Genomic DNA, 144179 nt, shown 5'->3' with positions numbered 1-144179 from the left:
TAATATATTTTTAGTGTTTTTATACTGATATAAGATAATACTTATGTTGTACCTTGTATTCAATTTTTAAGGATTTTTACCCGCCCAATAATTTTTATTGGCATATTTAGAAAAATTATTAAAAATGTATCATACCTATAAATAGCTCAACAAGAATTTAAGAAGCTTTAAAAATATCATCATGTAATGAAAATGATAAATAAACATTTGATGAAAATTTCAAGTATCCGTGATTATTCGTTTTTGAATTACACCAAAAAAACCACATCTAATTTTTTTATCTAAAACCACTCTCAAAGTTCAAAATCAAAACATTTTACCGGCTACTTATTATCTATATAGTTACAAAATAGTAATAATAAAAAAAACATATCATTGTAAAATAAATACATAATTCATTCCGCTCAGAATTTAAACAACACAAGAACATAAAATATAATATTTGATAATAATGACTACTCTCTGCAAACTCTACTGGCTCATAGAAAATGTGTGTAGAATTTGATGAAAATTATTATTTTTAATTCTTCCTTTATGCAATAAACTTGTTTTTCAGGTACTCCGCCCAGCATTGAAAAACCATATGGACCATATCCACTGTACGTGACAAATGTTAAAAATAAGGCCGTGCCAATATTACAGGCTTACGCGAATACCAAATACGCAGGCAAAGTAGTATTAAAATTTGATCCTAATGGCGATTTAGTTAGTATCGATGGTTCGCCAACATTATTGAATCACGAAATAAAACAAGGTAATAATTATTTTTATGTTTATATATAACTACATAGTGCAAAAAAAAAATGTCCGTGATTTTAAACCTAAAATAAAATATTCTAATACGACGTAGATCCAGAAATGTTGACTGTGGTTGATAAATGGAAACCAGAGGTAATTAATGTTACAAACGTTATAATCGGACGTACGGCAGTGGAGTTGATAAACACTTGTCATAGAATGGAATGCAACATAGGTAACTTGATAGCTGATTCTTTCGTATACTACGTAAGTAATTTTGAATTGAAAGTTTTGTTTAACTTATTAACAATTAATTGGTATTTAAGAATGTTATGAAAAAAGAAATTTATAATGAATATTGGTCTGATGCTCCTATTGGAATCGTTCAAGCTGGTGGAATTCGGACAACAATCAACGAAACCGATCATGATGGTAAACATATTATTTATATTAAATAGATACTATAATCTAAAGTGTAAGGCTGTTTTTAATTGCAATTATGTTATTTTAAAATTACTAAAATTAAACATTTGTTATGTAACATGTTACAAGGCCCTGCATATACAGTATAGGTAAAGAGTAGACATAAATGTCAATGTTATTACTAATTTAATTACTTATCTTAGTATCTAAATGAAAACCAATGAAATACTTATTTATTTATTTATTTATTTGATTCTTCCATTTATAATTTATTTTTACATAGCTTATAGATTTTAAAAGTTAAGTGATTTTCGCTTAAATTAATACGAACAGTGATAAATAACTAAAAATAACTAATTATGCATTAAGCTAGTTATTAAGAATTAAAATATAAGTAAATCTTTTGTAAACATTTATACAAATACATATATATATATTTTCTTTGCTTGTTTATAAAGCATATTAAATATAAATATTATATGAATCATTATGTATGGTCTAAAAAATGTATTTATTTTTTTTGTTTTCTAGGTTACATCTCTTTAGGGCAGTTAATCAATGTCATGCCATTTCAAAATAATCTGGTTAAAATTACTATTTCTGGTAGTAGTTTATTAGAAGCTTTTGAACAAAGCGTTTACGACTTTGTAGAGAATCGAGGCGGAAGTAAACTTTTACAAGTATCCGGTAAATTAATTGAAAAATAAATAAATATTAAAATATTATATACATCAAATGTCAAAAAATAAGACAATTAAACTTAAATGTAGATACTTTTGATACTCAAAATGTATTCAAGAGTTCATCTTAAGTAAAATGTAGTGGCATACACAAATTTTGTAAATCGTCAATTCGTGGATAATAATCATTTGTACATATTCAGTATCTATATAATATATTAAACTTTAGTGAGTTATATACTATTAAAATATTAACAAAAGTATATAAAAAATATTTAATATCAATTATCAATGTTTGTACTTACATAAGAACAAAATCATAGTTTTGTAACGAATTAATTCTACTAATAAATGCAATTCTTGGTTATTATAAATACACTAAAGATAAAATTATATAATATAAATTTTGATTTAAATAATTGTTTTTCAGGCGTTCTGGTTGAGTATGATTTAACAAAAAGTCCTGGTAACCGAGTGTCTTCACTATTACTCCGTTGTGGTGAATGTAACGTTCCTAAATACGAACCTTTACAATTAACTGCTAACTATACAATAGTGACGAACAGCTATTTGGCCGAAGGTGGTGATAATTTTAAGTCATTTAAAAAAGGATTGAAGAAAAACAAAGCATTAGGTTTGTAATATATTAGAGTATATAATATCTATTTAATTATGCAGTAGTAAATAAAATAAACGAATTTTTTTTAGCATTATTATTATTTTTATTATTTTTTTTTATTTATTTTATTGTCTGTGCATACTCATTGTTTTTACAAGCTTAAAATAAATAATCGTATACCATTATATCTACGCTAAGAAGAAACAAAAAAAAAAATCACATAGTATTTAATATTATTTATTTAAGCATTGCAAATTCAAACTTTGAGATAATATTATAAAGTTATAAAATAAAGTAAAAGTTAAAATATTAAGTTAGATTTATTCAACATTTTATTTTTATTTTTAACGTTAAATTTTTGACAAAATGAATCATTAAATATTTGATTAAATACAATTTAAATTAAACTTTATACATTTTTTTTTAGATTCTGAGCTGAGCGATAACTATATTTATTTTACAATTATGTTTTTTTTTTTTTTAATGTGTACACTGTACGCGATAAGTATTCGATAAAATGCTTCAATTTTCAACTTTGAGGATAGTTTTGGATAGGGAATTAGATCTAGTTTGTACTTTAAACAGGTTCAAAATTCCCAGTCCTTTTTTATAATGGAGAAAACAATAAATTAAGAAAAAACGGGATTTTTACACAAATCCATATTTTTTAAAAATTACTTTTAACATATATCATATTATTATTATGATTTTAAAATACGCCATGACACTTTTGATTTATTTTAATATGTTATCTTTTTATGCTATGAATCTATTGTTTCTATTTTACAGTATTTACAGAAAATCGTTTTTAAATTTTGAGTTTTACATATAAGTTGATATAATATGATATAAATTATAAATACATATTATTGTAATAATTAAATACTAATGATATAATAAATGCAATATCAACCTACTGTAATACTAAAATAAAATAAATTATTTTGATAGCTATATCAAAAAAAATATATCATAAAATATTAAAATATACTTGGTGATGTAGGCTAACAGGCCGTTTCCGCTCAGAATCGTTTTTTGTGTGCAATGATATAACCTTTAATTCAAATTTAACACACCTATAATAATTATCAGCTCGACAATTAATCTACAGTAGAGGTATCCACTTGCCTATCTTTTTATTTTTTACCTTAGTTTTATTTTCACTACTATCGCCATAATATCTGAAGTGCATATTTTGTTATTTAGATGTTGAAGATTTCAATGCAACAGCGATGTATATGAAATCAATAAGTCCTATAATGACTGGAGTAGAGGGAAGAATCATCTTTACATCCAATAACAATGAAAAGTCGGCAGGATCTAATATTAATACACGAAATTATCAATTTATAATGATTACATTTATTACTACAGTATTATTTTTTAACATTCAAGATTTCATTTAATATAAATTATACCAAAATAATTATAAACATAGTAAATATTATACTACATAATTATTTTTTGTTAACTTTTTATAGTTTTTGTAAGCTGCAATGGTCATTAAAAGCCAATATTTATACTTTTACTTAAAATATGTCTTAAATGTTAATAGTTTATGTTTGTTATTTACATTGTAAAATTAATTTTTTATTTAATAAAATGTAGATTATTATTATATAATAAATCGTATAATTTTATATTGTATAATTAATGTATTTTTGATTTTGTTTTTCCTGATTCTCCTTTTTCTTCTACACGGCAATGGATAGCCTAATTGTAATTTTAAACTTTTCACTCGCGTAACGTTTCAAAAACATGTATGTGGTCAAAATAAAATAAAAAACCACTCTAGATGGTACAGCTAGCAATAGCTAGCATAGTATAATATTCGTCATGTGTCCCACCCACTGTGTCTCTTTAATTGTGTCATTATGAAACGTAGGGAATGCACACTATTTGTTGGCGCATATAAGTTTCACCGATTTTCAATTAGTCGCTTTTAGGGTTGGGTATTATAACCATAATGTAAATTCCATCTGTACATTTGTTTTACCTATAAAAAAATTTAACTCCATTAACATTAAAATTAATACAAATTCAACTGGAATCATCGAAAAAATCAAACTTATATTTGTATGCACAATTATACATACAAATATATTATATACTATAAATACTAAATTAATAAAAACTAAATTTACCAACTACGATAAGCTATAGTTGAGAACATTTAATAGTACATTAAATACGGTTTATCAGAACAAAATTTCAATTTTAAAAATATATTACTATTATAATTTACACAATAATAAACAAACAAATCAAACATTTAAGCAATAAAAATGATGCTGTGTAATTCATACATAAAACTTAAAAATAAAATAATAATGATGGGTTTTACGTTTATTTTATAGGGCAAAATGTAGTAAGAAAATCATATCTATGGAATTGACATAAAAAAAAGGTATAATCGGTCAAATTTACTATATCGTCTCTATAACTTCTATAGCAGCACCAAAAGAGCACCCTGCGTCCTGGAACCTTCGTAGTAACCAGCCCTATGGTTAACCACAAGTCTAGCACCTATTGACTTCGACTCCAGCCCAACGGTAGCAACTAGATTTTGATCACGTGATATATATTGAAGATTGACATCTATAACACTGACGTGTCGCGTGTAACGACTCAATCACAAACGCACAATTAGGTACTTATTATTACCTTTTGCTATAGGTATATTACTCATGCCTATACTTCAGACAATGTCAATAATGAAGAAAATTAGAATTGAGTATTCATTTTTATATTATGTGAACAATTAACGTGTGAATGGTGTGTCGCATGAATGCATAAGACAAAATAATTATTTGTTATTCGAATTTCAAGATAATTCATACGAAATAATGGGTAAACACCTATATAATTAGTGCACTTAGTACTGTATTATATGTAAGTACTTGATACGTAATTCACGTGTACATTAGGTACAGTTAACATACGAGAAACGAGCGTAGGTGATGGAGATTAGATGCAGCAGTGGGGAGACGGTGTAACCCTCACCCCACCCTCACAAAACTCTGCGATTTGACTTTTTGTATATATTATATTATACATATATATTTACGTTTATATATTTTACATATATTATTATATGTATTATAGGTTCGTTCTATAACATTGATCTAGATTGAAGTATACATGCTTATATATATAAATCCACGAAAATCCATTTATGGCGTTAAATTGCCACGGTGTACATAATATATAGAAGTACGACGCAGTAGTTTTGGATCATTGGAATAGCTCGAATCGTTATTATGCTTTTGAAGGCATTCAAATTCGTATGACAGCTCGCCGTCTGCCTGTTTGTGGTCATTCGTGCATCTCATTTAATTTGTATACCAACGATCGTAACCTGCAGTAGTGCCCGATGCATGTACAGTTTTTGTTGCAAACTCTCGAAAATTTAACATCTATTTGAACTTGATCCCTTTTTTTATCATCGTTTCGCCTATAAGACTCGGGCGGTCGGTAGACCAGTGCTTGTTTTTTTTTTTCGAAAATCTTCTCCGCGGTACACACACAGTACACACATGAGGCCGACAGTCGCCGCCGCGTGTTTGGCCGTCGTGGCTGCGGTGGCTGCGGTCACGGCGGACGCGTCCGGCCTGGACCTGGTGCTGCTCCACACCAACGACATGCACAGCCGGTTCGACGAGACGGACCTGTACTGCAACGAGTGCCGCGAAGACGACGCGTCGCTGGGCCGGTGCTACGGCGGGTTCGCGCGGGTCGCCCAGTTCGTGAAAGACCAGCGGCGATTGGCCAACGAGAGCGGCTTGCCGTCCCTGTTCCTGGTTGCCGGCGACACGTTCCAGGGCACGCCGTACTTCTCGTTCTTCGAGTGGAGACCCGTCGTCGATTTCATCAACCAACTGCAACCCGACGTCATGGTAACCGTTTTTATTTGACACGATATGCGACCGCAATAACGGTTCTATAGATAGCACATTGCACGTCATCGTCTTCTTCTTCTTCTTTTGTGCGGGTTTTTCGTCTTACACGTGTACGACATACACGAAACGCGTTTACGCAGTCTGAGTAGAACTCGTTCGATTTTGGTTCTATAGAGTAATTAAACCCATTATAAAATTAAAAGATGATAATATTTTGGAGGGCAAGACACTGAATTTTTTCCATTATTCTCAATATAACGTTCATTATAATCGTTTAGAATTAGCAAAAATTTCCAATTTTTTAAATGATCTTTAACTTTTCAAAATTTTAATTTTTTTTTTTAAACTCAGTGTCTTGCCCTCCGAAACATTGTGATCTTTTGATTTTATAATCGTTATATATTTACTCTAAATTCAAAATCTAGCGAGTTCTACTCAGACTGCGTAAACGCGTTTTGTCTATGTCGTACGTGTGTAAGACGGAAACAACACAGCGAGTGCGACATTTTCTTAAGGCCAACTCTTCAAACAAATTTACCATCATTCTTCTCTATCCTCCATATTGCATATGTATACATAATATTTTTGGTCAATGTTCTTTTCATCAATAATAAATGTTCATCGAATAATGTTTTTATTTAATGCGTTATAATTAAATAATATTAAATTAAGTCATCGGAAAAATAAAATATATATTTTTATGAAATAAAATTATTTTTTAGATTGTAGACGTCAATAATTTTCATATAATAAAATATAAAAATATAGTAGAATTGTATTTTATAGTCGTATAATACTGCAAGTTGAGCTATTTATCTAAATAAAATACAAATGATTTTAAATATTAAATGTATACCATAATAGTACGGTATACAAAACACCAGTATACATGTATACTAATCAGGAATGTCTTTAAGGCTTAAAGGAGAAGGATTGGCTACTACTTAAACTATACCCAACCAAATATGTATCGATAAGTATACAGATATACGGATATGAAATTTATGATTTATATGCATTAGTTACATCAATAATCATTAAATGTAAGCCAGTCGGCTGCGATAACCACTTTCTAGTCAAATACGTAATACGTTATAGTTAAAATATTTATATTATAATTTATATTGCTATTATTACAGACTTTGGGGAATCACGAGTTCGACCACGGTGTCAGCACTCTTTTGTCATACTTAAACGGAATTCAAGGCATACCTACAGTAGTATCCAACTTGAATATGACGGCAGAACCGGAATTAAATAATTTCGTATTGCCGTCATTAGTACTCACCATAAACAACACAAAAGTGGGCATCGTTGGATGCTTGACAACAGATACTCCGGTAATTATTCTGTGTTTATTTACGATGACGATTATTTTTAATATAAATTAATTCTATAATTCCTAAGAAGTATAATTAGTGAGTAATATAAATTGTGCTTCAATAAATTGTACTTGAGTGTGTATATTTCTGTGTCAAATAAAATCACTCTTTAAGTATCATGGTCGTAAATAGGAGTAGGGGAGGGTGGTTTAAAAGGGTTACGCTCTCATTGAGCAATCCTAAGCCTTACTCGAGACATTTTAGTATTAGTGTTTTATAATCTATACGCAAATTTACAATATATAAATCAGTAGGTCATTATAAAATTATAATTGTATTTAATTTAATTACTAGTTGTTCTTCACAGTTTTGCTATGTTATTAAAATCATGTTTAATTGCAATATATTTTATTCATACTAGTATTGTAAAACAACTTTTGATTGTTTTGAATTTGCATCATAAATAAAATCGTACAAGTTTAGAGTAATGAGGCATGGAGCTACCACTATCTTTTTGCTGTTGAAACCTTTAAGGCCCAAAACTTATAAATTTAAGAATCTTATTTACATCTATGCAATCTATACATAATACATATATTACATTCATTCGGAAATATCATAGCATTTTGACGTTTTGTTTTCTGTGTATTAACCAAAATGTGACTCACAAATCACGAAAGCTTGGCCTACACAACTTCATATTATATATTCATTATACACTATAGCGTCTGTATAGTAAATTATTTAATTTTTTTATTATTATTATTATTATTATTATTATTGAAGATAAAGCCACAATAACATAAATTAATGGCCTTTGGAATTTTAAAAAAAAACTTACACAGTTAGGGTGGCAAATATAAAGTTTTATATTTTGTACTGAAAGAAACAAAACAAAAAATAAATAAGTCAATAACAATAACGTATAGAGGAATTTGAGACAAATGTATGCGATTATATTAAATTATATAGTTTGGTTAGCTTCAGAAATCTGAATATTAATACCCATCGACTGCATGAATATTGGACTTCATCTAAATGTTGTGATCATGGTTGGTGTAGCTAAACAATTCTTACTGAGCAAACAGATATTTTAGGGTACTTGGACTACTTAGATTACTTTTAAATGTCACCCTTAATAATGTTGATATGGACTATAAGTAGTTAAAATGTATGATTGGGTTAGCCGAGTTAGGTAAGTCTTAAATGTGTACATTGTACATATTTTAGTCATAAGTTCATTACATATTTCTTATCATGTTACTAATAAAATAGCTAGACGTGGATCTAAATACTAAATAGTAGTAGTATAGTATCAGGCTACTAGATATTAATCTTCTGCAAGAAAACTTGAGCAATAATAGATATGTTTTTAAGTATAAACCATAAACCGTATGCACTCTTACCCACGAATCAAATCAATGTTTAGATCACTACCAAAAATTATGGATATTTAGTCGCTATATAGTAATAAATTTCAATAATTAGCGATTACATAATCGATTAGGCGTAATTGGTCAGAAAAAAAAACATTTAAAAAACATTTTATACATTTTTACAAACTATATGATTTATATTTTAAAAATATTTTGGCTCTTTACAAGGTATTTTTATAACTGTGGCATGGCGTGAGTTAGTGCCTAGCGATGTAAGCAATTACTAAAAAAATATTTCTAATTTCATGGCTTAAAAATTAAGTACCTAGCTTATACACAACATTCGCAGCCATAAATATCATCGATTATTAAAACATAATAATATCATCTCTATTGTAAAAAATTTCCTGACCTACTAATTAACGTACAGCCAAAACTATGATAACATAATCTAGCTTGATACTTGAAATTGTCTTAGTACCTTCATACCACAATGTAAGGTTGCAGTAAGCAAGGGTTTTTAAAATGTCTCATTTTAAATATGAGTTCACACAGGCTTTTTGTTTCAACAAATGAAAATCGAATATTTTTGTGTATATTATACATATATGATTTCCATTAGTTAAAGTAAATAAAATAATAGAAAAAAAAATAAATAGATAAATAAATAAATAACTGGAAGTAGAATTATTAGTATATTATTTAAATATTAAAACAATCTCATAAAGTATATTATATAATATAATAAATTATTTATAGAGTGAAATATGTTAAATAACACACAATACACGATTATCATATTTCATTATTGTATCAGTTAGCAACAGCCAAACTAAGTCATTGGGAAATTTTGCGTTTGAAATAAAATAATTATACTTATCTATTACTATACAAATCATTTACATTTTCATAACGAATATAATTTGTTTTTCTACTTATCCTCTAATCGCTATACATAACTCTCTTAATTTAAATACACTATTATATAGAATAACCATAACTGCCAAATACTCATTGTTATAATATAATTTAAAAAATGTTTAAGACCATATCTAGTTCCGGAGCTGTTGGATTTTTTGACGAAGTTGAGTCTTTGAAGAATGAAACAAAGAAGTTACTCAATAACGGTGTAAATATAATTATCTGCCTTAGCCATAGTGGCATCGAAAAAGACAAAATAATTGCTAAAGAAGTGGAAGACATCGATATAATTGTTGGGGGACATTCACATACATTTTTGTATTCCGGTAAGTATTTTTTTCTATAAACGAATTAAATATTACGAGTCAAACTTTTATGGGTATTATATCAGCTAGATGTATAAATTTAAATGAAAATAATTTATGTATAATTTGTAGTGAAACACATAAATTACGTACCAAAAACCTCTTTTGTAGATACTCCACCCAGCATTGAAAAACCGTATGGACCATATCCACTATACGTTACAAACGTTAAAAATAAACCTATACCAATATTACAAGCATATGCAAATACCAAATACGTGGGAAAAGTTATTTTAAAATTTGATTCTAATGGTGAATTAGTAAATATCGATGGTTCGCCGACATTATTAAATCATGAAATAAAACAAGGTACATATTAAAGTACACATACTATTTTGTTTTCATTAAGTTCCATAAGTGATTTCGAACTTAAAACAAAATTTGTATTGTATACGTTATAACTTATACCTATATGATACCGATTTAGATCCAACAATGTTGACCGTGGTCGATGTATGGAAACCACAAGTAACCAGCATTACAGACGTTACAATTGGGCGTACGGCAGTGGAGTTGATAAACTGGTGTCGTGGAGAAGAATGCAACATAGGTAACCTGATAGCTGATTCTTTCGTATACTACGTAAGTAATTTTGGATTAAAAGTTGTGTTTTACTTATTAACAATTAATTGGTGTTTAAGAATGTTATGAAAAAAGAAAAATATAATGAGTATTGGACTGATGCTCCTATTGGGATCGTTCAAGCTGGTGGTATTCGGACAACAATCAACGAAACCGATCATGACGGTAAACATATGATTCGTCATTAAAAATTTAAATAAGATAATTTAAGAATGGACTATTTTACAGATCAAATCATTTAATTACTATAGCATAATAAATTATGATTAGGTACAAAATACGAATATTAAAAAATAAATTATTTAAATTGTATTAGGTTTCATCACTTTGGGACAGTTGATCAACGTCATTCCGTTTGCTAATGATCTTGTCAAAATTACAATTTCTGGTTCTACTCTTTTAGAATCATTCGAACACAGCGTTTCTGACTACGAATTGAATCGTGGCACATCTAAATTTTTACAAGTATCTGGTAAGTGGGACAAATATAAAAACTATATAAATGTAAATTAACCATAAAAAATAAATAATATCTTCCAATATATTATTTAAGTGATATAAAATCTTTTGCTATTACTGAACATTATTCGGTTTCTAAAAAGTGCTTTGGATTTTATTTTGTATACTAAGTTATTGTTAAACTTGTCACGTCAGAGTAAATAATGAGATATTGATTACCTAAAATTACCGAATTATGAAAATAATTAATAATAATAATTAAAATATATCTTTAATTGAAAAATTATTTTCAGGTATTCTGGTTAAATATGATTTAACACTGAATCCTGGGAACCGAGTCACCTCATTGTTTATTCGATGTGGTGACTGTAGCGTTCCTAAATTTGAACCTTTAGTATTGACTGCAAACTATACAATAGTGATGACCAATTATTTGGCGAATGGTGGTAATAATTATCAGGCATTTAAAAAAAGAATGGATATCAAATCACTAGGTTTGTAAACAAATTAATACCTATTCAAAGTGCGTGAACACTGCCAGTGAAAGATAATAATATAAGAAACATTATTTTCAATGAAATCTATTAAAATCTGGAATTCTAGAATAAGTAGAATATTATTATGTGCCATAATTATTAATAAGGAATAAGGATCCTTATTTTCATTGATTTCATATGAGTCGTAAGCTGGATAATTTGTAGAATGTCGTACCCCTCACATAGTGATGTACATATATTGCATATACATTACGCCGTGTAACCCGCGTTATAACGAATAAAATCAATAGGTAATCGCCTAAATATGAATTGTAAGTATATACCTAATTGTCTTTCACTGCAGTCTTGTTTTCACGTCATAACATTAACAAAAACAAATATATATATATATATATATATTAAATATACATTGCGTTATTTAGGTATAGAAGATTATAATGCAACAGCGGTGTATATGCAATCAATAAGTCCCATAACGAGTGGAATAGATGGCAGAATCAACGTTAAATACAACAACAGTAACGAAAAGTCGGCTGGATTAAGTATAAATACGTGGAATTATCGATTATTAGTAACTATTTTAATTATAACAGTATTATTCTTTAACGTTTAAAATGACCTTTAATCGTTAACTATAAACATTTAAATAAGTATAATATACAAACAGGTTTATATTTTTATCATAATTATTTTTTGTTAGGTACATCTGCAAAATTAGATATTTTGTAGCAAAGTTTACAGTGTAAAAATAATTTATTGTATAGATTATAACTTATAGGTACCTAACAAAATGTAATACGTAGACTAGGCTTACCCATTTTACGAGTACAATAATGACGAAGTCATAAATAAATATTAATATTTTTATAGATCTTGTATACTACATTTCTAATACATTTATATTACCGCCATTACCGGTATTGATGAGTATCGATAACTTGGCCTTTAATAGCATACCATAAAGAGAGAAAATAGTACGCTGTCGTTGTTCGTATTATTTTATCAAAGGTGAAAAGATAACAGCATAACAACAAAATCGATATTATAAACGGTTTTTTATCATTGAGTATAGTTTTTACTACCTATTCTATATTTTTGACTAACTTATCAATTAGTGTTTATAATAATATTATTGATGAAATATTTGTTCTTGTTATCGACCAATTATTAAATAATACATAAATGTACGATATAATAATACAATGTACGAATTATTAGTTTTATTGTTTTTAATAATTATTAAATGTATGCGGTTAGCGTAGGATTTTTGATTATATCTAGAATAATTTTAATCTCTAAGAGTTTTTCTAGTTCCTATAAGTCATATTACAGTTTTGTTGTAATTAAACTATTTAAACTCAAATTTACTTATTATATAAAAATATCTATAAATGTAAAATTGTTAATATTAAATAAACTCGTATTATAAAAATAAAAATCTTATAATTCTTTGTATAGTACCTAATTATTTATTCTATAAACGTGCAATTACTATTGCATAATGCATAGTATTATTTAAAAAATATAAATGATCATTATTATTAGATAGATTACCCAGGTTTCTATATAGCATTCATGTTGTAATAACATTTATAACATCGTAACATATTTTCAACATTTAAACCTACCTAAATAAAAAACTAATAAAAATTAAAAAGTTGGGCAAGTGCAACAGCCCGTGAAGGCGATGAGACTGTAGTCTATTGAAGTGGATCCAAGAAAAGTCAGGGAACACAAATAATGTGTTTTTGTGGCGAACTCAGAAAAGACTGTGTTTTTTGTTGGCTAGGGAATTATTGTTTTGTAGTGGGTGGATTAAATGCCCACTCTGAATAGATAAACTGGATAGCCATGTGAAGTATATGCAGTCCTACACGGGCTATACGACTGCAGATAATCAGTTCTGGCGGCCTGTATTTTCTGTTCCACTGTATCGTCGTTATACCTATCATCCACAAAACGGTACAGTTTAATATACGATTAAGTTGTTCGGTGAACATCAACGCGGCAGCGTGACGGATGTCGCTCGCTGGATTTGTCATGTATCCAAGTGGAGGTCCACGGCGTGTGGATCCCCCACTCGCGGAATTTTTAAAAATTAAAAATAAAGTTTTGTATATCAACCATATAAAAATAAAAATTGTATTACAAATTATTTAGACCCCCCGCCCTTCAAAACTAAAATTTTGGATACGTGACCTATGGTCCACGACGATTTCTGCACCATCGCTGGAATTCGTCTTAATGTCCAGTGAATGCATAACTCTATGGGTACTATAAATCATACAGCACAGAACGTATTAAAATTGTTTTTAACGATAGACATAAATTGTATAGCAAAAGGTAATATTATGTCAGACCCCCCCTCCCCCAAAATTTCTCCGAGGACTAGTATAATAACCTATATACTTATCTTATGTATATATATATATATTATAATAATGTAATCCCCCCCGGAATTTTTTTCTAGTTACGCTACTGGGAGCCCAACACAAATCGGAAATGAAAATATTATAAAATCAGTACCTACCTATTTGGTTTAAAAACAATAATTTTTTAAGTAGAAGTATTTTAAGTCGTCTTGGAAATTATTTATTTAGAACAAAAACTATGAACGTTTTATAATAAATTATTTCATTGAAAATTATAGTAAATAGGTAGGTAATTATAATCTATCAATAAAATTATAGCGTGTAAAAATTGTTCAAGCATTTAAATAATTTAAACCTTTAAATTAACTGTTAAAAAGTTAACTATATATACCTATATGTGTATTATAGATTTTAAGCTAATGTAATGTATTGATTTCACAATGATGTATGTGACGTGTGTCATGTGTGTGTTTTTTTGTCATCACTTTTAATGCAGTAAAAATGCTTCAAATGCTTTCATTTGAAGTTCGATGTAAGAGAAGATTACATATTAAAATGATAAATATAAACAATATAACTTGATTATTTTTTTTTTAATTCAAAAACATTATTCATCGACTTATAAAATTTTTATGCATACCTATTATTATTTTATGAAGTTTTTTATACGCATGAGTGCATGACATGAAAATCAGTAGAATAATTTTATAGTATATTCATATTATTTTTTTATAGTCACACTATGAACTTAAAACACTAATTACAGAATAGTCTATTATACAATCAATGCTAAATGCTTTAACCAGTTTAACCTGTTCTCATTATTTACAGTAATCTTATATAAACTCAAAAATCTATAAACAATAACTTAATAATATGATATACATATATATATATATCAATTATTATAATAGTAATAATATAATAAATGCTGTTTTCAGAATAAATGTAATTAACCAATCATAATACTTATAGCAAAATAAATTTTTTTTAATAATAATATCATGAAATATACTTAATGGTATATGCTGAAAAACAGTCTCTGATCAAAATCATTTTTTATATATACTAATGTATGATTATCATTGAATTTAAATCCAATACAGTGACCAGCTGAACACCTAACATATAGAGTAGTGAAGTACATAAATGTCACTTGACACCATTTTTCAATTATGGAGAGAAAAACTTATGAAGTATCTTATATTCAATTTTCAAATCTTCGATATAAAACGAAAATTTTTATAATATTGCAACGAGAAAAAACTAAAATATTTTTAAATTAACATCATATACATAAAATTAAAAATGTCAAATATCTTTGGTTACTTGTCAGTTGTTTTAGAAATACAATAAAAAAAACAAAATTTATTTAGTCAAACATTAGTTTTGAATAAAAATGCCAGTTTTTATTATTATGATCTTCCATCCAGTAATAAACGTTTTCAATATATAAATTATTTAGTTAATTTTAAATATTCATTTAAAAAAAACTAATATTTACTTTAAATTTATATTGCTATAGTGATACTTAACTAAGTATTTTTATTACATAATATTTAACCTTTAACCTTATATAATATAAACACATAAATATTTAAACATTATGCTACATTTAATAAATTAAGTAAGAGCTGAATAAAAACCGATAATAGAAGATTTTAGTTTATTATTTGATGATTTTGAAATTTGAATAGACAAAAATGTTCAAAAACTATAATTTAATAAAAAAAATGTGTATTTACCTCACTGTAAGACATTTTGTATATATTATATTCAAAAAGTCTTTTCAAAAAGAACAAGCTAACATCATAATTTATCTAGTTCAAAATGAAACATTTAAAAATTATTTTTATCTATTTTTCAAACATAATTATAAAAGACAAAATTACTAAACATTAATAATGTACATTTATAAAGTTAGGAATTATAACATAAACGAGTTTATAAACACTATAGTTAGTATACTCATATGAAAATTAAATATTTTGTTACAAATAACAGCACATTACAACAGCCCATTACCTAATAAAAATCATTATCTTTTCATAAATAAAAGAATAAAATAAGACATTATGCTGGTAAGTTTTATTTATGTTTCACCACTGTCCATCCATCTTCACATGGTTCAGACTCTTCGCTAGACGAAGATGAATCATCACTCTAAAATAAAAATAATAAGTTTATATAAAAATAAATATATACATTAATTTATTAATGATTATATTGTCTACAAGTTATTACATTAAACTCAAGATATTAATATATAAATATCTCTGAAATTAATATATTATATATATATTATATACTGACTGCACAACCTGACTTAACTAAGGCTTAATATATGTTAAAAAATAATATAATATTGTCTATAGTGCCCTAACTTAACCAAGGAAAAAATGAACAAACAAACAAACTGTGTGATAAATTTGTATGTATGTATTTCAGATTAGTTTAATGGAAATTGTTTATTTTTCATAGATTTTCATAACAATCATTTTAAGATTAACTGAAAATAAGTCAAGAGGGTGTTATACCCACATGTATTGTCTCTATCTTACTAACGCACATCATAGCAAATTTGGGTTCAGCAGAACACATTTTGTGATATTAACTTTAATATTAAAGTAAATTTACCTAATATCAAATTTAAAACTAAGAATATTATCTAAAAAATGCCATATGCTTGTATTGATACTATCATTTTATAGTGAGTTATGAACATTTTAAAGTTGTAATATTTTAAACAGCTGTTACTCATTTAAAATGATAATATTAATAAAAGCATGACATTTTATTAATAATATTCTTAGCTTTAAATTTTATAATAGGTAAAATTATTCTAAAATTAAAGCTAACATCACATAATGTGTTTTGCTGAACGCAAATATGCTGTGATGTACATTAGTAGGACAGAGACAACACATGAGGGCATAACGTCCTCTTAATACTATATTGAAAATTCATCTTGCTGTATTACAAACCTCACCATGAAAAATGCTCAACCATTTAAAAAAAAAAAAAATTTTACTGGACAGATGGCGCTACTATTACACATTCCCATTTTATAGCACAAAATATTCTTTAGACAGGAGTAGGGTCTATAAAACTATGCTTATATCCTGCTTTATAATGTGCTATTAAAACTGAAAAACCTAGTTCAAATCCACTTAGTAATTTCTAAAATTATCCTAGGCATAAAAAGGTACTGTGTTTTATATATAAAAATATATTATATGTAGGTAGATACATTTAGTTGGTGTACAGGTGGGTTGCTACCTGTTGCAAAACATAAACATAATTAAAATTAAATAGGTAATAGATTAAGAAAAAAATGTATGAGTTATGTAACAAAGTATATAATTAAGTCTAGTCTGTACGTTCTCACAGACTAAAAACAAGCTAAGGATCTAGACCTAGATTCTAAACCCTCCAAGTTAGATTTGGTTGTTTGGATAGCCATGAATGAAAGATCCATATAACTGTGTTTCATATATTTATATTCATAGTTTTAACAAAAAAAAGTGGGATAAATTCAATAGAATAATTGATGTGCATTGTGCAATATATAGTTATAATACAGGCATAGATATTTTAAATATAATTATACTGGTACTACCAGTCTGGTAGTCATTTTCTTTATCAATAAAATACCTACATTTAATTATAAATAAGTATAGCATACATAATAAATTGGTATATTGCCTTGTCAGTGTATTTATTTAACAAACCCCAAAAAAGACAATTGTTTTTTATTGTGTTGAATTCTTAAAAATTTGGTATTTATATTAAAACTATATACATACAAATAAATCAACTACTATTATTAACCACTAATATTTTAATTAATTGCTGAAACTAAGTAATCACAATGAACAAAAACATAGAATACAAATGTTACATAAATTACCTTTTGTTTTTCACGTATTGGTTTTACTGGATTAATTTGAATAGGAATTACTATTGGTAAACTTTTAAGTTCATCTATAACTTTTTGTCGGCCGTCTAATGACTGATTCCAAATACAATAGAGTTCACAAATATGTTTACTTAATTCCTCAGCAGATGCATCTTCAAGCACAACATCAAACCCGAAATCCATTGTGTCTTCAATAATATCAGATATCATTGTCCAACACATGTTGACACCTTCATTAATATAATAAATAAATTAATTAATATAATTTTCTAAGCATGAGAATTCATTATTTGTTAACATCTTAGTAATTGAAAAAAATTACAAAATGTATCAAAATTGTGAATAAAATATGATTAAAATTTAGTGAAAATAAAATATCAGATGGGTATTTTATAGTAACTTTGTTAAACAAGATAATATACAAACCAGATTTCAGAAGACTGTCGTGTACGTGCTTTATCAAATCCCTGATTTTGGATTGCATTATTGCAGACGATCCTCCCATGCCATGTTCAACAGCCAACTTGAGTGAAAAATAAAAAAAAATTATAATAATTAATAGTTGTATAATTATGTTGTGTATCTATGACAGGTGTATTTTAATATTTACTTTAAGTGCGGTCCAATTGTTGAACAGCACGCCAATTATGTGCTCGAAATCCGTGTCGTGGTTTAATATAAATATTGACATGATTGTACGAATTAAGAACTTTAAGATATCGTAGATTACCTTAATTCGCGGGCTGTGCGTACGCCGTACGACAACGACTGTGCTTACCGAGCAATACAAATAAATAATTATGGTCCTCGTGGTTAACACTTAATATTTATATTATTTATTATTACTGATAGCAGGATGATAACAGTTTTACCGGTTGATCACAAAAAATGTTGTTATCAATCACTGTTGGTATTCGCAAGGTGGATATCCACTTTGGGTATTAGTATTTTGTCATAATCTTAGTATACAATCATTGATATACCATATTCTGTATAAATTATATGTATTATATCCTTGTAATTATTATTATTAAATATATTAGGACAATGCATGGAACGATAGGGTTACTTTACTAATTACTATTAGTAACAACTAATTAATATTATTGTTCTGTGATATTATATATTCATCGTAGGCCAATTGGCTATTAACTTACCAATATAATTCATATCATATCACAAACCATAGTATACCACACCAGTAACCATTATGAATTCACGGTTAAAAATAATTTAAAAATTAAATGATACAAATAGTTGTTGATAACAGATAAACGGACATTTCTTATCGCGATTGTGTATTTTTAAATATTGTTCGTTTAAAAGTTATAATATATTATAAATTATAATATTATATTACAACAGCTATTTATGAATTTATGATTTCATGATTTATGATATTTACTAACGAGTAGTGATGCTATCAGAGTTCCTACTGAAAATTTCATTTTTTTTAAAACTTCGTACTAATTAAAAGTCCCAATTAATAAACAGTAACTTGAAATCTGTGTAGCCGGTAATATAAACTACACAATTGCTCTCCTCTGGTAAGTTCTTAAAATTTTCTTGTTTTATATACCAATTATTATGACAATTTTTTTAATTTTATTCTTACATAAAACATACTAGGTAATTTTAGATTTTTTATAAATTAATTTTTTTTACTTACTGTACTTTAATTATTCGTTTTACATTCCTAAATATTCCTAGAATATTTGTTGGGAGTTTTTGATGTATAAATATCGAATATGAACTACAAATTTATAGTTATAACAATGATAAGCTTTTAGAATGAAAGATTGATGTAGTAATTTTCTACTTCATTCATCCTGACTAAATACTAAATTGTTAATTCCATAATATTTTATATTCATATATACATTCATTCTATGGTCTATTTCAAATAATTGCCATCTAGTTAATCTATTCAATTACAAATATAACTATATAACTCACTATACAATATGTATTAATTGTCAATATTATAAAATAAAATTAGCAAAGCTCATTGATAGGTATTATATTATTAAATAATTTTAAGTAGGTACAATAAGTATATATATATTAATAATTCTTTGTTACAGATTGATAGTTTTAAAAAAACTATTTTTATGATGCCGAATTTGCCCCCCTTTTTTAATGGAAAGATTAGTGGTGTTTTAACTTTGTCTGTGTTAGATATATCATGGTATAATAATAGTGTAAAAAATACCTATGTACAATTCGAATGGACTGGATGTCAAGAAAAACAAAAACTCTTGTGAGTTTTAGAATATATTAAACCATTATTATTACGTTTTAATATTTAAAATAAAGCTTTTAAATTATTTTCTTCTGAGAACGCTACACCCATATGCATTTTTTCTATCTTACAATATAGCATGGAAAATATTTGTTCAGTAAGATCAATTTTATATATTTAGCTTAAATATTAGTGTGAAATAACATTATCAAACTTAAAGGTGAGAACATTATCTGTGTTCAGTTTTTAGTATATTTTAATTTTTAAGTGAATTATGAACAATTTTAAATATAAATATTTTACATACTCACAACTCACTTAAAAATTAAAATACTGTAAAAAGGTAACAAGAGAACACAAATAATGTTCTCACCTTTAAGTTTGATAATAATTTATTTCACTTAAATATTTAATATTAACACACAAAATTGATCCTACTGAAAGAACATTTACCATGTTATACATTTGTAAGATGGAGACAACACATGCAGATGTAGCGTCCTCTTAAGAACTAGTTAAAATTGTTACATTTATTTAAAAAAACAACAATCAACATTAGTATGGTATTTTTAACTACATAGTATGTAAATTTATTATCTAAAATATTTTTCAGAACATCTAAATATTCTAAGATTACTTATGATATTCGAACTAGTTACAAATCATTTTTACATTACCTATCAACATGCACATTAAGATGTTCAGTTAAAAGTCATGAAAATAAAACGTTAGCTTATGCGACTATGAAAAACGTATCAATAGAACAAGATAACCAGCTGATAAAAGCCTTACCACTAATGAATAATGAAAAAATAGTCGGTACTCTAAAATTATGTTTTAATGTACAAACATTCAATGATACATCATTTGACCATGACATAAAAATTTTAAAACAATTTGGAATTCAAGATAAAACTAAAAATAACGAAGAATTTTATTATTCTGAAATATTTAAACACAGAAAAAATGTAAGAGTAAGGCCTATAAGTTCTTCATCATTAAGATCTAATAAAAGTAAAGAAGAACTAACTAGTGATTATTTAATGGGTAAAATATTGTTTATTTTTATCTAGATTACCTACTTGATAATTTCTTCAACAATTAATTTTTAACTTTGATAATATTTAGGAAAAAATATGGATCCTGATGAAGAAGAAGAGGCTCTCAATACATTAAGAATAATGCCAAATAATTCTGCTGAAAGTTTAGTTAGTGCAGCCGAAAAAATTGGTATTTATTCACCACCCCAGTCGCCATTACACATTCAAGTAATGAACAATGATATTAAATAATTAACATAATTTATACACATATAGAATTAGGTTAATCGTTAAAATAACAGGAGACTTAAAAGAAAGAAATCAAAATTTCAAATTCACATATCAATGTTTTTAATTCCTAAAAGGCTAAGACTATCATTTTCTTGGCAGTCTATTTAAGAATATTAACAACTAGGTAGGCATAAAAAAGTACAATCCGGCTGATTAAAATTAGTTAATTGGAGCTTTATATAAGTATTTTTAAATATTCTGAAAAACTAGCTATATATTTTTGTACTTCTTAACTTCACTAAACTTTAAAATCTCCACTACTTCATAAATTAATATTTTTTTAATGTTTTGCTCCAAACTTAAAATTATAATAATTATTAAAATTAGTAATTTGTTACCCCATTCATAGAATAGAATTGTTTAATTCATAAAATTTTATAATTGTTAATACCTAATATTCATATATATTATGTAATATCCCTACATTTTTATAGGGCTCTACCAAAATTATGGCAGTCAAAAACCCTGGCATTAAAAACATGAAGAAATCTTGTGAAAAATTAAACCAAAGTGAATTCAAAACAGACTTCTCTAAAAAATTACATAAAGGTTAATGATTCAACATAGATATATACATTAAGATTATTACTATGTTAGCAGTAGATTTTTATATTATCTACACAAACTTTTTCAGATTACTTTTCTATCAGAAATTTTCCAACAAAAACTTTTTTCTTCGACATTTATTTTTATTATGGTTGAAAATAATTTATTGTGATTATTATTTATTATATTATAGCGCCTGTGCCAAAAGATGATGTACATTTACATTTATCAATCCTATCAATTAATGTTTATCGCACAGTTAAGTCCCTTCAAAATAGTAAGTGTTAGTTATTATTATACTATATAATATAATAATAATAAAATTTTAATATTATATATCAAATATGTTATCACCAATTTTAGGAAACTCATTTTATCAGATGTATTATGTTAGTTTAAATTTTGTCTTTTTTTACAAACCAGAATGTGTAAGTACACATTCCTTTGAACCTTTAACCTTTCTTCTATGTACATTTGGCAGTAAAAAGGATATTTTATTACAGAAACTAGTGATGGGTAGAGCTGTTCAAATCTCGAACCAAACCTCAAAATTCGAACTCTGCATGAGAAAAATTTGAACCAAACTATCTAACATCTTTTACTGTTCGAAAACCGAATTTGAAAATATTTGTCAAACCAGACTTACTGGCCACAATAGTTCAAATACCAAATATTTGTACAATTCTTCAAAAGTTATTTAAAAAAAATAAAAATTGATAATCATTATTTAGAAATAATTAAGCTATTGGCGATAAAAAGTTATACACTGTAATGGGCACTTTATGTACCATTTATAATAATAATGATAAAAAGTATTGAGTTTTAGTTCGACTTAAAATGATTCTAGGTTCGGTTCAGTTCGGTAGAAAATATGAAGGTTTGATTCAGTTCAAGTTCGAAAAAATAATTTAAAGTTTGGTTTGATTTAAAAAATCAAGGTTTGACCCATCACTAGGCCAGAAACACTTATTTTCGATATCATATTTGAATAACTGAATGTATGCCATTTTAAGTTTAATCATAAATAATTTTTTTTAGATACTAACAGCACGTATATTGTACAATGTCTTAAAGATCAAGAACCATATAAATTATTGAGATTCATGACAAAACATGTTGATCATAATGGTATACTATATTAATTTACAACTATACAAATAGTTCTATGTTGATGTTTTTAATTTAATTTCAGTTATAACTTATAATAAGTTTTATTTTTTATATTTTAGTTGTGAAATTTAAAAATGTCACTCAGTCATCACGTTTAGAAGGCAGTACAGTTAAAGGTGTCACTATTAAAGTTTATGTGCGACTTCTTAGCGAACGCTGCCCTATAGTTCTAGGTGAAACAAAACAAATGTTAGATTGGACTGGATTTTCAACTACTTTCAATGTTCCACGATTTATTAAAGTTCCTCTATGGAATAATGATAAAATTACCGGACACTTGTCTTTGTCATATGAATTTTCCAGAACACCTACAATCCAAAAATATGAAAATAGTTTTTCTGAAAATCAAGAAGAAAATATAATTGACAATATAGAGCATAAAACCCAACAGAATAAACTTATTGAAATTTCTAATCCAGTTGGTACTACAAATAAAAAAAATGTAGAAGATTATAAAGATACCATTTTATATCAAACAAAAGACCAAATGTATATGTATAATAGACTATATCCTGAAAGTATTGAGAATAATTTTGAAAATGAACTACCATTGAATGAATTTTCAAAAATAGAATCAACCAAGGTAACAAAAGAAAAAGAAATTCAAACTAACTTTGAAGTTCGTCAATTAAACAAATCTGTGCAAACACAAATAAAAACTTTCAATGTTGCAATACAAGTAAATAGTGATGAATTAGAAGATCCTTTGGACAAATTAGATAATTGCGATATACACAACATATTTCGATGCACTCATGAATTCACATTTAATATTGAAAAAAAATGTGATTCAAGATTCAATTATGTAACATATCAATTTCCAGAGTGTGTTACTAATAATATTGGAAAAGGTATAACTGTAATTGTATGATGTGTTAAAGTTATACTTATAAATTAAGAATTGTTTGATTGTTTTTAGTGGTCTCCTGTTGTCGAACATTCAGAACTTTTGGTAACACTAATTTTCTACATTTGATTATATTGCCTACAACAATCCCTTTAGAAACTTATTTTTATAATAATTATAAAAAAGCAGCCATTGTATTAAATCTTTATAAAAATAATGATGATTCTCCAGAAAAGGTAAAAATTATATTTATTATATAGTATTATAATATAATCTTAATAATTTTTATTTATGTATGTTTTAGGTGTCACTTCTAATATCTCATTTAATTGATATGGCGAATACATTTAAAACTTCGCACATTGCCAAAAATATAATTATAAACAATAATTTATCAATACCTGAATTATCTAATAATAATGTCAAAGTACAAATACATTACAAAAGAGTATACCACTCATTTCCATCCCCTGAGCAAAAACTTAAAAACTCGAGTGATTCATCATACAAGACATTAAAAAAAAATTCAAAAATTATTGTGGACTTGACTGAATCAGATTCTGAAGATACTATTAATAAGACATACACATTAATAAAACACAATGATAGATTAATTGATTTGACTACTGAAAGCAGCACACAAACAGATCCAATACCTGTTAAGATTTCACACAATTCCATAACTCAAACAGAAAATGATTTACTACCAGATTGTATAATTATTGACGACGACATTATTTCAACTAAAAATGAAACAGAAAATGTAATGAGTACAGATATAATTGATATTGTTAAAAATCAGCCAAATTGTACAAATACAAAAATTATACAAGACACAACAATTGCTAATGGAAAATTATATAATAGTGATTTTTTTAAAGCTAAAGTGATGATTATTGAAGGGTTTAATTTACCGACAGTAAAACTAAGTGGTGATACCATACCTACAGCTCCAACTACATACATAATCATGGAAGATTATGGCGAAAGTAATTTATCAACGTCATCTGTTGTACAGCAGACAAACCCCGTTTGGAATAGTGAATGGACTGTGGTTATACCCAGGAATAATTTAATTGAAGTATAAAACATTTTTATTTCATAATAATTTATTAATTAATTTGCAACGTATTGTGCATAAAAAGTTGCACTATTATTTAGAAATTTTAATCTTCCATCTATCTCATCAAGGCTTGATGAACTTAAAATTTTTCAAAGGCTATAGCCTAATATTCTACCAATTTAAAACATAATAAAGGCATTTACTTTCATATTTTTAACTATCTACCGTAGAAAATAATAAAGTAGAAGTTTAATCCTAAATTATTATCTTTAACATAACTTACCCACCCACCTCTCAATTATTCATTCTCCACACCACTATACTTAGTATAGTCCACCTGTCTAAACTTATGTTGACTATACTATTTAAATATTGAATTAAAAATTAAAAATGAGTACTATGACAATTCAAATTATAATTAAATATAATTATATTTGTATTATTTACTATATATATATATATTAAATATAATTTTTCTATTAATTTTAGGGAAAATGGCTGATATTAGGGTTGTGGTGTAAGAAGTATAAAAATGAATATGCAGGGCATGATCCAAAACGAGACATAAGACTTGGATTTATTTTAATAGATTTATCTGCACTTGAAAATGATCTCAATGATGAAGCTTGTGGATTGTACGATGTCATTAGTGAAACTGAAGAACACCGTGGAAAAATTAAAGTAAACTTTATTATCATACCTAGTTTTTATTTTGATTTATAAAACAATTTATAAAATTTATAATTATTTATTACTTTAGGTTGCAATAGAACAATTTAATAGTATTGATCCTTGTATAAATAATAATTGTATGTCCCAACCAAGAAATGAAAGAAATATTATTCAAACCAAAAACAAAAGTAAAAGCCAAAAATCAAATGACGATCTTATGTGAGTTACCTGCTCATTATTTAACTCTAATTTAAAAATTAAACATTGAAATTTGGATTATCGTAGGTGCAAATTAATGAGTTACTAAAGGTGTTAGCTATCCAAAATGTGTTCTCTCTCTAAATTTATTTTTTTATACACATTTAATGAAAATTTGAGCATTCTAAAAATTTTAATAAGTGTATGTCATAAATTGAGTTTGAAAATAAATAATTAAGTTAAAAAATTACTTACAAAAAATATCCAATAATACATTAAAAAAAAAAAAAAAAAATGAATTAATTGTGGATTTTTTTTTTAAAAATCATATAACGTGATAGACTGATAATTTTAACATTTTTTTTTAATTGACATATGCAATTGTGAATAAATTTTAAATAAAGTAAATTTATTTATAAACATAATTATTGTTATTATAAGATATGAAATGATGGGGAAAATGCAAATTGAAGATAATTTTCTTACGGAAACAAGAAATCCCAGTAACCCTGTTGCAGTTAAAGATGAAAAATGTATTCAATGCATAGATATTACTGAGGATTCCCTCCAAAAGTTCAGCAAGACTCCTTTGAAGAATACAACTGCTAAATCCAGTACAAATGATTGTTTTTATAATAACGATAATGTATTTGACAATATGGGAACTATAAGTTCTGTTACATCTTGGACAAGTTCTTCAGATGATATATTATGTTCAAATAATTCTCAGGTGATTTGTGTAGGGTTAATTTCTTTGAAATGTTAATAAGCTTTTATAAATACTACCTACCATGCGTCCGCGGAAACCGAGTGCACTTAAACACTCATTACCTTATAACTATTTATCAATTCTGTTTGTAGGACATTAAACTAAACTAATAAATCATAAATTACTATGACTTACAATTTTTTTTACTCTTGTATTTTTGCGCTTATGCAACACAACTTAATTTTATTAATGTAAACCCCTATTTTGAATATTATTTTCAGATTTTTCAAAATTTTCAAGTAATCTTGATCTATCAGCATACAAGTTTATTGTATTTTCAGTAGATAAAATTCTATTAATTTTTTAACAATGCCTACTATATATTTTTATTTACAATTTAATTTATAAAAATTATTCGATACATTTTTTGAAAGTCCTTTGTTGTGTAGCATATGTCTTAAGTCTAAATACCATTCATAAACATTTAAACATTTATTTTAATTCTAATTGTGTTTTTTTTTATTTAAATTTATAGGTAATATTATTAAAAAAAAATTAAAAAAATTTAGAATTTTATTTTCTGAGAGTATATGTTTTTATAATAAATTATTTAATTTTATAATGGGTAATAATAAATGTATCATATGGTGTTTAGAAGGAAAAAATACATAAATTTTTTATTTTAAGTTTAAAATACAAGTTGATAGGTCAAATTACTTGTAAAATTTTAACAATCTATGGGTTTCCATTTAAAAAATGAAGTTGAGTTGTGAATGAACAAAATACAAGAGTTAAAAAAATTGTAAGTCATAGTAATTTATGATTAATATTAGTTTTTTTATGTCCTACAAATAGAATTGATAAATACTTATAGGATAAGTGATAAAGTGTATACTGTTTCTACGAGCACACGGTATATGAACTCATATGTAACAATTTGATTTAAACTTCTTAAAATTGTCAATCTGTGCTTATTTTAATTAATTTCAATTTCAGATTGTGAACAATATTCTAAATAACAAAACCAAAATGAATCGAATAAAACAAATTATTCGAGGTTAAATGACTGTAAAGTACTAGGACATTTAATACTTAATCTATTAAATTTAATAAATTATAAAGTTTCCAATTAATATTATTGTAGTCAATTTCATATTTATTATTTTGGATTTAAGAAGATGTTTAATTTATATTCATTTGTTTTATGAGTGTTCATTGTAAATATTATGTTACCTAATGATGTTTATTTGAATGTGTATTATTTATTTTAGCAATGAAATCTAAGTATTTTACTGAAACTATCACAAATAAATAAAGTATTTTATTATATTTAATATGACAATATCTCCCCATACACTTTTTAAAGCAAACACTCCAAATATTTTTGTCAATTATAGAACTATTACAAAATTAAAGACATTATTTTGTCTTTCTGCTAATATTCCTTCCTTATTCATAGAATATACATAATGATACAAACAATAACACAAATAGAATAATTAATATAAGTGAAAGTTTCAACAATTAACTTAAAATGTTTGGTTTGAAATGTAATCCAAAAATGTAGGTATTCTTTGAAGCAACCTGATAATTGAATTCAATAGCTATTATTCAATTGTTAAATATCCCAACAGAATGAATTCTACAAAAAAAAAAAAAAAGAAGATAAATTTAATATTATTATAATCGATAGTGGGCATCAATTACAGATGGTGTAAAAACTTATCTTATCTAGATTTTTAGACAACGTTCATTGTTAATAAACGCACACATCTATTATTAGTAGGACAAAAATTAAATTTTTAACATCCGAATAAAATGCATTATTATTGAATTAAATGTGTTTGAACATAAATAATAATTTATTTTTTCTATATCCTTATTAAATATAAAATTGTAGGGGCTCACTTAGCTCTCTCCTAAATCTGGCCCTCGTGAACCAGCAACTGTCTACCAGGAAAAGTCTTTATATTTCACCAGCATAGTCTGTCACTGCATTTTACATAAAAAAAAAGACTGGTTTGAATCTCCTTTTGTTAATCTAGTCATTCAATGAAATGATCACTAGCATGTCATTACTATACATGTATGAAATATGCAAAAGTAAATTATTTTTAAGACTAAAAATAAAAATTTACTTACAAAAAATTATAATATATAATGCAATCATATTTATTCATAAAAATGTCTATCCAAGATACAATAAATCTATCCTATCAGTACATAAAACATGAAAAGTAAAGACGAATATACGTTTTCACTTGTTATTATTTTTATATTGGCACAAATATTTGTGAATAACTAATAAGGAACATGTTTTGATTATAAATTATTTTATAACAGCTGAAGTAACAATTTGTTTATTTTTTATATATAATATATATATATAAAAAATTATACATAGTATATAGTAATAGTTATAATTTTTTTAATAAAAAATATTCAAATTAAATAAATAAATAAAAAAACTAAAATATCTTTTTCCTAAGTCATTGAGGAAAAAGGAAATAAACCTAAAATGTTTATTTACAAATAATAATAATTAATTAACTTATTAAGTTATAATACTTTTTTTCTATGTGTTATCCACATTATTAAAACATCAATATCTATAAAACTATACAACAAAAATTAAAATATTTAGAAATATTTTTAACAGTTCAAAGTCTAATTATTTTGCATTATACAACCTAAACGTTTCAGGTACACAACCTAAATATTTTTAATTAATATTTTAAGAATAAAAGTTTTCTCTTTGTTGGTATAATGGAAGAGGTTCTTCTGGTGATAATTCTCGTTCATCATCATCCATTGAATACCGTTTTATTTTACCCACTTGAGCCATTGCATTCACTACAAATAAATGTTAAAAATATTAGAATCTATTTTTTGTTTATTTTGAATATTCAAAACAACAATTATCAAACAGTTTTAAACACACCTTCATGCTATTTAACCAATCAGTCTCTAGTATTTGTGGGGCTTGCACCTACAACAAAACGTGTGACTACTCAAGCAGGGTAGATAAAAACACAACAAAAAAACAAAAATAAAAAAACATAAAAACTCATGCATTTATAAAACTTATATTATGAATATCAATTTTAACTTACAAGCAACTGATTTGCTTTTCTCCATAACCTGTTGCGCAAGTATTTGATTCAATTGTAACAAATGATCTCTTTGCTTTTTTTCTTCAATCATCTTCTTTCTACCAACGGTCGTGTATTCGTCATTTTCTCCTTCTAAATAATAATCAAACACTAAGTATATATATACATTAAATATTAAGAACACAGTTGTACCTGTAGTAAGTATAGGAGTAGATTCTGACAACATTTTCCTGATAGCTTCAGCTTTGTGCATTCTCTTTTTACGTTCGTCTGGTGACACTGGGGCTGATTCTGGAATATAACGTTCTGGTATACATATTTTTCCAGGTGTTCCTAATATACTATCTATGGTTTCTGCACTAAATTTTGCAGGATCAGTCTTATTCATTGTAGATCGAACCACATCCGGAGCACCAGGTCTTAGAGCTCGCTCCATGTCCACATCATCTCGAGCTCTCCAACCATCTCTCTAAAAATTTATAATTTTAAATAAATAATATCTATTACTGTTTCATATAATATAATGTAAAATATTTAAACTATTATATTATAATAAATTTACATTGTAAGGTTCTGTTATAGAGAATGGCCTAACACTTGTGACAGTGTGATGTCTACGCTTTTCTCTTGGTACCAGTCTTTTGGTCAATGATTCGTTTTGCTCAATATTATCGTTTTGATCTTTTTTAGACAATTCTTGTACAATTTGTCTGGCTGCTTCACTTTGGTATACTGGTGATAAAGGTGCATCATCTTTTGGAAATATTGAACGATCTTCAACATTAAAATTTGGATACATATCATATGATATATTTTCTGGGGTTGTGCCAAATAATTGTTCTTGTGCTGATAGTTTTTTAACATAATTATCTTCATTCTGAAAATAGTCAAAAACAGTTAGAAAGCAATTTCATAGATACATAAAAATAATTTTTTTCTTACTCTATAGTCAGGTTCTTCAATAACAGGTACACATTTAACACTAACACTTGTTAATGGAAGACCAATATTACCACCACATTTATCTCTATCTCTTTGTCGCCTCTCTGACTCCCTTTTGACAATTCTCACTGTTTTTATTTCTTGTGGTTTTTCTCTTGGAGTGTTAACTAAAAGAAAATGAAAATGATCACATTTTATTAAGTACTGACATTAAAAGTATTTAAATTTAGATGTAATTTACATTTTTTATCCTCTTGAATTGAGTCATCTAGATCTGTTTCAATCCATGAATCATTTGCAGGTCTTTTCTTACCCCTTATTTCATTTTCATCACTATTCATTTGCATAGATAGTGTATTTGATTTTTCTGTAAGCTGCCGAACTTGAACACTTAAATCCTCACGTTGCCGTTGTAGATCTCCAACTAATAGTTGCACTCTTCTGAGTTCTGCTTCTAATGCAGCTACAGTTGGACCTCCTGCACCTGTGTCTGGTACGCGTCTGGAAGACTGCAATTTTTGGCGTAAGACTACCAGCTCTGATTCTAATCTTGCATTTGATGCAACTGTTTCTTCCAGTTTCTAAAAACAGTATATAAGTTATTTAAAATCAAAATATTAAAGTTTTAATATTACCTTAGAATTATTAGCTAATACGGATCTAACTGAGCTCAATTCACGTTCTAATACATGTTGCTGTCTTCTATAACGTTCCTCCTCAGCTGGACTATGTACACCTTGCATTTTATGCCTGAGGCCACCTAAAGCTTTCTCTAATAATTCTTTATCTTGTCTTAAATGTAATAAATTCCCAGATTCTTCTAGCATTAATTGATCTAAATCATATAATCTATCAACTTTTTCCTGTAGATCATTAACATTTGGTTTTATTCGTTGCCATTCTTTATTTTCTTCCGCTAGTAGACGTTTTTCTTGTACTTTATCATTGAACTCTAGACGCTCTTTTAAAATAGTTGGTGTTGAGAGTCCATCAGGATTTTCAAGTGCAGATCCAGCTTGATATAATGAACCCAATTTTACCATATTATCAACAAGATTTACTAGAGGTTTTCCTTTTTCATACTGTTAAAATTTCATAATAACACACAAATATTATTCTGAACATTTAAATTATAAAAGTTATTAATTTAATTTACTTGTTTTTCAAGTTCCAACAAATGTTTTTTTAATTCGTCCAATCTTTGCAAGTTTTCTATTTTAGTTGGAGTATCCAGTTCAGTCAATCTTGTCTAAAATAATAATAATAATAATAATGTTTAAAGTAATACAAAAATAATAAGCAAATATTACATATTAAATAAAATACTTTTTAAATTTTAATTATATGAAAAATATAATTAAATATTATAGGTTGAGAATTGAGATGTGTACAAATGAGTTACAAATATCAAACAAAAATAGTTTGGGTTGAATTTTAATAAGTAAATTACTTTTATTATAGTTCAATTTTCAAGTTACTTCTTCAACTCTGATAACAACTAAAGTTCTATTAACTACCAACATTTTATTATATATTAAATTGTGCTCACTAATTGTTCTATACACATAACACATAAATGCATTTATATTAATTTTTTTCAATTTAATTAAATTAAACATGTTTTAATTATTTTAAATGTAACTAAATTTAAATAATTTATCACAGAAAATGTGTGCAATAATTATTTTTTGGAGTATATTATTACATTACATAAAATTAATGTATGATAAACATAATAATTATAAATGTATTAAATGTTATGTAAACTTATACTATTAAATATATAATAATATGCAGGGTTTGGATTTCATAGCAATTGCTTATTGTTCTATAATACAGATAAAATAGCAGAATAAGCTAAAAATTTGTTTTATGTATAAGGAACTCCAAATAAAAAATTGTATTATGTTATTTTTTGAATATTTGAGTATTTTAGAGTTTTAGTGGTATTTTGTAAGTTTTGATGCTATTTTTTGCTAATATATACAATACAAAACTATAATTTATATTTTTTTATTATTTTAGTATAATATATTGAATAAAAAATAATATTCATTTATGTGAATCCATAAGAAAAATGACCACATTCGTTTTATATTAATAATTAATACATGAATATCAATAAAATAAACTGTCAGTAAAATATAATAAATTTAATACAATTTTGATATTTTTTTTTTTTGTGTTTTTTGGGCATATTAGATCACATATTTCAATAATTTTCATTATTGTAAAATCCAGACCTTAATAATGTTTCTTATTATAACTTAAATTATTTGAAATAAAAAAAAGAACATATTGTCAATATATTTTACCAGTTTAAGAATTATCAAGAGAATATTTTAAAGTTATTTTAGAACATAATCTATTATATTTAATTTTAGAATAATACTTAAAACTTTTGAAATTTTAAATATTTGATCTTTATTTATAAGTAGTGATTGAGGTAGTAGCTTGCTGCGTTCATTTTTATGGAATAGGTCAAAAATTATAATATTGTATAACGTCATATTAATACTATTTATATTAAAAAAGTTAAAAAAAAAAAAAAATACTAATAAAAATTATAAAGATTAATATCATATTTTAATAAATTACTCATAAGCATTTATGAATTTCACAAAAACTAAAACAAACCTGGGTCTCAATATCGTTATGGCACATTTCCATTGCTTTACAAATAGAAACTCTTTGCCTTCTTAATTGAATCAATAATAAAACTAATTCTTCATGCGTTTGGCCTAGGAGCTCACCAGCAGAAACTGTCAAGTTCCATTGACTATTCTAATGATTTAAATGTATATAATGAAATAATAAAACAAAATTAAAATAAAATAAATAAAAATTGCAATAAAACAAATTCAAGCATAACTCTAAAGTTAATAATTTGAATGAATTTAATATCATAGCTTACCCTAATATTTCTATTACTGGAATAAATATTTTTACTGCCCATTGTTTCATTTATCATTTTATTGATTTCTTGGTATTCTCGATGAACTGGACCTTGTCCAATCGCTGATCCGCAACCGGACACTATGAAATAAATATGATAGACAGTATTAAAATATTAATTTGTTAAATTTCATACATTATGTCACTAATCAGTGTTATTTAATACCTTAGTTTGTAAAACCCTTATGTATACATTATATCGATATTGATACTTATAATCATTACTGCTAAAATGTACACATTAATAGTCAACTAACTTATACTAAAGTATAACTTTTATATAACGAATATATTTTAATGTTATTAATTTTTTTTAATTTTATATATGAGGAAAAATGTTTTTATTTAACAACCTGGCGAGCTTGTTGGTGTTTCGTCTGAACGGCGACTTAGCGATGGCGGCCTTGTGTTTGATTCGGCAGGCGTCAATATCACTTGTCTCTCTGAAGTACGACTGTACACGCGCGTTGCACCCAACATCACGGCAGGGACAGTGGACATGAGGTCCCACTGTCTTAGTTTCTCCCTGTCCAGTTGCTCCATTGACGGCGGCCGGGTCATCGGGTATAGGCCCTCCTCTAAAAAAGACTGGGATCCACTTTTGCATCTACCCTTCTTAACTGACCGATAATCATCTTTATATTCTTTATGACGATCAAATACAGCTTCATTAACATACATTGCTTCATTTCTTTTGCTATTTAAAATATCAGCACTTTGACGACCTGTTTTTTTTTCAGGTTCAGCGTCCAAATTATCTAAAGACCTTGATCTCAGTGGTAAATTTACAATAGCCAATTCAGTTGCTCTAGGTGATTTCATTTCTGCAGTGCGTAATAATCGTGATATTGCCTCTTTAGGAGAGGTACATTTTCTAGGTTCTAAATTGCAATAAACACTATCATCAAGTACACCTTCAAGTGAACGACTTCGACGACGCATTGTAAATCCTTCAGCGCCTTGTGGTTCTGGAGTTAGTGATCTCAAATTTCCATTTGATATGTCTGAATAATAATAAGGGGCACCAGGTGCTGGTTCAGAATTTTCTAATCGTCTACTCTCTAAACTTTTACAATAATTTTCATAGAACCTATCACATTCTTCTATATTCTGTTTATCAAGGTAATCATCTAAATTTATATCTATTTCATACATGCCATTTCTACTTCCAATTGAATCTAAGTCTCCGCTAAATGCTGTTTGTTTTTCTTTTTTACCAGAATCTGAATCTGATTCAGAAGCAGATTGTATAAGTGATTCCATTTTTTTTCTAATAGATTTAAGCTGATTGTCTTTATCAAAGTTCATAGGTGGTGGAGAAACTAAATCACTATCTGAAGAGTCATGAGTATCTTCATTAGTTGCAGCTCCTAAATAATAAGAAGCTGGTCTAAATGTATCAGATAAACTAAATCTAGGATGACAAGGGGTATCAAGTGAGTCTAAATCTTTTGAGGCTTCGTCGTCAGCATCTGAACTATCTGATTTGATTGAATTGTTAACATTAGTCGATGATTTGAGAATATCAGGTAAAATTTTATTTTTTACTTCTGTATAAACTGGTTCATAATTAGAATTAGTTTTATAAGCTATATATTCATAATGTGATTTTTTGTCTAATTTAGGTGATGGAGCAAGTATAGGTTTAGAATTTTGTGTCATTTCAACATAATTTTCTTGATCTTCGGTATCAACTATCACTAATTTGGATTTAGAAATATCTTCTTCTAATACTGACTTTTTGGATGGTGTCATAGGCAAATAGTACTGTTCATCATTAGGATCAGCTTTTTGTCTCAACACATCTACAACTTCTGGATCATCTTCGTCAGTTGATAGTGCTTCAGTGCGCTTTGAATTTGCTATTATAGGTTCAATAGGTTCTGTATCACTTGATGTTTCATATAACAGTGTTTCTGTATCACTGAATACGCAACGTTCATTTTTTTTTTCAAAATTTGCTAATAGATCTCTCACAGATTGAGGATTTTGGGCAGTTGAATACCTTATGTCTTCTTTTTTCAATGAAGAAATTTGTGCTTCATTAGAACTATATGAAGATGATTGAAGTGGTTCTTTCATATCATTAAATTCAAAGTTTTTAATTAGATTTTGTATTCCATTTGTTTTTTTACCAAAATCAAATTTTAATAGGCGGTCAATATCAGGATCTTTAGATGAAAGAACACTGCCCATTTGTAAAGTGTCGTAGCCACTGTCTGAATGTCTACTGTCTACTAATAATGTATCATCTTTAAAATAAGAATTTGTTGAGCTTGCAGTCTCGTCAGATAGATGTTGCTTGTTTACTGGTTTAGTATAAAAGTTAATGGTATTGGTGTATTTTGAGTCCGGAGTGATTTCATTGACATTTTTTACAGCTGATACAGGAGTGTCTACTTGACTTTCTCTGTCTTTAACTTCTAGGATAAATAATTTTCCAAAATTGTTAAATAATCCATTGTAAAATATTCTTGCACATGCAGTTAGAGCGAGCTTCGGACAAATCCTTAAAGGACATCATCCATTTGTAAATATTGGGTTAAGATATAAATACTACTTAAAGTTAGTTGACAGAATAAGAAGAATATATTTACCACAAATAAAGGCATTCTACAAATTTAGTAATTAGAGTTGCTTAACTTATTTTATATTAAAAGCTGATAATATAAAAAAAAATATTTATCTTACCTTCATCATCTGAATAGTTGAAATCATTTTCAATTGTCAAGTCATTCTTAGAATAACTAAAACTGTCGTTGTTATACTTGCTATTGTAGAAATTATTAGTACAGTTTACAATAGTTTTTTCTTCATTTTTAAGTCGATTATCAGTTATTTTTTTGTAATACTTAGATAATTCATTTTGAGCTGAACCGCGATTAGAAGACCCAGAAGACTTGCGAGTCAAAGTAGATTGAAGCATTCTTTGCTTCCAATCTAAAAGACGTTTCATCGATTCTTCTCTCTAAAAATAAATTATTTTTAAATATTTGTTTTAAAGGCAATTTTTTAACAGTTTATTCTACTAACCTGCTGTGATTTTCGTTCTTTATCTCTAGAGTCAATGCTATTTCTTCGTTGTAAGCTAGTACTTCTTTTATGTTCATTTTGTTCGTAGTTACGCTTATCAGCATTCCTAGCAACTCTAGCACTAGCTGATCTATTGAAAGAGCTAACATATTCACTCCACCTTTTTTCTTGTTCTTTAATATAGTTTCGATGACTTTTCATTTGTGCGGAAGACCCATCTACTGGCTCAGCTTTTATATCATTCAGATAAATCCCAAGTTGCCTCAATGATAAAGCTGTTGTGCGATTTAAATTTGTCTCTTTACTCAAACTCTGGGAAGCTTGTCTCATTTTTTCAGCATATGCATTTTCTGACCAATAACTATCTGAATTATCCACAAAATCTAAACTAGATTTTGGTCTTTTAACATGTTTTACTGTATTGTAATATTCTGGGGATTTATATGAAGAATTAGTGCTTGGAGTTGGTGTCTGATAGGCACTTCTTACATCATATTCTAAAAAGTCAGCACTATGAGGTCTGTAGGAATATTTTTTTTCTCTATATTTAACAGGGCTTGGTACATATTCATCAATAACTTCTTCATACTCGCTATGGTTAGAATACTTGACATCATGACGTCCATATGTATCGGGTGTACGACGTTCAGAATTATTTAATTGAGACCTATTTAAATTTTGGACTAGTGATAATGGCTTATACTGAGGTTGAGCTATTTGAGGATGATCTTCGTGTGGTTCAGTCACACGTCTAGGCTTTGGGGGTGCATTGGCATAAAGAGGTTGAGCAATTTGATTGTTTTGAGCTTTATAAGATATATCATTATTGTAATATGACCGTGGCGTTGAATAGAAAGATGAACTTAAGAAACCTGAATCCATAGCATCTAATTGATTAATATAATGGGATCGTTTTGTGTTGTTTCGTTCATTATACCTGCTATTAAATACATTATTTTTATAATAAGTCCTTAAAAAATTGTATATTTGTTTGTTAAACACAAATAATTACCCATTGTTTTGCTGTAGAATTGATGCCAAACTTAAAGCATTCATCCACTGAACCATTAGCTCTCTGGTATCTGCAGCAAAATAGTATGTTCTCATGTTATCATGCTCAGCTTTAAAACTAAATTTTCTGTAAACTTTATCTTCTGATGGACAACATGGGGATATTTTATATGAAGGTAATAATATAGAACCTAAAAGTTTTTCTTCCTCTTCATCTAAATCAATAAAAAAACAAAATTATAATTTTAATTTTTTTTTTTTATTAAATTACTTTTTTTTTTAAAAGGACTTACTTTTATAATAAAAAAGACAGTATTCAGAAAGAACGAACCACCGTTTCTTCCATAACATTAAACCTTCACTTCCTTGCTTGTAAAGCCAACCTTGTAATGTAACAGAAGCAGATGGTGGTCTTTTAATGAGAGGCGATTTTAAAGGACTAGATCCAATCATAGCTCTCCTCATAGGTTGGGTGACCACAACAGAGTTCTAAAAAGTATCAAAAACTATTGTTAAAACACTTACGCTTAATATTTTTATTATCATTAATCATATATTTAATTTATATTATATAATAATTATTTCTGAAAAATCAACCAATATTCAACCAAAAGTTATATATTATTATTTATATATTTCAGATTTAACTGTTTTAAATTATAATATAATAATAATACATTTTGGAAAGACACTATTTACTTTTACCAAATTGTAAAAAACATTAACATGGTAGATGCTCAAAGATTTACTACCATTCATTCCTCGAGTAGACAAATATTACAAGTAAGAATTATTAATAAACAATAAGATTTACATTTTAAGTTCAGTTGAGGGTTATATAAATAGTACAATAATACCCTATTAATAAATTGTTTGGAATATTTTTATCAAGATTGACATTTTTTTAAGTTTAATTAATAAAATTTAAAGATTCATTATTACATTATTTTTTTTATTTTTTAAAGTACATAAATGTATTAAAATAATTTATAAACTTAAAATAATTTTGTTAAGGGTCATTTTAAAATTGATTTAATTTTAAAATCTCTAATGGTACAAAGTTACCCTGGTTTTCAGTAATTTAATGTTGTTTTTTACAAATTTTTATTTTATTTCATTTATATTAAATTAGTAAGTACCTATAGAATAGTTAAAACATATTTAGACAATTTGAATAAATTATTTAAAGTTTAAAAATAATAAGCATATTACAATAAGTGATCCCTGTAAAGAGCACAATAGTAAATATATTTTTTTAATCTACTAGTGAAAGTTAAGTTTGATTGGTAGATACATTATTTAGGTATTATTTTACTTTGTTGATTGAAAGTATAATCAAATGTAAAAATTTAAATCTTTTCAGAAATAAATCATAGCATGAAAGATGTTACAATAATACCCAGTCACCCCTCCTAATATACAAATCACGGTTCAGTGAATCGTTACAATATCCTGGGATTTTTTTTTTTTTATAGACAAGAAAAAAAGAGTGTACATGTCATGATGGTTTTTTAATATCTATCATAACAGGTGGTCATGTTTTCTTAAAGTACAAGGTCATCTTTCCTAAGAAAAATATATTCTTTATTAGATATATATTGTAATTTCTTGTCTTCTGCTACATTCAAATAATCAAATTTATTCTCTTTGGATACTAAAATTATTTATTAAAAATGAATATAACTAATTAATACTACAAGAATTTTGAAATTCAACAAACAATAATTTAATTAAAATAGTTTATTTTCCTTACCTTTTTTAATGTAGCCATTGTAACAACTGTGGAATTTGCTGATGTTGTAGCTGGTTCTACCCTGTAATTTTTTAAATATTTAGTTAAATTAATTTAATGATATAATTAAAAACAATAAATTAATCAATGAACAAGAGCATTGATTAAAATTAATTTTATATTATAATTTTCAATAAAAAAATAATCTTAATTAATGATACGAGCATAATGTATAATAGTACGTTATGCTTATAAAATAATATATACCTAAGTAAAATATCTACTTTGGGAATAGATTTAACAGCAAACAATGTCCAATAATTATGACTTCAATTCATATTGGTACTCAATAGAAAATTTTACTTCTATTTTAATTATGTTTATAATAAGTTATTATCTATTAATTAAAAATTAACATAATAATAAAATATATTAATAAATGCTGAGGTGCCATTAATGAACATTCTCTCATCATGTTACTTGTTATTCTATACGAACATTTTAACATTTATAAAATTTGATGATTGTAAACAAAAAAATTATCTTCTTCAAAAATTTAATTTTCATATTGTATTAAATATTATAGTATGCCAAATTTTATTAATCAAATATAAATATGGTTAAATAAATTTTTTACCGATTTTTCCCTAGTGATTATTAAATAAAACATTGCGAACTTTTTAATTTTAATTTATTATCTATTTTTTAATAAGTGCAAACTATGAATAAATATAAAAATACTAAATTTTGTATATTTTTGTTAATTCAAATACAATTAAAACATTTATATGGTAAATAAAACTGAATAAAATGGAAATTTTTACAAATATATGTAAAATAGAATATTATGTTAACAAAATTCCTTGTTTACAAAAAATAATATAAATAGGTACAGATAAACTAGATACAACCACAACCATCGGGATATAAACAGAAAAAACACTGATAAAATTGAAAATACATGATAAGCAAATACTGATAAAAATAGAATATCTTCAAAATATTTACAATACTCGAAAAAAGTATAAATTAACAATAGGCCGTTGTATGCTCGAAATGATTAAACATAAATTATATGCAAATAAGTTTGTTGCCTAATATAAATCAATAAATAAATACGTAACAACTTAATCAACGTGTAAACATTATAAAACTAATATAGCTAATTCATATAAACTTTATTAAACAAATATATAACCTATTCCTATCCCAATATATCCTAGCTTATAATCCTAGCCTACAACTTAATTACTAAATACATATAAATACATAATTTTTAATTCCTATAATTCCTAAAAAATATATGGATATAAGTTCGCATAACTCGTAAATACCCGAATTGATTATTATAGATTATAAAAAGACGTTTAACTTAAGTTTCAAGTTTGGATATTTGCCATAAATCTGCGTTATTTTTATTTATTTTTTTATTAATTTCAAAATAAACAAGTGCCGATTTGTAACAAGATAAAGATATTATCAAATTTATGACACATCACTAATCAAATAATAAAAATTCCAAAATAGTAGACAAAATAGGTAGACATAATAAATGGATTTAAATATTGAAAACAAATTTAAATTATCAGTCATCGTCTTACCCAGAAAATAATTTACTTAATTTTTTACAATCGAATTTTCCAGTAAAAATGTACCTACAATTAAAGAAAACAAGAATTTTTGGATTCTATGTACCTATTAAACTTTAAATATGCCCTTATTTTTTGTAATATCGAGAATAACTTCATTCACGTCTAAGGCGTATAATATCATACATGACACATTCACACTATGCGTTATGTCGGTTGTCGATTAATAGATTAATACAGTCCTGAGTCCTGACTCCCGATCAACCGCAATCAAAAAAACCGATCATATAATGCGTTTTATCAGTAACCGAATAAACATTAGTATGTATTCGGTGAAAAGAAATTTACTTAGTAGTTGTCAAAAAATTTTAATTAGTTTTCAAAATTACTCTGTCAACCAAAATCCTAAATAGTATTGTTTAACTTTTAATATATTTAACGTATTTAGTTATATACTTATATCATCTATATAGCCAGCAGCTATAAACATATTATGCTTTACTATCGATACCTAATTAATTATAATTTATAATGTACAAACACACAACAGTAAAACGAAATTAAGTTTATAAAATTCTGTTTCATAATTAACACTTATAATCTACATCATATTATAGCATATATTATATCAAATATAATATAAAAATTATTATTGAATTTGTTTTTTAAACATGATAATATTGATAATACTATTATTATTGGACAATAAATTAAAAGGGTACCTGTAATAATATATTTTTAAATATTATTTGTTCTGGGAGGAATTGTAGAAAACTAAAATTGCATTTTCGTGTGTTTAAAATAAGCAAAAAGAAATTATAACTCAGGGGTTTCCAATTGTATTATATTTCAAATAAGTTGTTCGTATGTTTTGTATGGCAATGTTCAAGACCAGAATTCTAAAAATATTAGGCTTCATCGCACAACAAACAAGGGTGTACACAAAAGCCCCCTTATAACAACCCTCCTATTAACCAGGGACGTTTTTACCCCAACATGACTATAATTTGCACGTATTTTTACATCCAAGGTGTGTATTACTGTATACTCATTATTTATAAACTTCTAAAGTTTAATACAAGTAGAGTAATTTCCTTCAACATTCTAATATAACACATAATAAAAATGTATGATAATTTTTCAGAAACAGTATTTGAAATAATTATTACACATATGACATAAGTAACTTACATTAAAATTAATAAAATCACAATATTTACTACTATATATATGTTCAATGGTAATGGTATTTAAAATGAAATACCTATAATTATATACTTTTAAAAAATTTAATAAAATTGAAATTGGTGACTAGGTGCATTCAAAATAAATATTATAATCAGACTATAAAGACAGTCAATAGAGTTCATTATAATGCTAGTAACTGATTGTATTATGCTGATAACGGAGATATTATATCAGACTAAGCATTTACCCCTTCTAAACCACTAGCTATATAATTTAAATGCTCATTAAGTATTTTTTATAAGATATTATCTTTGTTTATGATATTATTCTTATTAATAAAAAAATACGTCTCACACACAATGTATTTTTTTTAAAAGCAAGTTCGCGCAGATTAGTAATTTAATAAAAATAGCGGTCATGGGATTTTAGATTAAGAATACATATTATTTAAACTAAAGAATAAGTGGGGTATATCATAAAATTTTTGAAATATTATACTAATTAAAAACTCTAAGCATAGATTTTTATTAGAAATATATTTTTCAAATCCAACTAATATAGAATATTTTATAACAAACATTTTAATTTTTGAGAAAGAATTTTTAGTAATTACTTATTTCACGTAATACACTGAATAAATACAATATTTGTATTTTATCTAGACCAAGTACTATAAAATTGTATTATTATTATTATTGTGCATCATCATATTCATTGGGTATTATTGGTAGAACGCACATTAGGGTATTTAAATATAAATCATATTTTATACAAATATAAATAGATTAGAAAATGTATTTGAAAATATAGTTTTTATAATAGCATTACCTAGACATTTTAATTATTAATTCTAAAATAAAGATAAAATATGGAACTACGGAATACGGATACCTGTGGTATCGTGATTTATTAAACAAAAAAAATATATATAAAATAAATTGTTTCATAAAATCTAGGTGGCTTCTTTTTAAAATTTGTTCATCTTTATTTTTTCTTGACATCTGTACCTATCAAATTATATATTATGTTTGTTGTACATTGAGACAAAGATAATACATTCTTTAAATAACTATAGTAAAAAAAAAATAATTGTTTCGCAGTAGGCATTCAAATTAATCTGTATGATTTTTTTTTTTTTTTGATGTGTTACGGGCGTTACGCATATAAGTAAAACATTGATCTTTTTATTCCCATTTTAATTATATTGTTATTACTGTTGTTTATTTTATAAATTCAATTAAAAATATTAATATAATATATTATTATACACGTAATAGTATAATTCTATACATATTAAAGGTACTTCTAAAGGTTTAAAAATATTTTTATTTTTATTTCTAGATTTTTGATAATCAATTCATCTATAGTTATCAGTTATCACTCTAGCCATCACTAAATTTTTTAAATAATTAAAAACGATACAAATTAAAGATACGCACACAAATAGGAAATTAAATATTAAAGAAATTGTATAATGTATAGGCGTATAGCTTGCCTAAGTATAATATAAATAATAATCATCAACTAGTTGTCTACCGTTTTATTGATTAGACGCATAGTGGTAGGTTCTCATTTACATTTTACGTATTTTACGACACCTTGGCACTCATTCATGCGTGTTTGACACATACACGCATACAACGGTACACCTATTTTCAACGTATTATTTTTATACATACTCCAAAAGTAATAAATATACGTTACACAGTACACAAACACACACACACACACACATACACACACACACAAATTGAATGGTAATTTGCGATATGACACACAAAATACATAGCGCGTATACTATACTCACCATGACCAGAAATTCCAAAAACAGGGAAACATTGTATGTAGATATTTTGCCGTATTCTATGCTGTTACAATGATGGAATGCTGTGAAACCACTCTGGCGCGTATCTTATTTCTTTGGGCCACAATATTATTGTATCGAACGGTTCGGTCATTACACTCGAGGCGAGCGTACAATAACATTTTTGGATGGCGCTACGTACAAATCGCAACAACCACCCACCAAACCAATTAACTGAACAAAATATGGGTCATGTGACACTCGAGTCATGATATTGTTATATCCATTGATTGGGAATATGATAAACAATAAAAATTAACATTATTTATTTTTCGAAAAAGATAAAACAGAATATGAATGTACAGAGAAATAACTCGTGAGAAATTATGTAATTAAAAACTAGCGATTGAATGCGTAGAACGTTTTAACGAGCTAGCCGCTCGATTATCCGATGCGCGGCACATTGGAAAATGCACTGATCGACTGTACGAAATTTTCCGTATGTTACCAAGCAATGGAAAAGGGTCCGCATGCGCGCGCGCAAAACAAAAAAAAAAGAGGTACAGTGTGGGTAGCAGTTTCGCACATGCGTCCAAATGCTGTGGCCTAGATACACTTGTTGTGTTTTGTCGTCTCCGTGTCCATAACCACTGACAAACATAGACATGGTGAGGTTTCTATAAGAAAACATATTTATCCTAGTACAGTATAAGCAGCCAGTGTGTTGATGAGAATGCGTGAAACTATTCGACGGTTAAAGAGAAACTTTGATAAATTGGAAAAAATGGAAAGTCAAGTTACTTAGAAAAAAGTTAAGAAAATCTCGAGGAGAATCTATAGGACGTAGTTACTGCATAGTGTTTTAAAATCCTAAGTCTAGGCATTGATTACTGAAATTATCTGCAAATTAAAACTTTTTCCTTGGGAATTTTGGTCAAACAGGGGTATAGACAACATTAACGATACAGTTATACTATAAATTAATATAATAATAAACAAATATTAATAAGTAATTCGATTATCGAATGCGAGTGTACTGTATAAATAACAGTTATATCTTAGAAAATCTAAACCATTAAGTACCTACTTTTTTTTAGTTTTAATTATACAAGGTATTTATTTTTAAAGTAATGGGGTTTTGTAACGATTTCAAATTATCCAAAAAAATATATTGCCATAAAACGCAATGAAAAAAAAAAATCACTATATAAAAAAAATTAAAAATAAGCATTACGAAACAAAAATAATGTCATTAAAATGTAAATTACACTTTAAATTTTAACTTTAATGTATAAATGTCTGCATTTTAAAAACTAAAGACAGTCATATTGTTTAGTATTATTTTATACTGCACCAGCTAAATAATATAAGATTATTTACAGCGTAACTATATAATATGTATATCTAATACAGTAATACATACTGTACAGCAATTAAATACACTAACAATAATTTATATTATAGTTTGGAAGTAGATATATATGATACTGTATTTAGTATTTACTGTGTCAAACTGTAATCAAACTAGACAGTAAGTACCTATTACCTACATAGGCTACAACATGTTTCTCTTAAACAGAATTTTGGTAAACATAAAAATTAAAAATAAATCAAAATCAAAACCGGAACATTTTTTGCAGTAAAATATTTTATTAAAAGATTAAAACGAATAATTATAGAAATAAGTAATAACTATACTTAAGCCATAAAGCGTTTTTATATTAATTTGAATATTATTTTATTCTACAAATATATGTAAGTAAATAATACAAGATTTAATATTGTTTAACACTGACAAATGTTTTACCTTTATTTTATAAAAAAAATATGCTTTTATTAAGACTAAAAAATTAGCAAATATGTAATAATATGCTCATGGTGTAACTTTAGATATTTTTTTTGTCAGATTTTTTGTAGTGTCACGAAACTAATGTTCTAAAATAAACTTCTAACTTACTGAGTAATAAATTTAATAGCCCACAAAATACATGCAAAATATTCAACAATATCCGAGCCCAATTATACATAATACATACAATAAAATATACAGGTAGATAAATATGTCATTATAAGTAAATGATGACTAATGAGTAACAGAGTAAACAAATTTATTTAAAAAATAAGATAAAATATAATAAACCTAATCTAAAACTACAACTCACACTGCAAGTCTACAACTACAAAATAATGTAACTAATATATTATAACTACAAACGATAACTACAAAGATAAATATAAAATGGATGTGTAATTAATGTAGTGTTAAAAGATACAATTAGAAAGGTAATGAGCCGTGTTAACGATGCGACAAAAATATATACATCTTGTTAAATGAATCTTTAAATAACAGACGAGTGATTTTTAAACCGTAAATAGGTAGTGTGTGTATTTTTAAAGAGAAATCCAGAAGATAATATTTAAGTTTATGAACTGTTAACATTCATTACAAAAAACAGATACAGTAATTTTAATTCTATGAAAAATATGGTTTATAGTATTTGTTTTTATTTTAATATATATTTTTATACCGGTAAGATTTTATTTTTGTTAAAAATAGGTAGGTTGAAAGTTAGATTAGGTTATTACTTATTACATAATAAGGTTTATATTTTTCGTAATATTAATGTTAACGTTATCATATTAATGTTATGTTTATTGATTGAAAATTAACAAAATTAAATGTTAAAATGTTAGTCGAAGAATGAGGTTTAAAAAGTAAACTACACTCAAACTAGATTAAAAAACATATTGTTAAATTAATAGATACATTGCTAATTTCGTTTAGAATCTAAAAACATTCCGAGGATATGAGTACACTATTTGTTTTTTCACTCTGACCCACAAGCACATACAAAATGTGCGTTCAACAGAAACAATCTTGGGTTATTAGAATTAATGCCAGAGTAATCTATTATAATATATTCATCAAACTATAAATAATACGTTGGCTTTTTTACAAAACTTCAATTTGTATACATGTTATGAATATGTAAAATATTACAAAACAAAAATTCTCAAATACCATAGTAAAATACTAAAATGTAAATATCGTAATAAAGTCAATGTGGGTACAAACACAAAGTTCTTAATTCAGTTGGTAACAAGTCAATTTACTGTAATATTGAAGCTAACAAAAACAACACAAAACTGTTTTTGCTGAACGTAAATTTATTATATTGGACGTATGTTTCAAATTAATGTTTTAAAATAGGATATATTTTAAAATTAGTTCAAACTATACCTACTGTTTAAAAATAATTATTGAAATGTATAAAGTTATTATAATTGTTTCTGATTGGATAATTTCCCGAACTTAAATTTATATTTATTATATCCCTTCAAAAAAGTTCATACATATAAACACTATAATAAATTATTAAAATATTATTATAATAAATTAAATTTGAATTATTGAATTAAATTCTAAGCTATAATCTTCATAAATATTAACAAATAATAAAAATAATAATAATTATGCATTGAAAACAGTTTTGTATTACTATTTCCTTAACTAACCTAACAATTGTATGTTTATTAAATAAGATGGGTCATGATGGGTGTATATCATATTATTACATTGCAATTCTGCAAAAATATCTTTACATGACCTTCTAATTTATGTTTTATAAATATATATATATATATATTATAATATATATATAGTGTATAGTATTATAGTGTATACTGTATACATTGCCAACGTATAATACGTTGGTCATTAGTACTAAGCCATTACATTTTGGCAAAATTATGAAGGTATATTATTATTGAATAACACGGATGTTTATTATTTGAATAAGGATCAGTTTCCATTTTAAAAACCAAATTATAATAAATCCTGAAATACACACGTTTTGTACGACTAAAAGGTAAATATTATACAATTTAGTATAATTATTTAGTGTATAATATATATATCTATTACCTACTTGTATATTTTATAAAATAATGTATCATTGCATAATGTATTTTATTTTATAGTCATAAACTCATAAATGCACGATTCATAATCTCACAAAACAATAGATGAAACTCAACAAGTTGTTAGAAACGAATTAGAAATATCACGTAACCTTTTCAGTAACTATAGACTAAAATTAAAAAAAATTTTAATTTGGTTTATTACGCCATTGATTACACTTTCTATATTAGGTTTTAGGTATAAGAATTACTCCATGAAAGTTAAATTTATATTTTTATATGTTTATCAAAAAAAAAAAAATGCTGTAATATTAGTCCACCAAGTAAGTTTTGATAAGACATTGTTTTCCTGAACTAAGCGCTGATAACATTACAACGTGATATTTGAAATCAAGAATATCTTTTATTAGTAACGTTTTACACTACGATGATATTTGTGGCTATTGTGACTGTGACTAATGACATGATTACATATTTAATTGTATTAATAACGTTTTACTTTTTTTCATTAAAATAATACAATATATATATATATATAGTACATATTATGTAACTATTAAGAAGACGTCGCACCCATTATGTGTTGTACTACTTGTACTGGTGTTCCATCTAACAAACCGCACAACAACACATTTTACGGCTATATTTTATTTTTGATCATAATATTACATTTTACAAACTTGCTTTATTATAATATTATGTAGTATGTTGTATATTTTATAACTAATGATAATATAACCTATGGCTATACTTGTCTAATTATTATTATTATTTATTATTTGTTTTACAATTAAAATTAAAACAGTATACTATTTCAAATATTGATAATCTGAATTCATTTTTACTCGGGTTTTACCCTAATAGTTAAGAGTTATTGAGAATTTACTGTAATCATACTATGATATCATACTAATACTTAGTCTTAAAATACTTTTATTATATTGTATAATATTGACGATTTAAATTTTTACCCAGAATATTATATAAAAGTATAAACCAAGATATTAACTATAAAAAATTAAAAATAGTTAAACTATTTGTTCCTAAATTGTATTGATTTGTTCTTGTCAATTTTGATAGAAGCACGTAATCGTAGTATGATTAAAAATATTTTTCAAGTTCATCCATACAAGTTCAAGGTACCAACTACCAATATTTTATAAGTGACAATAAAAACTATCTGCAAGGAAAATGTCAGTTTTAAGAAGGTTAATTCAATTGTTTAACTTGACAGAATTTTATCATTCCTTATTTTTTTTAATGTTTTAGAATAGATTTAATAATTAATGATGATACAATTTAAAAATTCGAAAATTGCCGTAAATAATATTCCTATAGATATTTTAATTATTAAGATTCTCACTAAATTAGTATCGCGTTTTTTAGTGACTAATTGGCTTAAAATAAAAACGTTTTAATATTTATATTAAACTTGTATTTATTGGCAGGTACTAATCTACTAAACAGAATGTTACAGATAGAATTGACTTTTGGAATAACTTTTGTTCTAATTAATATTTTCAATTTTTTTTTTATGTATTTTTTATTACTGAAAATAAAAATAAATAAATTTGATTTAAATTTTTTTGGATAAATTTAAATTAGCCAATTTGTGAATCTGATTATAAGAACAATTTGATGGTAAAATGATTTATCTGAGTAGTTTATCTTTTAGAATATTTTTAAAATATCAATATTTTTTTATTAAATTTATGTAAAACGTACTAATAACTTTTTAAAAATATGATTTTTGATAATTTGCTATTATGAGTATATTCTTTAAATTATTTACTCATCATATAATATTGACAACTTTTGTTATACGTTTAAATGGCATAATTTATTTATTTTTTTGGTCGTCTATCTGTTATACCCTGTATATCCATAAATTAATAAATATAAATATTTGTCTTACAAATAAGTGATTGGATAGAAAAATTAAAAAGAATTATTTTATTCAAGATAATATTTTTTAAATTATTAAAGTTTTAAATAGTTATACTTTATATTAGAGTACTTTTGCAATTATATTTTCTAAATTTAATATTACAAATCTCCAATTTATAAGTGGCTTTTTCTATAGAAACGTGTATCGAAAGTATGACATATGTTTTTACACTTTTCTCATTTACTTATTGTACAGAAAAATTAATGCAATTACCCTATAGAAATAAAAATAAATAATAATACCAATTTGTGTACCTGCTTATTATTTTATTATTTTTGTACATTTCAGATTTAAAGTTTATTGTTATAAAGGTAGATTAAATGCTAGACGCTAGTGTATTTGTGTGTGCATATATAATTTTCAATATTGATGTTTTATTATAACATCAGGAATAGTAGATAACCTTTTAAGTATAATATTATTTTTAATAATTCTATAAAATATTCCAAACCGCGTAAGGCTGGGCCAAAATTAATGTTTTATTGACATACTCTTGTCTGGATAATTTACAATAAATTATAATATAAGTATGTTGATTTTCTATACACATTACACATATAAATTATCAAAATTGATAGTATATAATTATTTCTATTGAAATAATCCAATCGTATCAAAATTTGAAGTATAGGTTAGTTACCTATATAATTGTTTTTTTTTTTAATTTTTATTTCATAATTTATAATACATAAATATATAACTTTTAAGTACAATTCAACTGAAATAATTATATTTATGTACTATGAATTAGTATATCAAGTACCTATATATTGTACTACCTATAACTATTTAACATTCCAATGGCAATAATTTTAACATTTAAAAATATATTATGTAAACTAATAATAATTATACGTTTTTTATCATTTCATTAAAATTCGTCCCACGCTTACAATAATAATCGCTTACGAGTAATAAAGTATTAATTACAATAAAATACTATTATGTTAAATATTGTAAATGAAATACAACAGTATACCATTAAGAATTTTTAGGTGCCTATAGTATGAAAATATTGAACAAAATATTTTTTTTAGTAATCATATTCACTTTTAGAAATTGAAAAAATCTTATCCATACATCATTTCATTATTATAACCTACAGGTATGTGACTTTTGTCGGGAATCAATTCCTTTCAAAAAAACACGTACTGTAAAAAACTAACAATTGAAGGCACATTTGGCCGAGTCAGGTAAGAAAATACCTCGGAAAATACCAAAGTATGTATACCAACATCAAACCATCTCATATACAGAGTAAATACTGCAAACGTCTATGAACATGTAATGTTAAAAGTATTCAAATTAGATTTAAATACCTAGGTAACTAAAACTCGAAATTTTAGTATTGAAAATACCTGCGTATAATACTCGGTTAATATGAGCTTGATATTATTTATAATTCAATATTACAGAATCATGTTATAAGTAGGTACCTTCCTATTAATATTAAAATAAAAGAAAAATAGTAGGTATATCGGTAACACTTAAGCAAACCTCCTAGAAGAACCCACGGTTACCGTGAATTTACATAATATTATTCTATGATTACGATTAATACTCTACAGCCTCGGGGCATTAAAGTCTACACTCCGAGCGCGCGCACACACACACAAAGTCATCAACCTTGTCACAGGGAATGCAATTACCAGTGTTCGGAATTCAGTATTCACTAGGAAATCTCTGGGTAGCCGGTTGCTGGGCGGCTATGATTTCTAGGGGGCAAACTGTTCGCATTCCAACACACGCTCGCGAGCGCGCGCACACACGCACACACACACACACATACATATCCATGCACGCTAAACAACATAATACACAATATTATAATACTGTAATATTATACCCGTCCGAAACCCAATGCAAATTCAACGAAATATTTTCAGTCCAATCAGACAAGCCCAAGTTGTTGTCAAACGATTTATACTATTATTATTATTATGTTTAATGCTACACATATAGGTAAAAGGTGAGAGATGTTTTTTTGTTTAACAAAGGTACGCTTACCGTTCTAAACGTTCACCGGCATAACAAACAACGAACCATAATCCTACGCGTTAATCCTGTGATCTGGCACTGTACTGAGCGAGGAACAAACAACACGAACACATTGCACGCACATCCGCCGCACTGAAATCGGACGGAAAACGAAATTCGACGATAGGTGTGTATAATATATTATGAATATAATAAAATAACGGACGTATAAAAAAAAAAAAAACAGTAAAAAACCGACACTGTAAGAATTCCTGATAGGTATACGACGATGATAATAATGAAATATATTATATTAATATTTATGTACACACGCGACGCGCGCACACCATGAAACGGACGGATGAAGGAATTTCGAGTTTCGACGGAGTGCCGAGTGGGGTTTGGGGTAAAAGGAAGAAGAAGGAAATAATAACGAAAAAAAAACTCGTAGCCGGAGAACGCAACGAACAGTACAACTACACACGCCACTATGTACGGTGCCTTGTCAGCAGCAGTGGCGGCAACGGTCACACGGCGGCGGTAGCATTGCCGGTGGTGGGAGTGCATCGGCGGCCGAGATACGCGGTGCGCGCGCTCGCCGGTCGTCCGACAAACTTGTTGAACCCAAAAACTGGTTGTCGACGGCGGCGAGAAGGCACGCCATACAGTATAACGCCGGGGTCGCCTTATTATTATTATTATTATAACTCTTAGCAGCACGCGGGCCACAAAGAAACACGCCGGCAATAAAATATTATACTGGCTTTCTCCCCTCCCCCGCGGGCTTTGGCTCTTTGGATTTCCGCTCTGGGACGGCAGTCACGTTCCGAGCGGCGGCTCAACGGTTTTTTTTTCTTTCTTTTCCCGCCGCCGTCGCATCCTGGGAACCAATGGGTCCGACGCCGCCGACCGGCAGGTGTGGAACACACATTACATTAACGCCACTCAAGACATGTGGCTCGTGATGGGGGGGAGGCTGCGCGACCACCCGACGTGCCTCGTCCTCCTCGTGATAATAATAGGTATATACGGTTGTACGTACGAGTAAGTATATTAAGGTTCCCCCCCGCACACACCCCATCGTCACAATCATTACGATAATGATGATAATTACGACCCCGTCAGGTACGCCGGTCGCCGGGGTCCGATTCGTCACGACCGTTAAATTGATATTATATTCAATCCCTGCGTTAGCTTTTATTCGACTACCATATCATCGTCGACATTTTTTTATAATGTGTTGAAGGTTATTACTTATTTGTTACGAGAGGTTCCAATACCCTATATATATATACCACCCTTTGACTAAATTGGATACGCATAACAATAATAAGTTTATATAGGAATGCTCAAATTTTATGTCTGGGGACTGAGGACACTGACGGATTCAAGGGAAGCCCTTGACAGTTATATTATTATATTTATAAGGCCTAACATCAAATCCTAAATATTATACGTTTACAAAATTATATGGTAAAATTTATAAATATAATACAATATAATACAATTTATATGAAAAATGTTGCCCCTCCCCTAGAAAAAAAAATCCTAAATAAGCAACTGACTAGATGAGTCATGCAATCACAATCGTCAACTCCCCCCGTTGAAAAATCTTATGAAAGTTATAATATAAATTAAATTATGTAATAGTATATTTTCATCTATGTTCGTGCTTTATTCACTTATGTATATTATATAATATGGGTTCCTATTACATTATAAATACATTTTTATAGTATAAATATTATGATTATATACGATTATACGAATTTAATACTATAGTGAGCAGCGTTGGGTTACCCTACAGGCATAATAATCTAATAATTGGAGCGGTAAATTTACTGCACTTGAAAAATAAAATGTATTTATAATATTATTATATTATAATTTGAGACTGCAGACTTTCAATGTCCTGCTTGTATAGGCGGAAAATTGCTTAATCCGCCACTGATAATGGGTATACTCTTAATCTATTGAACGTAAAACAATCGTTATTTCCAAAATTATTAACGTTTTTAGAAATAATTTTTTACATAAGTTTAAGTTGTTAAAAAATAATATTTTTACTATTTTTATTGTTGTCATATTTAAATTTTTTAAAACTAATAAATGTTATTCGATAAAAGAACTCAGTACGATTATATTAATATATACAAATATTTGAAATATTTCACATAATATGATATAATAAATAATAATGTTTATTTGCAAATAATTTTCTTTTTACATAGAACATATCTTACAGAAAATTATAAATTACAATTAATAATGAGTTAAATTAAAAATATATATTAAGATAATAAGTGAGTGTAAAAATTTGCAACCCTCCGATAAGCTGACAGCTTATGATGGAGAGTTATGAAGAGTTCACAAAAATACTAAGTATACAAATAATAATAGTAATGCATATAGTCATCAAGTATAATATACAATATCAATTTAATTTACATTTACGAGTTTTAAATACAATATAAAAGTCATAAGTTATGACGTTATGTAGTACCTATACAAATGATAATAATTTATAGCAAAAAGTTTATATAATATCAATTTCATTTAAATTTATGTGATCTAAATACAATTTAAAATGCCTTAAGTTATGAAAATCAAATATATTAATTTTAAGAATCCTACATAGTTGTATAGCAACAGGAATAGAATTTTTCGCACCAAAATGTTTATGAAATTTAGGAATTTTTATGTTAATTACTTTTTTGTATCTAGTACAATATTCATGAATGACGGTAGATATAGCATCATGCCTGTATTTATATGTATTTAAATGTATTTAAATAATTATATTATGTATTTATGTATGATATATACACATATATTTATCTTCTCTTAACCGTTGTTACCAAAAGTATTTTAGTACTTATAATTTATTGATATAGAATAATATTTTTTACTATTATCTTTAAAATAGTTTAAGAAAACTTACATTAAATAGTTGTAATTAATATAGTTAATAATAATTAATAATAATAAAATGTATCAGGTAATATTAAAATAAATAAATATAAAATTTTAAAAAAAAAACGCACATCAAAAGTTTGTCTATTATCTCATGCCAAGCTCTTAACGCCCACTTACAGCCTGCGAGTAAATATCAATGAGACATATATAAAGTGAACAATTGAAATATGCCCATTTTAAAATTTCCAATATCTTTAATTGCATTATACTATAGTCTGTTAGTTTGTAATTAGTACTAACTATGATAATAAAAATACACAACAGTAGTTATTGGAAGTGATAGCCAAAATAGAATGTCTACGAGTAATCTCGAAATTTAAAAAACGTATAATTATTAATTATACTTATATACTTTTACCCGATCGATAAGCATCAGGCGCGAATGCAGGAAAAAAATTCTGAGGGGGTTTTGAAAAAATGTTCATAAATATCATACTATTCATTTGTAGGTCAGGTAATTTATTTTTTGTTCCTGATATTTCGTGGAAGGGGGGGGGGGTGATAAATACCCACTATGTTCACGCCTGATAAGCATATAATATGATACATTTAACTCTTTAAGACTGTTCTTTTTCTATACTTATACACTTTTATAATCCAATTAATGCTATAAAATATAAGATAAAATTAAATTTGAATTTCCTTTATTATAGAGCACTGGGAATACATGGACAATTTTATTTAGGGTAATTATCATTTCGATGTACAACCGCATTACGTATTTTAATGTTTTATGAGTTACCTACTTATTCACGCGGTTTTATTTTTTAATATTCAATAATGAACTCGAACCTTGGCCATTTTTGTCGAAGTGTTATTTTATTTACATATATATTTATTTACATGTATAATATTGTATTATATTAATATTATAATGTACATTACTAAGTAAACAGTTATTTGTTACCTCAAAACGAAGATAACAATTTAACATATTAATATACATATTAGAGTAAAGTAAAAAAGAAACTCAAATGGAATATTTAAAAAAACAGTTACATTGATGCACAAAACAAGTCTCAAACTTTTCAATCAATACGTTGAGGTAATCAGTTTTTTTCAAACACTCATCTTTAATATTCTTTATGGTATAGAAGTAATGTGTAACATAAGAGTTAACTTCAACGGAAATAATAAATACATTAAAAAAAAAAAAAAAAGGGTAAGCGAAATATAGACTGCCCAGTGTATACTTATTTATTATTTTTATTAAAATTTAAAATGATGTATAAATTAAACTAATGGTTATAAAAAATAAATAAATAATATATTTTAGAATAAATAAACATATATTTGAGTAATTAATTTATAATAAATAATATCGTAAAACGTTATTTTTGGATAGACCACGTATATTATTATAAAACAAGTTTGGTAAATGGTAGATCACGTAGTACGACATCACCACCAAGTACCAAGTTATTTATATTTGAAAGTATAATAAGCAAAGCTTTAATATTCTAAAATGAATTTATTCTTGTCCAATGTGACTATAAGATAAAACTCTCAAACGTATTTTATTAGTGAAATGTTGAATGGTGTATTTATGTCGTTTTTCAACTACCAATTACCATTTACCACAGTGGCACAGTCCATAACCATAAGGCATTAAGGCCAGTGCCGTAAAAACCGGGTGTGCAGTGTGCACCACACACGGGCCACAGGCCTCAAACTATATTGCAGGGTCTCAAAAAAATATAGAATATAATAATATAATAGGCATTATAATCTATAATGTATAATACGGCCACACAGGGCTTCTAGATTTTGGTTTGCACACAGGCCTCAAGTAGTCTATAGTTACGACATTAAGTTCATAAATCATTATATTACCTATATTGGCTATATTTTACATGTAATTTTATTACCAATTCACAAAGAAACATTCAGGCACAGAACCTCAGAATATTCCATTAAATAGTATACATTATATTTTGATGTAACTAATCTTAACTTAAAATTGTTGTATCATAATACTATGTTAATTTTTTGGATTTTAATTTTAATTTTGTAGTAGGTACAATTATTATTTTGTTTTGAAATGTTTTTAAACTTGTATTACATTCAAATATTCAATATTATATCATTATATTTTTTTGCAGTCAGTTATTGTATCATTATTATACTTATTAGTTATTACTTACCTACTTAGTTACTTATAATTACAAACTGGTCTAAATAGTTTTATCTATTTTTAACAATTTATAAATAATCTACTCGTAATTATTGCCCGTATAAAAAGTGCACCGTCATAGTGACAAGTGACGCGTGACAACATTGATTGATATTTAATTACAATATAAAAATAAATTACTGTATTACTGCAATTAACGTGTACCTGAATGGCTAAATGTAACGATTAATATTATTATGTCACAGAGTTTGTAAATTTTCGGAGAATCAGTGTTAAAAGTTTAATTTTAGGATGTTTGTTATTTGTATAACGACGTTAAATCTATTATAGAATATTATTCCCACAGCATAAATATTATTAATTAGCGTATACCTACGGTTATGATTGAAAATATGAGTCCAGCCAGACAGTCCAGGTTTAAGTGTCAGTGTAATTACGAACCTAGGAAAAAGCCCTTAACAACATTCATCGGAAAAAAAAGCCCCGTACCAACTAAATACATTATTCGTCTTTTTCATTATGATTTACATAGTTAAATATAATCATTACATTTATCTATGTAACATTTTTTTAACATGTTTATAAGTATAGGTGCAATCTGCATTTAACATTGTCAATAATTGTCATTTGTCATTTGTACCTACATAATTTAAAAAATATTTAAGGGTAAAAATTTAAAATAATTGTAATTTGTCATTTGTATAGTGCATATACTATAATTGAAAAATTTTTAAATACATTATTTAAATTAAATACAAATTACAATATTAATTTAAATTTTTATGCTTAAATGCCTTAAACATTTTTCAAATTATGTAGGTACAAAATGACCAATGACAATAATTATTATCGACAATGTTAAATACAGATTGCAGTTATACTTTTAGATATGTAAAAGAAACGTTACATAGATAAATGTAATGATTATATATTTAATTATGTAAATCATAATTTTCCGATTACCGTTATTACATACCCGCATAGATGGTAATAGATTAGATTGTGAGTCGTCATGATTTTAATTATTAACTGATCATTGATTGCAATCACAATATTATTGTGGTAAAAGGTAATAAATAATAATATAGCGTTGCACTATTAAACCGCTATAAACCTTATGTAACTAAGTAAGGGCTGAATATAAAAGCCGAGTTCACAGCTTCGTCTGTCATCGTCAGTCGAGTCATGTGGTTAGTGTCGTATTTTAACTAGGCCGGTGGCTGTGATAATCACTTACCATGATCTACTAGGGAATTCCCATAGTTGGTCAAGCTCAAATTTTGAACACGGCTTTATATCCATATACTATAATATATTATGTATATCTTGTCTACAACGAATTTTTACGCGTAGTTTTCAAACTGACTACTGAGGCTCTATTCGATTATCGTCCCCGGGCAAATACCTATGCAGTTTATTAAAAAAATATTTACATATAGTATATAGTATAGTATTGTTTATACATTATACTACTGTTAATAATATTACGCTGAAAAAAACGAATTAGTATAAATAAATATTTTTGTTACGATTTTCGGTTTCAGTTAATTTTTATAATTATCATTCTCCTTATACTCTATTCTCATTAACTTTATAATATACTATATGAACTTTGTAATTAGCATATATAGAATACGAGTTCAGACGTGTAGTACTATAGTAGTCAGTACTACAGCTTACAGGCAGCCATGGGTAATATATTTAAAAAAATATATTAAATGGAATAAATATTTAAAATACTCGATTAATTAAAAAAGTATTATGATTAATGAATAATGATTATGTATTCGAATGTATTATAATTAAACTAAAATTAAAGACCGGATTCCCGTGCAATTGCATCTTTTTATGACGTGATCTAAATTAAATAGAAACAAGCTACAAATCCAAATCAAGAGATGTAGATTAATTTAAAGAAAGTTTTATGTTGTACAAAATTGCACGCTTTTGGATTATTTCGGGGGTTTTTTTTGTACTTGTACAAATATTTTTGTATATTTGTATTATTTTTTAATTTAAAAAATTGGTATTTAATATAGAAGATGAAATAATTCGACTTTACGATTTTTATTTTTTTATCGAGTTTCGGTGAATATTTACAAATTATAGCCTTTTATATACACAATAGTGCAATAGGTACGCAATACGCATAACTAATTAAAAATTAAAATATTGTATAAAACACCAATGAACAAACGTATTTTTACCTTCAACTTTAATCACAGGTCAAAAATAAGTAAAGTTAAAAATATAACACTGGCTCTTCACTCTCTACAGTCTGCTGAACGCAAATTTTCCATGCGATTTATACTTGAAGATGGAGACGATGGTAATGATATCATGCAAGCGAGACAGGATGTCATTATATACAATACTCAGGTTCTGTAATTTATAATCATGATTAAAGATATATCTTTAATATATATCTTTTAATGTATATCTTTAATCATGTTTATAATACAAATAAACAATTTATCAATTTGTTTAGTGTCACCGAAATGTACACGAAAATACTACAAAAAGAATACAAGTGTCAAGTGATAAAGTGAATAAAATAATGATACGGATATCGGGATATGACGTGTTGGCCAAACCCTCTAATTTTGTTCGTAAGTAAAGTATCAAGTAATCGCTATTTTTACAAGGTAATATGCAATATGCATCATATAGGGATAGATGCGAAATCTCTTTTATCCACCACTATTATTGCATTTCAAATTCTTAAAAATTAATTGATTTAAAAACGTCTAAATTATGCTTATTCTTGCATACTTTCATGAAATATATTTTTAATTTAAAACTTAATATATATATTGAGGCTATACTATAGGCTATTGCAATAAAAAAAATACACCAGACGTAAATACAAGTTGTATCTACTACTTCTGAAGTCCGAGGCTTACTTCTCAATATTCATTATAGTGATTACTTTAGTTATTACCAATACTCTAATAAGAAAAACATAAAGAAATTATATTACTTCTAGAATAATGATTATATGAATTAAAATAATATGCGGTAAAAAATTTAGATTAGATAATTTGAAAATCTAGTTTAATAATGTGTTTTATATAGGTATACCATTTCCTAACACGCAAATCTAGTCTTACTCGTATTTATTTTATTTTAAATAGAATGTTACATTGTTACGCATTGGTGGTAAACTGGCAACTATACATAAAATGTTGTCACTGAATATCTATAAGACTACTGACTAGGTATAGTCTATATTTCTATAATATAATATATTAATATATCAGTGACACATAAATGTCAAACGAAGGAAGGGGAGTATGAAAGAATTTTGAAGTGAAATTTGAAAATATACTTAGTTATTTATTTTATGAGTTAATTTTAAAATAAAATACAATTTATATTATAGGTACTCTACGTGTTTACCAATGACCTATAATACTAGGTACCTTAGAATATTAATATTCTATGATACTACGCGCGGAGCTATAGCGATAAAGCAAGACCATTGATTATAGAATATAATATTATATAATATTTTATATATATTATATATTCTATAATCAATGGCAAGACTATTGTAGCAAACATATTTCATGCGGCCTGAACCATTATTATTTATGAATTTATTATTTTGGTAAATACATCAACAATAGTTTAAATTTTTAAGAGTGATAGGACTGATATAGATCTATTAACTAATAGTTAGGTTTAGGTATTAGGTCCTATGAACTCTGTATCCGTGATAACACATTACAAATTTATAAGATGATACACACAAGTACAGGTGTACACGTTTATACTCTAAGTATAAAACAGTCACAACATGCATCTATGTAGGGAGGTATTGGTACCTATATAAGTATTATATAATCCGTATCGAGATGCATATAATACGATATACCTACTATACTGGAGCGTGCACTTCCTACGATACCCGTACAAAGAAAAACGAGCTGTCGGCATTGCAAAGTATATACATCTCGATGATTATTCGTTAGGTAAAAATGATAAATATGACGTGATAATTTATTATAATAGTTTCAAAGGATCAGTAATTCAGGAACATATATTTTAAAATTTTTAATATCACAAAATATTAGGAAATTGATAGTCAAATACTATTTATATTATGAAAATTAATAAAAAAACTGTTTTGAATGAGTAATGACATTATATATTTTATTATATTCTTTTATTAAGTACAATATATAGTAGTATACTAGTATTCTATATATATAGTTATATCTTATATACATTATATATATTATAACGTCCTGTTAATAATTGTTATTTATTAATAAATTACATATTGACATATTATAAGGTTTAAATTTAAACCTATAAATAAAATACATACATGTTACATCTTACATGATATTATGTCAGTTAAAATTCTCAATTCTGAACAACTGGCGATTGGAGCACATACTAGACTGAAGTTATATTGACTTCTTCAATCTAAACAGTTAACTTCTTTCTGCATCAATACATCATAATAAATTGGAGCAATTCTGAATGCCAGACTGCCAGAGAGTATGAATATGAATAGTTTATTGTTTATTTATTACAAATAAAATAACAATGGTGTAGACATGTCCATTATATAAATACGATCTTACATTAATTGTATTATCTAATATATCCTCAAAAACCAGCTCTATTTAAAAAAATATATATTTCATCTTGTTCCATGGGATTTAGTAGAGACTCATTTAAATACTGTATGTCTGTATCTTTCTGTCATACCATGGGATTTTTTTTTTTTTGAAACTTTCCTTGTGTACTAGCAATTATCACTTTTCAACTTTTGTGTTATAAAATCAAAGTTCTTCAAAATATAGTTTAATACATTGTATATTATAACAAGGCATGTTTAAAGGTGAAACACTTATGATTTTCATGATAGCAAATGTGTTAAATACTGATGCAATTATGTATTTTTTTTCAATAATATGCAAAAATATATTGTTTTGATACCATAAAGTAATAAACAAATGTATCTTATGTAAAAATGATTATAAAAGTACCTATTTAAATAATAAAATTCATATTTTTTATATCTCGTTTCAACATATATTTATTAATTTACTAAAATATGAAATTAATGTTAGTAAAAGCAAAAAATTAATAATAAAAAAAAATATTTAACAATATTTATTCACATTTATTATGTAATTGCCAATTGGTATGTATCATGCAATACTGGCAAAAGAGAAGAACAATATTATTATAAATTATTACACAATAAATCATAACTATAAAATATATTATAAACAAGCAGTTTTCAACCTGTGCGTCAAATGCCAGTAAAAATACCAAAAAATTCCCTTTCAAAAAATGCATTATTTAAATTATTATCTAAAAAAATGAATAAAAAATGAAATTACATTTGGCTAGTTGGATGGCGTGACATAAAGATAAATTTTAGCCTTGTCTAATTTAAAACTGGATTACCTGATGTTAAGTTCAAAATGAAAATAACTTATATTATGTAGTACTTACATTCCAAGAAGGAAGTCAATTTTTTAGTTATAATACAAGAAATAGGTCAAAAATGTCCTAAAAAATTAAAAACGTCAAAAAAACCCCAATAAAATTATGAGGTTAGAACACAGAGTACTTGAAACACATTTGTAGCTTAGAAAACATCGTGTAAGATATTAAAAAAAAAAAATAAAAAAAAATGCAAATGCATTGGAATTATTATCAAGGGAGCCACAGTAGAAACTAAAAATAAAATTGTTAAAAAGGCATTTTCTATTACCACTAATAAGTAATTACTATCGATATTCGTATGAGAGCTGTATATTTGATTTCAAAATCAAAAGGAACCGTGCACCCCAGAAGGTTGAAAACCACTGTTATAAACAATTTTGAATAAAAGTAAATCTAGATTTATAAATTGTAAGTTAGAGTTATAAAATATAAAATATAAATTAAACTGAAATATTGACTTGAAAAACATTATATATATTAATAACATAAAATAACAATGAGTGTTAATTCAGAGTTAAGGAATGATAATGATTTAGATTTAAGCAACAGGCATCAACACTTCTTGGTAATTAGGAGGTATACCTATTTACTCTCTTTTGATTTTATAGAGTTAAATGTTAATAGTCTTAAAATCTTATAGAAGAGTTTAAAAAGAAGAAAAAAACATGAATAAACAGGATATACAGAAACAATTGAAAAATTGTATTAAATAACTTAGTGTCTATGTAATAACTTTTATTCTAATTAATATTTAAATCTTTTTTTTTCAACAATAATACAGACATTTAATTTCAAAAAAATTCATTACAATAAAAGTTGTCACGTAATTAGTTAATGACTTAAATTGTGAAAACAAATTCTATGTTATTGATTACAAAATAATGTTTCTATATGATGAAAAAATCCGAATACAATTTTGTTCTTTCCATTTTAAAATTAAGTTATAAACCCACATGATAATGAAAATAGGTAATGTAATAAAAACAACAATATTAGTATATGGGACTGGTTGCAGATACATACTTAGCATTAAACAAATTATTACAAATACACAATGCCATAATGATATTAATGGGTTTTTTACTTGCTTTTCGTTGCAGATGTCCAGAATAGTATTTATAACGTTTAGAAATTCGTTTTCAAATATTAACCCTGAAAGTATAATAAACATAAAGAATAAATATTTTCCATAAATTAATAGATTTTCTTACCTGTATTAATTTCAGTATTTTTTTCAATATTTAATGCATTTACTGATATATCAAATACTGCTTCAATTGGTTCATGATCTGAATAACTAAAATCTTGTTCAGGAACGCGATGTGGTAATGAATGTCTGTGTTCATTAACAACTACCTAAATATTTTGTATAACTTTCTATTAATAAAATCTATAACTATATTTTTTAAATTGCAGTATTTTATTGTACAAGTGTAACATTCAATAAGGTATTTATTTTTAAGGTTAAATATTATAAAAAAAAATATTGCATAATGTTATATTATAAATTTATAATATAAAATTGTTTAATTCCAGTATTTATTTTTATTTTTTATGATATTAAAGCTTAAATTTTATAAGCAATAAGCATACTTGTATTTTAGTTAATTATACAACTTAGTTGTTGCACAGGAATATTGAATATTTTAATTTTATATACTATGTTAGTATTAATGTGTTAATTTTGATCTTTTAATATTCACAAATATAACTTAATAAGAAATAAAAAATAAACTTACTAAATTCCGTTTATTAAATTTGTACAGTATATAATCGATACGATCATTTACTTCATTTGCATCTTTGTATGAATTTTTAGGATGAGAGAAAGTATATTCAATACTATTGTTTAAACACTGAAACATAATATAATATCATTATGATATTATCAATAAAAATTAACAAGTAATACTTGTAATTATAACTAATTGGCATACATTTTTTTTTTATCATTGTACAGTAAACATTTAATTATGTATTATATTTTTGAGTGGCGCGGCAACTATAGTTAATCCAAAAAAATACACAAATCTAGTTATAAATGCCATCAGACATTTTTAATTGATGGGACCTACACATACAACGATAACTTAATAAACAAAATGTTTCTGTAAGCTGTAACTACAAGGTTTTGTAATATATGTATGATATAAAATTTTTTATTAATAATAATTAATAAAGTAAGACATTCCTAGCCAATAGGTTACTAGTGTTACTACATCTATGAATATTTTCAATGATAAATACATTTTTAACTAAATAAAAATGACGCTAAAATAATATTGGCGATAAGAATAATGATAAATATATCTAACAATAAATTATGTTAAGGTTAGTTTGTCAATTAATATAAAAAAATAGTTTTTAAAATTTGTACTATAAAACTAATACATTTTTTCATTAAATATCAGTTAAAAATACCTCTGGGACCAGACTAGATCAATTTATCATAATGTATATTTACCGTTAAACACAAAATTACACAAGTTTGTATTGAGCTGTTTACTCTGTGCATTTAAATCACTACTTTTTTTTATATTTATACATAATTATGGATAATCAAGAGTTGACTATTATTAATAGTTAATTTATTTGTAATATTAGGCCTATACCACAGTAATTTAATATTGAATCTATAAATACATTTTTTTTTTTTTTAATTACCGTAGAATATGAGTCGACCATGTTTGCACCTAAACATATTAATTTATAACAGATGTCATTAGGACTAGAATTGAGATCACCAGCTAATACTGCTAAATCAGAACCAGCAGATGTAATACGTATGAAATTAGCAGTTTCATAAGCTTGCAATGCTCTGTGAATAATGTATTTATCGTTTGATGCATTATAACAAGCATGTAACTGAAAATAAAATAAAGTTTAATTATATATATAAATATATTTATATATTTAAGAACTAATTGCGGTATGCCAAACACTTTTCAAAGCTGAAATAAATCATTCAATTACATAAACAGTTTTATGCACTAGTATGTTGGCCATACAGAGTAAAATTCAAATCAAACGATAATGCTTGGTAGAAAGTATTATAAATTAAAATTGACGAATTTAACAAAAAATTATTCTAAATAAATGCTAAAAAAGTCTTTGGCATGCCACAATTTATGAACAAGGCACCTACAATGATTATTGAAGTAAATAAATCATAAAAAGTTAATTATTATCATAATAATATAATTTTTTTATTAAACAATAATTTAAAAATAACATAAATTACGTGTGTAGTGTAAACATCTACAATAAAGCCTTTGACATTGATACGACATAGCCCAATGCCTTTTCCACCAAACCAATCTCCATGCCAAAACATATGTAAATAACCATTCAACATAAATGAGTGATAATGGACATCAATTATTGGATAACGTGACATGATACACATTCCAGATCCTAACATGCCACTTAAAAAGATTATAACAAGATTTAGATTTTTAATGTGCTTTTATTTATAAAATATACATAAATTATAGTATTATGTTATTATTAATAAATAAATCATTTTAGAAATTATTAAGAAATGTTAGTTAATAATGTGTCTAGGTTATGAAGAAAATAACAAGAGATTGTGATCTGATATTTTTTCAGGGGCGGCCAAATGGTCGATCATAGATAATTTCAAAGTCTATCATGATAGAATTTATTTTTAAGCCACGCGCATGAAAATTAATCGTGGTGGTAAATTGTTATTATATATATAATTTTTATCTTTTATTCTGGTATACAAATTAAATCATATAAATTCCTCAAAGATAGAGGTTCTGAAAAAATATTTTTGGAATCTATTGACTGAAAAAAATATCCGTGTTTGAGGAATATAACTTTGCAGTTGCATACATATTTTGAATCTACATATTTGTGCGAAATATCATTTTTTTTACATGAAAATATATAAGTATTATTTAATATTTATAAAACTTAATGAATGTTAATATACATTTAATGCAAGTATGTTTCTAAATAATTATAGATATTCAATAATGAAAAAAAAACTTTTTTATGAAAGTCAATCCTCAAAGATAAAGTATATTTTTAGTAAATCTTGACAAAAAAAAGTTTGACCGTCCCTATGCTATTTAGTAAAATGTACTTGAGAGAATGGAAATAAAATGTGCAATTTTTTAATTGTAAAGGAAAGGGTAGTCAAAATTCATATGAAGGAGGATTATCTTAAAGTTGAAGGATGAGTTGAGAGAAAAAAGATATGTACAAGGAATAAATTATGACAGCTGTAAACATTATAAGTCAACTATAGCTTGTCAAAGATAGAGCCAAAGATGAAAACCAAAGAATAAAATTTAATCCAAAAATTATAAAAATGTAAATTCAAAATGCTACAATTTAAATTGTTTTTTCTTTGGCTTTAGTTATAGCGTAAGACGTTAGTTTGTAACTGGTACATTCAAATATAGGCAATTAATCAGTTGAAAATTACACTTATGATGAATTATAAACAGTTAGGTATAATGAACTTCTGTACCATATTTTAAGATAGTAAATAGTTATCACCATATTTAATTTTACAAGATCTATGAAAACTTTAAAAAACGAATATAGCAATATACAATAATAAATAGTTAAAGCATTTTATCTAACACAATACCTGTGGAAATAATGCATATATTTAAATACATTATTACAAGATGCCTTTATATATTTGTAATTATCTTCACACCATAATTCCTGTAGACACACAACATCATATCCACTGTTTGTTAAACTGTCAGCTAATGCCTTTACTCGAGCTTTACGATCTTTAGATGCAAATTTCAAATCCCTAAAATCATATTTTTTTCACATCAAAATAAAATAATTGCTATGAAATGTAACAAAAATCAAAATAACAAAATAGAAAATACCATATATTTAAAGTGAAAATACTGAGTTTCATGATGATTAGTACTAGTAGTTTGGATAAATAAAATGACAATGAATATTTGATACACGTTTAAATTACTTAAACGTACCTAATACATTTTAATAAAATAATTTAAATTTATAGTTAACTTCAATTAAATTAGGTAGATAAAGTAATTAAGCAAAACGGAAATAAAAATCTGTGTTAATAGTGCAGAACTACAGAAAAAATTTAAATAATATTAAATATTTAAATAACAACAAATGACAATTACTACGAGAGTTATAGTCTGTGATAGAACCTGGATAGGTTTACACCTAAGTTTTACACCTATAGCGATAACTGGCGAAGTGGCACATAGCCTTATCTGCTCTCCTCGAAAGTCGAAATGTATTGTACTTGCGGTGATTGTTCACAATCCTTATCACATACAATATAGTGGCACCACAAAATTATAATATAACAAAACAACATTGAACATATTATTTAGCCATTATCTAGGCTCTCTAGCACAGATTAATATACTTATATATTTCGTATTTTTATCCGTGCTCACCCATGCGTTAAATATATTTAGCCATGGGAGCACCCACCATTTAAGAGGTATATCCTCAGTATATTCAAACACTATAGATCTATAGTATTTGGTATATTTTAAATCATGGCATCACCATTCACCACACAACAATAAAATTATAGTAGGTTCACTAGGTTCCCTTATAGTATTTGATAATAATCCACGGAAAATTGTAAACAGCTGGCTGAAAATCGCCTCATGAACAAAGTGGTCAGTCAGAAGACCTATCGTGAGGAGATTTTAGTAGTTGGGAACAATAATTCCATTGTTTAATAATCAAAGTTGTATCAATGTAATATAATATATAGACCACAATTTATTTATCATACCATGTCAAATTGTCAATAATGGATTTAATCCTTTTGCTGGAATTCAAAAACAAATAGCCATTAGCCAGTGGCGGCTTGAGTTTTCAAAACAATCCACCTGGTACCTACCCACCAACTAAATTTACTAGGACCAATGTAATATTTTTAGGTTTTTCTTAAGTTAAGTTTTTCATTAACTTTTACAATTTATGATATAGATACACTTATTTTTTTACTTGAATGATCAATCTTCTGTGATTAATTATAATTAAACCTGTTCAACTTAAAACATTTTTGGAGCAGTCGATCCTATTATTCTTATAACAAGTCGATTCTGCAAATACCTGTAGTCTGCAGATTTAAATTTTTCCCCAAATATTTGCATTTTCATTTTTTAACTACAATAACATTTAAAAAATATTTTGTGTCTAAGTCTCTTTTTCTACAGTTGATAACATTTATTTTTAGCAATTTGAACTTCTCTCCCCCTATATCAACTAGATACAATTTGCAACCAGTAACTACCTTTAAAATTGAAAACCGTATTGTTTTTACTGCCTTTATAGAGTATGATTAGGAAAAAGAAAATTGTGTAATCAATAAAATCATTGGTCCAATTAAAATTTTAGTTATACGCAACTGTAAAAATAGAAGTTTAAATTGTTAAATATGGTTGAAATTTGAGTATAAAAAGAAACCCAAAATATCTGATGTCCAGAGGCTCAATGGGTATTTAATCTGGGCTTGAGTACACCTACTAAATAATTGAAATACCCAGTTTTTAGTATTAAGAATACAAAAACCTAATTAAATACATTAAGAACATCTTAATTTGTTTCTATGAAATATTAACAATATTATGTTTTATTGATTCTTGTAAATATATTAAAATATTAATTTAACAAAATAACAATAAAATAAGACTTAAATTAAAAATAAAACAGCTATAGTAAATCAATCAATTCACACACTCACTAAATACAATTCTATACATTTCTGTACATATTCTCTCCTTGTTATTGCATATGATAAAAGTAATATAATATAATAATATAATGTATAATAATTAATAATAGTTTTTTCCACTCAACTAACATATCACCAATATAACTGCATTGTTTGTCATAATAGACGAAAAAGAAAAAAAATCATTTATTACTATTTATCTTATGTGTGCGTATATAATAACATTTTTACCATGTTTAAAATTTAGGTACATATTTTTAAAAATAATAAATAGATGTTTCATGTTAGTGCAGTAGATTTTGTCAGTCAAGTGGGAAACTTCAATTAAAATTTTAAGTTCTTAAATCTATGTGATTATAATGATTATCTGTGGAATAATGGAAGGGAATTTTAGATTGAGCGAGCTCAAAATTCTTATAGAATGTATCGTCAAAATATTATATTATCACTGGGCTCCCATTGATGGAGGAGGCGGAGACGGTGGTTCCTGAAAATAAAAATATTCCTATTAATATTTGAAATATTAATAATACTTTTAATAGGACGCCATATCTGCATGTATTGTCTCTCTTACATTCATAGAATATAGCAAATTTGTATTCAGCAAAATTAATTTTATGTTGTTAACTTTAATTCTAATAGATCTTTCTAGGAATATAGGTCGATCATTATAAAAATAATTTTATCCATTATTGATCGCATAATAAAAAATCTGATAATTATTCTTTGAAGCTTAGACATTTTTTTTTCTCATCAAACTCTTCCTTAAGACCCAAATTTACCTGGGTGTTGATCACCAGAGACTTAAAATTTAGAAAGTAGCTCACTTGTTTGAAAAGGTTGGCGACCCCTGACCTAGATGATATTCTTACCTTTAAGTTTGATAATAGGTAAATTTAGTATAATATTAAAGTTAACAACATAAAATGGATTCGGCTGAATGAAAATTTGCTGTTTTATAGATATAAGATGGAACTAACACAAGAGGATGTGTCGTCCTCTTAATGAGTTTTAATGTAATCCATACATCTGGTCCACTATTGTCAGATCTACCAAATGGTAATTTTTTTATTGTTTCCTCTTGTGTGCGAGGCTGATGAGGACGCATAAAGTACAAAGCCAAAGCAATAACAACCCAAATTCCAGTTAATAAGACAAAATTAGTATCTTCACTATTCGATGACAATGGCCCATCCAATCTTTGCACTAAAAAAAATTTAATTTAATTTTAATATAGTTAAATTATAAAATATTAATAAATATAATAAGTATTAAGTATATCCATAATATAAGTGTACTCTACTGTACACATAATACATAATAATTTTAAAGTAATTAAATAAGTTTATGCAAGAACATCAACTGTTAAATTGCTCAACTTTTTCTAATTAAAATTTATTGATTTAATTTGAATCATTTTATAATATATAAAATGAACTTTCTGTTGTTATATAAAAAAAAAAACATAAAAATGTACAAAAATAAATTTTAAGAATACATATAATATGACATGACTCAATAAAAAAACCATTAAAATAAAAAAAAATAAAGTTACAATTTTTTTTTTTAACATTTGACAAAAATTAAAATTTCTTATGTTGAAAAGATCAAAGTTTAAAGCAAATAATTATTAACTTAAAGTATAAATTTACCTGGTTCCAAGCAATCAATATCTGTGCATGCCGACTGTGACTGACGTAGCTACAACATTTTTTTTTTATTACTTGATTACATAGATATTTTTTTTAACTTATACATAGGTACCTACATTAAAATAAATAAAAATTTATTTATCTACATTATAAAAGTATATTCAAAATTGAATAATCAAGAAATGTATTGATGGTCTTCTCTATCGACAGATTAACAATCAACATTATTTTATAAAATTTAAAACTAACATTATTAATTTATACAAGTAAAATATTAAAAATATTTCAGTTTTCATTTGGTCACAATTACCAATCATGATTATTATTAAGATTATAAGTTGAGATATTTTATTGTTCTATTTCTCTGCTGATAGTCAATATTTTTATAAGGGTAACAAATTATTGTAGAACTTTCTCAATTTTCCAATAAAATTATAGAAATGTTTTTATTAAAGTTACTAGCTAGGGGATCAACAGAAAACAATGTTAAATTATACAATGATCTTTATAATACCGAAGGACAAAAGTATCTTATACAGTTGTGTTTAGTATTAATCATAAATTAAATTAAGCTTGCCAGTTGTGACCTCAATAATCATAGTTATTTATCTAGGTACTAATTTATTTTTAGCAATATTTATTTTATACAAATGTATTTAATTTTACAAGAATATCTTTAATATTTCATCACGCATACTTAAATTCAAGCACTTATTTAGAATATAAATTAAGTTAAAACAATAGTTTTAAATATTATAATATATTGCTTTGTTCATAACAAAATATAATAATATAAAAATATTAAATTAGATTTCATAGATAACTATCATTACAGCAATGAGGTATATTGGTCGAATATAATATAATTAATAATATAATATTAAGTAATAAATAATTTAATAACGGTTAATGTAAAATAAATTAACTATTAGTAGGTATATGTTATCGGCCAATGTTTGTTTATAGTAATAAACACTTGAACAGATTAACTTATAAGTATTGTTTTTAAATGCCATAATTACTTTGTTTACTTACCAGTGAAAGTAGTCGTTGCATAGATAGCTCATGATTCCAAAAACATTCGCACGGGTCGTTATCGCTCATGGTAAAAAGTCAAACTTCAAAACCAACGTAATCTACAACAATAATGAAATCATATTACAGGAAAAATATCAGCCACCTCAGTCGCTCGCTACGATGTACCCGATTTTCCAAATTAACTGACTGTACAAGTCGCAAACTATAGGTATGGTGGCAATGTTATACGCGTATTTTATATGAGTACTCGATGTTACGTGTTACCTGTTGTTGTATTGAAATAGCCCGAGCAATCGTAATTATAGTAACGGCTGCGACTACTCTAAACCGGTAGGTATGTAATAATTACGCGTTTACAATATTATACGTTTAATGGATTTTAATAATAAATTGCCAGTAGGACTGTAGGAGTATTCGACGGTGCCACGACGGACTGAACTTATCACTAAAATACTAAATAATAGTTAATAGTACAATAATAATATTATTAGAGGACGCCGCCGAACGCAAACGTCGTAAACACTATTTAGTATTTGTGGTGGAACAAAAACTATAGCGTAGCAGTCGTAGCACCAACAATATTATTATACTAAAAAATGCTACAATTTGTTGCCAGTTGTAACAAAGATAACGATCATAATATTATTATCTTCGAAGCCTGGCGAACTGTGTACGACCAGCTGATAAAATATTGTTCGCATAATAATAATAATACGACATAAATTTGGTATAGGCAAAATCGTAAGTGACTTAATAATGTCAATAAAAATTAAATCAGCAACAACAAGTATGGTACCGAAAAAATATAAAACCTCATACGTGTACACCGTTCATTTGATATAATTATTTATTAATTTGGAAAGGGTGGGGGCATTGGTGTTCCCCGCACTTGGGACCAAACGCGATAGATACCTACATTATAGGTGCATCTACTGCACCTACCTATGTCGGGCTAAGTTATATTATATTTGTTTTCTAATTCGCGGTTTTTGACGAATTTATTATCGACACAATGGCAATTACGCGCGGCTGGCTTACTTCTATGAGCATTTATTACGCATTTTTTTTTCAAAAATTAAGTCAACTTATTATCGCAATACTAAATAATTAGGTACTATAATATAGTAAGCAATGTCAAAAAACATAAATAGATACCTACTACCTATTGTTATATACTCTTTCGGTTAAGGCCAAAAGGTATATATATGTTGTAAAAAAGTTCGTTCACTTACGGGTTGTATTCAAAACACTACACAAAATCTGTTTAACTTTAAGAAAATATTTTATTATAAGAATATTTTAACAACACAGTATTATACGAATCGGCTACTTATTCACGACTAACTCTTGCTTATTCTACGTTCTTGTCTTGGCGACGCAGTCGCTTGCAAAAAATTACACATATTGCTTACACTACTATGTTATTGTATAATATGCTTACTAATCTAAAGTGTGTGTGCAAGGGTTCCTAACACCCCCGGGGTTAAATGAAAGTTCATTGCCTATTGCAAATTATATTATTCTAGGCAATGGATTTTCATGATTTGGATTGTCTACGGTTTCATATATTATCTTACCTTCTATTGGGTTTTTTACAGAATTAGATGTTTTACAATGTTTGTTTTTGATTATTAAATATAAAATTATTATTATTACTAAACCTATACTGATGATACTTATTGTTATAATTATGTATAATTCATCACCTATTGTGCCCATAACATTACTACTTGTTTTTATGTATTTTAATTCTTCTAGTGATTTGGAGTATTCTATTAGTTTGAATAAATTTTTTTTTTACTATAGAATTACCTTTATCTGGAATATTTGAATTTTTTAAAATTGTATTTGTAATGTTTAATTTAGTTTTCCAGTTAATTGAAACGTCTAGTTGTGGAATAAAGTCTTTATACATTTTTGTAGTTATTTTTCTTTTTGCTATTAATAATGTCCCGTCATCAGTATTGGCTTCACATTGATTGTCTAAATCTAAAATGCCTGTGCCGTTTATACTTACTACTATTGTTTCTGAATTATTTTTACATTTAATGATAATATTATCCCTAATCGTAACATATATCCAAGAATTTGTATTATCTAATCTATGCCATATACTAAAATTAAAATTAACATTTTTTAAGTTACACAAATTAGGTAATATACCTGGCTTTCTAAATATTGTTAGCTCACAGGATTCATCCAAATGATGTAACTGTTGATCATAAGTACATAATAACGTATTCATCATTTGTTTACATTTTGATATTTGTATTTCGCTTAATTCTAAGTAATATAATCTAGATTTATCTATAGCTATATAATCAGATTTTGGAGCTATCATTACATAGTCGTTATCGTATATGTTAACTGGTAAAGGTATGTTTTTATATAATATAAATTCATAATTGTTAACTATAGGTATTTCTATGACAAAAATTAATACATTTTCTATATATATTATATACTATGTTAGTTGTAATTAGTCGTAACAATTCTGATATTCCTGAATTATCTAAATCTATTGGTATGCCTTCTCCTATGGGTAATTGTGTTTTAATATCTTTTAATTGGTTTTTAAGGGTATTTATATCTAATATACTGGAGTGAACAAAACCTTGTAGGGCCATATTTATTATATTTAGTAAATTTTCTGTTTCAAATGCGTATTGTGTTAAAATGATATTTAATAATGATATTCTTTCTTCTAGTGCTGTTTTAAAATTTAAGATACCTATTGCAGCTTTCTCTGCTTGCATTTCATGAAGTAGATAACTGTATTTTTCGGCTAAATTAATTTCATTTTTATTTGTTTCTGTGCAGGATAATGTATCTCCTTCAAGAAAAAAAATGTCTGAATATTCACTGCATAATCTTTCAATGGATTCTTTTTCTTCATTGTTCATGTGATCGCATCTAAGATTTTCTTTTAATAGTTGAATACGATTATTTGCATTTTTTGGAATTTCTTTACTTTGTGTACATTTTATAGGTACTATTTCAAAAGTTTCATGAGATAATTCGTTTAGATTTGGAATTTTCACAGTTTGTGGGTTTTCTGTTGGATTTATTACAGCAATGAGTATTTGATTTTGTTTTATTTCGTTTAAGACATTTCCACAGATTATATGTTCATTAATGTTTTGGGCATGAATAAGAATACTTTGTGAATCAGTTATAGGTTCGTTTAATATTCGTATAGGAATTATCGCTTCGCTTCTGGCTGGTATGGTTGTTGTGGCATTGTCAGGATAAGTTATTTCCTCCTGATCTACGTTGATGATGATTTTGTTTTCCTTTAGAAAAGGTTTACCCAAAATTCCATCCCCGTCAATTGGAAATGACGATGGTACCACATGAAATTCGGTTTCAAAAGTTTGGTTCTTATCTGAAATCATGAGTACAACACCACCCATAGTGTTGACTAAGCGGTCGTTTATTCCTTGTAACTGATAAATATTAGTATCCGAAACTAGAACTTCGTCATGCAATACGTCAAGTCGGATAAGGTTTAGTTTTGCGCCGGTATCTATTAGGAGTTTTGCACTTCCTGACGTACATTGTGAGGCTTGGAATATTGCATGGTCGTTATGTAATTTTATTGTAAATGGTAAGGTTCTTATTGTGTTTGGGCTATTATTTTTAAATCTTTGACCGAACGACTGCCCGAGGCATTCGGTCCCGATCCGTTTCCCGAATAATTTTGTTGATTTCCTTTATCACCTTCTTGTCGATTATTTTTTCTTTCATCCGCTCCTTTTTTTTTATAGCATTTTTCTATGGAATGACCAGCTTTTTTACAATATGCGCATGTCTCTTGCTTTGTATTTGAGTTTTTTTGTTTGCTGTTTTGCCCTGTGTCTATGCTACGATTTATATATCTACACTCATTCGTATTATGATTACTTTTTTGGCAGTTTTTGCAATATTTATTTGTGCTATTAGCGTTAGATTTATTTTGGAACAAACGTCGTGTTTCTTTATTTGATAAAAATATTTTTTCTTCTTCTAAGCTTACTTTCATAGCGTCTTCCAAAGTGGATGGGTTTCTAGATTTTATGATATTTCGGATGCTATCTGGTAATCCTTCAATGTAAGTAGTTAAAGTAGTTTCTTTGATATAGTCGTGCACTGCTTTAGCTTCTGCTATTGTTCTTTTGCTTGTACTGACATTACACAGCTCGTGTAATAATTTCTCGACTCTTGAAGAATATTCTTGAATAGTTTCTCCTGATTTAAATCGGGTTGTGGACAATTCTAGTTGAAGGTAACCTGGAGTTCGTTTAGCGCAAAATGTAACTGATAATAACTCCCTAAGTGAGTCCCATGATTTGACCTCTCGATGTTGTGTTATCGCAAAAGCTTTACCTGCTAATTTTGTTAAAATTGCCTGCAAAAGAATAGGGCGACATTCTTCATCTACAGTCTTAATCACAAAGTCACATGCACTAAAGAATGGATATACATCCTGTGGATTTTCTCCATTAAACTGTGGTACGAGTCTTATAGCTGTTTCTAAAGAAAGTAATGTTTGTTTATTATTCGCCATTTTGTTCGTTGGTTTTAAAATAGTGTTTTTATCGTTTAAGTCTATTAATGATATTTTATCAAGAAGATTTAGATTTGTATTTATATTTGTTTTATTTTGTAACCTAGTTAATGGTTTATTAGACGGATTATCAGGTACAACCGTTCGGTGGGGGACGAAATCAGGATCTAATTCAGTTGAATCAGAATTGCTACCCTCACTATCACTCGTATGAGTTGACATGCATTAATATTCTTATGTATATATATGTATATAAAACGTGATTATAATAGTAATTTGTTAATATTACGTTAAGGTTTTATAATAAATTAATAACTTACAGTAATACTAGTATAGTTCTTATGCTTAACGTATACATGCTGTTTGTTGTTGTTATTGGTTGATACGGCTGATTATCAGTGATAGCTTGTCACAATGTAAACACCGTAGCTGCTCTCGTGACGTTCCTGGACGCTCAGCGCTCCCACTCCGTTGGTTTGACCCACTTAGATTTTCTGTCACGGTCAAGGATAACGACGGCGGCGTTGACGACGACAGCGACTCGTGACGGATGATGAGTAAACGTCACAATCGAAACGATTTTAATATCGATGTTGATGATTGTAATTTCGCACTCAGGAATGTTGTTGACGTTGCGTAATACACTATACACGGTGTATTATGCTACGTATAAAGACACCATAGCATGAATGATGTATAGACAATAGACGTATATAATAATACGTATATTGTATAGATACGTATTTGTTACGTATATAATATTAAAATTTATATAAATTGACGACTGTGTCACCTGAGTAAAAGACAGACTTCGTTGTGTTAGAATACTCCGAAAAGGTACCGCTGCCACCAGTTGTTATATACTCTTTCGGTTAAGGCCAAAAGGTATATATATGTTGTAAAAAAGTTCGTTCACTTACGGGTTGTATTCAAAACACTACACAAAATCTGTTTAACTTTAAGAAAATATTTTATTATAAGAATATTTTAACAACACAGTATTATACGAATCGGCTACTTATTCACGACTAACTCTTGCTTATTCTACGTTCTTGTCTTGGCGACGCAGTCGCTTGCAAAAAATTACACATATTGCTTACACTACTATGTTATTGTATAATATGCTTACTAATCTAAAGTGTGTGTGCAAGGGTTCCTAACACTATCATGAAATATGTGTACAGATTATAGTACCTGGTATAAGTATAACCTGACTAACCGCCTTCACTCTTCGCCCAGAATCGTTTTTCGTGTATGCAATAATTGTTTATTGAATTTAAATTAATCGCATTCGTTACAATTTACAGAGAGCTACTTAGTGACGAATGTGGTATAGATATCTACTTAAAACCTACTGTTCAGCAAAATGCACATTTTGAACTTTCCTCCTTGTTAAATGTAAAATAAATATTCTTACTGTGGTTCATTTATTCAATATTCAAATAACTTTGAAATTTTGATTAATTTATTTATCAAACTTAATAAAATAAAATAAATCATAGATACTTGTAAATATTCATAACCTTGGATGGAATTTTAAAGCATACACCTTGACCATGAGGTAGCCATCAATGAAGATAAAAATGTTCATTTTACTATCTATCATTCGCGGCCGCCGGTAAGCTTAATATATATATTTGTTATTCGTATATGGTATATTGGTAAATATAGTAATAGTTATAAATAATATACGTATATACATAGTACATCTAATTACTTGCACATTTTCTACATATGTAGACACTGACTACAGTTACAGACAATCGGCTAGGTGTGAGTGTAAGTGACTTACGGTTCACCGAACAGTGAACATTATAATGTAAGTAGGTACATCATTATATTCTATTATTTCTATTGGTTACACTCACAGGTTAGGTTGTAAAAAAATCTTTACACGGCAATGATTTAGTGGTGTTACGAAGGGTACATAGTATGTTACTATGTTAGGAATATATATGTACTACTACTACATATTCATTAAAATTACAGTATATGAGTCTACACTCATATGGATAATTAGGCTGGGTGGTGGACTTGGTAGAGGGAGACTAAGAAGGAATTGTTTGTAATTTTTGTCATTGTTTTGAGTTTTCAATAAAGATTATATTGTTTATAATGTATAATTGTATTATTATTTCATAAATATTATGTAATTTTCAATTTTTGACTTTTTTGTTCGACATGCTACATTTGTTTAAAATACATATTCTTTTAGTTGACTATTAGTTGTGATTCATACATTACATATTATAGGTCATAGGCACACTCGTAGACATTATGTGGATATTGAAATGATACCACAGATGGCACAGATGGTAAAACAACATTTTCTTAGATAGATACCTACTAAGGATATTCATTATTCAATTATTGTATATGAATTATGAATAGCACAAGTGGAAAAAGAAGAGAATATAATTATAGAAATATATTAAACTGCTTCATAAAGCGCTATTTACCAAGTAGTTAAGACAGCGGTTCCCAAACTAAACTTTCTATGAGCACCACGGTCTATGTAAAATTGGTTACCAATGAGTATTATTTTTGTTCTGTCTTTCGTGTTATTCACAGCAGGGCACCATGGCTAAATTGGGTCCAAAAAAAGGTACCGCGGAAAAAAAAGTGTGCAGGGAACTGCTGAGTTAAGGTATTTAAACACATAATGCTTCAAAGAAGGGTGTTTTTAATTTATATGATTAATTTATAATGCATTTATTGATATTTATTGATATAATGATAAAAGTGTCAAGAACGCGTATTTTAGTCACGTATAATTGTATTAATAGGTGTTCTAGTACCCTACAAGAGTTATTTACTGAAGAAATAATAATCAAAATACAAATTACTAAAATATACTTAATTCATTAAATTAATTAGTTAGTAGTTTATTAATATTAAGCTAATAGCAACTAAATAAAAATAATATGTATGTTTTTAATATTTATTATTATTATATAGTCTGTAAATGTGTTCTTTTTATTATAATTGTAAACGATGTAAATGATGTAAACAGGAGTGGTAGCAGTGGCGTAATTGTTGGGGGCAAGAGGGGGCACTTGCCCCCCGTGACAATTTTTTGAAAGCTAAAGGTATATATTTTAACCGGGGGAGGGGTGTCAGGGTTTTGATAATAATAAATATAAATTCATTATACATTGCCCCCCTTAGATTTTTTCCCAATTACGCCACTGAGTGGTAGTAAGTAGTCTTGTAAGAAGAATCCATCTAATGATAAAACTTCACGGTAATGAACATGCAATGGATTTTAATTATTTAGAAGTTTTCGTCACTATTTAAGTTTAAATGTCTTCTGGGGTCACCGCGGGGATGTTAAGAATAATAAAAATAGATAAACTTGAGATTAGAGGATGATGGTGGTTGGACAAGGTCGAGTGGAAGCATTTATAAAGAGTTTTGGCTGTACGTGCTGCACTGTTGGAATGGTGTGATAATTATTATGGAGTGTATTGTTCGAGACACAGAAGGAAGCTTTGATTATTTTTCTGAAGCATTTGAATTGAAATATTCGGATTTTGTTTATATTTGATGACTTGGTTAAACCTCAAAGTGTTACATTACGTGACCATATTGGTTTCAATAGAAGTTTATATAGAAGGATTTTATATTATTTAGATTGATGTGTTTAGATGTTAGGAGAAGTCGTAGCTAACGGGATTTGTTATTCAAAGCGATTTGTTTAATATGGATAATATACTGTGCTCAGGATAGTCATGGGCCAAGGTTAGAATTAATATAAAATAAAAACTGAAGTAAATAATTATTTTCAACAATAACATGTTAGAAATAATACTTATTTAAAATTATTTTTAGATTTCGAGTTGATCGGTGAATGTGATAATTTTACAATGACGTGTATGTTTGGACTTTGAACCCGAAGACACTTTTTATAGCAGAAAAAATATGATTAGTCATCAATATTGAGATTTCTGGTAACAAATTGAATTTATATTGTACTTTAAGGAGTCAAAAGTGAAATATTTATTGTACTTTTCGAAAAAACCGAGAAAACTTTAAAAAAATTACAGTAAAACGGAAATATTTACGCAAAATCTGTTTACAGCTAACTAGATATTTTTTCTGGAAATATATTTTTACATTAAAAATACATTATTTATTTATTATTGATGTCTGAAATGATTAAAATAACATTTTTTTCAACGATAATAGCTTGAGTAACTACTTGAAATATTTTTCAATATATTATTGTAGGTACTTATACCTACAACATGTACTTTGTATATATTAATTAAATTTTTTTACCTACTATATATTTTATAGATCAAAATTTACCTCATATTTTATATTCAACGAGCCTTGAAATTGAAACAGAATATCAAAATTCGGTCAAAAATTGTTTATGTATTATAGTCATATAGGTAGTTATGCATTTAAATCAATATTATATACATGACCAATTATTTGAATGTAAAACATATTTATAAGATTAGATTTCATTTAATTTTGTTAAAACGCTTATTTTGTCCAGTCGGAGAAAAATTAAATAGGCATTATTGATAGTAAAATCTAACATAATACATTTATCCGACTATTCATGTAGTTCGAAGTTAACGTGAAATTTTTTCATAATGCGATACATTTTATGTTTTAGGATTAACAGTGTGAGCCTTTTCAATTTTCTGATATTTAAAATCTATTTCCAATGCAGTATTTCCTACTTTCCTACTATCGGATGAACCGATGAAGGGTCGTGCGAAGTTTGACACTCTCCTTATGACGGCAATATTTGACTTTTAAAAGGCAGTCGACATTCAGACACTTAGTAAATTATTATTTATTGGACATTTAAAAATTCGGCATTTTTAAATCTAGTCTTCAATTATAAAGACTACCTCTTAGTCCTGCTCCTCTTGAATTTTTTAAGATCATCCTTTCCTAAAGTTTACGTGGCTACGTAACTTACGTATTCACTTTTCTTTTCTTAGTTTATACCATATCATCATTACAAATGCATATATAAATACGTCACTGTCCACTGACCTATATAGATAAGTAAATTAAAATTGTATTTAAAATTGCGATTTTTAATTTTTTTTTTGAAAAATATAAAGATTATTAATAATCGATGATTGATTTTTTTTATTAACCTATAGGCTTTTAAGCATTCTTATTCGGTTTTTTTAATGTAATTATTTATCAACAATTACTGTCACTTGCGAATGTAATTGAAATATTTAATTAATTTATTTTAATATATTTGTGTAGGTTATTTGTCGGCTAAATAATGTTAAGTTGGCTATTATGAAATATATTTTAACACGTAAGAATTTAATTAACCGATTTATAATTTTATTTTAAGGTTGTAATTTTGTTTTATTAAGCTATTAACCATATTTCTTTGCCATTTCGAAATTAAAATATTTAATAACCAAATTGTGGTTGTTATTTTTTAAGGATATATAGCAGTCTACCTCTATGGTTATACATTACTATAGAATATATTAACTTATGTATAAGACGGGTAGAAGTAATAAGTATTTTATTAAGTCATTATCAATATAGAAGATCGATATTATGATTATGAGTTATTAATTTGTGGTGTTGTTATAATATTTTTACCGCTTAAGATATTTAAAATCATTTTATAAATATTTTATTATTTCAAACATTTTAAACATTTTATATAATACACTATTATTATAGTACATACATAATTTCATACTTCAGTTATAAAAACATAAAATATTTTTTTTGCATTTATTATAAAGCTTATTGAATTAAAATATGTTTAGGTACTTATTATTTCACTACACAATATTAGATCTGAGATTTTTCAGGTATTAAACGGAAAACTGGATAGTTGTTGTTAAATAAATATTGTATAGTTGAAAATAGTTATATGTTTTTATTTAATTCACTATTTTATTTTTGCTCCGTGTAATGTAGAAACAATATTCTTAAGATTTAACTTATAATAATGTATTTAGTTATTAAAAAAATATAGGTACATCTACGATAATAATATAATATTTAAATACTTTAGTATAAATTAATTTAATTTATTATAGTCATATCCATTTTATTTAATATTGAAATAAAATATAATAACGAAAATAGCATTAGTATTATAACATAAACATAGTTTGTTCTAATATATTATGGTTAAAATGCTAAATTAGAACTAGAAAATTACCTTAAAATTGAAAAGCTGGTCAAAAATTCAACAGACTTTTGAATGTTTCGAAAAATATCAGAAAACTGAGCGAATTCAATTTTATGATATTATTTCTATAGTTAAAAATTATTATTTGTATACGTGTAATTTTGCTCTACCAAAAAAAAAAAAAACATCCCGTCAGCCTAAAATATTAGCGAAACAGCACGCAAGCGCCGCAGATGATACGGTTCTGATTGGTCGATGCGTTGTGAAATTGCACGAAACCACTGGCAATATTATTTTGTCAGATCGCGCGCCTTATTTAATCTTCACAAGCATACGACGTCCAATTTACGCGGGTGTGCTGATGCTTCGGGGACGGGTATCCAACCAGCCGAAAGGCACCAGGTATAATATTACATATTACGTACGTAAATTAAAATTGATAGATACCTACTTTACTTATGAATATACTCCTATACATTCTTTATTCATATGCAAATAACAATACAAATATTAAGTATTTGCATAATATTAATATTGCTTGATTACACGATAATTTGTTTATGCGTAGCAGGATTATCTATATTAAGATATTTTTATGATCAATTCGTATCAATTTTAAACTATCAGTTTTCATATAAAATAAAACTGGATGTTTCAAAACAAATAATCCATTTTATAAGATGAAAAATAATTTTGTCTATTAATTTAATTAAAAATAAATTGTAAGTATTTTTTTATAGATTTTGTAGGTATAAAATTATTTTATAAAAATTAACCGGTGTTGTATGCTAATTTTGTGAAATCAGTAAATCCGCTAAATTTTTAACCACATCAATTAGTCTTTTATTTATATATATTTTTAAGTAAATATTATTATGTTTAAATCATTGTTTACCAAATTATTTATTTTTTCAAAATATTTAAGTACCTATAATCTTTTAATTTTTCTTCGTTCAGTTAATATCTATTTATAAATTAATAATACAATTTGGAAAAATTTACATTTTAACTTCTTTTTTAATGCTTTGGAAAATAACACTTTCAATTGGATATTGCTTGACACGTGCTATGTTTTACTTCTGTCTTGCATTTTGTATGTATGTAAAATGTATAACTATTTTATTCCTTTATAAAGATAAATTTATAAGATCGATTAAAAATGATTTCAAAATTGTATATTATCGCACCATTTAATTAAACTCGTATTATCCCCTGTTTATTTAACTACTATTTGGCAAAATCTCATGGTCGTTTAATTAAAATATTTATTAGTTTCTAAATAGGTAATTAGTTAGTCACGGAGTAAAATAATATATACGTACATGTTAAATGAGTACGTGGATGGAGCGTATCTATCTGTTAGATTATTCGTGTAATTAATTTATAAACGCAATAAATTGGCGTTCAAGGTATCGATATTGCTCATGTTTTCATTAATTTTCGCATGAAAATTATATCAATTGGTAAACTAATGATATTTTAAATTAGAATAATATGAGATACCTACCTAATTAATTTTCTTACTCATGAGATGAGAGTATGAAACATATTTTAAAATTTCTGTAATGAAAAATTTTAAATACAAAAAAATAAAAAAATATACAAAATAAGTTTTATAACTAATCTATATTTTAAATAAATAGGTAAATTTATTAATACACAATTTGCAATTTTAGATATTAAAATAAAAAATTTAATTTGGATTTATTTTGTATTGTATTACTTATTAGTTATTTTAAAATCAAGGTTTAACTATAATGTGCATCAGTACATATTTGATTTATAATTGGCTTTGTAAGCAATGTATTGTACTTTTTGTTTATAAAATATTATGACGAAATTTATCGATTTTAAAAATTGTGTATTTCTTAAAATATGCATGCAATATTCATAGTAATTAATCTCATAATATTCGAAGATTAACTTTGTAATATTTTTATTTTTTTCGATTTATTGAAAATATTGTAATCTTAAACGTGACGTGTGCATTAGTGTATCAATAAGTAACATTATACAATTTTTGACAAAAGAATGCCTAACGGTATTTTTCAATTTCAATAGTTCTACTATACGGTAACATGAACTTTAGATTTACTGAAGTAAAAATATTCTTCAGAAATCAGAAAAGTACCTTTCTATTTACGCATTATATATTTTATCCTCCGGTTTCTCGTATTATCTATACAACTATATATATTTATATACTTTAAAATTCATCGATTCACTGATATTTAGTAGTATAAAATATATAATAATATAAATATATTGTACTTCGCAGATGTGGTCAATTCACTATTTATATTTTTGATTTGCACGTTAAATTTTTTTTCCGGTTGTCAATAAAACACGCTGATCGACCACTCAATGACTGATTTAGTTGGATGCTCTCATCTCACGCGTATATACCGTAATATACCATGTTATATTATTATTATTTTAATATTTTTCTGTTCGATGTATTAGATAGGTTTAACAGCTACCACGTCGAACCTAATGATAATGAAAAACGAACAGACATAATAATATGCGTAATACGTGTGTGTACAATAGGCTTTATGTTTTCCTACTTTGGCCACGGGCATTGTTGTTTGATAATTGCTGGTTAATTAAATTGCAGTGAACGCGGGCACCGGGTCCAGTATACTCATAATATAATGTGTCGACGACAGTTCAATCACGCTGGCTAAAGCCTTCATGTATCATCCCGACGCATATTATATGATTATTGTTGTATACCCTCTTTCGTCGTCGATAAAAAAAAAACGAATTTTTATAATATTTAAGTATTATTTACATTGTTTAATTATTGCGGTGCGCATACTACAATCGGCATTTGTTTAATATAGCGTAAAAAACAAAAATCAATCGCCGGCCCCTGAAGAATAATTTAAATGTTCGCGATCGTATAGTTATTATATTGTCTGCAATACAATATTGACAAATCAAAATTTATATTCTGCAGGAGAGCGGGCGGATAGTTCGAAGACGCAGTTTGGGGGGGGACGATCGCACGATATGGCTACGGACGACGAGGACGGCGGTGTCGGAGCCAACACGCCGCCGGCGGTCGCGCTGGAGCGGCGTAGGCGACCGGGCAGGGAACAGTGGTCAAACAAAACGGATTTTCTGATGTCGGTCATAGGGTTCGCCGTGGACTTGGCCAACGTATGGCGATTTCCGTACCTGTGTTATAAGAACGGTGGAGGTGAGCTTATATATATATTTATATACACGCATATTTTATAATATTATATGGTGTTGTTGACTATATGTACGTACGTCTATATAATATTATATGTATAATTCAATATTATTTAATAGTATAATACACTTACTCTATTGCACGAATTTGGCTACAATATAGGTGACTGCGGCAATGACGTATTATTCAATAGAAGAGCTAAAATGTCCCCCTCTCCCGTTTGCTTTAATATATAAAAATTTTACATACAACTATTTGTGTTGTCGTAAACTTTGGTTATTGGCATTCACAGCAATTCCCAATTCAGGTATTGTTGAGAATTCCTTGGAATGGGAATATTCCTGTTCGGGATCGTTCCCGGAAATTAACTAGAGTGTCATCCTTAAGTAAACATGGTTTATAAAAAGTTAGACCATCTCCGATCAGAATCGTTATTTTGTTACACGATTATAGGTAGATTATTGAATTCAAATTCAACAAATCCATTACAGTTACTCAATCAACGACGAGATAAGTAATAGTCTGCAATAGGTATATACACTCAACACCTACTGTACAACAGGGCGGTTCCTATACTTGTCCACTTTTTAATATTGTTTAAACAAAAGCTAAATTATTCAGAACAACATATTTTTGCATCCAGTTATTGGTTGTTATATATACTGTCTTTCATCATATTAACCACAACTCATATTCTATTTTTAATATGCAAATATATGTAATTTCATTTAAATCATCTTTATAAAAATTATAAGCCGGTTTAATATCATACAATGTAGGTACTACTTTATAAGGGTTAAAAAGCAAGATAGTTTTAGAAGCATTTCATTAAATGAAGAAAACTAGTTATCTAATTATGAAAAATGTAGTAGGCGCTACAAGGCTTTATTCTTGAAATTTTACTGTGTATATGATTTCATACTTTTTCTATACCTAGTTTTATTAGCTTATTAAAATAATTGATTTAAACTCAACTTGAAGTTTTTAAACTTTTACTACAACATTTGGTGTGAAAATGTTATCTATAATCGTAGTAAAGGTGATAAATGATAATTGATAAAATAGATACCAAAATAGTTGTACCTGACGATGTTATTATGATTTAAATAACCTTTAGTTAAAAAATTAATTTAAAAGAGGGGACGTGCCCCAGTACGGGGCTACAGTATTAAAATAAAAGATTATAACTACATACAATTTATAATAGTGTTGAATGTATTATTGTAAATATACTATACCCATTAAAATATTAGTCCTACCGTCGATTAATGTCAAAACGATGTGAATTAAATTATTGAATATAAATTACATAAAGTAGTTAATTATAACTTATTTATATCATATAATAATTAATTATACTAATATATTACGGGCAAAAATAATTACGTTTTAAGAGATAATTAATATGATCCAAATTCAATTAAATGTAAGAGACTTCAATGAGATTATATGACTCTGTCGTATATCTTATATTAATATGTAGTGTTATTTTTTGGTTTTAATTTTAAGTTTTTTTTAAATTTTTTTTTAAAAGCTACATTGTAAATGATATGAGAACATGTGAGAACTTTTTTTACGATAGTATAACTTATATTTCTATATGAAAAAGTATAATTATTTTATGTTTGGAATTTTTGGATTAAAACAACTTGAATAATAAATACAACGTGAGTTTATTAAAAAAGAATATTCTCTATGGTGAAATAAAAAAGATATTTAATAAAAACATAATATTTTTTACGTAACAATTAAAATTCTTTTTATTACTAAATAATTCTCGAATTTAAATAAAAATAAACTATTTGTTGATGTCTGGTATAATAACTTTTTTGTGAAAAGAAAACTAAGTAGAGATTTTATTTTTCGAAACCTTAGGAATTTATATTTAATTTTTGTATTTTATATAATAAATTATTTTAGAATGAACTTATATAAAATTAAGTTTTATAGACAGCTATTATTATAAAAAGTACAACTCTCGTTTCAATAATGTTTAATTTATCAATAGATACTATATGAATATGTAACATAATTTTGCTTGTTAAAATGGAATAATAAAAATTGAACGGAAACCTTTACTTTTGTGGTCTGGGTGAAAAGAAGGGGGCTTTATATTGTAAGCTTCTTTCCAAGAATCTTGCAATGGTTAAGTATAAAATACACGGAGAAGGGGAAGTAAAATCTGAACCGTTTAAGATGTAATACAAAATAAAAAGACGAATGTATATCAGAAAAGCGAGTTCACCGGAACTGATGACAATTTTCTCTTTCGATCGCCTTCTCTAATACGTATTTCATTGACGGGCGCATTTCAGTAAAAAGGTTTTGAAATGTTAAAATGTATTTACACCTCTTTCATTATTATTATTTATCAAGATGAACAAATTTAAACGATTGAGTATTTTCAAATAAAAAACCATTACCTACCTTTTAGTTTTACAGATAAGAGGAAGGTAATTTGTTTCATTAGTGAACTTATTCATTTATAAAATATCAAAAATTAGAAAAGAGGTATATTTTAGTTTTTATGTATTGAGTTTAATAATTTGCTTTTCAAAAAAATAAGTAATTTTATATATTTTAAACTATTCGGTATTCTAAATATTTTATAAATAAGAAATTAATTAATAATTTAAACATAATTTTTTAAAACTGTTAGTACAGTAAACCCCCCAATGGTCAAAGATTAAAATGAAGATTTTAAGTTTGTATTAGGTATAAGTATATATGTGTGTCATGGTTTTTGAAAATCACGGAAGTTGTTAATTATTTTTTGAGATAAATATATGATTTATGACTTATTTGTTTTTATGCACCCTAAGCAACACCAGTGTACATCATTTTCCAATTAATCCGTCCACTCAGAGTCACTCTATCATAATTATTATTAAAACTGAAAACAATTTATTAGTTGATACAAGTAATAGGCTTAATGATAATATTCGACCCTTAAAAAAAAAAAAAAAAATAGCAAGCTAACAATGACACTGTGTATAAACGCATAATACCTACGTCAGGTGTACGTACCTAGTATACGTGTGTTTAAAGAAGACGCATTACATTTGTATGTTATTTTATTGACATTAGTTCGATTTTTTTGTTCAAAACTAGATTGACGTTTTCCTAATAAAACCCACTAAAATACCTGTACACATCACACCATCACTCATCAATCTCGTCATCGACGTATATATGGTTTTGGTTGTGTTCGTATCAAATAAAAAAAAAACAACCAAACTCGTTTATTGTTATATGAAACTGTATAGTGTACTGAACCGTGTTGGGCTTAATTGTATACCTACGTAATTACTTTTTTTTTTAATATTATTATAATTAAGGTTTGTTTGCTAAATTCATTCGTCATCATACTTATCATTTGTATTTTCACCGTTTGTTATGTTAATTGTAATGTTTTTTTTTTATTTTAAATTGTTTCATCGTACAACGTGTTCATTTTGTACATTTGCGTGTGTAACGTGTGTTCAAGATAATTGTTTTCATGACACAATAATATATATTATACGAGTGAGTGTGTGTGTGTGAGAGTACATGTGTTTACAGATTATTGTGTACAGTTTTGACTGTTTTGAATATTATTTCCGATTTAAATTCTAATCATTCATATCAACATGTATGTTCTCGATATTTACGATATAATATCGATTATATTATTACCTCGTCCAATGCATTCTTTTCGCGATGCGCAATTTGTTTTATGTAACATAGTAATAGTCAAATATGGGAATGGAAAAGTTATCGAATTCGGCTAATTACATTAAATTAACGTTCAGTACGTTAAGTTATAAGTAATAAGTTAATAATTAACAAATAATCGTTCGTTCAAACATTGAACTGTATAAGTTTAAAATCAATACCAAGAAAATAATAATTTAAGTCAGTCAATAAGAAGTTCAATATGTATTATTTTTAATCACCACTTGGGTCACACACATAATGATTGTGTACCATTCAAATTGCTTAAATTATTAATAAATATTTTTTTTTTAATTCATCCCATATAGAACTCCTTCTTATTGCACACTACTAGCTGCTTAAGTAATTAAAAATTCATATCAAAAAAATGATTAAATTAAGGTATATTTATTTTTTATATGTATTTACAATGATTTTATTTACATTAATTTAAAAGAATAATTGTTAATTAGTTGTTAACTTTAACTATAGTTATACATACCTAATATAATATATAAACGTGATTTTAACTTAATATATTATTTTTCAAATTAATTGGAAATAGCCAAGTTGTTACAATGGATTATTTATATAGTTAAGTTATTAAGTTAGTTAGAATATGAACTAACTTTTTAAGTTAAAAAGTTTGAAAACATTAACTGTATAACTAACTTTATGGGCAGAATTCCCTCAAATTTGATAATAGATAGTTTATGTGCGTATGAAGGTCGACACTAGTTTTTTCACCGCTGTCAAAGGTTGCTGGTCGTCGTAACGAGAGCATTATTACTCAGCACATTTTTATTTTTCAAACGAATGCACGTTAATTAGCCGTCACATCATTTTTATTTCCTCCCGTCAAAAATATAGCTAATACGACCCGTAGTAATGTGCATACGGTGGGTAAGTATATGCCGGAGTATTTTAAAACAATAGGCGCCCTGAGTAATACATGTGACAAAAGTGATTTATGAACAGCGTGGTACATGACATATCCATAATGTACTTGTCAGACCATGACTTTTGGTCCACTCTGTGCATTTCACATGCACCAGAATTGCGAAAAGATACAGCGTATGGGATTTTATTTTATGAGTAGGGGACACACCGGAATATAATATAGTACGATATAATCATTATTGATATTTTTAAGTATGAAAACGCCCACGGCCACGACGTACACACGTGTGGACGTGTTTTATTCGTTTTATGTATTATTGCACTATGCGCCGAACGTGCGGAAAGATGGTAAATATACAGCGGGCTGCAATAAACACAAAGACTCAGTAAATCTATCGACAAGTCAAAGACAAAAAAATTGGTGGCAAGGTATATGGAAATTATATGCAAAACTCTTGTAGTCAGTGATTCGTGTACAGATCAGTAGTAGTTCGTATACCTAGCTGATCAAAGGGGACTTCCTACGGGAAATGAGAAAATTTTGTTACCGGCAGGAAATAATGTTCGAACACACGGAAATGGTTCATTACAACAGATAAATCGTACAGTCTATACGTATATATTAATACACCTTTAGGCATATCGAGAATCAAAAGGTGTAAACGTAAATCACGGTCTTCAGATTATTCAGTAATTCAGTATTATCTCAGTAAGCTACTCGTGATACCCATTTTACCTGCCACAGTTTAAAATTGCCCGTAGTCTGTAAAATGGTAAATTACAACTTGATAAATATATTCAACATTTTCACATAGGTATTATACATTTATACTTACCTATATATATTTTACTTATCCGCACTAAAAAGTTGATTTTTGTTGTGAACTTATTCGTGTTTTTTGCGCGATTATGATTACTAATTAATTCAAAAATACATTTTAGAGCCTGTGTAAGAGGATAAATAAATGCGTATTAAAAATAAAAATGAAATTTTTTCAAAGAATAAAATATTATGGGATTATTTTGATTCTATACTAAAACATTTTTGTATCTATATTTTTATTTCACGAGCTAAATATCGCATAATATTTCTATGCTTTGTTTTTTAGAATACTAATTGGTATACAGTACAAAATTTAACTATTTTAACACGAACATTATGATATAGAATCATTAGACTTAATATTTTTTAATTTATTGGCTTAATTCCAGTTTTATTCTTTGAAAAAAATAAAACCAATTTAGAGTTAAATATGGAATTTTAGATTTAAAATCATAAGTTATTGGAATAATGCGTTCATATTTCAATTCATCTGAAATACAATATAATAAATAAAATCCTGAGTTCGAAATCTATTTCATTCTTCTGGGTAAGAAATGAAAAATAATCTATTGAACAAATTATTGTTCGTATACCTATTCTGCACATTAGTGATTCTATTGACTTTCTTACACCGTGTGGGAACGAGATATAAGGTACTTTCAATATTATGATAAACCTCTTATACTGTAGTGGAATTATTGTATTTATGAGATGAAATTCTGACAGATAATACTTCTTTATGGAACGTAATAGTCTCGGAAAATTAATTTGTACAAATCTGTGCTATAATCTACAAACTAACAAATTTACTATAACATTTTATTTTTATTAAGTTTATTGTGATTTTATTATTTCGGAGTGCCACTATACATTACTTATTTTTATACTTCCTTTCATTACAACAGGAATAAAATATTGTAATAAAATTGTCATTATTGAAATATTGAAATTTTTATATTAAATAACAACTACTTATTATGATAATTGTTTTCAATATTTATATATTTAGTTATATTGTTATACATTTTTTTAGATTCTGAGCAGATCAATGAAAGCGTATTGGTTATATAATAATCATTGTTTTTGATTTTTAATTTTTTTGGTGGTTGAGATACTTTTTATGGAAGAAAAATGCATCAATCGTCAATTTAGATTATAGGTAGTTTCTATTAAAAAATTGGTACTCGTTAGTATTTGGGGGTGGGGAAGCTGTAAAAAGAAAAAAATTTAAAGAACTTATTTAATAATCCGGGGAAAAAATTGAGAGAAACTAGAATTTATATGCTAAATCAGTCTTAACAGAATTATAATTGTTTTCATTGTAAAAAATTAATAACTGTAGAGACTCGTGTTACACGATATAATGTTTATGGTATAACAAAAACCTTGAAGTTATAATAAAAAATCCTACATAATAACCACATAAGTGGTTCTTACAGAATTTTAAAAATATGGAAAATACACAAACACAAATATTTTTTATTTGCATTTGAAATCAATTCTTTACAAAATCAAAGAAAATATTTGAATTATTTTGTAGTAAAAAATGTATATAATTTTCAATTTTAATAGCTTAGACTTGATAATTAATGCAAAAGTTTCTCACATCAATTTTTTTTTAATAACAACTAAAACTTTTAAAGCAATTTATGCACAATTATTTTATAGATATTTCTAGCTAAAATTTTGACAAAATTAAATACATATGTAAGTGAAAAATGAAGATTTTTTGTTGTAATTCGGAAAATATTTATAAAGATTTGTAACTATTCGCCACTATTTATACCTATTATTATTTTCGTAAACATTAAGAATACTTAGATAAATTTTAGGTTATTTATATACCACAACTCTCGCCTATTCAAGATACGTCGTAATCGACTTTTATATTAGTTACATCCATTATAATTGATTTTATAAAATATGTGTTATTAGTTTTTTGCCAACATTAGTTTAACCATATACTGATATCAATATAAATTACTAATAAAAAATAAATATAGTCTGATACACTATCTTCGCTCAGAATCGTTTTTAGTACTTTCAATGATTTATTATTGAATTCAAATAACCCTTTTATTACTACAGTGATTTACTCAACGATGAGCTAACATCTACTTTACAGCAGAGTGACTTCCCAAAATGTTTAAATTTATTACATGACTATATTTCATATAAATTAAATTCAGTCAGTTAATTGATTTGATCTACTAAACCGGATGATGATATTATAGCGTTAATAGTTATTACTTATTAGTTTTAATGCAATATTCACATGCACTTTGTCATCTTCCATTTATTATTACTGATTTAACATTAATTATTGAGAAGTTTCCTTTACTTCTATCACTCGTTATACACCTTAAATGTCTTTAATAATAATGTATGATGTACTCTATTGAATTTCAAACCACTTTGTCATATAGATCAAAGGGTCTTTGCACTTATGATTTATATTATCCATATCGGTAATGTATAAAAATTAAATTATTTTCAGCACATGAAATTTTACTTATTTATTTATCTGCGAGTATTGTAACGAACAAGCCCAGAAGACAATTTTTATAAATAAAACAAACATAATGTAATACAATCTATAGGCGAAAAGACCATAAATATGTATTTATTAGTATTGTTTAAATAATATTTTTCATTGTTTTATTCCTTTCCTTTAATTTTTAAATATTATTCTACTTTTAATTATTTCAATCGATACTAAATTTAAAAAAAAAGGAATTTTTCAAAAGTTACTATCTTAATAATTTTAATAAAATAAAGTTAATAGATAATTAGGTAGTACCTAGTAATAGTAGAAGCTTTAGCATTTATTTATGAAATAATCTTTGTTAATATAGTATTAAATAATTATTACTTAATTATTTTTATCATAATCGATATCCGTTCTAATTTCATACAATTAATTTTGTAGGCAATATGCATATACGAATCATTAATAGTTTGAATGGTAAATTATTCGAGTAAAGCAGATTCACTATAGCTTATGAAAAAAAAAAATATGTGAATAAATATTTAAATCATAATAGATAAAGAATATTAATAATAATGGATTTGGTCAACCAGATACATTATGTATTTAATACTATTATTATGGCTGTTTAGCCCTAATCGCCGTAAAAATAGCCACGGCATATAGTACTATTATTCGTATATTTTTATCAAAGTGTTTATGTATCCTAAAATTTGTGTGAGAATAATATTTGAACCACAGATACCGAAAATTTTTTATTGAATATCAAAAATATAAAGATATTTAATACCTAATATTATATGCTTTTATCATTATAGTCATTATTCATTTATCACGCTACTTTGATTTCAACCTTTGGTCTTTTGTAATTATGATTGAGTTAATAATTATGTTTTCTGTGCATATATGTAGTAATATTGCCTATATTAAATGCCTGTAAGTAAAAATAAATAAAACGTAAACCTTTCAGTTTTTTTTTATCGTTTTTAATATGATTGTTATTTTTTCAAGGGGCATTTTTAATACCTTATTGCACTATGTTGTTGGTTGGTGGAATTCCTTTGTTCTATATGGAATTGGCCCTTGGGCAATTTTATCAAACTGGAGCAATAACATGCTGGGGTAGGCTAGTTCCACTGTTCAAAGGTAAGTAATAATTTTTTTTACAGTTTATTGAACATTAAGACTGATTTTCAATAATCTTATTTGAATTTATACATTTAGGCATTGGTTACTCAGTCGTCTTGATTGCGTTTTATGTGGACTTCTATTACAACGTAATAATAGCATGGGCATTGAGATTTTTTTTGGCTTCATTTACGAACATTTTACCTTGGACCACCTGTGACAACGACTGGAATACAAACTACTGCCAACCGGTAAATTAAGTTTTATTTTCATTTGTCTATACATAATATTTTTTTTAATTGATTCTGTTCTTTTTATTTTGTCTAAAAATTAAACAATTAGTCAATTGTAACTAAATTTGGTTGTTCCTAATGAATCTGTATAATACAATTTGTATATAGTATATATCCATTTCATTAAATTTTGTTAAATTATGATTGTATAGATAAAATTATAATACTATTGTATTAATGAAACATAAATTAATATTATTTTATTTTAATGATTATTAGAAATTGTTTCGACTAACATATTTACATGCATTTTTAAATATTAGTTAACAATATGGTCAAATGATTCAAGTTTAAGCTCAATAGATAACGTTACAGTATTAGCAAATGATTCGCGCTTAGCATCTGCTTCTTCGGAGTACTGGTTGTAAGTAATTTATTTTAGTACAATACGCACATTACATAAAAATTGTTAATTTTTTAGACGTAGAGTACTCGAATTAAACCACAGCGAAGGTATTCATGATTTGGGATATATTAAATGGGATATGGCAGGATGTTTGTTTTTGGTTTACCTTATATGTTACTTCAGTTTATGGAAAGGAATATCTACTTCGGGCAAAGTTGGAAAATTTGTTTATTTTTATTTTTTATACGTACAGTTTGTTAATTTATAAAAATATATTTATTATAGGTTGTTTGGTTTACTGCATTGTTTCCATACGTAGTATTAATTTTTTTACTTATCCGAGGAATCACTTTACCTGGTTCGGCACAAGGAGTTCGTTATTATTTGTATCCAAATTTTTCCATGATTGCTAAACCAGAGGTAAGATTGTTTTTTTTCAAATTAAATGTGTTTCATAAATAGCTTCTTGTTGTTTAGCACTGTTAATATTATAAAAATACATAATACTTCAAATATAAATAAGTATACTTTAATTTATTTACTAATGGTGTCAAAGACATTTAAGTATTTGATAAGTATTTGTATGATGATCCACTATAGATATAACTGATATAAGTATCTGTTTTTATCTATAATAATATTCTGCTTATTAGACTTTTACTTATTAATTGTATACCTACGTGAATATGTTATACTATAATCGATTGTGTTTGACTTAATTGATAACAGTTGAACCGTTTTAATAATACTAAATATAGGCAGTCAATCTAATTCTACCAACATTTTACTAGTTGATTCACGTATGGAAAAAAATAAAAACAATTTTACATCAAAAACCTTTATATGGCACATATTATACTAATAATATTATATTCACCTCATATTTTTATGATTAAAATTATACAGCTGTTTACGTATTCCGTTAACATTGCGACGGATAAAGTAGTGCCCATTATGAACACCCATTGAGGAAATGGAATTGTCGTGTTAAAATGAGATTTCATTTTCTTGCTGAATCCTATATTGACCACTATAAGCAGTAGCCTATGTATTATACGTAAACTAAATCTTTCAAAAATTTGAAATGTGCACCTTACTTATACACACTTACTGCATTTTTTTTTATAAACCACTACCGTCAGAATAAATCAGACACTTTAATGTAGGTATATAGTGTACACGCCTACTTGACATATCACGATATTATATATATATATTATTTTATATTGTGTGTAAATATAGGTGTATTATACATAATATAAATTATAAAAGTATAAATTCTAGCATCAATCCTCGACCAAATTTCAAACTTTCGTTGTTATATATATGTAAATATAATCAAGTTAAAAATGTATAAGTGTAATAATAAGGACATCAAATTTGCTTTTGTATTTTAGCCAAAATTAGAATTCCGTTCAAAAAAATGTATACATTTGAGTAATTAATTATTAATTTAATTTTAGTGCCTAGAAATATAATAGAAAATATTTAACACACATACTACATAGGTTATATAAAATAAGAAATTTAATTTATTGGTACTTTTGAAAATAATTTAGATCTTTGTAACATTTTAAAGTTCCCCTACCTAAGATAATTTATAATAATAGGTATAATGGATTCAAATTATTTCTGTATTTAATTTTATGTGAATAAAATCGGTAAAAAGCGACCAAAATATTTTACTATAAGAGATTTATTGCAAACTTGTAATATAATTTTATGTTTTTTAAATTTTATTTTAAAGTTGTTTTTTTAAAAGTTATATATTTCATCTTGTTATCAAAATTGTTATATTTTAATTTTACTTACATTAAGATGATAATACGATATAACTTTATAATTTTATTTTGTCATTGACAATTTTGAATACTTTTTTAATTTAATAGCATTAATTTGTAATATAGGTTTGGGTTGATGCGGCTACACAAGTATTCTTTTCACTAGGTCCTGGATTTGGAGTATTATTAGCATACGCTTCATATAACAAATATCATAACAACGTTTTGAGGTAAATGTTGCTTATTTTGATTTCTCTAGAATACATAAATACATAATATTTGGAAAGTTATTTTTCTCTTTCCATAAATATTATACTACATTATGCATGTTTTGTGTATATGATCGTTTAGAGATGCATATTTAGCGATTATGTGCAATTCGATAACGAGCTTTTTATCCGGCTTCGTTATTTTCACTGTCCTGGGTTATATGTCTCATGTTTCTGGTCGACAAATTCAACATGTGGCAACCGAAGGACCTGGATTAGTGTTTATCGTTTATCCTGCGGCCATAGCAGCGATGCCAGGATCAGTGTTTTGGGCTTTGATATTCTTCATGATGCTACTCAACTTAGGCCTTGATAGTTCGGTACGATAAAAAACTTCAATTACAACAATAGTGCTTTGTACTTACATATTATGTGCTCTATTTTGATAATTAATTTTTATTTTATATATTGTTTAACATTACTCACGTCATATTATATATGATGCCCCTAGTTTATTGTAGTTAATTATACTAGCAAAATCAGTTATTGCTGAAGTACTAAGGATATTATTACAATTTAGAGACATAATATGTACCTATATATTGGTGTATTATTTAGTATAATAATTATTATGATACGTTTCAGTTTGGAGGATCGGAAGCAATCATAACTGCGATGAGCGACGAATTCCCATTGATAAGACGTAATCGGGAAGTATTTGTAGCGTTGCTGTTTCTTCTCTATTTTGTGGTCGGTCTCGCATCGTGCGCTCAAGGAGGATTTTACTTCTTTAATTTACTCGATCGTTATGCTGCCGGTTACTCGATGCTCATCGCAGTGTTATTTGAAACTATTGCCGTATCGTGGATCTATGGTAATAGAACATATTTTTTTTAACAAAGTATAGTAAAGAATTAATTTTTACTTTGTTTCAACCAAAAAGTAAATATTATTTGAACGCTAATCGGCTAATCCACCAGAAAAAAAACAAGCTTTTACAAAAAGATTTATTTGTAAAAGCAGAATATAAAATATATTATGTTCAAACTAAGTAGAGTCTTTTGGATGTACTCAATCGGAACATCGATAAATCTACTCATTGTTTGTTTTAAAACTGTTAGGCGCGTGTATAGTGGGTAGTTTTGTGAATCACACAATAGAGGGATAGAAGCACGGATGAACAGTTTTCCAATTAGATTACATCTTATTGATAGGCGAATTGACGGAACTATATTCAAGTACAATAGTGATGTTGAGTTGGTCTCACTGTAATCTTTGGACCATTATTATTTTCAAATATTTCAAATAGTTAAACACAGCCAATTATCATATGTGAATTATAAATAAATAACATTTTATATTTCTCAGGATTATGATTTTTTTTTCATTAAAAAATCTGTAGTTAACTACTTATTATAAAATAACTTAATGACATTTTTCTAGATAGGCACGGTGTATTTTATATATAGCAACGGCAATTTCAATACTTCTGAAATCTATCATTTATGTTCAAAATCTATCTTATCAGTATCCATATTAACTTATAAGAAATATGTATTTTTTCTAACATATAGTTTTAAAATTTAAAAAAAATATGCATAATAATATATGTTATAGCGACCAATACACAGCTCGTAAGTTAAGAACACTAATAATTGATAATATTATATTATTTAATATATATAACATGCGACTATACATATATATAATATATATGCTTAATGCTTTATGCTTATGAATATAACGCAACATTTTACATATGATTATTTATGAAACACCGTATATATATATATAGTTGTACATAAAACAATAATGTTTTTTGTTTTAATGGTGAAAGTTAAACAAAAACTAATAATGTTTCAATAATATATCTGTTTAAAAATTGTAATCTATAGGTGTCGATAGATTTTGTGACGACATCAAAGACATGATGGGCCATAGTCCTGGCGTTTACTGGAGATTTTGTTGGCGGTTTGCTGCACCTCTGTTCTTAGTTGTGAGTAAATAGTAAAACGTTAATGCTGAGTTGCTTAGCTTAAGCAATCGTTAAACATTTAACAAATCAATATTGAGCTAATGGCTGGTCTCTTAAACATGATTTAGTGACTCGTGATGGGTCCATTAAATTTTAGCGAACCAATAAATTAATCAATTTTTCATGCAACTCGACATAAACATGTCATATGCGATTGAAAATAACATATATATATATATATATATATGCATACAAATTCTTTGTTTTTGTTTGTTTTCACAATAGTTTATCATAGTGTACGGACTGTTGGGATATGAACCGTTGACTTACGAAGGTTACGTGTACCCGGCTTGGGCGAATGTGCTCGGTTGGATAATCGCTGGCAGCAGTGTCGCAATGATTCCAGCGGTAGCGCTTTATCAGTATTTCAACACCTCGGGAACGCATTTACAGGTAATTTTTTCCAAAACCAATATTGGAATGTAAATTGAATGCTACAATTAAAATGAATTATTTATCCAGAGAATAAAAATTCTGACTACACCTTGGCGGGACGAACACGACGACGATCCGATTTCTATTAACGGACTGCATATACTCTCTGATCCAGCGCAAGTGAGATTGACCAGTCCCGTTGCATCTGTGGACGTTTGAGTTCCAATAGAAACGTCATCATATTATACCCTCTGAAATCCAATGATTACAAGTGACCTTAAGCGAGTAAACAGCCGATATCGTCTGTCGCTTAAGCAATAGTGTTTAAATTAGTTGTTTTAATTCAAATGATTGCATACATAATTTTAATTTGCCTAATGAAATGAGAGCTGACACTCAAAAATGCTTGTGTGCTTATGTGTGAAAATCAAACAACCATTTAAGAATTATTCTTAAATGAGTTTGGTAATAAAATAGTTGTAGGAAAAAAATAGTAGGTAATAATACGTTATATTAAACTTTTATGATTAATTATTAATTTTACTATAGACATTTAATCGTTCTTAGATTTTAAGCATAAAAAAATTTAAACCACGTTGCAAAGTCGATAATTAAACTGAAGATACGAAGATACTCGTATAGTTGTTTTATATAGTCAAAGACAATGACTATTTAAATTACGATGATCTCAGCCTCGAATCAAATAATTGTAATAAACCATCATTAACTTGTATTTTAATGATTGATAATAATCAATAGCATTGTTACTCGCTAATTTAAGTATTGAAAGTAGTAGGCAAATTATATTGGAATTTAATATTTAAAATAAGAACAACCACAGCGATCTACCGGTGTAGACAACTGTAATAAGAAACTATCGCTAGGTATGTACTACATTATATTAGGTACATCATTTTAATAAATTTTATAAATTATTATTAGGATAGTATTATATAACTTCTTTAATTAGTGGCTATTTTTTAGGGGAGTAAAAGTCTTACAATAATATTAAATCTGAAATTGAATGAACAGTTAATGGGTATATTATTATGTTTTATCTACGAGTATATAACTTTATTAGGTAGGTAGTTTGTTTTATTTTGATAAAATTTCAACACAATCACAAACAATTCCAATGAAAACTATTTTGAATATATTATCGTTCTGAGTGTTCTGACATTCTATAAATACTACGTATGAAAAAAAAATTAAAAACTCAATTGTTTGGTTTTTTTGTAAAAACAATTATGCAATAAATAAATAAAAACAATCTAGTTTTACATTAAACATTTTTATTATAATTAAAGATATCTTTAATCGTGCTTTCTAACAAACAGTATCATAACAGAAGTTTTACAGTAGAGACATAGCCCTTTTTAATAGATGATAAATGTACCTATTACTTATTAGTACCTAAGCTGGTAACTTAGATAGGTAAATTTTATCTGTAATACCTAATTACTAAATGTTTGTTTCTGTAATGAACAAAACGTGTACAATGAATGTATTGAGTATGTTAAATGTAAATAATCAGTTTTATTCGTGTTTTAAAATAGCTTTTCACGTATGTTGTTTGCTTTAGAATAATAATATAATATAATCGTGTATTGAAGTTACTATAGTGTAGTTATTATACTTTACTAGTACGCTGTACAAGTACAATACTAATTAGTTATTATACATAGGTGATAGACTAGTTGCCTGTTCAACACGTTAGTATAGGTACGTAAATAAATTATTTTCTAGTCATTCGTAAATACAAACAAAAACACTCATTCACTCCTTCAGAAGTTGTACATGTGTAATATTTAGCCTCAAGTTCTGTAGTTCAAAACGTAATTTAATACTCGAATGATAAATCGAATTGGTTGGAATCGGGGCCAAATAATTTGTTTTTATCGGTTATAATAAAAATACACATATTGAAACGTTCATAATTTTTCTGATCTATGTGGGTTACTGATGAATCTTAACTTAAATGCATACTTATAGTTTTCACAAATGTGATTCAAAATAATATACCTATTGTTAGATAAAAAAAATTGTAATCTAAAAAGACAATTTCAATTTTGAAAGAAACGTTTAGACAGATTTATGGTGGATTGAAAAATAATTAAGTTTTTGATTAATAATTTAGAACTTTAGCTCATGGTATTATCTTAGCCATATGTAGTGAATAGCGTTGTGTTAAGAGTTTTGGCTGACACCAATCTTAGTAGAATAGTCTAACTTACATATATTAAATAACGTAGCTAGTAGTTACTAGTTAGTAGTTATTAGTTAACGACATATTTGTCGAACTATTAAAACAAAGTAGTTTGTTTAGTCGTTGGATTTTATATTAATTTATGTATTATTAAGGTTTTATTAATGTACTACTTATTTGTACACTTTATAAATAATTATAAAACAGTCCGAATCAACAAAATGTTAATGATATGAGCATAAAAAATGTATGTATATAATAATGTGAAATTAATATATAATTATATTTATATAGGTGTCTAATAATAAATTTAAGTACTAAAATAGTATGTAAGTTTTATCATACATTATATTATATTCAAATTGCTTATCAATCAATATTAATAATATTATTAATACTTAGACAGAAATGTATTGATCATTTTAATACATAATAATATACATTCGAAAATATGTAGGTACTTTAAATAGACATTATTTTATAATAATATATAATAATTACCAATGCTTTTGTAGAACAAACATATTAGATGCTATATTATAATAACCTATTACCTTTTCATTGCAACAAAAAAAATATCGAATAATTTTAAAAAAAAACGTTTGTATGTTGTTATTATATTATACTTATACCAGAAATATATAAACTTTCAATTTTGACACTTTTATTTATTTGTTGTAACTCTATGTCTCTTTATACATATATTGGTAGCAGTATACACTATACATTTAAGCAATGTATTCACGCTAATACGTAGGTACCACTAACCATTTCAGCTGAATAGACCTTGAATTGAGATGGGTTTTTGACTTTTAGGGATGTAAAAGATTTCAAGTTTTTAGATATTTTGGTATGTTCTAATCATACAAGTTACTTTCTTTTTTTTAATTTATGACATCTTATTTTTTGTAGTTTTATATAGACAATATTTATTCAACAATTTTTGTAAAAAAGTTTTTTTTCTAACCATAAAGTCTACAGGGTTAAGGTAAATTTAAATTTACAAATAATAGCGGTTTTTAACGAAATTTCAACCACGTTCATTTCATACTAAAAATATCCCTAATATTGTTCAACTACTATTTGTACACAAATTACAGATAAGATGCTATTACGTAAATAAACACTCGTGTTTATCTAATAGGTATTAAAATATAAATAAAACAAATTTGAAGTGTGTTAATTTTTGTGCTTTTTAATTTTTTATTATCCTGATATCTTGAATTATTTTTTATCTTATCTCGTTGAACAAATAAATACAAAAAAGAAGGATTAGTTATTTTATAGATAATATGGATAATTATTCGTAAATTTCAAATTATTCTAAGTTTGTCGGTTTTGTAATTATTAAAAAATGAATAAAATATTCAAACATTACAAAATTTTATTTAAAAAAAAATAGCCATTTATCTAAGACCGAAACTGAGGGAAAAAATGAATGTACCTAATATTTAAAAAAAATTAAGTTGTAGAACGCATACACGTACCGAAAAGAGTAATAATTTTCTCAATATATATACTTCGGTTAAATGTTTACTTTATGACGTCTATATCTATCTAAGGTCATCCAGCTTAAATACGTAGTATTACCTAGTAGTAACTAGTAACTATTGTACTGTATCTATGTTTCATAATTTTTTACCTATTATCTTTTTCTAAAAATATTGTCCCAAAACTGTTAATATGAATAATATGAGTCTATCCAGTAGATACAGTAGATACACACTATCGGTGGCACAACTATAAAAGTATAAACTGTTTGAAAGCGTGTGAGAAAAGGGGGTTTTGAAAACTACCCTCATCAGAAATATGAGATTTTTTAAGAATTCTACGTAAAAGACATTAGTTGTTAATAATCTTCCAATGATTTTGGTTACTGCAGTTTAGTCAAGGGATTTTTTCCTATGGATATTCATATCACATAGTTTGACTTTGGGTTTTTAAATAAATTAATAAAAAGTAAATTTAGTTGCCAGTTGGTAGAATCTTTGTGCAGCAATCATTATAATCAGTGGCGTAATTTGTTTTTTTGAGGAGAGGGTGAAAAATTAAATAAATGTTTTTTTTTACCAAGGTATCGTACCTAAAAATATAGGTAGTTGCGGAGTAAGCGACGCCCTTCTAACCATCAAATAAGTTAACAATAATAAATCTATATAATAATATATCTATACGTGTTAACTCTACATTACGTATATCCGTCCTAAAAGTTTTGTAAAATTGTAAAATTATTGTAAATATATTAAGTTTAGTAGCCATAGTAGGTACTATAAGGTACTACTATTATAGTACTATTCATGTTTTAATATGTATATAAGTTTAAGTTTGAATTGACCTATAATTTATAATTTATATTATTAGAATATTTATAGTGACTATTGACTAATGACTATTCGTAAATAGATAGGTACCTAATACATAAAATACACCGAGAAATATAATGTTCAAACACACTTTTTAAATAAAAATAAAGGTTTTGATGGTTTTGTTTTACTTACCTATGCAATAAATTAGAACTTAGAACTGAGGTGCAAAACGATATCTTTTTCTCTCAGCTTACGCAGCTGCGGGGCTATAACTTAAATAACAAGAATTTTACCTGAAACAAAATCTATCATAAACTTATTGAAAAAATATTATACAGGTATTTAATTTGAAAAATGAAAAAAAAATATTGTTTAACGTTTAACTCAGCTATACAATAATTAGTATACCTAACTTGTAATTTATAATATAGTATCAAACGTCACTTATAATAATTCCTTAAAATATAAGAGAATTAAATAATTAGGTATTAAAATTAGTCCTTTTATTTAAAAATCATAATTAACCCAAGTGTTGAAAACGAAAAAACCAAATAATAACAGTAAAAACCTGAAAACAGTTTTTAATGCCTTTAATAAAAGTAGATAATTACCTATAACACGCACATTTATTAGTCCTTACTCCATTGGAATTTGGAGGGGCGATGCCCCCTTGTGAATACGCCACCGTATATTTAATATATACCTATTATTAAAGTACTTACCTATGAGACTACGAGTTTTAATTTGATTGTATGACGTCAAATAATGCTGGTACCTTTGTATCAATGCATAATAAACTGTAATCCTTGATTACTCAATTATTTAGTGCCAGTTTAAAATTGTACTCGAAAAAAAATTTCTTAAAAATTCCGCTCTCCAAACAATGAATCGACTGAATACAACAAATGATCAGAAAGATTGACAAACAAAATTACAGTAAGATGAGTTTTAATAAATAAACTTACAGTACCTAGTCACCGCTTTTGGACTCAAATAGGCTGGTCCCTATTCGGCCTATTCCTACACGTAAGTATACCAAATTTATTTTTTGGCTTCACTATATACTGGTTAACGAGGTTAATGTGCATTTTAAAGGACATATTTTTACATTTTTTAGTCTAATTCTGCGAATTCATCGCATATAATATTATGTTACATGTTGACAATTAAAACATTTCCCCAACTCGTCACATCAAAAAGTATTAAAGTTTTTAAATTTTTTTTTTTTTTATCGTACTCAATTATCATGTTTTGTGTCATTTTTTCTATTTGAAAACCTGAAGCACTTTCTCGTGATTCAGTGTAACAATAAAGAATAATTATTTATTTATTATTATATTATTAATATATGAAGTAAAATAAAATAATTATGTACATGTAATGTAATTTTTTTAAATTTTATGCTATTTTAAATACATTTTGAAGAAAATTTTTTAATGAATTTTTTGAGTTTTCTAAGTCATTTTTGCATTTTTTTAAGGTAATTTTTCTTGATTTTTAAGGACATTAAAATCCCAGCCCTAGTTATAATGTTGTAGGTGAATAAAGCGAACATTGATGATATCCATTGTATTATAATTTATAAGTTATGAAATATTTAGACTCGTGTTAAAGATACCTACTAAATAAATCAACTATTTACATTTTAACATAATTGCATATTATAATAATTTATTATAAACTATATATTTTAAATACAATTCATAAAAAAAAAAAAATCAAACAATTAGTTAGGTACTTTTAAATCAGTGGTTCTTAACGGGGGTGGTATTCACTGTATTGCCCCCTTGGGGGCATTTCGGTCTCTCCTGGGGGCGATAATTTTGAAGGGGGTGTTGCGGGGGCGGTGAGCTTTTTTGAACTCGGAGATTAAAAATAATACTTTATAATAATATTTTTGTATAGTAAAGTAAAATTATTTTGTTTAGTGGAGTAAAATATAATCATTACTATCTTCTTAAAATAAGAGTTTTACTTTAATTTAGTATACTGATGAATGAATAAATAAATAAATAAATATATGTATATATTTATAGGAAGAAAATTTTATTTTGCACAAGGAAGGCGTTAGCAGTTAGTTATTACGATAAAGGGGCACTGAACCAAAAAAGGTTAAGAACCACTGTTTTAAATTAATTTTTATGTAATTAGAAAAACACATTTTTTCTAAAAATATCTTAGGTAGTGAGTACATAAATAATTCTTATCCATAAATAATAATATAAATTATACTATGCAAGTATGCAACTAGCATGCAAGTGTAGTCCTTTTGACAAAATTAACTGTCAAATAATATATGCATTATTGCTTATTTATAATCTTACTTATTTAAATAATAACATTAAATATCTCAGTTAATTATTAATACTAAAATTATACAAAATAAAATGTAAAAAAAAAAATCATTTTTAAAATTATAAACATGTTCTTTAAAAACTGCATTTTTTTTTAAAAATATGTAGAATTACTTTAATTTGTTCAACCAATTGGAAACTGCATAAAGTTTGCACTTGACTAAGTATGACTAAATTAAAAATATTTCTACTATACTTTTTAAATTTGTTAATAACTACATAAATGTTATTAAAAAAAAATATATATATGCATCAATGAAATTCAACAATATAGAACATTTGTATGTTTGTAAAACAAACACTAACATAAATATTTAAAAATATTACTATAGGATAAATATAAAAAAATATAGGTAGTACAATCAATAAATATACTTGTCATGGGCCTTATTAAAAATTACTCATTAGGATCTCAGGTAAATGTTATCTCTCAGGTTAAGTAATGACACAAGCATATTTATACAAGATATTAATTTGATTATCAAATAATAATTAATAATAAAAATAAAAAATAAAAATTTACAATTATCTAATATCATAAACAAATAAATACAACTTTGTATTACTATTCATTTAAAAAATAATAGTTATGCACAAGCAATATTAACATGATAAAAATGTATAATTGAACACTGAATAAAATATCATTGATATTACTTTTATAAACACAAAATTAAATATTAATAAATATTATATTTATATATCAATTTTTAATTTTAGTTTTCTAATTAATTTTCTATTTAAATTTACTACTTGTCACAAGCGCATTCATTCAGTATGCATTTAAACTTTTCTAAACTTAAGTCATCTTTAGTACAGTTTTCATCAGTTGCAGTGTGCACCTCATGTAACCAAGCTTCACGTGTTTCATGAAACCTTAATATATTTTCAGTATATTGATTATACTTTTCAGTATTATTTAGTTCTCGATAAACTTCTACCAATCCTTGGAAATCATACAGTAATCCTGTATACTGTCGACCATAGGTAGTTTCATCTACATTAAAATAATTTGGTTTCTTATATAATTTGATACTTTTATTCAAATAATAAGATTTGGTTTAATTTATTGTAACTTACATATCGTTTTTGAACGCAAATAAAGTACTTCTGCTTCTTCATATTTTTTTAATTGATATGTGTACAAACTAGCTAAGTGACCTAAAGATAGAGCAACTTCTGGGTTATCTTTACCTAAAATTGATTCTTTGATTTCAATAGCTTTTAAATGCATTTTTTCGGATTGCTATAAACATTAAGATTTTAAAAATAAGTAATTTAAAAGAAAAATAATTTAAATAATACCGTAAATTTTTCCTGGCTTTGATAAAGTCTTCCTAAATTACAGTATGATTTTGCCGTAAGCAGGGCTTTCACTCCAACTGCTTGTAAAGAAACTTGTAATGCTTTTAAATGAAGGGCTTCAGCTTCATTTAACATGTTCTTCTTCATTCTTTCCAACAATCGCTTTATTCCATCTGCTTGTAAATCTGAAACAATGTAATTTTATCCTTAAAACCACTATAATCATAATTAAACTATCTAAATAATGCTGCATTAACTATTTAAATTTATATTAAACTTATGAAAATATATTTTTTTAAATTTGTATATTTTCTTGAGGTTTTTAAAAAAATTGAACTTATTTACTAATAACTAAATATTATTGACAATTTTGCGTTATAAGTAACGAGATAACTGTCCATGGTCGGCGAGAGTAGTCTAATGGGCTGATACTTTTGCCGATCACGAACGGTTACCTCTTTGCTCATAATGCAAAATCGCCAATAATAGAATGCTTTCTGATAATTTAATCATGATAAATAATTACTAATTTAAATGACTAAGTATTTGTCTCTATCTATTTTCGTTTCCAATGCAGTAGAGAATACCGATGGAGTATACTCCATTTGCCAAGAGAATATGAGTGCGCAGTACTGCGCACTAACTAAAAGTAGTTGTTTTAGACCACAGCACTATCAATAATAACTAGTTAATAAGTATATATGAAATTAGAGTGGAGATATTATAGTAACCCTTAGTCGTAGACACTTAGTAGTAATAAAGGTCAAAAAGATCATTATATTTTAATTTTAATTCATTAAATTTGTAAATAGAGAATATTATACATAGTAAAAATGATACTAATTACTAATTTGATAACATAGCTTTAAGACACCTTGTAGTCTATTAATAATAAGAAAAATAATCGATGGTAAGCTTATATACTCAGAGGTGAATCAATATACACGGTAAGCTTCCAGATGGTTAAATCTGTTTGGGTAACAAATGGCTGTTAGTTTTTTTATCTACACATTTATAGATTTAGTGTTTTATACTTCAGTTACTTATTTTTCATTTACCTCTCTGAAGATATTATATTAAGAGGATGTTATACCTGCATGTGTTGTCTCTGTTTTACTAATGTACATTATAGCAAATTTGCGTTTAGCAGAACACATTTTGTGATGTTAGCTTTAATATTAAAGTAAATTTACCTATTATCAAATTTAAAGCTAAGAATATTATTTAGGAAATATCATATGCTTTAATTGATATAATTTTAAAATTAATTTTAAATTTGTAGTATTTTACATAGTTATAACTCACTTTAAAACCATAATATATTAATATCAATAAAAGCATATGACATTTTTTACATAATATTCTTACCTTTAAATTTGATTATAGGTAAATTTACTTAAAGCTAACATCACAAAAAAATGTGTTCTGCTGTATACAAATTTGTTATGATGTACGCTTGTAAGACAGAGACAACACAATACACATGTAGGTTAACTATAACGTCCTTTTAATTATTAAGTAGACAAAAGATAAATAAATAATAAAGTAATAAATAAACAATGAAATGATAAACAAATTATAAATGCACAAACCTCGGATGCCATCATGAATGTAAATATCAATACCTCTGTCCATTATGTCTAATGCTTTTTCTTCTAGTATCAATGCCTTTATTCGTCCAGCATTTACTAATAACATATTATCATTTGGTAAACCAATTTTTTCCATGATAAATATACCTTGTAATATACTTCGCCTAAAGGTAGTCATAATTGTTACAAAAAGTTATAATATCTTACTATACCATTACACAACAGTTGAATAATTTTTTATGACTTACATAGCTTCATTGAAGTCAGTTGTTGAATAATCGCAAACATATCGAGCATATGCATAATCAACAAAAACAATTGCAGTGTGTAAATTGTAATAACCAAATAAATTTCTTCTAGAATCTAATGCGATCTATAGTGTAACAATGCTAATTTAATTAATATTATTCTTTTATAGTAATTTCACAACAAACAATTCTTACATAGTAACTGTTAATGCTATCTTTTGCTAAATCTGCTTTCAATGAGTAGCATGCTTCATTCAATAACATATCAACATGAATGTTTTGATCAATTTCTTTTTCGTATGTGTGCAATTGATTAAGCAATTTTCTCGCTGTGCTCAGTTTGTTCAAAACAGAACAAACTCTAACAGCATGACTTATTACCAACAGTTTTAAAATATCAGCACTCTTATCCCGAAGTTCATAGACAGCTTTCACTGCCCATGACCAAGCCTAATATATTACATTTATATTAAAAATATTAAATATTAAATTTCAACAAACTAAGTGACAAACCTCATTAAATTCCATTAATACATAGTAATATTGTGAAACCGCTACATAGGCATACGCTATGCACAATGTTCTTTCTTCTAATTTTTCGATGATACCAATAGTTTGTAGCATATGTTGTAAAACTACTTTAGCTTCATCAAAATTATGGTAATTTGACACTACTAATAACCACCTAGAGAAAATATGTTTTTGTTAAATCAACTATTATTTGAAACTAAATAATTTTAAAAAATCAAGATTTTTTTAACTTGGTTAAGCATTGAATAATTTTGACAAGTTTTAAATTTTGGTCATGACACACCCATTTTGTAGTAATTATTTGATATGTGTGTGATAAGACTAGAGCACATTCACTGAACCAGCCGGCATCCCCAAGAAAAATTCCTATTTTTCAATCATATAAATTCAATTGATTTTCAAAATTGAAAAAAAATTATTTTACAAACCTAATTTGAGACCTTGATCAATATGATGAACATATACATTGTCATTGTTATCTTGTATATCTATTTTTATCCATTCATCAGCTAATTGTTTGGGAAATTGAAAACCATTCATTTGTACACAAATCTAAAAAATATTATAAATGGTAATATATAATAAATTATATAACTGACATGATATTGTGAATATCACTTCTTCTAAATGTTTTGATTGTTTTATTCAAATATTACCTGGAAAATAGTAAACAGTTCACTTCGATAGTTGGTGACATCCACAAATTTTGAAAACAAATTTAAATCAAAATGATTAGAAAAATTGAAATGATCAACAAATTTAGTCTAAAAATAAAAAATAAAATTATATTAACAATAAGTATTACACTTCAGTTCTAAAATTATTCTTAAGACATCACACAATTGTTGTTAAATTAAAAACAAAACACTAAAAAATTACCAATAAATCACATATATTTTTTAAATTCAGTTAAACATATTTAATAATTAATCAATCATAAAGACAAGTTATATTGTTAGTTTATATTTACAAATTCTGCAGATAAAATCTATATTATTGAGTTTTTGACTTTTGTTGTACAAGTTTTGTAACAAAATTAATACAAGTTAGCTACTTTAATTTGAAGAAATAAATCTAAATTTAATCAAAAAATTTAAATTACAATAATTACAAACAAAATTATATTAATATTAATGCTTTATTGGAAAAATAACTTAAATTTTAACCATATATTTTAAGAACAGACCATTATTAACATGTTTCTGGAAATTAAAGTTATTTTACTATAGATCATTTTTTATTTTGTTTTATTTTGAGATTAATAAGAGAGATTTTTTTTTTATTATAACTTAAAATATTTAAAATTGTTGAGTTAAAGACATCAACCTTACTTCAAGTTATCAGGAAATAAAATAATTAGGTTAAGTGATAAATGACAATATCCAACTGTATTATTTAAACTATCAAGAACAGTATATGTCAAATTTTTATGAACAACAGTTTAAGTATGAAAAGTTTTAACTACATAATATTTTCATGGGTGTACTATTTGTATTGATTCAATGAAATATTTGTTTATGAGCATTGAATCTTTCGATATAATACATTTTAAAAATCCCATCGAACAAATATTTGTACAATATTATTTATTAAGTGAACATTTATATTAACATAAATTACATATTATACATAAAAGTAAATAAATTATTGTTTATTCTATTAGGAAGTTTTCTTTTAGTTTTCCAAATTAAATTTTTAATAATTTTGATGTGTGAATAAGCCCTAAGCTAATTGACTACATTTTAACAGGGTAAAAAGTAAATATAGAAAATATAGTAAATTATGGCAAATGTTTATTTTACATAATATAATACATGTATAATAATTATGGTATTCATGTAAAATGCTCCTCACATTTAACTAAAAAAAAATTTTCCCACCACTCGTTGATCTCCTGTTAACAGATGAAAAAATAACTCTGACTATATAATACTGCAACAATAATTGTTTGGAAAAATTTACCAGAATAGTAATGAATATTTCCTAGAATGTATATTCAGGATCAATCTGAAAATACTTTAATGCAGATAATAAAAATATATTATATGCTTCAGGTTTATTATTACGAAAATTGATTTCAATCTTATAACATTAAGAGAAATCAGTGTCAAATCATAATGTAATATTAATATTACTCTATGTTACGACTTACAAACATAGTACGGTCAATCAGAAATATAATTTAGTGGATCCAAACAGTGACGCTCATACACAAAAGGAAACTGGCCATCTGTGAAAGTTTAAACTTAAGTTTCATATCATTTAAGAAAATATTGCATATTGGTATTTACAAAATAATATTTATTTTAAACTAGGTTTTGTATAAAAAATATGTATTATTAATACATTTTGATAATTTTATGCTTATATTTTAGTATTTATCGATATAATAATAATTGTAAGCCAATATATTTTATTATTTTTATAATTATTTTGGTGTAGAGCACTTTGTATGGCCACATAGATTAAATGAAAATTGGGGACAGTTTGTACTACTATAGGTGATAAAAATAATGAATATGATGGACAATTTTTTATACATGTCACATAATTTATTATTACACATTTAAAAAGGTAGATACAGGTAATCTTATAATTTAATTGTAGATTTTTAATAAAAATAAATAAATAGTTATTAATATCATAAGGTAATATAATAGTATATGTATTAAAAATATTTAAAATTATTGGTTTTTAAAAATTATGAGTTTGTGTGAACAATTATAAGTTATATATAAACTTAGAAATTTAATTAATTTTGTTATAATTTTATTTTCGTGAAATAGACAAGCATTATGAATTTTTGAATCATTCATTGTCAAATGTAAGTTGTACATAAATTAAAATGTTAAATGTATGGTAAATTATTTCATCTAATTGTGTATTTGTTATTGTTTTATTTTCATGATATGTACAGCTTTGTGAATTTTTTTAGGATAAAGGTTTCTTATCCCATCCCTTAACATATATTTTCTAATTTATTTTTACTGTACAGTGTTCACTACCATTAATACCAATTTATTTTCATCCTACAAAGAATCAGTAAGCTGCAAATCAAACAATAAACAGTACAAAGTGTCAATTTACCTAATTATTTATATAACATAAAATTGTATAATAATGATCCGATTAAAAGGTATGTAGTCTTAAATATCTAATGAAAAAATATAGAAAGATATTAATTAAGTGCTGTTATTTTGATTATAGTGCGACTAACAATAAGTAAGTAATATTAAATAATTATTATTTATTAGATACTTTAAATTTGGTTTATAAATGTGTTATCTAAAAAAAAACTTTTCTCTTGAGTGAAACCATGCATATAATTAAATAGGCCAAACACAAATATTTGTATTTTGTTTATACTTTTTTTTTTAATTTAATATTCATTGATGATGATATATTAATATTTTAAGTTTTTATGATTTGGTGCTTTTATTTCACAAATTATCTTATACTGACCTAATTTATAACATATATTCATATAACGCTGTAATAATTAAATAGGTACTATAAAAATATGGATTAGTTACTTGTTGTATGGTGGCAAATCCTTCATGTGTTTCAGAGCTCATCTGTCTATAAGAGACGGGTGCTGTATAGCCTGAATTGTGTAATGACATTTGAGCAATTTCACGTCCTCGATTAATTGAAGATAGTTCACTATCTGGGAGCATATGATTATAAATAAATTTTTCACTACCATCATTTACACGTAAGACCTACAAAAAAAAATAAATTAACATTTTTAATATTGGCAAAATGTTATTTCTTTTACAAAAGTATTTCTAACCTTCCATACGATTTGCAAACTGATTGATGGTGGTAACCACTTCATCACATTTAACAGGATGTCTTCGTTCATAGAATAGCATAACTGATTTAATGACTTATTGTAAAGTGACTCAACATTAGGACTAGAATTACTCATAATTATCTAGAGAATAAAAATATATCTCTACTGTATTATATTAGAGGTGCACCACATTCAATTATAACTGACAGTGAAACAAACTAGTATATTATTATGTCAGTTTGACCAAGACTTCATTTAAAATTGGTTTGTATATTATTTTCACTTATCTGCGACTAGACTACAACTTAGAACTAAGAATTAAAAGTAATTCGACATCAAAGAATTCCCATCTGGAATTATTTAATTGTCTAATGTTTTAATGTCTTAAATCTTGTGTTATCACCGTGACACTGTTATCAGTAACGTTGATAACAATGTGTCTTGTATAGTTTATTTTTACAGTGTGATTCTTCGCAGCTGCTTTGAACCAATAAAAGTCTATGCCCTATGGTGACAATTAACTAAAGTTTAGATACGTAAAGTAACAGACCTACAGACTGCAGACAGAGTAATCTTTTGGTGCTGAAAAAATTTATTTTAATAGCAATAAATATTGAATACCGTCCGATGTCTGCAGTCTGCAGTTATTGTACTGAATGGAAATTTAAATATCTGTCTGGTAGGACTGTAATTATATTTTAGTAGTGTTATTACTTATTACTAGGCCGGCAAGCTACTGAAAAAATATCGGCGGGCCGCTCAAAATATGGGGGGGCATGGACTGTATTTGGACGTAAACTCGTGAATTTATTTTTTTATAATAATGATAAATTAGTACAGACATTGAAAAAAAATATATTAAATTGAATTATTCAATCGTACAGTAGCTGTAGTTGTTATCAAACGTCATTTCGTCAGTAATCCTAAAACTCGGTAAACACCGATACGGCGAACCTACCTTGCGTATCCGGCGCTGGGTATAGTTGCAATGTTGCATGGATACAAGTAGTTGTCAGGTACTTACCATTGATTTTAAAATTTAAACACTTTATAAAATTATTAATTAATAATCAATGCTACTACTTTCGTTAGCAAAGCTAAAAATCAATTATTTTTATTCTTATTTAACGACGTTTTGAATGTTAACAAATATACAAATACCTACACAGTACACACAAATTTAATTTTATAGAATTTTATACAATGACGTCTGTACACAAAACAGTTTACTAAGAAATGGTTATAACTTATAGGTATTATCACAAAACAATTATTAGGTATGTGACTAATAACTTTATGTTTATTGTTTATAGTTACCAAAATGTTGATATGATCAATAAAAAATGAATAAATACAATAATATAATAGTTAGGTACTTATTATTATATTTAAAAAAGCGTTTATTTTTAATCAACAGATAATAATCACAACTATCTTGACAGGACCCGAGGGCCGTATCCAGTTTTATTTAATAGCATTGAAGATTGAGGAATGTATGATTGAAGTATTAGAAATAATAAATATGTTCAAGAAATAAAATATCGAAGAATTTACTGAAAATCGTCATACTTAAAAACCATAAATTTAATTAATACCTACAAATAATATAATACGTATGGATGTATGGTAGATATATGTGTACCTACTACACGATGAGAACGCAATACACGTCAATCATAGACAAGCGAAAATAGCCAATTGTATTATTATTCTTTATTATTAATGTGCACGATTGGCGGTTTAAAAAGCATCGATAAGGTTAAATCTATTAAATATTAATATTTATTATTTATCATTTATGTGATTTGCACTTGACAGTTATTGGTATACATATGTTTATACATATATATGTATACAGTACCTATAGGTATGCACAATGTATATATTATACAATTAATAATTATACAATTGCAGTTATAAATTTATAATGTTATATTGTTATGGAAGTACATATTATTTAAAATATAAATATGGTAAATAGATACAGGCTAACTGGGCTAAGACACGGAAATAATATAATTCTCGCACGTAAAATATAAATTATAATTTGAAATAAGTGAAGAAAAATAAATTCTCAAAATAAAGTGAAATTGTGTGCCATTGCCGGTAAATATAATAACTACTTGTGCAAACAATAACTGTTGCATGTTGGCATGTTGCATAATATGTATAAAGATTTATAAAACCAATAGCGATATGCCAATAACACAATAAATACAATAAATAGTATAATGTATAAAGGTACATTATGCTAACCATTATAACCTACATAACGTATAAATGGGATAAATATTTAATTATTGTTTTTATCTGAATACTAAAATCGTTCAATATGTCCTATCATCTATGAAAAAAAAATGATTTTAATTTAAAAATGTAAATGACCTCGGAAAACATATTTACATAGTTATAGAAGTTGAACTTTATTTACTGTTTCCAAACAAATTGTGATCGTTTTTATTCTTTCTGTTTTGACGTTTGTACTGCTGTCTGCTAATTTAAAATAACTGTTGTCCATTCTTATATAATAAATAATAATCAATAACAAGAGCTGATTTAGAAAAAACAAAAATGTAATATTAATTTATACATAACTATGGCGTATAGGTACATAACTGCATAGGTACCTATCTATTATATTGTATTAATGTAAGTAGTAACATAAAATGCCATTATTATTATAAAAACGTAATTATTTATTATATTACATTTAATATGAAAAAATACCATTATACCATTTACACCAATGATTTGAGTCTAACAACTTGGTAAATAAACCATGATTCATTATAGTTACCATACAGCATATATTTATATTTTATTTTATTTAACTTGATATACCTACAGTATATTATATTATTTTGTTTTCGTTCACATTTTATTATACTGTATAGTGTATAATATATGCGAACGCTATCAGGTAAATGCTTAATAGAATTACATACTTTAAAATATATTTTTTATATTTTGTTTACCATACAATAATATTTAATAAATAATAATTTCATCTATTTCAGTTATTATTAATTTAGGCCATTTAGGGTTATCAATTTATCATTATAACTATTATTATCTTTAAGAAACAATTAAACATATTTTTAACACTGATAAATTAATTACTAAAATTTCATATACTATTCAGATTGATATTTTATACTTAAACGAGTTATATAAATTATACTTACAACTGAATAGTTGTTAAAATAACATAAAATTATTTATAATCGTACTGTAAATTTGTAAAGTTTTTAGATTTAAATATTTGATTAACTTTTTTATATAGGCATTGCAAGAGTCTTTATGATTATGTTATTATTAATCTAAAATACAAACTTAACATGAACAATACGTCAAGCACTTACGCGCGTCTTGAAATCACATTAGAATATCTGTTTTGCTAATATTTACTTAAATCGTTTATAAAAAAACAAGATGGATATAAGATATTTTGCATGATTAAAATTCATATTATTATTTTTTATTATATGCATTTACGCATTACGCATACAAGATAGTAGAAGATAAATAGTTTTAAGTTAAATCTTGGGTCGTTGTTATTGCAAGAATATCTCGAGAAATAAATTTAAATACATGATAAGGTACCTATCTATGATAAATAACATTTTAGTTATTATTGGGAGTTGTGACTTGTTCTGTAGTTGTTGACTATTTACATACATTTTAGGATTTTAGAAATATAGGTTTATAGGTAGGTACCTAAATATTTTATAATACATTGTATAAAGGTATTAAGGTATACTTACATATGTATTATTTACTTTGCCCAAACATCTTAGACATTGTACACAATGTTTGGGCATTGTATTACAATTAACGTAACACTGATTTTTGAAAACACCGATTAGTAAATATATTTTATTTTGTAATTTTATATATAAACTATAAAGGAACAATCATCTAAATATGATTTTAAAATCTAATTTTAGTTAATTTGTTGAAAATAGTGAAAATTTTGTTACATCGATATTTATATTTATATTTTATAGTTTATACGAATAACTTGCTATTATTATATTATTATTTATATAGGACGGCGTTTTGGATAGGCAATATAAAGTTATTTCCTTTATCTTTTAAAATACATAATTACAAATAATATATTATCTAACAAGTAACAATAACTGATTAATAAATTATTAATTAAGCCAATTTAAAAACTAAGCAGATGTCTACCTATTTAAATAGTAAAATAAATATTTTACTTATATCTAAAATCTATTTCAAAACAATCTAGGTATGCTTAAGCTCTTAACACAATTCAATTAAAGTTTATTTTTTCTTCGTCATTACTAACATCTTCGGACATATTTCTTGACTTTAGAAATATCCTTACATCCTACAGCCTTTTTAAAAAAAAGTGGCGATTGTATTAATATTATACATTGTAGACCTAATGCTGATATGCATTATGTCATTCATCCCAAGATTATTTGAGTTAATTTAATTACAAAAATTAATCTCTATTATAACATAATATAATATCTATTATTATTTATTATACCTATGTTTAGAATTTTAAATTTGAATTTTGACTACAATTCTATACATCTCCAACTTCAAATTTGGTTAATCATTATAAGTATTAAATTAATTAAATTGAAAAAGGTAATCAGGTAAATACTCGTATAAGGTAATCTATACAGATATGAGCATAGCATTTGATATGGTAAACAATGTAGTATTGATTCAAAATTTGGAGTTGATGCCTGATGGGTCTTAGACTCTTAGAGATCATATTTTTAAATGATTACGTTCAAACGCAATATACAGAGTAATTCATGTTCCCCTTTTTTGTTCAATTTATGCAATTATTCAGTCTAATTTTTTGAATTTTCAAATATACTTAATGACCATATTTTTAAAATCCTTATGATTGTTTGTACTACCTTTTAAGGAGCGTCCTATGGAAATACTAAATTCAGTTTTTAAATAAGAACCTTTTTTCTAAAGTAATTTACTTAGCAGATATTTTTTTCTAAAATTGTTAATACAAATAATATATCATTTTATGATGTACACATTGAGATTTGCGACGAATGTACCTATGTGGTTACATGCTACATGTCATAAATCTTAATAATTACGTTTACCTACATAAGGAACATTTTTCATCAAGTATGCTTATTCCCTCATTTTTACTTATTTTATTAATCAATTTATTTAAAACTGTAATTATATATATTTTCAATTACCTAAGTACTTCGATTTTTTTTTTTAATATTATTTAAGGAATGCCTTATAGCAACAAACTTTTATTTTTCAAATAATATTGAAATGTCTATAGAGTAGTGCATAATTTAACTATAGATATTTATGTAGGTAGCTAAAACATAGTTTGGCTTAACAAAAATTACTATGATCTATAACAGCGTTTCTCAATCTGGGGGTCATGATTGCCTTGGCTGGGGGTTGCGGTAGTCAAAAATAATAAAATAATGATTTAAAAAATGAATTTTTCATTCAAAATTTGGCTTTCCCAACGATATGATACAAATTTATACTTAATATAGATAGGGAGGGAGGTTGCAAAGTGATTGAGCATATTTTAGACCTTTTTTGGGGGTTGCGAGAATAAAAAGGTTGAGAAACGCTGATCTATAATATACTATGTCATATACTATTTGAATTATTATGAACTGATTATAGTTAAGAAAATAATAAATATTATTAATTAGTTAACAAAGTTCAATTTTTTGGATAGTTAAGGCACAGATTAAATTAGTATAAAACACTTTGATATACAGCCACAGGACATAGTGCATTATAATAATTAACAGTTGATTTAATATTTACTTTAATGTATTTTGTTTTTAGGCTTTATGTACATAATACATATATAAGAAAACTATATTATTTTTCATTATTAAGTATTTTTAACCTGATAATTATATTATTGTTATATAACCAAGTGTTAAAGTACAACAATGCACAAATCATAAAGTAATTTTTTTTTCAAGAATAGTTTTGTATAAAAATGTAAACATTAATAAAGTAGATAGGCACATAAATTAAACTTACTCTAAACAATATGATTTAAGAGATTTAAGAATATTATAGTATAACTTGTTCTATTGTTCACTGGGATTAACAATTTTGATATTATAAGGGAATTTATCACAGAAAGAACATTTTACATTTAAATCACACTACAATGGTATAACAAAAACAAAAAAATGACACAATTTATTTGTAGAACAAATCAGATTAACTGACTTTGACGTAACAAGTTGTCGCACTAGCATCACAATCCTCATACTCATTAATATGCACTAGTTCAACTTCGCTTAGGGTGTCTAGTTGTACACATGCACACCGAAAAGACAACTTTCCATTTTCATCCAATGATTGTAATTTACGAGGTACTCCAATCCAATTCCTTTTAATACCACCACTATATATATTAAAAAAAATAATTATCAACATTTTATTAAAATCTAAAATAATTAGACAATATCTATATTTTTATCGATCTAACCTCAATGTAGTACACCAGACTTTACTTTTTTGATTTTCTTGAACATATTCTATATTACAATTTGGATATCGTGCCATTTCTTTATTTTTAGTTGCTTTAGCCATTTTACTTGATTTTATTTTCTCATAGACCAACTTACTATAGTCTGTTTCTTTACCAGATGAATCATAATATCGTCCTATTAATTTTCCTAAAACACCATATTAATAATATTTATTAAAATATGGTATGTAACATTCAAATAAAAAAACTAAAACACAACTTAGGAATATACATTATTATATTTAGTAGTTAGTAATTAATATAAAAATATAAATTATAAGTACCAATTTCTTTGTATTTTTTCTTATAAGTATTGAGCCAAGTATCCAGTCCTATTAAATCATTTGGATCCATATCACTGACATGATCAGTTAGGTTTTCTTCGTCGAATAAACCAGTTATAAATGAACGACTGGCATCACGACCTAAAAATATATTATTTTAAACAAAAAATAGCAATTTTTTAATATTTTTGATTTGAGTAAAAACTATTAAAAATAAATAAGTATTTTTTGTAATAAACAAAATATAAAAAACAACTTGTTTTAAATTATTGTTATTGTAGGTAGGAATTTAGGTACTTACCAGAAAATCCACTATATGAACCACCAGGTCCATAGAACCTTCTACCCTCTGTCACGTCAAATACAATGCCAAGAATGGATAAATATATTTTGCCTCCATCAACACCATTGTATCGACTTAATCGAGTTGTATCGAAAAGCGAACACACTTTAGGTGTGTTAATTAAGAATCGTTCAAAAATTGCATAGCTGCATAGTAAGTTTTGAGCGGGTTCATAGAAAAATAGCATAGATAATACTAACACTATAATTGTTATACATGAGAAAAAAGTATTTTTTAAATTAAAACCCTCCATATTAGTTATTACCTAATAATTAATATTGTTATGCGATATCTATTTGTTTACAATGATTTATTTAAAATAAGATAATAATAACAAATAATAAGTAACTAGTAATTAGCAATAATTATTAATAATCATAATAATTTTAATTTTTAAGTATTGAATTCTTCATATAAAATAATAAAAAAGATTTCTAAAAGTAAATTTTAAATCATGATTTTAAAACTATGACAACCACTTTGTGATAAGCAGTGAGCAAGTAATATCATAGAAATAAAAATATTAAATTCGCCACGACCGGTTAGGTAGTTAGGTTAGGTCTGTATTCTACATAGTTTGAGCTGGCCATGACGGGTTTGTTAATTCATTATAAATACTCTACCTATTGCAACAGAACAGAATAATATATTATAATATAATATATATATTATATTATAATCGACACATAATATTGTGTTATCATTATGCAGTCGATTTAAAATCCTTATCATTTTGTTGTTATTAAAATAAATAAATAAATAAATAAATCTGTTATCTAAAAAATATGCGCGGCGATTTTTATTTGATTTTATACTGTACTACTACTGTAGTACTAATAGTATTATAGAAGTGTAACACGTTATTAAATTACGTACGTGAAAATATAAATAAAGAACTGTTGCAAAACTGGTATTTTATATATTTCTGATAAATTTACATAAATTAAAATTTTTTCTTCAATTTCATTTGTATGATTTACTTGTTTGAGTGAACTGTTTAAATTTTTTCTAAATTATCTTTGGTGTGGTTGTATTTATAAGACATATTACTTATTTAACCATTGCCTTATATTCATCATGAGTGACAGTGACTTTTTTAATAATTTAAAATAAACGGAAAGCTTCTAACTACAAAATACAGATTTACCTTAGAACGCGAAAAAATTCCCATTAAATTTATGGGTTATTGAGAAAAATTAGAATTATGAGAAAAATCCAAAAGACAATTATTTAACTGTAAGTAGAGTTAAAATAATATTGACAATAATAAATATTAGATATCATACACCGAATCATTGCATAATCTCATTATAATATAGGCAATATAGCAAAGAAGATGATTATAATAGGGTATTATTTATATTTATTATTTTTTTGTTCTGAATGATAATCCTACAGATATAAAAAAAGTTTTATTTACATAGCACAAAAATATAATTGTTCAGCAGTTTTGACAAGATTAAAGCCAATGTATTTCCTCGAATATGTAATAGCAGAGTGTTCACATGTTGGGAAAATAAATATAATCCTAACACAACCTGTTTTAGGTCCTGATAGCATTATTTGTGAAAATGATAATTTTTATTCAAAATGTATTGAAGAGTTATTCTCGAAAGATAGAGCAAATTTAATTAGAGTCTTAAAGAGGTAATTATAATATTCTAAAATAGGGTTTTAAATGTATTTGTGAAATCAATTGTGTTTATAATTCTGTAATTAATATCAGTGCTCGACTTGGCAAAATTAAAGTAGGGGGGACTCTGTTTACTTTTTTAAAAAAAGCGTCCCTATTACTTATTCAACGTTATTGAGCCATGGGGGCTATTCCCCCATACCTCCTAATACCCCTCTTTAAATCATGAAAAATATTTATAAATAGGTAATCAATAAGAAAAAAAAAGTTAATATAAAACATAGGTAATTAGAAATCATTGTACCTGTTGTATATATATATATATATCTTATATTAGGAATGATAACTAACTCAAAAGGATTAAATAAGTAAATAAATAAAAAAAACATCGATTTTTACTTTTTTATTTTTATAGATGCACGATTTTGAAACAATCCATAAAACAAATTATGATGGTATTTCGTGCATTTTGATAAAAAAGTCCAAACCTAACCTAACCGTCTCGTGCGTTCCCCTTAAAAATAATAATAGGGGTACGCTAAAATTTCTGAAAAATTAGTTGGGGTATTCCGTCCCTCCCCAAGTCGAGCATTTATATATTATATGTATATGAATATGATTATTATGATTAATGATTATTGTTACTTTTATTATGGATCAGACTCCACAAATTAATCGACAATGACACATTGCGATGGACTATCCGTTTTTCCACATTTTTCCCTACTTGCATTCTTCCCGTATATGGTGCAATTCATTATTATACACACGCTTTGTTTTTATTATTATCATTCATCAATATAATATAACACTAATAAAAAATAATTAAAAAATTACTTTTATTATTGATGTTTGTTCTGCTCAGGTGAGTTGTCGGTAGGTATACCAATATGGTATGCATAATAAAGATTTTCTCTGAACTTCGTTGCCCGTTGGCCATTGCATCAGACTGAATTGACTACCAGAACTCCCCTATAAATAATTAAACTATACCATCCTTTATATTTGTATAAATATTTTATAGTAAAATATTACCTTCGTCAATCATCATATTTCTCTCGCTCCGATTATCATCGCATTATTTTGTCGTGTCCATTTCATAACGTTCAGATGCCTACCCGATTGAATTCAGGCGCATCTGTTTTAGTGTGAGGTGGATTTCTTATCCAGTTTGAATTCAGGCGTATCTGATATAGTGTATGTTAGACTACCTATCCAATTCAAATCTAGGAGCAATTAAAATCATTCGTTGAGGAGAACTCAGTCGAGACTTAAACAAATATTTCGTTTGTATATTGATTGATTATTTTTGGTTGTTTTGCTATACCTATATTTTTTACGAAATTCATAGTTTACACGGGACATTTTATAGAAATTTCAGATATTGAAAGTCCCAATAGTAGATTAAATTATATGAATGTTAATAAATCTATACAGAGTTGACAACTTCAAAAATTAAATTATTAGAAAATATAAATTGCCGCTTTTCAAGTATAACGACAACTTCAATACCTAAAATGATAAAAAAATGAAAATAAATTAATAATCCATCTTTACCGTTTTTTAATTTTATAGGATTGTTAAATCTAGTAACTATTAGTTATGTATGTTCCATTTTTATTCACAATTATCGAATAACTATGTTAAGAAAACTTTCAATGACTCACTACCACACGTCCAAACCCTAGTATTAAATGATATAGTAAGTATGGGAGTCTCCAAGTTTTGTGGCTTGTGTCTAACATCAGTCGACCGTATCTTAGTGCGTCTTGTGCTACTGTCTTGCTCCTGTTCTACAGCCACCACGTTTTAGCTTAGCTGAGATAGGTTTCCTAATCTGAGGAACACTATGTCTAGCCCGGCTTGGCGGACTGGCGTAAGTGGGGTCCCCTTTCCCGTGGTACCGGCTAGGTTTCTAGTTAACGTCCGTTAATAAATCTGGTCAGCTGGATGACCTGTCACTATTTTGGTTACCCAGCTGGCTAGTGGCGGGCCTGGTTTAGGTACAGTTGACGGATTACCAGAATTTACAGATGACAAATCTCTAAAAAGTTGTTAAACCCAACATTTCCATTAGAGAAGACATATATTTTAACACTTTATACATTCTGGACAAAAAGCAGACAATTCGAATAGTTCCTACTAAAAAATCCCTTGTTTGTTTAAAGTAGCATTACATTTACATTGGAAAGTTCCTATATAAGTTATTTTATTGTTAATGGATTCGTACAAGATAAATCAAATTCGGTGAAAACTTACTTAGAAAATCTGTCTGAAATCAGTTTATATAATGATGATAATAGGTTAAAAAAATGTATAATATATCATGATACTGCAGTAGGTATATTTATATAAGTACTAGGCATATTATACCTGGTATATAGTATATTCTTTACATCAGATATTCAGATGTAACGTATAAAAAATAAAAATATTAAATAATCTAACGTTATAATCTGTTCGTTTAAAACTTTCTCCGTAAACTAAAAATGTCATTAGAAATTTCGAAAGAACCCGAACTTGTAGACTACGGTTCTATTCTGATAAGTTAACAATTTATTTTATCGTAAATCTGAAGTATCCGATCGTCGGGCCGTGCACGACGTATGAGTTTTATGCGGGCGGCTTGTTTTGCCGTCTCGAAAAGTTTTAAACAAGAAATAAATACAATATATTCGTCATATTATATATATTTTCGTCTCGGGTTCCAATTCCCCTTTCCCTCACCACATGATTGCCTATTGGTCGTACAGAACTTTTTAACGTGAACGTGAATACCAAAACATAAAATGAAAAACATATCAATTATTATTATGGTATTATATATACTATACAGTATATACGAGCAGATAGTCTGCATGGAGTTTGTATACGGCATTAACTCCAATATTACCCACCCACCATTTGAACAGCCGCATTCAGCAAAACCCTGTGATAATAATCTTCTCTTTTGTATAAATGTTCGTAGTTCTCGTATACTGACAGGCATTACTGCAGCATACTGATTTATATATATATATAATTTTATATATTATTGTATGAAATATATTGCGTAATTTGTGCGATCACATTGTTACGGTGTGCAGATTAGTTCGATAGATCACTTATTGGAAGTTTTAAAAATGTTTGTGTATAAATATAGGTACAAGTATAAAAATTAAGTCATGGATCACTAAATGATGGCCCGTGGATGAACTTTAATTGGCTTGGAGACAGGTAATTTATTTTTTAAATTGTTATTTTTGATAGGTAATTTTTAAAATAGGTTTACATTTATTTTGGTTTTGATAGTTGATCTACAATTCAATTTTCATGGCTCCCAAAAACTTCTAGGTTTCTTAAATAGCCCAACTAAAATTATTAATTGGTAATCACTGAATTATAGCCTATAGGTAATATTACCTATAGAGTAAGTAAACTTAGTTAACAGTTCAGTTGTTATAATATTGATCTGTGATCTTTTAGATTTTAAAAGTTTTATCACCGCAAACATATTATTCAAATCTGTTCCGTAAGACTGTCATGGGGAAGAGTAATAGACTGTTGAATTAATTTCGCTACATGCCTTATTATAATAGTTATTTGCAGTCTTACAGAGACGATTAACGGTAACGACTAACGAGTATAATTTATTCAAATGGATATTTTTTTCCCGTTCGCACGTATATGAGTGCGGTGCATACATGAAATAGCGCAAAGCTATAATAATGCTAATGTGTACTATTATTATTATTACACTTTATAATAGCCGCGTTCATGTGTTTTCCCTCCCACCACATGACTTTTATTATAATATAGTTCGCGATATGGGTACAGCCGAGTTCAAATAAACGGCGTTCGATCGTAACTACAATAATAATAAATAAGATTTTGAACGTGGCACATAAAAATGGTAAACAGAATAATAATAATAACTATTTCGTACAGTAATAAGGTGCCTATATATGTATACAATGTTAATATAGTTAAAATATCTCTATCCTCTATTTACAAATCACCTTTATTATAACCAGTTTATACGATTCAATGACTTATAATATTATAATATGTATTATATTATGTGCGGTCGATTCGACATATTTTTTTCTTAACCAAATCGCTTAATCGCTCTCAATTTCCACGTAATTTTACCACACTTGCATGTGAGCGCCGTGCAAATCGAATATTAATAATAGGCCTACATAGGTACGACAGTATTATTGTATAATATAAATTATATTAATATTATACAGTATAATTCACCAAGTATGGTCACTACCGTTGTTTTTTTTTTTAGTAATAATAAACTTTCATTGGTTCAATAATCATAGCAGTAAACCAAGTCATAATAAAATATAGCAATATATAGATGTTTATGTTTAATTATATAATATACAAATATCGAAATTATTATCAACACAATCAATATGTATATTTTAAACACTATAATAATAATATAATGTGAATATAATAAAAATACGATATTTGTATTTAAGAATATTCTATCTTATTAAATTGCAGTCCATATTATATGATAATGATACGATCATAATAATTATTGAGAGTATTATGATAACATAATTTATTATTACACGTAGGTATAAGGTAATTTTATTATTTGCTTAGTTGTGTTATCTTTTATAAAGTAAAATTCAACAAAACAATAATAAGACAATTATTATTTTTTAATATGCGATTAGACTCCTGCTTTAGTTGAGTACTGTACTACTGTAGGCGCAAGAGCATATCTTTGCACCTGCTGCATAATGCCAGGGGATGCAAGCGAAGTACCGTAGTGCGCCTACAGAATGATGCAGTCACCGTGGATATTCGTTTTCAAATAGTTCGGTCGTGATGGTCACCGATGAATGATACGAAACGTAAATCGGTGCAAGTTATTTATTTTTCGTTCGCGTAAGCTTACTATATACAATAACACGATTCGACCGGCTCTATATAGATACCATATACGTGTATAAATAAATTATATGTGTAACATTGTAACCGACTTATAACACTGTACGGGACGTCTTTTGAAATCCGAATTAAACGTCGGTTTATGCGCGCGATGTATATATAATATATTTGCCGACGTAGGAGTGTGCCATTGTACGAGCCTTAAAAAGTGTGTCCATTGTTAAGTCAATACTGCCAGTGGGTCGTCGCGGCTACGGCGGTTATATTATTTACGTTCGCGATTCCGCCGCGAAACGTTCACCTCAATGAACTCGTTTGGCGTCCGATATTATAAATGTATTATATTATTATATTATACTATTATTATTATTAGTATTAGTATTACCATCATCGTCATATACGACCGCGTGTGTACTGTGTATGTATCATATTAATATTATACGAGCGTGCACGTCGAATAAATGCGTGGGTGGGTAGAACAATTATTATACTTTTAGACTTGACCTTTTATCTATTTTTGATGTTTTTTAACATGACCATGTATATTAAATATATAAAATATGTATAAACACATCGGTACGCACGTAGGCGGGTTGAGGGTGAGCACTGAATGTGGCTTAGCTCCATAGGCGGAGCTTGATAAATTTAGTTGGGAGGCTCAGGTCCCAGATTACTTAATGAAAATAATTATTAATAACTTCCTATTTAGTTAGAAATAATCTTGTATATACGTTTTGTAAAAACAATAATATAAAAATCAGTCAGTGTTCATTATGTGACAACTAATTATATTTCAATATAAATGTGAACAAATAAACTAAAATGTATTAATGTATAGCATATTATTACAATATTACTATTAACTACAAAATACAAATTCAAAAATAAATATTAAAATAAATCCTATGTAGAAGAAATAACTTTAACTGTTTCATTAAATAATATTTTAAATTGTAGGTTAAAATAAAAATTACTATTATTATGCCCTTTAAATAGTTTATTTGTAAATAAGATACAACATTGTAGGTACATAACTAGGGTATACATTTGAGGGCTAAACAGAAATTTAAGGGGGCTTAGCCCAAAAGACCTCTCCTAGCTCCGCCTATGCTTAGTACTTGCCACTCGATATACGCGAATTAGACATCTTATAATCAGTTTTCGGTTAAATGATTTATTTTTTGTTAGCCATTAATAAACTTTGGTCATAACATCAAATTTCAACCAGTTTAAGATTGGAAAACACCTTCAAAAGTTGAAATTAATATTATAATATAAAATATACAAAAAGCCTTCTAATACGGTCTGTATATAATCTGTTAGGAATTATGATATTTAAAAATTATATTAAATGAGACTTAAGCCCTTTCAAAAATAAATTAAAATCTATATTGGAATCACAGTATATATTATAATAATATAGCCCAATGTAAAATACAATGTTACAAAAATATAAAATAGATGTAATATTGAATTTAATATTTATTATGCTTGGACCGTTTTTAAAAATTATATAAATGTTGATAAATTTATATCAATTATTCAAATTTTCAAATTACCATATCCTTCTAATCTTCCTAACCCATTATTATAGACTTATTATTCTTAGTACACAAATCATATTTTAAAAAATTCATCAACATTTCTAGAAAAATCATCTGCTAAAAATGTATAGTAAAAAGTGTGGTTATTTAAAAAAAAACTAAAGTTTGTTATCACCACGTACTACTCTTTAGTATTTATATAGTCATAATATGATATTTTAGTAATTAGTATACCTAAAAGTTCCAAAAATCACAATTTGAACAAATGCATTATTAATTAAAAAAAAAAAGAAGGGATGAACATGCTTAGTGAACTACAAATCACTGTGTGAAACTAATCCGATCCACGGGCGATTGTCATTCATTGTCGTATTCATTTTATAATTTGATGATGTAATTTTCAATATACTGATTTTTGTTTGTATTTTTATCGTATCATATATATTTAAATTATATATAAATAATATTATTATAATTTATAGTCAGTAATAACCAGAGTATGGATTTTGAAGCAATAAAAATCTTCCAAAAAAGTTTAAAAATAGTATTAAATTTAAATTATTAGCTTATAAAATTATTAAAAATATGTATTTTAATAAAATAGATATCTATTCTCAAGCTTACTGTTCCTTCTTCCACAGATAGTCTGTAAATTAAATTTATTCTGCTTATGATAATTTATAAAAAAATAAATAAATTACATTTTTTTTAAGTTTCAAACAAAAATTAATATTAACCTTTTAAATACGTTTATTCAAAACATATTTCAAAAATAAATTACTTTAATAAAAAAAGTACCAAAAATACCCCAAAAAAGCATAAAAATAAAAATAAAACAAAATTTTATGTATTTGATTCTAATTAGTATATTAAATTAAATCGAATTTATAGCTCACATAGCTTCGTTTTAGAGCAATAGAATTAAAAGCAAATGCCGTCAAAATCAGTACTCTAGTTATAATTAATAACTTACTTAATATGAATAATAGTTTTTTATGTTATTATTTTTTTCTATTGAATATATTGAATACTGAATTATTTCGAAATTCGTCTTCAAATAACTATAACAAAAAAAAAAAAATCCAAAAACCATTAAGCATTAAGCATTAAAATGTTATTAAAACGTCTAGACATACCATTAAATACTTAACTAATATCTTTATAATATCACGTTATCACTAGTCGTTCATCGATTCTAAAAGTAGAATTTTTGAGCATATTATATTGTTATCGTGTTAATGTGAATGTCAGAATATCTGATGAAGACATATGTAGTTGTATTTTTTGTTTGTTATTCTTTATTGTTGAATGTTACATTATTTTGGAATTCGTCTTCAAATAAGAATTAGAAAAAAAATCCTAAAACAATTAAGCATTAAAATGTTATTAAAATATCTAGAATTCTAGACATTCCAAAAAAATACTTAACTAATATCTTTATATCAGTCGTCGTCCATCTATTCTAAAAGTGGAATTTTGGGTGTAATTTATTATTATTGTAATAATGTGGTTATCAGAATACTGAATATGGTATGGGGACATGCAGAGTTGGTTTTTGTAGTTATTATTTTTTGTTATTTATGTTGTATTATTTAGAAACTTGTCTTCAGATAAGAGATAACTATATTTTACAAAAAAAAAAAAATAATAAAAAAATATTCAATCATTATTTTATGCTATCCTTAATTATGCTATTTTTTGAGCGTATACTATTAACGTATAATAAATCATAAATCATAATCATTTATGAATTTTGCATTCATATAAATTGTTATAAATATAAATAACGATCGTCGTATTTTAAAATATTCATAATTTTGCTCCAAAAATTGATGTATTATTGAAAGCGTATGCAGAGATCTCAGATAATATAATTATTAATTTTTATAATCAGTCATTTTACTCTAATATTAAAAACAATAGAGTAGCAGAATTTTTCTAAATATAAAATTTGGTGTGTTATACGTAGGTGTATTACAAAGACAAAACATGAAGGTAAGATATTATAGCTTAGTAGTAAAAACTGACCTCGCTTATAAAATTCATATTATAGTTTTTATTTGGTTACAAAAATTATAGCACATATAATAAATGTAAATATAAATAATTGTGAAAATTTCAAGTTTCAACTGTAGTATGGTTATTTGTTCTTGAATAAAAACTACTAAAACTATAAAAACTTTTTTTGATTTTTTGAAAATTACTGGAAACTTTTTGCTTTTGGTCCAATTTTGAACTAGAAACCACTCTTAAAGTTGAAAATATAATCACTTTTACTATCTATTAATCTGTTGTTACTGGATGCCAGTAGATACAATAATAAAACACATATCATTGTAAAACTAATTCATATATCGCATTATTCACTATTCAGAATCCAAAATAACATTATAGAATATTTACTTTTTTTTAAATCTTTAGTAGGTATCAATAATTATTAATTTATATTTATCATTTATTACATTGGGCATTGGCTTTACAGTATATAGCTGCTCTGTGGCAATGCCAAAATATCGAATTTACAAAACATACAAGTATTCCAATCAAAAATTCTCAGACTCATAATGTCATAAACTCTTACTAATGCTCCTTCTTATATTTCAAACCACAACCTTCACACAGACTTCCATATTCCTAAAGTCACCGAAACAGCCGAGTTATATTATTCTAAATTTAAAAAATGCCTCCAGAATCACACCTACCCTCACGTTAAAAAAACTATTACCTATCTCCATCCCCGGAATCCCCCCCCCCAGAAGACTCAAGCGACAATGGCAAGATACCTTATAAATTAAATACACAAATACCTAAATAATTTGTAAATTCATGCCGAAGTGCCTTCATTGATTGGTTCTTTCAGTCTTTTCTCAAGTAAGAGTGACCACCAACCACATTATAATATAATTTAAGAAAAAACACCCATTATGCTTATTGTACTTTTTTTAGTTATAGATTAAAAATTTATTGGACCCCAAGTAAGCAAAATTTACATTATTGTTTGTCCACCGGAATTTATAATCAGTAAAATACATCTGCAATACATGAAATTTTCGATCAGTAAGATTTTTGGATTTAATTTTTCCAAACTTTATTGTATTGGCAGTTAATGTTATTAAATATGGTTGGACGCCTGCAAGCTGACACACGTGTAAATATATTATTTTGATAGTTTGCAAAATCTTAACCTTTGAAATTGGCTGGGTGCTTCTTTTGCAAAGAGCGCATCTGGCTGAATAATACAAAACAGTTATGTGTAATTTATGTATTTTCTAAAAAATCTAATATTAGCTTTTTGAGTTTATTGATAATTTAAACATTTATTCAACCTGACATAAAAATATTTTAAAACAAACATGGTTTTATTTAGGATTTTTTCATTAGGTAGTTGAATATTTTTAATGTTATTTGTTTAATTTTATTTTTATCAGACATATTGTTTAAAATTATTCGTTTAATTTGTGCAAAACGACATAATATGTAGGTAGGTGATTTTTAATCGTAAGTAACTACAATTTTTATTATTTTGGCGAATGTAAAAAATGTTTTTATTTATATTATTATGGCCAAAAAATATAAATACTTAATATGTTGATTTATTTATTAACATATTGTGTTAAGTGTACACTGTGTGACATGTATAATGTTTTTAGAGACAATTTTGAATATAGAGAGGTGTGTTAACTATACCGCTTGGTGAATGGTTGTCACTCAACCAAAAACATGTATATATTTAAAATTTAAAATTCTAATTTTTAAGTGTTTAACTTTGGTCGGAATCAATAAAATAATATTTCATTATTCAGTTCAGCGCACTGAGATTTATAGTAGTAGGTTATATAACCTGTCATTACAGATTTAAGCTTGTTCATGAACATAATATAAAGTATAGGACCCGTGGACCCGTGCATAATGGGTCACTTAATATATAAAATATTCATTTATTTATCAATATTCTATTATTATGTCATTCAAAAGATAAAATTCTTATGCACTAAAAAATATTTCTTGAGAAACTTAATTTGTAAAAATACAATAATAAAATAATTTTTTTAAAGTTAAATATTTTTGTCTCGTTTGTAAACATTTGGGATATATGTAAAATAAATAAAGATAAAAACCATTACGTAATTGTTTTCGAATATCAACAATTTTTTTTTTATTCCAGTTTGTACTTATAAATTTGTAGATACCTAAACAATATTATGAATAACGTTTTTTGTTTTCATCATACTTAATATGTTGTTAAACATAATATTTAATATTTCATAATAATATTATTAAAAATAAAAAATAAAATAAAAAATCACAATGCTTTATACTATAAAGTTTATAGTAAGTTTTAGTACAGAGCGTGTTTTTTGTTATCGAGTAAATATAGGTCACTATATAAAATACTTCAAATCTCTAAAAAAAGATGTCGCATGTGTATATTTGTAGTGTTTTTAAACACGTAATAACAACTCATGATGAATTTTATTTTACATTTTTAAGTCTTAGATATTAATATTGAAAATTGTAAACTTTTTTAACTGTAAAATAATTTGTACATTTCAGTGATTTTGACGAATATGGTCAAAATTTAAATTTTAAACGCTTATAAAAAATGTGTGCTTAATGCATTTTTATATTACTATAGTAACAACCAGCGACGGACTTACCATTTTTCCGTCCTAAGGCATTATAACACTATTATATTATATAAATAAAATTAGAAATATAGTATATGCTGAAAAATTGTGGCGCTCCCGAAAGATGTTGCGCCCAAGACACGTGCCTAGGTTACTTATGCGTAAATCTGCACCCGATAACAACTTATCGACATCAGAACCTTAAATTAAACTTAAGAACTATTAACTCGAAAGATACATTTTTATCATAATTCATAGAAAAAAACGAAATAAGGATAAAATGTAAAATATCTATAATATATTACTCTAAAATAAACGTCTCAAAATATATTGCTAATTATATAATGTCTAGAAAATATTTTTATTCATATAATATAAGTATATTATAAGTATAGTATATAGTAAAAGTCTTAAATATGTCCATTTTATATTTATATTTTTACTCATGCTTGAATTACAACAAAAAACAAAGTATCAATTTTGTCAAAAATTTCGAGTACCTATTGTGTAAATAAATATTACCGTTTTCCGTAATTTTTTTTAGTTTAATTTGATTAATAGGGTATTTGGAATTTTTATTTTTGACAAAAGTTACTATCTAGAATATATAGATTCATTTTAATATCAGTCATTACATTAAAGTAGTAATTTGAAACTTTTTTACCACTCCTAAAGTTGACGTCAGATACACTGAATTGCTGAATAACTATTCACTTGTAGATTTGTATAGACAGAATTTAAAAAACAAGGTTTTTATTTACACTATAAATATTGTTAATGTAAAATTTATTTTAAAATTAATCTCATTTACCATAATGAAATATTCTAAAGAATATAAATTCGTTGTCATATGACCAACTCTGGAGGAAATCGCTTGTTCCATCTTACGACAGGCGTACCCACGTTCCCCTATCATTATAATTTATAATAAATTCTATTCTATAAAATGTGCTGTCTGATCTCCACAATCACCATTTGATGTTTACATTCATATGTATACAATATACATATATATACAGTTTTATCCAATTTCAACACCCAAAAGTACATAAGTATACAGACGAACAATTACTTTCTCGTTGTCATCAAATTTAAAGGGTTCATAAATCAAAACAGGGTTAATTATTATGATCATAAAATAAAACAACGATTTTTACAGCCGTATAGATAATAATGATATGATTTTTTAATTTAATATTTGAGGTCAAAATGTAGAAGTATCAATAATAATTATTTTAAATTGGTTTAACGATTAATTACACTATGTTCACCGAGGGAGATTGGTAATTTATATTTCTCCTTATAGTCATAGAATAGAAGATAGGTCCCGGAGGTAGTTTCAGATTAATTTTGTATACCCACAGAAGTGAGTTTATACGGGTGCTCCTGCTTGGAGCGCACAGGCAATATATATCATATATATTAAGCTTTACACACACTTGTATATATTGTTTTGAATGGTACAAAAAAGTTTGATGGCGGTAAAACAATTTGTCTCTTCTCGTTTCACCACTACCCTCACATTGTATATTCCCTTTTAGGCTTTTCGTAGTATTAATAGGACCTATATATTATTATAAATTTAATATATATATATATATATATGTAAACACTATATAACAGGAAACTTGTGCGCAAATGGCCGTTCCGGCCGTAGTTTGATTTTCACGGTAGATCGAATGATGCCTCACAGATAAGTGTACCATTTTGTACTTGTATACCCTTATTAATATTTACTTGGGGTGTATTGTGTCTAAATATATATAGGCGTATTGACCTCGGAGATTACTATTGCATCGTTGGTTGAGGTGTATTTTATACCTATACATGTAGGTAGATGCATTCACGTGTGATTTAACTATGTCAGTGGTGTTTGATACACTCGATATACAGTCGTCCAGTCGTGCGCAGACTAAAAAAAGCTGCAGGTAATGCTTAAAAATTGAACCGACCTACCCCTGCAGTCAGCAGACTCAACAACTATCAATAACGAATTTAAATCATATTGGTAATTTAGATAACATAAATTCGATGAGGCAAAATCGTTATTTATTGTTCGAAAATAAAAATAAAAATACCTAGGTTGAAAATGCCCGAGATTTTATATTCTGATCCCCTTGTGATTATTACGCTACTATTATATACAATAAATCTCACACCCGCATATAGTGAAATCGTTTAATGAAATGTATTAATTTAGTGGAAATAATATGTATACACTAAAATATGGGTATATGAATATTTGTTTGCACCTTTTTGTGAAGTGGATAAAATTAATTACATTAATAAATAATGTATATTGCAATTTTGTGTAATACGCTTATCATATCATTTAATTTAAATATTATTTTTATCATAAAATGTATTGTAATATTTTATATATTAACTATTTAAACATGTTAATTAATATTATTATTTATTACTATACAATATTATTATCATATATTAATATTTAATAATAACTTCGTAAATAAGGTATTTATTTAATTATTCCAGTAATTTTATAGTATAAATACTATAAATACATACAATTTATCGAAATTAATTAATATTATTTTTTTTTTTAAATTTGTTTTCTTAATTATTATATTTTACATACTAATAATAAATAAAAATTATATTTACTGAAATAACGCACAATGCAACAAATTCGCGACGGAAGCCGGAAGTCGGCCTGTTACACCCGAAACATGCGAATACCATCTTGCCGTGTTTCTCGTTCCATTTTTATTTTCTATTATACAATTTTACTCAGTGCTTGGCATGGGCGCAACTAGGGTAAAATGTATGGGAGATACTTGGTACTCCAATAATTTTATGCAAACCTTATTTACAAAGTTATTATCAAATACTAATATAATAATATTAGGAACATAACATAATAATAATAAGATGATTAAAAAAAATTAAATTTGCTTATATTATTATTAATAAACATAATATTTAGATAAAAAATAAGAGATTACACAATGTGAACACTCTTAAATTTTTTAATGAAATGGGGTTAATTTTAAGGTAAAAAAAATTGTCCATATAGTGTAGAAAAATGTTTTTTTTATTAAATAGATATAATTTATGAAGTGAACATCCATTTCGAGAAATATGCGATTTCATTATATAAATGTGACATTTTAAATATATATACATAATATACATAAATATATACTTATGTCTTATACAATATTATAGTTATATACTTGTATATACGTAAATGCATACATCATGGAAGTTATAATAGATATAACACAAATAATGACAAATAATATAATATATTAATATTTGTTAAATTTACTAAAAAAATATTACATGCATGGATTTTTAATTATTTATTATAATGCAATATTAAAAGGTTAGTGATATCATTGAAGTAAAGTTCAACCTTAAATCCTATGACTATATTGTAGCTTATTGGTCTAAATGTATAGTAGTCACTACGGAACTACGCCTTTGAAATAACATTATCAGTAGACACTATACTACTATAAGAATTAATAAGTACTTATCTATCTAATTACTTGATATTATTAATAATAGAAAGCCTAGTATGTTTAAGATTTCATTAATAAATATTAGACATTATAATACCTGGTGAAAATAATGATGAAAATGTATTCATAAATATGTTATCAGTAAATAGTAAATACCTATAGTCTTAAACTCCTAAATATTAGTTTATTGATTTATGACTGTTGTGTATGTAATTGTTAAACATTATATTTATTAACCATGTTGATAAATTGAGACTAATTAATTAAATGATATTATGTATAATTATGCTCAAGGTTTAAAAAATACCATTGCATTTTTTTAAGCGTTCAGTGTTCTGATATTTAAATCTAATTTAATTCTTAGTATGAGTTTCAGAATTAGTTCACGTTATACAATTAATAGTTTTAAAAAAATAAAGTAAAAATGTACTTAATATATAGGTATGCCATTTTTATTTTTTATAATAACAATTTATAGTAATAAACCAATAACTACTAATAAATAATAACGAAAATATAATAAATAGAAAACTTAATCCTTAATCATTTATATTAACCAAAGAAGGATCAAGGCAAAAATTTGCAGGTTGATAATTTATAATAATATGGTTGGCAAATTATTTATACCCTTATTATTTTCATTTTTCAGAAAAATACTGTTTTATACGTGTAATAATGGACCAATTTCTTTGTTAAATTATAGTAGGTATATTAATTTATTTGCTCCATAATTAAATTAAGGTCATTATATATCCTATATTAATGAATTTGTTTTACTTTTGTAGCGTATTTTCTCAACTAATTAGCTTTATATTTTAAAAATCATCGCATATGTTTTAATATTGTTAGATTCATATTTCTGAAATATTTTTTACGACCGTAACGGCAATGTCTAATGGTTATTAGTAAATTGCTCAAACTCTCAATGTCCGTTGCCGGCCGGGAGTCTAGAAGTTATTATCATGTCGCGTGATTAGGTTTCATACATATTGTTCGCATAAGATACAAATAATGTATGAAAAAATCTGTCCTAAACTCTCATACACTATGTTATTAAGTAGGAGGCACACTAGCTGCATAAGTCATCGCGTAACCTCATTGTCGCTCAATCTTGTTCTATTTTGTATTACACGCGTTAATATAATATCATAACAAGCCTCATAAATCCACTGAATTGCTTCTTATTATCTTCGAGCTGTAATTACGTTCTGGTACGTATTTTTATATGTATAAATAAATTTTTTGCTGCGGAATTACAGCTTCTCCGCGACTATGCGTTTTTTAAGATTTAATTTTTTTTACATCCAATTATAGTATTTGAAACGACCTAGTAAAACAGAAATATAATAATAATTACAACCCAACACAGGTTTTATACCGGCCTTTGTGTACTTGCAATTCTTCTTGGCAAATGGTTTTTTCCCCCATTTATTTTTAATCTGCAGAGACCTTTGTAGACTTTTATATACGTATATAGTGAATAAATACCCACAACTTCACGAGCGCGAGTGTGCTTAGTTTTGACAGCCGAGTATAAAATAAAAAATAATTACATTCAAGAGTTCGGACAAAAAACCAAATTAGTTCGTGATTTAGAATTTTTTAGTTTAATTCAGAACAGCTGAATATTGTATTATAATGAGTTTTATTTATATATGTATATAAAGTCTATTATTGTATCTGTGTATTATAATATTATGTATTTGAACGATTTCTTATATTCTCGCGCGTGGTCCTAATCAGTTAAGTTATAACCAATCATAGACTTAATTATAGATTTAAAACCTACTTAATTTAATTTGACGATGGAAATAACTAGGAATCATAATAATTATAATCATTATTATTACTTATTATTGAAACATAGATACACTTCGTCATTTCTCATTTTTAATCAACATATAAACTGTAATCATATATTCATATCGTGTAACTATATATAGTCAGTTTTACATACATTTTTAATACGTTTTTTACTTAGTACAATAATATTATATTTATTAAGATTTGGAAAGAAATATAGTCTTTTCTTAATAACTTTAAAGTTTTACTAATTATAAAAGTCATGATATTTCAAAATGTTGCGTAAAATAACTAAATATGCATTTGTTTTTGTACATTGCTCTTTGTCAGTTGAATAAAAAACATTTGAACTTGATAAAAGCTCATTTAAATTCTATAATTTCTACATTATATAAATAAAACAAATATTCATATTTCAATGAGTTAGTTTTTTTAGTTATAATACAAGAAATAGGTTAAAAATGTCCCATGCATCATGCATGTTTGTAATTACAACATGAAATACTTAAAACACATTTGTAGCTTGGAAAGCATTAAGTAAGACATATTCCAAAAAAAAAGATACTGCAAATGCATTGAAATTCAAGCCCTATAGTAATTAAACATTTTTAAAAAATGAACAAAGTATGTAAAAAATATAAAATACAAGAAGTATTAAGTATAACAGTACATAATAATAATTTATAGTTGATACGCTTTTGTCAGAACTATTATGATATATTTTGTACACGCGACTAAAAATAATTGGCTATGCATATTATATATACATATTATGTACGTACATTTATTACGCCTAGGTCTCAGGAATATAATAGAAAAGATACCTACCCATTACAAAAAAAAAATAACTTTTCTTGGGTCTTCAATCGTTTAGTAATGAGTGTGTGTGCCACGTGGACACTGCAGGCTAGTAACATTTTTGATAATTTGAAACACTAAGTACTAGTAAACTTTTTTCTTTTATCAAGACAATTATATATCTATAGTCTGTGAACAACAAAATATGATAAGTAATAGCATTGATTATAAAATATAAATACAATTATAAATATAATAGTATTTATAATCAATGGTAATAACTAATAAGTATAAAAATCAAAACTTAACGAATAAAAATATGTGATATTTAATATTAAAGGATGGTTATTATAGAAAAAAAATAATAAATCTAACATTAATTATTTATTGGTATAAAAAGAAAAACTTAAGTGAATTATTAACTTTCGTGTATCGTGTTATTACTTGCTTATTGTTTTAATTTTTTTTAAAGTACGACATAATATTATTTAAAGCTTGTGATAATACTATATACTTTAAATAGTGAAATTATTCACACTCTTGCCCGATTTGGAATTGCAACCTAACTTGAATGATCGGATTGTATGTGTATAGTGTAAACAGATATATACAAACAAAATTTCTGTACCACGGTACAGCGTATGGTTCATAAATTTAAAACTGAAATAATTAACGTCAATATGTGACTTTTGGTAATAATAAAAACAGCGGCGCGTGCATAACTTTATAATTTAATAATTGTTCAACTTAATCGGTTAATTGAATAACTGTCTGAATCGAAATGTTATTCGATTAACTTAATTAGCTATACGTTTTGTATAATTACATACATAACATATTCATATGTATATAATGATATAATATAACACGAATAGCCAATAGGTATATTATAATATTCATATAGTGAGTATATCGTGTATGTGCATATATCACGATTTAAAATTTTAAACGATTCTCATTTTTATCAATATAATAATTATTATAATATTAATCATTGGAAATTGGTGTCAGTATACGCTTTGATATTTACTCTCGAATACCGTAAAAAAGCAGGCTATCTATAAGTGATAACGTTCTTTGCAATTCTCATTTGGTTTTCTGTAGATTTGACACGCGATCCCTCCAAAGACCACACACCGTATACACTCAAACAATCTGACGCTGACCAAACGTAAAGCTAAGTGCTGGTAATCGGCAGTAAAAGTGACGACCGTATAAACATGCACTATGCACACACGCGCACACCGCACAGTCTTTGTGTCGTACCTGCCTGATGTATACCTACCAATGTCCTATACACAAATACAATATATACTATTATTATTAAATTGGACCGTCAGCTGGTCGTTGTGTTGACCTAGAAATCAAAAACGGTATACCGTCCGCTCCTCCACTCACCACTCTTTGATCACCGTCGAACGGGTTTGAATGCCTGCGCGGCGCGGTCGTGCCGCGGCCTAGTAATGACGGTTCCCGGAATCGATTTTCGGAAATCATTTTTCTTGCTTGGAATAATAGAAAAAAAAAATGGAAAATGCGCGTTGGCCGGAAAACAAAATGGAAAGACCGCGGCCAAAACATTATACTATACGTCATGTCGATGGATATTCATTAAATCGATGCTAAATCGCGTCGTTGTGTGTCCACGGGAATATACCTCCAACGATACACGATGAGTGAGACATGAAAAAAAATTGGAAAAAATCGAAACAAAATATAAGACGTCCGAGAGTAGCACAGTGGTTCGTGACGCGATCGCGTGTGAGGTTGTTCACCTTTCACCCTGGACGGGCACACGATGTTGACCCAGTCAGACGTCCCCACTCTCTCCTTTATACGTACGCCACACAGCCAACTTCTCTTATTCCTTTATGCCGCGTGTATAATAGTAATAGATAATAGTAATGGTAGTAGTAGTAGTAGTAGTAGTAGTAGTAGTAGTAGTAGTATTAGTAGTAGTATTATTGCAAGGTGATATATGCTGGTATATGGGTATGTAATAATAATAATAATAATAATAGATATTAAATCAATCGAATGCAATTCAGAAACAAAGAATAGCGTAGGTATGCAATGGCTTACAAGGGACATGGGGTGATTTATTAAATTAACGCATCCAAATTATTTAAAAACGCTTGATATTATCCAGAATGCATTGAATGTATTTAAAATGTATTTTATTATAATTTTGATGTTTAAAAATTTACCTATTGTTTCACAGTATTAGGTTTATGCTACTTAAAAATTATCTCTTCCAATACGGAACTGCTCCGTGTTTAATCGACGAAACGAACGTGACTATGACGGCCGCTGAGACGAACAAACCATAGTATAATCTCTTATGATGATGGTTTTGGTTTCAATGGTAAACGGAACTACAACGGAACAGTTGCGTGTTTGTCCGATGATGCGGGCGCAAAGATCGATTGACAACGAAGTAATGAATGAAGTTATGATTAATAATATGTCTTTTAATTTCACATATAAAAGCCGTCGTTACAACCTCGAGTACAGTTTATTGAAATATAATATGTGTCAGATGTATTCGTTTTATAGTTGTGCTTTAAAAGTCAAAAGCCAAAGTGATTGGAAAATGTACAAAAATTAATCGTAGAAGTCGTGGAAATATATCGCGTTAATAAACGATGTTAAAAGTTATAATAGTTCACTTCATATTGAATAATAGTGTAATACACATGTGGCTCTCAACTCATACATTTTATTTTTCGCAAAAAACAAACCAATTTGACCTTTATTTATTTAATCAGGTAACCATTTAAAAAAAAAAATATTTTGATTAAATTAATTATACATAATATCTAAATAACGCTTGAATGCTTGATACTAATAATTATTGTGGAATTGAGAAACTAAGTATATTACACCGCAAAATGGGAAAAGAACGCGCGAGATCAAAGTAATATAATATTAATATCAAGCGATTGCGCTTATATAGGTAGATATTAGGTAATAGTTGTATATAATATATAATTTAATAGTCAGTCGTGATGTTCACGGTATACCACCGATGCCACTTGTGTTAGATATACCTATATATTATATAGATAGGTATGTTTACGCACAACGCGCTCATCAGTGCCCGGATCTACGACGATAATATACCGTGTAAAAAAATAATATTGCGTAAATCGACGCTGTGCGGGGTCGAGTAAAAGTGTATGCCCCGCATATTCATAATATTCCAACTAATACTTGTAACTTATAAGTTATAACATGAGGATATACAATATATAAGAGGACGATTCACATGCACAGCAAATTCGTTATGACAAATTTTAGAAGCCGGACGTTTCTTTTATTGTCATTCTCATCATTATGTAGATCAGCGTGAGTGGACTATTCAATATAATAATTCTCACTATTGCAGTGGAAAGAAGGGACATTTATAGCGGTGTTAGTTGTATGTAATATATATTTTTACTTCTATGATTTAGTTTATCGAAAATGTTGAGTGGGTGGGGAAGTATATTAGTCACGATTCAACACTTTTGGTTAAAGATCTGCTTTATAATAAACATATCTAAAGTCTAGAGTTACTAGCAAAGTTGAAAAAAATCTTCATTGTTCGAGATTATTTATAACAATCATAACCTAACTTAACTTAACCAAAAAAAAATGGCAAACTATAATAAAACGAGCAATGAACTAAACCAAGTAAAATAAAGTTTGATTACCTGTTTGAAACCTATCATACAAAATATTATTATTGTTTTATTTTTAATTGTATTTTTATATGAAC

General features: G+C 26.5%; 10 protein-coding genes across 23 annotated transcripts in view; 4 read left to right on the top strand and 6 right to left on the bottom strand.

The window, feature by feature from the left end:
- LOC132920089 (protein 5NUC-like) overlaps nucleotides 1–4110 on the top strand; it is an 11443-nt gene extending 7333 nt beyond the window's left edge. Inside the window, exons 4-9 of the mRNA XM_060982160.1 lie at nucleotides 557–754; nucleotides 851–1005; nucleotides 1065–1170; nucleotides 1693–1848; nucleotides 2272–2475; nucleotides 3667–4110. Of these exons, the coding sequence (XP_060838143.1) occupies nucleotides 557–754; nucleotides 851–1005; nucleotides 1065–1170; nucleotides 1693–1848; nucleotides 2272–2475; nucleotides 3667–3866 (1019 nt within the window). The 3' untranslated portion in view covers nucleotides 3867–4110. The remainder of the gene's footprint in view (nucleotides 1–556; nucleotides 755–850; nucleotides 1006–1064; nucleotides 1171–1692; nucleotides 1849–2271; nucleotides 2476–3666) is intronic.
- A 1453-nt stretch (nucleotides 4111–5563) lies between these two features.
- On the top strand, nucleotides 5564–12750 carry LOC132920090 (protein 5NUC-like). Its single transcript, XM_060982161.1, has 9 exons — nucleotides 5564–6356; nucleotides 7499–7699; nucleotides 10103–10304; nucleotides 10455–10652; nucleotides 10771–10925; nucleotides 10985–11090; nucleotides 11242–11397; nucleotides 11678–11878; nucleotides 12304–12750. Exons 1-9 carry the CDS (start codon nucleotides 5997–5999, stop codon nucleotides 12492–12494), a joined length of 1770 nt encoding a protein of 589 aa, XP_060838144.1. The 5' UTR covers nucleotides 5564–5996; the 3' UTR covers nucleotides 12495–12750.
- Nucleotides 12751–14827: 2077 nt separating this feature from the next.
- LOC132922615 (pre-rRNA-processing protein TSR2 homolog) lies at nucleotides 14828–19008 on the bottom strand. Its single transcript, XM_060986211.1, has 4 exons — nucleotides 18783–19008; nucleotides 18599–18695; nucleotides 18164–18402; nucleotides 14828–16416 (listed from the first exon to the last, which is right to left on the bottom strand). The coding sequence occupies exons 1-4, from the start codon at nucleotides 18861–18863 to the stop codon at nucleotides 16342–16344; spliced, it is 492 nt and encodes a 163-aa protein (XP_060842194.1). The 5' UTR covers nucleotides 18864–19008; the 3' UTR covers nucleotides 14828–16341.
- Nucleotides 19009–19499: 491 nt separating this feature from the next.
- Nucleotides 19500–28196, top strand: LOC132923094 (uncharacterized). Of its 2 annotated transcripts, none has more exons than XM_060986912.1 (14): nucleotides 19500–19719; nucleotides 20257–20432; nucleotides 21028–21461; nucleotides 21543–21682; nucleotides 22180–22294; nucleotides 22485–22574; nucleotides 23330–23419; nucleotides 23521–24312; nucleotides 24381–24544; nucleotides 24613–25389; nucleotides 25861–26052; nucleotides 26132–26262; nucleotides 26683–26971; nucleotides 27947–28196. In XM_060986912.1, the coding sequence occupies exons 2-14, from the start codon at nucleotides 20284–20286 to the stop codon at nucleotides 28010–28012; spliced, it is 3429 nt and encodes a 1142-aa protein (XP_060842895.1). In that variant the 5' UTR covers nucleotides 19500–19719; nucleotides 20257–20283; the 3' UTR covers nucleotides 28013–28196. The 2 variants fall into 2 exon arrangements, with proteins under 2 accessions (XP_060842895.1, XP_060842896.1); XM_060986913.1 differs by having other exon boundaries at nucleotides 19501–19719; nucleotides 22485–22568.
- Nucleotides 28197–29098: 902 nt separating this feature from the next.
- On the bottom strand, nucleotides 29099–52672 carry LOC132923093 (uncharacterized). 8 transcript variants are annotated; one of them, XM_060986907.1, is made up of 18 exons: nucleotides 44321–44807; nucleotides 39758–39818; nucleotides 38298–38493; nucleotides 38006–38219; nucleotides 36994–37933; nucleotides 36652–36928; nucleotides 34314–36383; nucleotides 33920–34041; nucleotides 33643–33789; nucleotides 32162–32254; nucleotides 31641–32087; nucleotides 31247–31586; nucleotides 31006–31172; nucleotides 30626–30940; nucleotides 30256–30532; nucleotides 30064–30195; nucleotides 29892–29957; nucleotides 29099–29803 (listed from the first exon to the last, which is right to left on the bottom strand). In XM_060986907.1, exons 1-17 carry the CDS (start codon nucleotides 44350–44352, stop codon nucleotides 29911–29913), a joined length of 5877 nt encoding a protein of 1958 aa, XP_060842890.1. In that variant the 5' UTR covers nucleotides 44353–44807; the 3' UTR covers nucleotides 29099–29803; nucleotides 29892–29910. The 8 variants fall into 8 exon arrangements, with proteins under 8 accessions (XP_060842890.1, XP_060842893.1, XP_060842892.1 ...); XM_060986910.1 differs by having other exon boundaries at nucleotides 29892–29939; XM_060986909.1 differs by lacking the exons at nucleotides 29892–29957; nucleotides 44321–44807 and adding an exon at nucleotides 52194–52672.
- Nucleotides 52673–62392: 9720 nt separating this feature from the next.
- LOC132922081 (putative neutral sphingomyelinase) lies at nucleotides 62393–67998 on the bottom strand. Its single transcript, XM_060985406.1, has 7 exons — nucleotides 67626–67998; nucleotides 67370–67543; nucleotides 65987–66170; nucleotides 65410–65610; nucleotides 64485–64601; nucleotides 63957–64101; nucleotides 62393–63897 (listed from the first exon to the last, which is right to left on the bottom strand). The coding sequence occupies exons 1-7, from the start codon at nucleotides 67655–67657 to the stop codon at nucleotides 63617–63619; spliced, it is 1134 nt and encodes a 377-aa protein (XP_060841389.1). The 5' UTR covers nucleotides 67658–67998; the 3' UTR covers nucleotides 62393–63616.
- Nucleotides 67999–69340: 1342 nt separating this feature from the next.
- Nucleotides 69341–83033, bottom strand: LOC132919791 (uncharacterized protein C34C12.4). Of its 3 annotated transcripts, none has more exons than XM_060981640.1 (5): nucleotides 82884–83033; nucleotides 72163–72263; nucleotides 71128–71176; nucleotides 70503–70681; nucleotides 69341–69962 (listed from the first exon to the last, which is right to left on the bottom strand). In XM_060981640.1, the coding sequence occupies exons 2-5, from the start codon at nucleotides 72229–72231 to the stop codon at nucleotides 69921–69923; spliced, it is 339 nt and encodes a 112-aa protein (XP_060837623.1). In that variant the 5' UTR covers nucleotides 72232–72263; nucleotides 82884–83033; the 3' UTR covers nucleotides 69341–69920. The 3 variants fall into 3 exon arrangements, with proteins under 3 accessions (XP_060837623.1, XP_060837624.1, XP_060837622.1); XM_060981641.1 differs by lacking the exon at nucleotides 82884–83033 and adding an exon at nucleotides 72331–72813; XM_060981639.1 differs by lacking the exon at nucleotides 82884–83033 and adding an exon at nucleotides 72430–72811.
- A 106-nt stretch (nucleotides 83034–83139) lies between these two features.
- Nucleotides 83140–102773, top strand: LOC132919790 (sodium-dependent dopamine transporter). Of its 2 annotated transcripts, none has more exons than XM_060981637.1 (13): nucleotides 83140–83255; nucleotides 85816–86058; nucleotides 94971–95105; nucleotides 95184–95338; nucleotides 95644–95744; nucleotides 95802–95940; nucleotides 96012–96146; nucleotides 97634–97737; nucleotides 97859–98096; nucleotides 98362–98590; nucleotides 99612–99712; nucleotides 99977–100144; nucleotides 100214–102772. In XM_060981637.1, exons 2-13 carry the CDS (start codon nucleotides 85869–85871, stop codon nucleotides 100343–100345), a joined length of 1827 nt encoding a protein of 608 aa, XP_060837620.1. In that variant the 5' UTR covers nucleotides 83140–83255; nucleotides 85816–85868; the 3' UTR covers nucleotides 100346–102772. The 2 variants fall into 2 exon arrangements, with proteins under 2 accessions (XP_060837620.1, XP_060837621.1); XM_060981638.1 differs by lacking the exon at nucleotides 83140–83255 and adding an exon at nucleotides 85512–85746 and having other exon boundaries at nucleotides 100214–102773.
- Nucleotides 102774–106275: 3502 nt separating this feature from the next.
- LOC132921442 (amyloid protein-binding protein 2) lies at nucleotides 106276–115476 on the bottom strand. 3 transcript variants are annotated; one of them, XM_060984480.1, is made up of 13 exons: nucleotides 115423–115476; nucleotides 114462–114605; nucleotides 114202–114390; nucleotides 111325–111432; nucleotides 111097–111220; nucleotides 110899–111034; nucleotides 110651–110822; nucleotides 110333–110587; nucleotides 110138–110262; nucleotides 109890–110053; nucleotides 108298–108482; nucleotides 108073–108238; nucleotides 106276–107989 (listed from the first exon to the last, which is right to left on the bottom strand). In XM_060984480.1, the coding sequence occupies exons 1-13, from the start codon at nucleotides 115459–115461 to the stop codon at nucleotides 107742–107744; spliced, it is 2055 nt and encodes a 684-aa protein (XP_060840463.1). In that variant the 5' UTR covers nucleotides 115462–115476; the 3' UTR covers nucleotides 106276–107741. The 3 variants fall into 3 exon arrangements, with proteins under 3 accessions (XP_060840463.1, XP_060840464.1, XP_060840465.1); XM_060984481.1 differs by having other exon boundaries at nucleotides 109923–110053; XM_060984482.1 differs by lacking the exons at nucleotides 114462–114605; nucleotides 115423–115476 and adding an exon at nucleotides 112821–112898 and having other exon boundaries at nucleotides 114202–114338.
- A 4790-nt stretch (nucleotides 115477–120266) lies between these two features.
- On the bottom strand, nucleotides 120267–122231 carry LOC132922670 (neuferricin). Its single transcript, XM_060986301.1, has 4 exons — nucleotides 121588–122231; nucleotides 121287–121427; nucleotides 120961–121150; nucleotides 120267–120876 (listed from the first exon to the last, which is right to left on the bottom strand). Exons 1-4 carry the CDS (start codon nucleotides 121880–121882, stop codon nucleotides 120690–120692), a joined length of 813 nt encoding a protein of 270 aa, XP_060842284.1. The 5' UTR covers nucleotides 121883–122231; the 3' UTR covers nucleotides 120267–120689.
- Between the last annotated feature and the right edge of the window lie 21948 nt (nucleotides 122232–144179).

The sequence above is a fragment of the Rhopalosiphum padi genome, chromosome 2 (assembly GCF_020882245.1).
Source record: "Rhopalosiphum padi isolate XX-2018 chromosome 2, ASM2088224v1, whole genome shotgun sequence".
NCBI lineage: Eukaryota > Metazoa > Arthropoda > Insecta > Hemiptera > Aphididae > Rhopalosiphum > Rhopalosiphum padi.
The sequence above is the reverse complement of the archived record's forward strand: the minus strand, read 5'-3'. Positions and strand labels throughout refer to the sequence as shown.

What these genes read in the sequence shown, in the direction of transcription:
- LOC132920090 (XM_060982161.1), top strand. Translation starts at nt 5,997, where the DNA reads ATGAGGCCGACAGTCGCCGCCGCGTGTTTGGCCGTCGTGGCTGCGGTG. An exon ending in CAACGAAACCGATCATGACG is followed by an intron (nt 11,091 to 11,241) that starts GTAAACATATGA and finishes AAATTGTATTAG; the next exon opens with GTTTCATCACTTTGGGACAG. An exon ending in TAAATTTTTACAAGTATCTG is followed by an intron (nt 11,398 to 11,677) that starts GTAAGTGGGACA and finishes AATTATTTTCAG; the next exon opens with GTATTCTGGTTAAATATGAT.
- LOC132922615 (XM_060986211.1), bottom strand. Translation starts at nt 18,863, where the DNA reads ATGTCAATATTTATATTAAACCACGACACGGATTTCGAGCACATAATT. An exon ending in CGACAGTCTTCTGAAATCTG is followed by an intron (nt 18,403 to 18,598) that starts GTTTGTATATTA and finishes ATATTAATGAAG; the next exon opens with GTGTCAACATGTGTTGGACA. An exon ending in CAATACGTGAAAAACAAAAG is followed by an intron (nt 16,417 to 18,163) that starts GTAATTTATGTA and finishes TTTTTATTTTAG; the next exon opens with AGTGATGATTCATCTTCGTC.
- LOC132923094 (XM_060986912.1), top strand. Translation starts at nt 20,284, where the DNA reads ATGATGCCGAATTTGCCCCCCTTTTTTAATGGAAAGATTAGTGGTGTT. An exon ending in AACTAGTGATTATTTAATGG is followed by an intron (nt 21,462 to 21,542) that starts GTAAAATATTGT and finishes GATAATATTTAG; the next exon opens with GAAAAAATATGGATCCTGAT. An exon ending in ATGATGATTCTCCAGAAAAG is followed by an intron (nt 24,545 to 24,612) that starts GTAAAAATTATA and finishes TGTATGTTTTAG; the next exon opens with GTGTCACTTCTAATATCTCA.
- LOC132923093 (XM_060986903.1), bottom strand. Translation starts at nt 44,352, where the DNA reads ATGTTTCCCTGTTTTTGGAATTTCTGGTCATG. An exon ending in AACACCAACAAGCTCGCCAG is followed by an intron (nt 34,042 to 34,313) that starts GTTGTTAAATAA and finishes TTTATTTCATAG; the next exon opens with TGTCCGGTTGCGGATCAGCG. An exon ending in TGTTGGAACTTGAAAAACAA is followed by an intron (nt 32,088 to 32,161) that starts GTAAATTAAATT and finishes AAATTTTAACAG; the next exon opens with TATGAAAAAGGAAAACCTCT.
- LOC132922081 (XM_060985406.1), bottom strand. Translation starts at nt 67,657, where the DNA reads ATGAAACTCAGTATTTTCACTTTAAATATATG. An exon ending in ATTTTCACTTTAAATATATG is followed by an intron (nt 67,544 to 67,625) that starts GTATTTTCTATT and finishes ATATGATTTTAG; the next exon opens with GGATTTGAAATTTGCATCTA. An exon ending in AATTTAATAAACGGAATTTA is followed by an intron (nt 64,102 to 64,484) that starts GTAAGTTTATTT and finishes CAAAATATTTAG; the next exon opens with GTAGTTGTTAATGAACACAG.
- LOC132919791 (XM_060981640.1), bottom strand. Translation starts at nt 72,231, where the DNA reads ATGAGCGATAACGACCCGTGCGAATGTTTTTGGAATCATGAGCTATCT. An exon ending in TGCAACGACTACTTTCACTG is followed by an intron (nt 71,177 to 72,162) that starts GTAAGTAAACAA and finishes AAAATGTTGTAG; the next exon opens with CTACGTCAGTCACAGTCGGC. An exon ending in TATTGATTGCTTGGAACCAG is followed by an intron (nt 70,682 to 71,127) that starts GTAAATTTATAC and finishes AATTTTTTTTAG; the next exon opens with TGCAAAGATTGGATGGGCCA.
- LOC132919790 (XM_060981638.1), top strand. Translation starts at nt 85,869, where the DNA reads ATGGCTACGGACGACGAGGACGGCGGTGTCGGAGCCAACACGCCGCCG. An exon ending in GCTTCTTCGGAGTACTGGTT is followed by an intron (nt 95,745 to 95,801) that starts GTAAGTAATTTA and finishes TTAATTTTTTAG; the next exon opens with ACGTAGAGTACTCGAATTAA. An exon ending in TGCCGTATCGTGGATCTATG is followed by an intron (nt 98,591 to 99,611) that starts GTAATAGAACAT and finishes TGTAATCTATAG; the next exon opens with GTGTCGATAGATTTTGTGAC.
- LOC132921442 (XM_060984480.1), bottom strand. Translation starts at nt 115,461, where the DNA reads ATGCAACATTGCAACTATACCCAGCGCCGGATACGCAAG. An exon ending in CCCAGCGCCGGATACGCAAG is followed by an intron (nt 114,606 to 115,422) that starts GTAGGTTCGCCG and finishes TTTATTCTCTAG; the next exon opens with ATAATTATGAGTAATTCTAG. An exon ending in ATTATTCAATGCTTAACCAA is followed by an intron (nt 110,823 to 110,898) that starts GTTAAAAAAATC and finishes TATTTTCTCTAG; the next exon opens with GTGGTTATTAGTAGTGTCAA.
- LOC132922670 (XM_060986301.1), bottom strand. Translation starts at nt 121,882, where the DNA reads ATGGAGGGTTTTAATTTAAAAAATACTTTTTTCTCATGTATAACAATT. An exon ending in GAAAAAATACAAAGAAATTG is followed by an intron (nt 121,151 to 121,286) that starts GTACTTATAATT and finishes ATGGTGTTTTAG; the next exon opens with GAAAATTAATAGGACGATAT. An exon ending in GTCTGGTGTACTACATTGAG is followed by an intron (nt 120,877 to 120,960) that starts GTTAGATCGATA and finishes TAATATATATAG; the next exon opens with TGGTGGTATTAAAAGGAATT.